Consider the following 144,179-nt stretch of genomic DNA (forward strand, 5'->3'; position numbering starts at 1 on the left):
TGTGGTCTGAACGATTTTGTAGGAAAATCATCTGGGCAGCAGAGTGAAGTATGGACTGGAGTGGGGAGAGATAAGAGGCAGGGAGGTCAGCAAGGAGGATGATACCATAATCAAGGTGGGAGAGAATAAACGCTTGGGTTAAAGTGGAAGCAATCTGGATGGAAAGGACTGGGTAGATTTCAGCGATGCAGTGAAAGTGGAACTGGCGGGATTTTGTAATGGATCGAACATGTGGGTTGAATGAGAGAGAGAAGTCAAGGCTAATGGCCAAGGATGGTCAATCACCCTCCCCACCTTCAAAAACTTATTGAAGGCAGATCTCCTCCAAAAGGCCTTCCCTGACTAAGTTTCCTCTTCTCCCATTCTCTTCAGTCACCCTTGAGCTTGGATTGTTCTCTTAATTCATCCATCCCTCAAGTCCACAGCATGCGTGTACATGTCTGTAATTTCTTTACGTGAATGTCTGTCTCCCCCTCCAGACCATAACTTCATTATAGGCAGAATACGTATCTACCAACCCTGTTATATTTTACCCTCCTCAGTGCTCAGCACAGTGCTCTGCATCTGGTAAGCACACGATAAGTACAATTGATTGATCCACTTCTTCTGATGTGCCTGGCTCCAATCCTCTTCACTACCTGTATTCATAAATTGTAAGCCCTTCAAGGGACACAGCCCTTGTCTAACTGTCACCTGCTTACTACTGCCCAGGGCTTAGAACAGTGCACTGCACACAGTAAAGGCTTAGTCAAGATCATTGCTGCTGCTACTACCACTACTAGGACATCTGGATCGCACTTACCCACCACGGGATCACCTCTGAGTAGTAGCATGGCCTAGCAAAAAAGTCCAAGCCCAGGGGTCAGGGTACCAGGGTTCTAATCCTGCCTCTGCCACTTGCTTGCTCTGTCAACTCGGGCTTGCTTAACTTCTCTGGGCCTCAGCTTCCTCATATGTAAATGGAGGTGAGAGACCCATTCTCCCTCCCCTTAAGACCGTGAGCTCCAAGTGGGGCAGTGGGCATTTGATGAGCATTTACTATGTGCCGAGTACCATTCTAAGCACAGGGGTAGATACAAGGTCATCAAATTGGACCGAGTCCATGGCCCACATGGGCCTCACAGTCTCAATCCCTATTTAACAGAGGAGGTAACTGAGGCACAGAGAAATCAAGTGACTTGTTCAAGGTCAAACAGCAGACAAGAGGCAGAAGCAGCATTAGAACCCAAGTCCTCGGCTTGTGCTTTAACTGCTAGGCCAGGCTGTATCTCTGCTACTGGCAGATATATTCCCTGCCCACGTGGAGCTTACAGTCTACAGTCTAAGCTACTCTTGGTACGTGACAAGGACTTAACCCTATCTGTTCCTGGGAAAAATCTTTCTTTTTCTTTTTTTTTTAAATCTAAATTCCCTTGTTAAGAACAATCTGGTGAAAAAAAGAAAACTGAGAGAGTACTGCTGGACAGGGTGCTGGGTGAACCAAGGGAGATGTTTCTTCCAAAGATATCTTACTCCAAAGGGTATTCTTTAATGCTCAGCTTTCCTCTTGAGCGCCGTGTGCCCAGAGTGTGCTGGGCTGGGCACTTCCTGGATGCAGTGTGACTTAGTGGAAAGAGCATGGGCTTTGGAGTCAGAGGTCATGGGTTCAAATGCCGCCTCCACCATTTGTCAGCTGTGTGACTTTGGGCAAGTCACTTCACTTTTGTGTGCCTCAGTTACCCCACCTGGAAAATGGGGATTAAGACTGTGGACCCCCCGTGGGACAACCTGGTCACCTTGTAACATCCCCAGTGCTTAGAACAGTGCTTTTCACATAGTAAGCACTTAATAAATATCATTATTATTATTAGAATGCTTACTGTGTGTCAGGCACTCTACTAAACACAAGAGGGACGATAGACCTAATTGACTTTCTAAAGGAGCTTATCGTGTGCAGGACAGTGTACTGAGCTCTTGGAAGAGCAAAGTAGACATGATCCTGCCCTCAAGGAGTTTACAGTCTGCATTCAGAGCACTGAACTAAACACTCGAAAGGTGCTGTAGTTGATGAATGTGATCCCAAGCCTCAAAGACCTTACCGTCTACTACATGTGGGGCATTGTACTGATCACCTAGGAGAGTGCTAGAGAGCCAGAAAACACTATCCCTGCTCTCAAGGAGCTGACAGTCTAGCAGGGGAGACAGAGGGGAGGCTAGGGCATTCAAAACAGTGCTTCAGAACTGGAACCTCAGCTGTTCATACAAGCATCATCTCTAGAACCAGTGGATAGAGTGGTGGTGTCCTTCTGCCTGCAGGTCAAGAAAAAATGGGCAGGCAACTTGGCCTAGTGGCAGAGTACTGAACTAGGAGTTAGAAGGATCTGGGTTCTAATTCCAGTTCCACCACTTGTCTGCTGTGTGACCTTGGGCAACTCACTTAACTGCTTTGTGCCTCCATTACCTCATTGGTAAAATGAGGAATATGATTGTGACCCTTATATGGGATAGAGAAGCAGCGTGGCTCAGTGGAAAAAGCCCGGGCTTTGGAGTCAGAGGTCATGGGTTCAAATCCCGGCTTCACCACTTGTCAGCTGTGTGACTTTGGGCAAGTCACTTCACTTCTCTGGGCCTCAGTTCCCTCATCTGGAAAATGGGGATGAAGACTGTGAGCCCCCCGTGGGACAACCTGATCACCTTGTATATTCCCCAGCGCTTAGAACAGTGCTCTGCACATAGTAAGCGCTTAATAAATGCCATTATTATTATTATTATTATATAGTGACTGTGTCCAACTCAATAACCTTGTGTCTATCCCAGTGTTTACTACAGTGCTTGGCTTATTATGGTGTAGTACAGTGCTCACTGTGTAGTAAGCTCTTAAATACCATAATGACTATTATTATCGTCTGCTAGGATACGGATACCTTGGTCTCCAGTCTCAGCTAGGTGACAGCGAATACGGCCTTGGACCGATGGCATTTACTGAGCGTTTACTGGGTGCAGAACACAGAACTAAGTGCTTGGGAGGATGCATTCCAGAGATGGTACATGTGTTCCCTGCCCACAACCAACTTACTGTCTAGAGGCTAACTTGCACTTTTGAGCCTTCTGTGCTTAGCACATTTGGGCAATCCCATCTGCTAACTGGAGCTACAAAGTTTAAGGCAGCAAAATGTATATCTAAAAAGCAATTCTCAATACATAGAGCACATAAACTGATGGCCTCAACATGGGTGTACACACCCACACACACCATACTAAGGCCTCAGCCTAACAGGGACATTGTGTGGACAAACTGAGAGATAACTGACAGGAAAACATGGTGGGATACTCAATACATTCCTTTTGGTCAAAGCCCAGAGGAAGAAATAATAATAATAATGGCATTTGTTAAGCACTTACTATGTGCAAAGCACTGTTCTAAGCACTGGGGAGGGTACAAGGTGATCAGGTTGTCCCACAGGGGGCTCACAGTCTTAATCCCCATTTTTTTACAGATGAGGTAACTGAGGCCCAGAGAAGTTAAGTGACTTGCCCAAAGTCACACAGCTGACAATAGGCGGAGGTGGGATTTGAACCCATGACCTCTGACTCCAAAGCCCGGGCTCTTTCCACTGAGCCACGCTGCTTCTCAAGAAAGAAACTGTGTTGATGTACCGGTCCTGAGAATTTTGCAGAAACACCTCCCCCGGTGCCCAGGAGTAGGTTAATAGTATGCTTATTCAGAATATTCAGAAGTAGCTTGGCCTGGTGGAAAGAGCAGAGGCTTGGGAGTCAGAGAACCTGGGTTCTGATCCCAGCTCTGTCACTTGTATGCTGAGTGACCTTATGCGAGTCACCACTTCTCTGTGCCTCAGTTCCCTCATCTGCAAAATGGGAATTCAAACTGTGACCTCTAAGTGGGAACGGAACTGTGCCCAACTGGATTATCTTTTATCTACTCCAGTGCTTAATAAAGTGCCTGGAACACAATATGTGCTGAACAAATACCACAGTTATGATTATCATTATTATTATTATTACTTTCTGTCTCCCCCTCTAAACTGTAAGCTTGTTATGGGCAAGGAACTTGCCTGCTAATTCTGCTATATCGTCCTCTCCCAAGCGCTTAATCCAGCGCTCTGCACATAGTAGGTGCTGAATAAATACCACTGATTGATTGACCATAAGCTCATCCTCTAGACTGAAAGCTCTTTGCGGGCAAGGGGCGTGCCAACCAACTCTACTGTACTGGCCTCGCCCAAGCACTTAGTCCAGTGCTCTGCACATAGTAAGTGCTCAATAAATCCCATTGATCAATTGATTGATCGATCATCTGGGACAGATTCCATTTCAGAGCTCTCGGGTTAAGGATTGCAGCCCGTCCTCTCTGCCTGAGCTTCCACCTTCTGCAACGTTTTTTCTCTCCGACTCTGGTGTTAGACATGGGAGCCCAAGGCCCACCTCTGCCTTGGTGCCCAGTGGGAACTCCGACAGCCTCCTCGAATTTGAATCGCCTGGTACGGAGGATTATCCATGCAATGTCTCAATCCATCAGTAGTATTCATTATTCATTTATTTCAGTGTCTGTCCCACCACCTCTAAACAGCGAGCTTATTGTGGGCAGGGAGCGTGCCTGCCAACTCTGTTGCATTGTACTCTCCCAAGCACTTAGCACAGCGCTCTTCACATTCATTCATTCATTCAATTGTACTTATTGAGCACTTTCTGTGTGCAGAGCACTGTACTGAGCGTTTGGGAAGTACAAGTTGGCAACTTAGAGAGACGGTCCCTACCCAACAACGGGCTCACAGTCTAGAAGCTCTCAATAAATATAGTATTAATTATGATAGTTGTGGTATTTGTTATGTGTTTACTATGGGTTGGGCACTGATCTAATCACTGGGGTAGGTACAGGCAAATTTGGTTGGATGCTATCCCTGTCACACATGGGGCTCACAGTCTTCATCCCACTGCACAGTGTGGGAACTGAGGCAGAGAAGTAAAGTGGCTTGCCCAAGGTCACATGGCAGACTAGTGGTGGGGCCGGAAATAGAACCAACGTCCTTCTGACTCCCGGGCCCGCACTCTATTCACTGGGCCACATTGCTTCTCTTACAATTGATGATGATTTTTTGAGAGCTTACTGTGTGCCAAGCACTGAACCAGGTGCTTGGGAGAGAATGACACACAAAAAAGTAATAAGTAATGATAATAATCGTGGTATTTGATAAGCACTTACTATGTGCTTCTAGACTGTGAGCCCGTTGTTGGGTAGGGACCGTCACTATATGTTGCCAACTTGTACTTCCCAAGCGCTTAATACAGTGCTCTACACATAGTAAGTGCTCAATAAATATGATTGAATGAATGTGTCAAGCACCATTCAGGTTGGCTACAGTCCCGATCCCAAATGGGGCTCACGGTCTAAGTAGGAGGAAGAACAGGGATTTAATCCCCATTCGATAAGCAGGGCCTAGCAGAAAAAGCACTAGCCAGGGAGTCAGAGGATTGAGAATTGGATTGAGAAGCAGCGTGGCTTAGTGGAAAGAGCACGGGCATGAGAGTCAGAGTTCTAATCCCTGCTCCACCATTCATCAGCTCTGTGACTTTGGGCAAGTCACTTAACTTCTCTTTGCCTCAGGTACCTCATCTGTAAAATGGTGATTAAGACTGTGAGCCCCACGTGGGACAACCTGATCTCCTTGTATCTATGCCAGCGCTTAGAACAGTGCTCGGCACATAGTAAGTACTTAAATATACCATCATTATTATTATCATTATTATTATTACTGCATCAGCCTTCTCGCTGACCTCCCAGCCTCCTGTCTCTCCCCACTCCAGTCCATATTTCACTTGGCTGTCCAGATCATTTTTCTACAAAAACATTCAGGACACATCACCTCACTCTTCAAAAAGCTCCAGTAGTTGCCCATCCACCACCACATTAAGCAAAAACTCCTCACCACTGGCTTTAAAACACGCCACCACCTTGTCCCCGCCTATCTCACCTCGCTTCTCTCCTTCTACAACCCAGCCCACATGCTTCGCTCCCCTGGTGCTCACCTTCGCACTGTGCCTCCATCTCACCCGTCTCACTGCCGACCCGTAGGCCGCATCCTGTCTCTGGCCTGGAACGCCCTTCCTCCTCAAACCTGACAATTCCTCTCCCCCGCTTCAAAGCCTTATTGAAGGCACAGCTTCTCCACTAGGCCTTTCGAGACTAAGCCCCTCCTTTCCTCATCTCCCACACCCTCCTGCTGCGCCCCAACTTGCTCCCTTTGCTCTTCCCCCATCCCAGCCCCACAGCACTAATATACATATCAAAAATTTCTTGATTTGTATTCATGCCTGCCTGCCCCGCCCCCAGACTGTAAGCTTGTTGTGGGCAGAGAATGTGTCTGTTTACTGTTGTATTCTACTCACCCAAGCACTTAGTATAGTATTCTGCACAAAGTAAGTGCTCAATAAACAAAACTGATTGAATGAATGAACAAGGACTTTGTCCAGCCTGATTAGCTTGTATCTACCTCAGCACTTAGTACAGACATCTCCTGGCACACAGTAACCACTTAGCAAAATACCAAAAAAGAAAAAGAAAGTGGTATGTGGGTTTCACTCCCCTGAAATAAGCAGCTGTGATCTCCATCTCTAAAAGGCTAAAGGAGGCTCTGGTCTCCAGGAATCCAGTCAAGCAGGAAATGAACTACTGTTGGGACAACAGTTCCCAGCAGTAGTGATAGTAGTTCCTCTCTACACTGTAAGCTCTCTAGGGGCAGGGAAAGTGTCTGCTAATTCTGTTGTATTGTACAGTTCCAAGTGCGTAATACAGTGCTCTGCATGGATTAAGTGCTGAAAAATTCCTTTGATGGATGGACAGAGCGGCTGTTCCATCTCTGCTTCAAGGCTGTCCATCACCTCACCCCCTCCTACCTCACCTCCCTTCTCTCCTTCTACAGCCCACCCTGCACCCTCCGCTCCTCTGCAGCTAATCTCCTCACAGTGCCTCATTCTCACCTGCCCCGCCATCGACCCCCGGCCCACGTCATCCCCCGGGCCTGGAATGCCCTCCCTCTGCCAAGCTAGCTCTCTTCCTCCCTTCAAGGCCCTACTGAGAGCTCACCTCCTCCAAGAGGCCTTCCCAGACTGAGCCCCTTCCTTCCTCTCCCCCTCGTCCTCCTCTCCATCCCCCCCATCTTACCTCCTTCCCTTCCCCACAGCACCTGTATATATGTATATATGTTTGTACATATTTATCACTCTATTTATTTCTTTATTTATTTATTTTACTTGTACATATCTATTCTATTTATTTTATTTTGTTAGTATGTTTGGTTTTGTTCTCTGTCTCCCCCTTTTAGACTGTGAGCCCACTGTTGGGTAGAGACTGTCTCTATATGTTGCCAATTTGTACTTCCCAAGCGCTTAGTACAGTGCTCTGCACATAGTAAGCGCTCAATAAATACGATTGATTGATTGATTGATTGACAGAAACTTTGAGGTGACTGTCTTCAAAAAATCGATCCATAGTATTTACTGACCGCTTACTGTGTGCAGAACCCTGTACTAAGCGCTTGGGAGAGAACAATAATACAGAGTTGGTAGACACATTTCAATCAATAGTATTTATTGAGTGCTTACCATGAACGGAGCACTGTACTATTCACTTGAGAGGACAATAGAACAGAGTTGCTAGACACATTCCCTGGCCACAAGGAGTTTACAGTTTAGAGGGGAGAAAGACATTAATATAAATCAATAAATTATGGATTTGTGCATAAGTGCTGTGGGACTGAGGGAGGGGTGAATAAAAGGTGCAAATCCAAATGCAAGGCGGAAGGAAATCTATCTTCTCCGGTGCTTGGCAGAGTTTCTAGGCACAAAGGAAGTGCTTAATAATTACCATTATTATTGTCCATACCTTGCTTCTAATGCAAACACATGGGACAACTGTGGGGAGTAGGGACACACACACTCACAACAACACCACACACCCCAACCCCTTCCACGAAGCACTTATTTGCTCATCTTTAAATTCCATGTATCCTCAAGAGTTGCAATGAATCGGAAATGACTCGACGGTGCTTGATAATAATGATAATCATGAAAAAATGAACTGAGGACATACATCAGTATTCGAGTGCTTGCTGAAGAACCCAGGTGACGTCAAAAAGGGTTTCCACCACCGATAGAGATTTAGATTAAATATCAATCAATCGATGGTATTTGTTGAGCATTTACTATGTGCAGAGCACTGGACTAAGTGCTTGGGAGGGTACAATACAACAAAGTTAGCAGATATGTTCCCTGAAATATAAAAGGAAAGATTCCTGCCAGTGGGGTGGATGGTGGTTAAATTTTCCTATGAGAGCCCCAGGGTTGGGGGCTAGTATTTGCTTCTTTATTCGGGAGGGGGTTCACACACCTTTTTTTAATGCGGTATTTGTGAAGCATATAACTAGACAAGAGGCACTGTACAAAGTGCTAGGGGTGATACAAGCTCACAGGTTGGACATAGTCCCTGTCCCCTGTGGGACTCTCAGTCTTCATCCCCATTTTACAGACGAGGTAACTCAGGGAAGAGAAGTGACTTGCCCAAGGTCACACAGCACACAACTGGAGGAGGCAGAATTAGAACCCACGTCCTTCTGACTCCCAGGCCCATGCTGTATACATAAGGCTACACTGCTTCCCTACTTCACTTGAGGAAAAAATAAATATTTTAAAAAACCCCACTTACTATGTACCAAGCACTGAACTAAGCACTGGGGTAGATACAAGCTACATATACCCCATTCACTGATTGACTGACAAGTATGAGGAGCAGGGCTGGGCAGGAGGCACTGCTGGAACAACATCACAGACTTTACCTTTTTCTTTTGTTTGTTTTAATGGAATTTGTTAAGCGCATACTATGTGCCAGGCACTGTATTAAGCCCTAGTGTATATATAAGCTAATTAGGTTGGACACAGTCTCTGTCCCACATAGAGCTCCCAGTCTTCATTCCCATTTTATGGATGAGGTTACTGAGGCACAGAGAAGTGAAGTGACTTGCCCACAGTCACACAGCAGACAAAAAGTGGTGGAACTGGGATTAGAACGCAGGTCCTTCTGATTCCCAGGCCCAGGCTCTATCCACTAGACCACACTACTTATTTTGTTCACATAGGCTTGATCTATTTAAGGGAAACAACTGGAGAAATTCCATTTATTGGCTTAGGAAGTACATACAGAGTGAACTGATCAGGGATGATATGTCTCTAACATGCCTGATCCCTCAGGGGCAATATTTTCTTCTTTTGAAGGAGTCACCGGATGGGATGTGTTAAATCATTTTTCTTTCAGTCAACCTCAAAAGACATGGGTTGGATACCTACCTTTATTGGGCAGCTAACCTTAGGATAATGGCCTTTCAGGATCATATATTAATGACTGGAAAACATTTTATAGGAGACAATAGCCCGTTAATTTGGAAAGTCAATTCAGATGTTTTTTTTTTCCTGATTTAATTTGAATAAATAAATGAGAAGCAGCATGGCCTAGTGGGTAAAGCATGGGCCTGAGAGTAAGAAGGACCCGGATCCTAATCCCAGCTCCACCACCGGTCTGCCGTATGATCTTGAGCACATCATTTCAGCTTTCTGTGCCTCAGTTACCTCATCTATAAAATGAGGATTTTGACTACGAGCCCCATGTAGGGCATGGGCTGTGTCCAACCCGACTAGTGTGTACCTACATTTAGTACAATGCCCGGCACATAGTAAGCACTTAGACAAATACCATAAAAAAAAATATTGGCCAAAGACTAATTTCAGGATCCCATATTCAGGACTGGAATAAATTTTATATGAGAACAATAGGGCTGTCAATTTGGAAAAGGAATTAAGATGGGATTTTTTTTCCTAGCTTCATGTGAATAAACCTTGGTCTGACAGTGTTCTGGAGAGGGAGGCCACCCTGAGGGCAGCCAGTAGGTGGCGGTATGGCTCAGTAGAGTGACAAGAGGAGGACCTGAGTTCTAATCCAGCTGGTTGTGGGAGGGCATGTGTCTACCTACTCTGTTCATTCATTCATTCAGTCGTATTGATTGAGCGCCTACTGTGTGCAAAGCACTGTACTAAGCGCTTGGGAGAGTACAATATAACAATAAACAGACACATTCCCTGACCACAATGTACCCAAGTCTCCCAAGTGCATAGTTCAGTGCTCTGCACGCAGGAAGTTCTCAATAAATACAATTAATTGATCAGGATTTTTTTTATCAATGTCTGTCTCCCCCTCTAGATTGTAAACTCAATGTGAGCAGGACACATGTATACCACCCCTGTTGTATTGTACTCTACCACACCCTTGGTTCAGTGCTCTGCACACAGTAAGCACTCCAAAACCACTATTGATGATGTTAATTCATTCATTCATTCCTTCAATCGTATTTACTGAGTGCTTACTGTGTTCAGAGCACTGTACTAAGTGCTTGGGAAGTACAAATCGGCAACATATAGAGACAGTCCCTACCCAATAATGGGCTCATAGTCTAGAAGGGGGAGACAGACAACAAAACAAAACAAGTAGAAAGGTGACAATACCATCAGAGTAAATAGAATTATAGCTACATATGTACAAACATACACAAGTTCCGTGGGGAGGGGAAGGGGGTAGGGCAGAGGGAGGGAAGGGGGGCTCAGTCTGGGAAGGCCTCCTGGAGGAGGTGAGCTCTTGGTAGGGCTTTAAAAGGAGGAAAAGAGCTAGCTTGGAGGATGTGTGGAGGGAGTGCATTCCAGGCCAGAGGTAGGACTTGGGCAGGGGGTCGACGGTGGGACAGGAAAGAACAAGGCACAATGAGGAGGTTAGTGGCAGAGGAGCAGAGGGTGTGGGCTGGCCTGTAGAAGGAGAGAAGGGAGGTGAGGTAGGAGGAGGTGAGGTAGGAGGGGGCGAGGTAATGGAGAGTCCTGAAGCTGAGAGTGAGGAGTTTTTGCTTCATTCGAAGGTTCACAGGCAACCACTGGAGATTTTTGAGGAGGGGAGTGACATGCCCAGAGCGCTTATTTAGGAAGATAATCCGGGCAGCAGAGTGAAGTTTAGACTGAAGCGGGGAGAGACAGGAGGGTGGGAGACCAGAAAGGAGGCTGATGCAGTAATCCAGTCGAGATAGGATTTGTCGGTTCAAACCTGCGGGTCGGTCTGTAAATGCAATGTATTTGTGCGCCTGTATAGAGATAAGTACTGTGATATATAAATATAAGATGGTGTGTATAAGTGCTTGCATAAAGTAAAATAAAGTGGTATATATGAATGTCTGCATAAAGTAAAATAAGGTTGTAAATGTACATGTGTATCCGCCTTGCCCTGAATAATGTGTTTCTTCCATGTCTCTCCGTGTCCATATAGTATGAAGTAACATGCTCTGTCTGTTAAAGTGTGTGTACAAAGAAAAAAAATAATGTTTCTCTCTCTCTCTCTCTCTCTCTTTTAAATGGGATAATTGCTATCGAGACAGATATCAGAAAATCAGCTTAATTGATTTCAGCTGTGATCTCTCTTTTTCTCTCTCTTGCTCTTTTCTCATATTTCTTCCCAAATTTCAGTCCAGCCATCCCTGTAAGCCCCACCTGGGACATGAACTGTGTCCAACCTGATTATCTTGTAACTACACTGTAAGGTCAGTGTGGGCAGGGAACATGTCACCAACTCAGTTACATTGTAGTCTCCCAAGTGTTTAGTACAGTGCTCTTCACACAATAAGTGCTCAATAAATACTATAATCCACCCCAGTGCTTAGCACAGTTCCTCACACACAGCACTTAACAAATACCATTAAGAAAAAGGAAGGGGAGGGGGTAAATGGAAACTTCTGCACTTCCCCACATCACCTAAGCACTTAGGTATTCGACTATGGGAGCACTTATGTACAGATCATTAAACTTGATGGTTCCCACCTACTTGTTATGTTAGTGTCTGTATTACCCAGCTGGACTATAAATCCCCTGAGGGCAAGGATCTTGTCTACCAACTCCACTGTGCTCTCCCAAGTGCTTAGTTTGGTGTTCTGCAGAGAGAATGTGCTCAATAAATACTATGGATCGATGGATTACTTGATTGAATATCATCATGAGATTTCCCCAGACACCATCTTCAGGTCGATTTTCCATCCCCCTGGCAACCGGGTCTGTGGGAAGGGAAGCAAGGAGGAGTCAGAAGCAGGGAGGGAGAAACCTAGAAAGCATTAACAACTCTCTTGGTTCTATTTCTCTGGTTTCTCTTACTCTCTCTTGGTGCTCTTGGCTGCTCTCTTGCTCCTGGCTTGGTGCTTTTACTTGCTGTCATTTATCTAGTCAAGAGGGAAGTGCAGCTATAAGCCTCCTTCACTAATGGACAAGCCCACTAGCTCCTCACTGTAACCCTTTTGTGACTAACTACCTACCAAGTCCTAGTTTTGGGGATCAATGCCACAGGCAAGGGTGTCCTTTCATGCCCCATTCTGTCTTCCCCACTCTGCTTGACCTCCCTTCTCCCTCTTACCGTTTCATTTTCTGATCTCCGCTGCCTCTTTCTGGTCACTGTAAAACTGTCCCCCATCCTGCTTTTGGTGATAGACAAGGATGGTATCTCTTTTAGTAGTTTCTCCTCTTTCATTTCGATCCCTTAATTGCCATTCCCAAAGCTCAGGAGATTGTTGAGAACCTTATCCCTCTCTAGGCTGTATAATCAGGGAATGTGTCTGTTATTCTGTTACACTGTAATCGCCCCAATGCTTAGTACAGTGCTCTGCACACAGTAAACCCTCAATAAATACGATTGATTGATTGGGCAAGGAATGTGTCTACCAACTCTATTTTATTATACTCTCCTAAGCATTTAGTACAGAGCACTGCACACTATAAAGTGCTCAATAAATGCCACTGATTGACTTTTAATGCTGTCAGAGTCTTCCATCTGGGTTTTTCATTGAGGCATAAAAACTACTTCTGAAGACAAGTGAGCCATTTAAACCCATATGTCAACTCAGAAAAGCAATGTGACCTAGTGGAAAGAGCACAGGCCTGAGATTCAGAGGACCTGGGTTCTAATCCCAGTTCTGCCAGTTATCTGCTGGGTAATCTTGGGCCAGCCTCTTAACTTCTCTGGGCCTCAGTTCCCTCATCTGCAAAATGTGGGTCCAATCCCTGTTCTCCCTTCTACTTAAATTGAGCGCCCATGTGGGACCTGATTATCTGTTATCTACCCCAGCACTCGGAACACTGCTTGACACATAAGTGCTTAACAAATACCACAACCATTATTATTAACAATGAAACACTAAAGATAAATTATATTCCGTAGGTGGTTAAGCCTGTCCTTGGAGCCAGGTGGCTCAAGGCGACAATGCAAACTCCCTGGTAAATGGAAAAATGGACAGAATCCCTCAAGGTTCAAAGTTCCAGTGGGCAGAGGGGCCCTGTGGTCTGTGGTGCTCAGTGATGGGTGGGGAGGTGGGGGTCCTTTGGGTCCATGGCCCTTTCAACGTGCCGTCTTGCTCTTCCTGAAAGAGACTTCAAAGACCCTCCTCTCATCCCAGGATAGCAGGGATAGCTGGAGGGTGGGGGTGGGGGGTGCTGTCTATACCAGCATGGTGTCTGTGCTTTAGTGCTGGAGCCTAGCCGGCTGTGAAGACTCAAATTACAGTTGTCTTCCACAGGGCCAGAACTGAGAGGATTAGGTAGGCTTGACCCCTCCAGTTCTCTCCCAATGCCCAACATCTGGCCCCAGGGGTGCCATCCTGCTGAGGGTTTGTTTCTAACCGCCTCCTTCCTGGGGTCTTTGTCTGGGAGCCAGGCTTTCTAATAATAGCTCTAGCCTTTGTTGGAGCTCACTATGAGCCAAGCACTGTGCTACACACAGACATAGTTACATGGTAATCAGGCCTGATGCAGTCCTTGTCCCATACGGGGCTCACACTCTAAGGGACAACAAGAAATTAATCCTGGGAGTCAGGGGACCTGGGTTCTAATCCCAGCTCCACCATGGGCCTGCCTGTGTTGTGACTTTGGGCAAGTCACCTAACCTCTCTATGCCTCAGTTATCTCCTGATAACTGTGTGGAACGGGAACTGTATCTATCTTGTAGCTTCCCCAGCTTTTAGGACAGTGCTTGACACATAGTAAGCATTTAACAAATACAGCAATAGTGTTTTTTTACTCCCCATTTTACACTTGAGGAAACTGAAATACATAGGAGTTAAGTGACTTACCTAAACTACACAGCAGGCCAGTGGCAGAGGTCCTCTGACTCCCAGGGTAATGATCTTTCCACTAGCCACATTGCTTCCCAAAAGAGGAGGGGCTTGGAGAGGGGAGAGAGGACTAGGAGGAAAAGATTGAATGGAGAGTTAAAGGGCAACATATAGAGGTTTGCTAGGGAATCACGGAAAAAGGTACTTACTCCCTCTATACCCCCTGTTCTCTGAAACATCTCTCTTTGGGACTTGGGCTAGCTTTGGGGAAGGAAAGGGGGAGGCATAGATATTCAATTCTATATGCTGGCCTCTGGTGGAATGTCTCTATCCTCATAAAGGGTCTGGGTTAGAAGTAAGCCTGGATGTACCATGAGCCTGAATCCTCCTGAGGTGGGAATGTCATTGTCTCTGCATTTCCATCTGTCCATCTCTGGGTCTGTCAGATTCCATCTGTGAATCTGTCTCTGGATCACCCTGTCTCACGTCTTGGATTCCATGTCTAGTTGTCTCTGGAGGTCTCTTTTAAGCTTGTCTATCTCTGCCCATCTGCCTTTGTGCTCTTCTTTACTGGGGGCTGAAATCACCACAGGGCCATCAGGAGTTACTTCTGGAATCTCTACTCCTAGGTAGAAATCTTGGACACTACCTGTGTCCAATCTGCTCAGTTCCAGAGCCAGAAGGCTGAGGATGTCGATTTTCACGATTTGGACATAGCAAGGATCAACTGGAACAAACTATCAGGATCCAAAGAGGTGTTTACTGTACTAAGGGGTACAAAGCTTCCTGGCTTCTGCCACTCTTGGTTTCACAGTTTAACTAGGCAAAAATCCCTCCTCCTGGGGTCATTTTGGGATTCAATCAATAATCTTTACTGAGCACTTACTATGTGCAGAGCACTGTACTAAGTGCTTGGGAGAGTACTATGCAACAAAGATGGTAAAAACATTGCCTGTCCACAACAAACTTATAGTCTAGAGAGGGGACAGGCATTAATATAAATAAATAATTTATAATGAATAATTTAGAGATATCCTTAATAAAGACAGATAAACATAGACAAGCCTTTAATAAGTATCATTAGTACTACTGGTAACACCTCTCAGGATCACATCTGGATGAATGAATGAATGAGTACCAGTCTTGGCTACGAGAGGAAAAGTCAAGCAGAGGCATACCTATTCCATTCCTAGCTTGGGCAGTGGCTAGCAAATGGAAGGCAATCTGCTACAAGTCAAAACTCACCTCTGCTAGGAAGCAGTGGCTTGGGAGAGAGTTGAAGGTGGAGACTCAAGGTTACTGCATGGAAGCACTGTGATAAACCCTAAGATTGCACACAGCCCTTGTCCTACCTGGGACTCACCATTTAAGGAGGAAGAATAGATATTTTTTCCCCACATTACAGATAAGGAAACTGAGGCATTTCCAGCCATCATTCAATCAATGGTATTTTGTGAACACTTACTGTTGCAAAGCACTGTTCTAAGAGCTTGGGAAAGTACAATATAGTAGGCAGAGTCCCTGCCCTCAAGGAGCTTACATCCAATCAATCAATCAATCAAATCAACCATATCTATTGAGCACTTACTGTGTGCAGAGTACTGTACTAAGCACTTAGGAAGTTCAAATCAGCAACATATAGAGATGGTCACTACCCAACAACGGGCTCACAGTCTACCAGGGTGAGACAGACAACAAAACAAAGGAAGTAGACAGGTGAAATTCAAGCAAATTCAAGCGGGTGGATTTGTTACAAATATACACAAAATTAAGGGCAGAGGGAGTGCTGAAAGGGTTGAGGGAATGTCATGGCTGGAAAGTGGGGTGGGGGGTAATTAATCAGGGGGTATAGCCTGGAGGAGGTAACTTTGAAGGTGGGGAAGAATATAATTTCTGAGGTGAGGCGTCCCGCTAGGTGAGGGCAAAAAGCACGGGTAACGGGATGATGGACAGGGAGACGAAAGAAGGAAGGCAGAATTACACTTATTCCCCGACTAAGCCCCCCTTTTCTCTTCTCTTACTCCCTGTCACATCACCCTGACTTGTTCTCTTTTTTCATCGCCCCTGCCCCAACCCCACAGCACTTATGTACATATCTGCAATTTATTTATATTAATAGGTGTCTCCCCCTCTAGATTACAAGCTCATTTTGGTCAGGGAATGTGTTTGTTTATTGTTGTATTGTACTCTCCCCAGCTCTTAGTACAGTGCTCTGCACATAACAAGTGCTAAATAAATACAGTTGACTGATTGATTGAATAACTATTCATCTTTTCCCTTCCTCCCAAATTCACAAGAACCTAACCCCGATCCAGTCACTCAGAAATTGGCATCCCAGCTGCCCCAGCATCACGGAGGAATTCTGGAGAAGAATGGAAACTATTAGAGTTGGAGCAGAGAGAGGCCCGGCCCAGCCGACTTGGGGTAGAGAGAAAGCCATTTCCACACCCGGCACATAGACTTCTTGACTGATAGGCTGTGTTGGGCAATGAAGTCTGGAGTAAAGAAGGGGGTGGAGGGTTGTGGAGAAGGATTGCACAGGCTGGAGACCAGTTGATAAATTATTGTGGTAAATTAGCAGCCACACCAGTGCACTTCCTCTCCCCATTGCCTCATGTTTCACAGTGTCCCTGCCGGTGGCACTGAGAGTTCGACCTCTCGTTGAGGCTGATGGCTGTGATTTAGGGCCCAACTCCGAGAATGCCACAGGAGGGCAAAATCTACACTAGAGAGATGTCAGAGACCCTCTCGCCTCCCAGAAACTTTCCCGGAGCCACGGGGCAAGAGATGAACCATACCCCACTAAAATCAGTTTTCCACGGCTTGACATTTGGACCCAGTTTGGGGCAATGGGGCCCCCATCCCTGTGTCCTGTCCCTCAAGGCCAAACGGCATGCCCCAGCATCCAGGAGGAAATTTTAGGACCCCTATCTCCCTCCCTCCCCCACCGGAGTCTGCACCTCTGCAAGCTGAGAAGTCCCATAGGCCTCTGCAACGTTGGTCTTAACGTTCTCGTGCAGAGTTCTGGAGGTGTTTGAAGATCTACATGGTGACGGGACATAGAGCACCTCCAAAGTTTTCATTTTGATCTCAGGCAAGAAACAGAGAAATGAGAAACATTGGAAAGAGCATGGGCCTGGGAGTCAGGAGACTTGGATTCTAATCCTGGCTCCACCACTTGTCTGCTGTGTGACCTTGGGCAAGTCACTTAACATCTCTGGTCCTCAGTTTCCTCATTTGTAAAATGGTGAGTTAGTACATTTTCTCTCCCCTACTTCAACCTTGAGCCCCATGTGGGATAGGGGCCATGTATGAACTGATTCAGTATTATAGTATTGTATATACTACAATATAGATAGTATAGATATATTACATTATATTATACTATAGATAGAATTGTATCTACTCCTGCACTGGTACACAGTGGAAATTTAACAAATACCACAACAATTATTTCCCCCAGTTTGGCCAGTGGCCTGCTGTGGGACTTCAAGAAAGTCAATTAAAAGCTCTGGACCTTAGTTTCCTCCTCTGCTAAGGAGGGATTATAATTATAATAATCATAACAGTGGTATTTGTTAACTGCTTTCTACATGCCAAGCACTGTTGTAAGCACTGGCATAGACATGAGGTAATCATGTTAGACACATTCCCTGCCTAACACGGGGCTCACAGTATAAGCAGGAGGAATAACGGGGATCTAATTTCCATTTTTCAGATAAGGAAACTGAGGCATGGAGCAGTGAAGTGACTGGCCCAAGATCACACAGCAGGCAAGTGGCAGAGTTGGGATTAGAACCTTGGTCCTCTGACTCCCAGATGCGGGCTCTTTCCACTAGGCCAAGCTGCTCCTCTTCCTACCTCATAGGGATGTGGTGAAGATTAAACGAGATCATTGGTGTAAAAGTGGTTCCAGAAAATAAAAAAAACTCAATACAAATCCAAACTTACTATTTGCACGTTAAATGGGATGCCGGAAAGGGAGAGGGCTGCCTGCAGCATAAAACAGGCTTCCTATCCATCCCCCTGCACGACAACCCCTACTAACTACTGTCTCCCTAGAAGATTGGCTCCCAGGGGGCCAGCTGGGAAGGAGGGTGGGGTCTCAATCAATCAATCATCAATCAATCAATTGTATTTATTGAGCACGTCCCAGAGAAGCAGTTTGGCCTAGTGGATAGAACACGGGCTAGGAAGTTAAGAGGACCAGGGTTCTAATCCCAGCTCCTCCATTTGACTGATGTGTGACCTTGGGCAAGTCACTTAATTTCTCTGTGCCTTGGTTACCTCATCTGTGAAATGGGAATTAAGACCGTGAGCCCCATGTGGGACATGGACTGGGTTCAACCTGATTAGGTGGTGTCTACCCCAGTGCTTACTACAGTGCCAGAAACATAGTAAGCACTTAACTAATACCTTAACTGTGTTGGAGGGTAGGCTGAGGGGCAGTGGAGGCTGATGGGCATATGTTGTTGTCTTATGCTGTCAAGTCATGTCTGACCCATAGAAACACCATGGACATATCTCTCCCAGAATGCTTAACTTTCATCTGCAATCGTTCTGGTAGTTTTCTTGGTAAAAATACCAAAGTGGTTTACCATCGCCTCCCTCCGTGCAATAAACCTAAGTCCCTGCCCTCGACTCTCTCTGTACCGCTGCTGCCCAGCATAGGTGAGTTTTGACTTGTAGCAGATTGCCTTCTACTAGCTAGCCACTGCCCATGCTAGGAATGGAATGGCCAGGCCTCTGCTTGACTTTCCGTCCCAAAGTCGAGACTGGTAGAGTACTGGGAACTCTCCAGGTGCTATCCTGAGAGGTGGGTAGGTGTACAGTAGTAGTACTTCTACTAGCAGTAGTAGATGGAGCAGGAGGAGCAGGAGGAACAGGAGCAGAGATAGTCTCTACCATCTGTGCTGCGCTCTCTCAAGAATGTAGTACAGTGTTCTGCACAGAGTAAGCACTCAATAAATACCTCTGACGAATGGATAGAAATGGTATCACTTAAGCACCTCTTGGGTGTAATGCCCTGTACTGAATACTTGAGTCAATAATAATTGGGAAGCACTTACTATGTGGCAAACACTGCACTAAGTGCTGGGGTAAATACAAGATAGGCAGATAAGACAAAGCCCCATCCGACATAGGGACTACAGAGAAGCAAGAGACAAGTTCCCTACAAGCAAGGAGTTTATGCTTTAGGAGGGCAGAAAGATATCAAAATATTTACCAATACAGAAATCAGAATAAATGATTTATTATATTCATTCATTCAATTGCATTTATTGAGTGCTTCCTGTGAGCAGAGCACTAGGTACTAAGCACTTGGGAGAGTACAACAATAAATAGATACATTCCCCACCCACAACGAACTATACACTTATACACCAGTGATGAGAATGGGTTGAAGGATTGATTGGATTTAGGAAATCGTATTGGAGAATATGGGATTTCAGGAGAGCTTTGAACATAATAATTACGGTATTTGTTAAGCGCTTACTATGTGTCAGGCACTGCACTGAGCGCTGGGATAGATACAAAGATGATTGGGTCCCACATGGGGTTCTCAGTCTAAGGAGGAGGGATAATACAAATTAAACCCCCATTTTGCAGATGAGATGACTGCAAGGTTAAGTGATTTACCCCATTGACAAAGCAGGCAAGCGGGAGACCTGGAATTAGAATCCAGGTCCCGACTCCCAGGCCCGTGCTCTTTCCACTGTGCCACACTGTATAAGGATGGGGACAACTGTGGACTTCAGATGTTGGGAGGGGTCTCAGGCTCAGGGAACAGCAGGAGTGAGGGGAATGAGGTGGACATTCCCTTATCCTCTTATCTCTCTGGTCGTTCATTCTCAGTCTCTTTTGCAGGCTCCTCCACCCCCTCCCATCCCCTTACTGTGGGGGTTCCCCAAGGTTCAGTGCTAGGTCCCCTTCTGTTCTCAATCTACACTCACTCCCTTGGTGACCTCATTCGCTTCCACGGCTTCAACTATCATCTCTACGCTGATGACACCCAGATCTACATCTCTGCCCCTGCTCTCTCCCCGTCCCTCCAGGCTCACATCTCCTCCTGCCTTCAGGACATCTCCATCTGGATGTCTGCCCGCCACCTAAAACTCAACATGTCCAAGACTGAACTCCTTGTCTGCCCTCCCAAACCCTACCCTCTCCCTGACTTTCCCATTACTGTTGACAGCACTGCTATCCTTCCCATCTCACAAGCCCGTAACCTTGGTGTCATCCTCGACTCCGCTCTCTCATTCACCCCTCACATCCAAGCCGTCACCAAAACCTGCCGGTCTTAGCTCCGCAACATTGCCAAGATCCACCCTTTCCTCTCCATCCAAACCGCTACCCTGCTCGTTCAAGCTCTCATCCTATCCCGTTTGGACTACTGCATCAGCCTTCTCTCTGATCTCCCATCCTCGTGTCTCTCCCCACTTCAATCCATACTTCATGCTGCCGCCTGGATTGTCTTTGTCCAGAAACGCTCTGGGCATGTTACTCCCCTCCTCAAAAATCTCCAGTGGCTACCAATCAATCTGCACATCAGGCAGAAACTCCTCACCCTCAGCTTCAAGGCTCTCCATCACCTCGCCCCCTCCTACCTTACCTCCCTTCTCTCCTTCCACAGCCCAGCCCGCACCCTCTGCTCCTCTGCCGCTAATCTCCTCACCGTGCCTCGTTCTAGCCTGTCCCACCATCGATCCCCGGCCCATGTCATCCCCCGGGCCTGGAATGCCCTCCCTCTGCCCATCCACCAAGCTAGCTCTCTTCCTCCCTTCAAGGCCCTACTGAGAGCTCACCTCCTCCAGGAGGCCTTCCCAGACTGAGCCCCTTCCTTCCTCTCCCCCTCGTTCCCCTCTCCATCCCCCCCATCTTACCTCTTTCCCTTCCCCACAGCACCTGTATATATGTATATATGTTTGTACATATTTATTACTCTAATAGAAGTGAAGCCTGAGGCCCGGTTGTGGTCGTGGCTGCCAACGGCCGCCATTGCCAGTCCTTCCTTCCTCCCTCCCTGCCGGACCGCTGCCGCTTGGCCCGCAGGCGATGACCCCGGCCCCGGGCGTCCCCTGCCGGCCGCCCGGCCGCCCACCTAAGCCGCCCCTCCTGCCCTTCTCACCGCTGCTGCTGCTGGGCACGGCCGGGCACTGGGGGCGACCGGCGAGACGCGCTACCAGCCCGGTGACCCCGTCGTGCTGTATGTCAACAAGGTGGGCCCCTACCACAACCCCCAGGAGACCTACCACTACTACCAGCTGCCCATCTGCAGCCAGGACAAGATCCGCCACAAGAGCCTCAGCCTGGGGGAGGTCCTGGATGGAGACTGCATGGCCGAATCCATGTACCAGATCCGCTTCCGCGAGAACACCGAGAGGCGCACCCTCTGCCACCTGCAGCTCAGCCCCGCCCAGGTGGAGCGCCTGCGGCGGGCAGTGGAGGAGCTGTACTACTTCGAGTTCGTGGTGGACGACCTGCCAGTGAGCAGCTTCGTGGGCTACATGGAGGAGAGCGGCTTCCTGCCCCACAGCCACAAGCTGGGACTGTGGACCCACCTGGACTTCCATCTGGGCTTCCACGGCGACTGCATCGTGTCGGCCAACGTGTCGGTGCGCGACGTGAAGCCGCACAGCCTGGACGGCAGGCGGCGGGCGGAGGAGCCCCTGCGCCTCACCCACACGTACAGCGTGCACTGGGCCCAAGGCGGGGCCAAGCGCCGCGGGGACCGGCGGGGGGCTGGCAGCGGCAGCCCCGGCGACGATGACTTCTTCCCCCACACCCTGGAGATCCACTGGCTTTCCGTCATCAACTCCATGGTCCTGGTCTTCCTGCTGGTCGGCTTCGTGGCCGTCATCCTCATGCGCGTCCTGCGCAACGACCTGGCGTGCTACAACCTGGACGAGGAGACGGTGGGGGCGGCCCCCGGGGCGGGGGCCCCACGGCCGATGACTTCAACCAGGGCGAAAAAGGCTGGAAGATCATCCACACCAACGTCTTCCGCTTCCTGCCCCACTGCGGCCTGCTCTGCGCCGTGCTGGGCGTCGGGGCCCAGTTCCTGGCGCTGGGCACCGGCATCATCGTCATGGGGCTGCTGGGGCTGTTCAACGTGCACCGGCACGGGGCAATCAACTCGGCGGCCATCCTGCTGTACGTGCTCACCTGCTGCGTGTCCGGCTACGTGTCCAGCCACTTCTACCGGCAGATCGGGGGCGAGCGCTGGGTGTGGAACGTGGTCCTCACCACCAGCCTGTCTTCCGTGCCTTTTTTTGTGATGTGGAGCATGGTCATCTCAGTGCACTGGGCCGACGGGTCTACCCAGGCCCTGCCAGCCACCACCGTGGCACTGCTGCTGACCGTGTGGCTGCTGGTGGGCTTCCCCCTGACCGTCATCGGCAGCATCTTCGGCAAGAACCATGCCGGCCCCTTCGACGCCCCATGCCGCACCAAGAACATCGCCCGCGAGATCCCGCCTCAGCCCTGGTATAAGTCCAGCCCAGTGCACATGACCATCAGAGGCTTCCTGCCCTTCAGCGCCATCTCCGTGGAGCTGTACTACATCTTTGCCACGGTGTGGGGCCACAAGCAGTACACCCTGTACGGGATCCTGTTCTTCGTGTTCGCCATCCTGCTGAGCGTGGGCACCTGCATCTCCTTGTCCCTGACGTACTTCCAGCTGTCAGGCGAAGACTACTGCTGGTGGTGGCGCTCCATGCTCAGCGCCGGCTCCACGGGCCTCTTCATCTTCCTCTACCCAGTCTTCTACTACGCCCGCTGCTCCAACATGTCCGGCCCCGTGCAGACCGTCCAGTTCTTCGGCTACTCCTTCCTCGCCGGCTACGTCTTCTTCCTCATGCTGTGCACCATCTCCTTCTTCTCCTCCCTCAAGTTCATCCGCTACATCTACGTCAACCTCAAGATGGACTGAGCCCGCCCGTCCTCCCCGGGGACGGGCACCCGGGCCGGGGGAAACGGGAGAGGTGCGTCGGAGGGGTTGTGTGCGTCCATGAGGGGCAGGGAGAGGTGTGTTTGTGACGGGGAGACCTTTCCTTCCACTTCCTCCCCCTTCCCTGTTTCCCCTTCCCATTCCTCCACAGCTTCCCCATCGCCTGCCTGCCCCGGCTTCCTAGAGACGTCCTCGGCCCTCCCCGGCCCCGGAGTCTGCCTCCCTGCGGGTCTATAAATAGCTATAAATATCTATATATAAGGAGAATATATATATATATATATATATTAGGATTTTTAAATTTGCCTTTGGTTTGGTCCCGATGGCTTCCTTTTTACGAACACCACAATAAAGTTTATTAAGAAAGCGGCTCACCTCCGGGGCGGGTAGTGGAGGGAGACGGGAGAGCCAGGACCGGGTGGGATTGGGAAAGCAGCATGGCCTAGTTAGATGGAGGCCGGGCCGCCACCTGGGGCGGGTCCCCTTACTTTTGGGCCTCAGTTTCCCCATCTGTCAAAGGGGGATTGCAACTGCGAGCCCCACGTAGGACAGGGACCGTGTGCAACCCCATTTGCTTGTACCCACCCCAGCGCTCAGTACGGTGCCTGGCACATAGTAAGCGCTTAACAAATACCATCATTATTATTATTATGCCCTCAGATGTAAAGTGGGGATGGAGTCTGTGAACTCCACGTGGGACAGGGACTGTGTCCAATCCGACTGCCTTGTATCTTCCCCAGCGCTTAGTACAGCACCTGGCACATAGTAAGCACTCAACAAACACCATAATCATTATTATTATTATTATTCCCTCATAGGTAAAATAGGGATGGAGACTGTGAGCCCCACATGGGACAGACACTGATTGCCTTGTATCTTCCCCAGCGCTGAGTCCAGTGCCTGGCACATAGTAAGCACTTACCAAGCTTGGCTCAGTGGAAAGAGCCAGGGCTTTGGAGTCAGAGGTCATGAGTTCAAATCCCGGCTCCACCAATTGTCAGCTGTGTGACTTTGGGCGAGTCACTTCACTTCTCTGGGCCTCAGTTCCCTCAACTGGAAAAGGGGGATGAAGACTGTGAGCCCCGCCGTGGGACAACCTGATCACTTTGTAACCTCCCCAGCGCTTAGAACAGTGCTTGGCACATAGTAAGCACTTAATAAATGCCATTATTATTATTATTATTATTATTTATGTATTTATTTTACTTGTACATATCTATTCTATTTATTTTATTTTGTTAGTATGTTTGGTTTTGTTCTCTGTCTCCCCCTTCTAGACTGTGAGCCCACTGTTGGGTAGGGACTGTATATGTTGCCAACTCGTACTTCCCAAGTGCTTAGTACAGTGCTCTGCACACAGTAAGCGCTCAATAAATACGATTGATTGATTGATTGATTGACAAGTTGAGTGAGAGGTGCAGACAGAAGCTGAGCTTGACAGAAGGGAAGAGGTTACTGGGGACAAGAACATCGAGAGCTGATATGTAAGATGGTAAGAGTTGGTGGATAACTTTGAAGCCAACTGTGAGGAATTTTTACTCAATGAGGAGGGGAACGATAGGGACGGAAGCACCCTGGCTGGTATGGCGGCTCCATCCAGCTAGGCCTTACTGAAACAGTCCGTCAACGATCTCTGAGAAGGAAGACACCCAAGAGGGAAGGGCCAAACTTCCCCAGGGACCAGGTGAGAGGTAGCGGGCCTGGACCCCCAACCTGAGGAAGTCCTCTTCTTCTTAGAGATCCTCCCTGAAGCTTTGACAGCTGATGGCATCCACAGAGGGGGTACCCAACCAAAGAACCGGTGAGGCTCCAAGGCACTTTCAAAAAGGACAGGAAAATTTAGGAAACTGGGAAACAGCATGGCCTAATGAAAAGAGCACAGGCCTGCGAGTCAGAGGACTTGCCTTCTGTGTGATCTTGGGCAACTCAACTTCTCTGTGTCTCGGTTTCCTCAACTGGAAAATGGAGGTCAAATACCTGTTCTCCATTCTATGTAGAATGTGAGCCCCATGTGGACAGGTCTGTGGAGTGCTTGGCACAGAGCAAGCACTTAAATATCAAAATAATAATGATACCTCATTATTTAAACGTGGCACAACAAAGAGGAATCAAGACTAGAAAGGGGGAGGTGAGGAAAAAAGGCTTCCAGATTCTCCCCAGTCTTGCTGAGTCCTTGGAGAACTAAGGCAGAAGAAAATTGAGGGACAAGGAGAAGGGAAGACCCTCCTAGACATTAAGTTCCTTGAGGATAGGGATCATGTCTACCAACTCTACTGGACTGTACACTATTAAGTGCTTAGTATAGTGTTCTGAGCACAGAAAGCACTCAAAAAATACCACTGATGGATTGAGTGATTCTTTGTGCCATGGAACATCTTGGTGCTTCTTGAAGTTGGAAGAAATGAGCACAGCTACAAGTAGGTTGGGGGATAGGCCTTCCCTGTTTCTTGAGGGACCAAGACCATACGGGACAGGCCACTGTGCAATGGTTTCTTGTGACTGCAGGGCCACAAGCAATCCCTTCCTACTGGAGAAAGGAAAAGGTCAGCTCCTCGGAACCTTAGCCCAACATCTTCGTGATCAAGATGGGCCACATGTTGGATTTAGAGAGATGGAGGGCATCATCCTTTACCCAATCAATCAATCAAGCAATGGTATTTATTAAGTGCACCTACGGGGTGCAGAGCCCGCCACCAAACACTTGGAAGGATACAATTGGTAGGCACGATACCTGATCACTAACCTCTCTGGGCTGGAAAGAAGTTGAGAAGCTCCAATCTCCCTGAAGGAGTTTCTGGCTTGTCTTCCTAGGAGGAGGAATGAAATGAAACTTCAGAGCAGCTACAGGCAGAGATTAACTGCCTGTGTACATGTTACCAGGTATTGACATGAAGAAGATGCAGATGTCACTGATTGACATCTGCCTGGTGGACGATAACCAAGAGGTTGGTGGACGGAAGCTCCATTCCCACATTACCCCACCCTAGCCCCTCAACCCTGTGATCTGCCCAAGGACAGAGAGAACCCTGAAATGGAGATGAACAGCAGAAAGTTCCCAAAGCAGGAGGACCCAAACCCTTCCCTTTCCCAGAGCCAACTTCAATGGCCCTCATCGGAACGTGGAAAAATTCTTATTCAAAGCAGCCCAGCTCTGGGGATTTTGCTAGAGTTCAGGGGATGACGGCCTAACCTGGGCAAAGTTCACTGCCTTGCTGGGTGATGATAAATTGCTTAAGCTCTCTGTTCCTTCTTCTTGGGGGAAGGAGCCCTACTTGCCATCCCCTCTGGGGCATCGTAGGAGGGAAGACTGCAAGTCCAAACATGGTAAAACCTAGAGAGTGGAAGCTAGGAGGGAATCTTGAAAAGCAGCATGGCCTAGTGGAATGAGCAGGGGCCTGGGACTCAGAATGACCTGGATTCTAATCCCTGTGTGACCTTGAGAAAGTCACTTAATGTCCTTGTACCTCAGTTACCTCAAGTCACTTAATGTACCTGTGCCTCAGTTACTTGAGGATTAAGACTGTGAGCCCTTTGAGGGATAGGGACTGTGTACAACCCCATTATCTTATATCTATCCCTGCATTTAATACCGTGCCTGATACCATTAAAAAAATCCCCCCAAAAACCTTGGTTGTTGCTTCCAGCAGGTCCGGAAGAGCAGGAATTGGCTCATGGTTTATTAGCCAGTGTTTACAAAGCATCTGATTTTCATTAACTACCAATTTCTCTTTCTGACCCAAGAGGTAGCAATAGTTCCCGCACCAAGGGTTTCACCTTGTCGGGGATTGCAGGATTCCCTCCTACAATGGCCCGGCAGGACGGCGAGTGGGGCTCCCTCCCCTGAGTAGACGCTGGCGGGAAAGATCCTCTCAGGCCCCCCACCCTCCCAGCAGCAACAGGGACCCAGCGCTCCAAGCCCCTCTCCGCAGTCTCAAAAAGTCCCCTTTAACCTGTTCGACCTTCCAGCTTCAAGGGTGGAGCAGCTCCCCTCCCTTTTACAAGACAGACGGCAGCGGGAGATGGGCCTGGCCTTGTTACCTTGGTCTCTCTAGGTCCTTGGAACGTCGGGAATGAATCCAGGAATTGGCACAACTCCTCCACTGACTGGTTCGCACCAGCAAAGGGCCGGGAGGAGAAGGCGAAGTGCAGGACCGGAGGCGGGTAGGGGTGTCCGGACCACCCCAGCCTTGTTGGTCAGTTTAGCTTCACTCCATCCAGCAATGAACCAAAGCTCTGAGCTATGGAGCCAGTACCAGGCATAGGGAGAAAAAGCAGGAGGCCCCCACCCTCTTCCAAGAGGCCCTCAGAATCAGCTTGGGCTGGGACCCAGCCAATATTCACTGTGGGTTAGTGGGGTGTGAGCAGATCTAGGAGGTAGGAGACTTGGGGTCTAATCTCAGCTTCACCTCTTACCTGCTGTGTGGCCTCAGATCCCTCATCTGTAAAATGGGGCTTCAACACCTGTTCTTCCTCCTCCTCAGACTGCAAGTCCCACAAGAGACTGTGAGCCCATTGTTGGGTAGGGACCGTCTCCACATGTTGCCAACTTGTACTACCCAAGCACTTAGTACAGTGCTCTGCACACAGTAAGTGCTCAATAAATACGATTGAATGAATGAATGAATGAGACAGGGACTGCATCTGATCTGATTAAACATCATCTACCCTAGCACTTCCCCTCTCAGGATTGCAACTGGAGAGTTTCCAGTCCTCTACCAGTCTCGGCTATGGGAGTGAGAGTCAGAGGCCTACCCACTCCATTCCTAGCTTGGGCAGTGGCTAGCGAGTGGAAGGCAATCTGCTACAAGTCAAACCTCACCTGTGCTGGGCAGCAGCAGCAGGGGAGGGAGTCGAGGGTGGAGACTCAAGTTTACTGCGTGGAAGAAGGCAATGGTAAACCACTTCTGTATTTTTACTGAGAAAATTCTATGACTCCACTACCAGAATGATTGTAGAGGGAGTTGGGGTGTTCTGGGATAGATGTGTCCATGGAGTCGATATGGGTCGGAGATGATGCGACAACACAAGACAAGACCCTACTACTTACCACAGTGCTTGGCACATAGTTCACATTTAGATACCACTATTATCATTTCAATCAATAGAACTATTTTTAACAATCAACCAATGGTATTTATTGAGTGCTTACTGTGTGCAGATCACTGTATTAAGCACCTTTTTATGAGGAAACGAGAGAGGGTGAATATGGGGGCCATGTCCTCCTAGATATTATATTGTACTTTCCCATGTGCTTTGTACAGAGCTTTGCACACAGCAAGTGCTCAATAAATACCATGGATTGATTCATTTACACCAGAGAGATCATCCAACTTCTGCTTTAGGCTCCTCTCTGGGCTACCGACCTCTACTCCCAAAGGACCAGGGGCACTTGGAGTCTGGAACCACACAACTGTATCTTGGTTCCTCCTTTGCTGCTGCCAACAGGTCACTGATTGCCGACATTCCTTGTCCCCCCGACCCGTCTCCACCACCCTCGCCAATTCTATTCGACCAGAGTCTTTAGAAAATCAAATCTCCCACAAGGAGTCCCACAATTCCTAGAATCCTTTATTGTTAGAAAACTGGGTCAAAGCTACACAATTTTCAGTAAACTGGGCGAAACCTTTTGAGCAAGCCAAGGCTGTATGAAAGTGTGTGTGCTCTTCTCAGCTAACCATTCCCAACAAGGTCACTGGGGCATGTGCTTTCAGGAACTCCAGGGAGGTTTGGGGGAGCCAGAGGAAGCCTCCCTGGGATCATTGGTCACTCCTCACCAAAGCGCAGGGCACAGGTGGGAATAGATCTTTCCTCCCTCCCAGATGCCCAAGACCACCGAGGTGCCGGCATCTTCCTTCGGGAATGGGGAGGCATGTTGGAGCCTGTCAACAGAGGGGCCTCCCAGGATGGGAGAGGTGCAGAACCCACCCTCCGCTGCACTCTGGCAGATGAGGGGACAGAATTAACTTCCCTGCAAGACATTACACATGGAAGCCTTAACTGCAGCAAACCTCGGGGGTACCTCCCCGCCCAGAGGTGGGTAGACTAAAAGGCCACAAATCTGGTTACCCTGTGGCTCTCCAGGCTGAGTGGTGCCCAATGTGTGATCTCCACACTGGCCCTGGGGCACATCCGTCCTTCAGTCTTCCCCGGCCCCCTACTCACAGCTCTGTGGGCAGGCAAAAGAAGGCCAGGGCATGCTGGGAGATATGGCCTCTGTCCAGCCCCGTTCAGCTGGGGGAGCTGTAGTCGTCGGGTGGGAGGAGGGTGTATTCAGAGCAGCAGAACCCATTACTATGGCCCTGGAAGTCCCACCTGTTAGTGGAAAAGGGAAAAGGGGGACAAGCAATTTGGGGTTATCCAAGCACTTGACTGACCTGGGCGCACCCCTCTACCTCATTCTCCCCAGTAACTGCTCCACCCCCAGGGTCCTGCTCTGAGCAGGAGCAGGAAGGGCCCATTTTGAGCCTCTTCTGGGAGGGGAGAACTGCAGAGGCACTGTTGATGGAGTGGGAGGAAGAAGGAAGGAAGAATGCTCTTCCTTCCTTCGGAGAGGGAAGATAGAATGCACTGAAGGTAACTCCCATCCCACTCTTCCCTAATCAAGAAGTTTTCGCCCACAGCCCATGTAGGGCTATGGTAGGGTGCACAAGAGGTTCTGCTGCTTCAAGAGTTGTGTCTCAGGCGTTCACTGAGCCCCAACGGCTGCCTCAAAGTCGCCCACGCAGGGCCAGCCACCCTCTCACCCACAACCCACTCCTCTCCTCAATGAAATCTTTCCCAGTGCCTCCTGTGAGCAACCTCTTCTAATCCCCCGACAATGTTCCTCAGAAATTCAAACCCACCCTGCTCAGCCCCAGTCCGTCACCCGCTAAACCAAAACTTGGATCCCAGGTCCCAGCAGATCCCAGCTAAGACGCTGTGTGCAAGGGTGGGTGGGAGCAGGTCGTCAACTCCAGCTGTGGCATAAGTCCTACTTGGGTCTTGGTGCTCTGGCCCCCTTCATCCTCTGGGCCTTTTAAGGAGGAGAAAAGGGCATTAACAGTTAAGGATCTTACTTCTTTCTTACTTCAACAGAAGCCATTCCCCCATCACCCCTCATCCTGCTCTCTCCACTTCCCTTCCCCAACAACTACTTCGGCAAAAAAACAACTTGGGACCCCCCAATCCCACCACCACCCGGAGCCTGTGGAAGCATCGTCTCTTCTGTCAAGAAACCAGCAGTCCGGTGAGCAGGGCCTGGTCACTCTTTCCCAGCCCAGCCGGCATGGAGCGGGGACCGTGGCTCAGCCCTTGGCAGGTCAGGGCTGCTGGGAGGGAGGAAGGGGTGAGGTCACGCTCCGTTTTCAGCTCTCTGGAGAAGGCCGGGGTTGCGGGGGTGCCCAGGCAGGCTCCAGCCAACAGATGAGGCTAAAGGCAGTGACGGCGGCATCTGGAGAGGAAAGTCAAACAGAGACAACTCTTCACTGCTCACGACGTGATTCGATCACACGATGGGAGGAGAGAGTGAGGGGTGGCTGCTGCAGAGAAGGGGCTGTCGGGGAGGAGGGTGACCTGGACCGAGGTCTGTCACTCTCATCAGCTCCCCTCCATGCCTGAACCAACCCAACACCGGAGCTGGGGTGGACAGAGATGAGGGAGAAGCCTTCCCGGAGCCGGAGACAGGAGCGTGCAAAGGAACGGAGGAGGATGAAACCAGCCCAATCCAGCCTGTGAGCTTGCACGGCCTGTCCGGTGGCTGCAAGGGCTCATGGGAAGGATTCATAGTGCCCAGCCGCAGCCCCACCTTAGCCTCGGGGCTACACTGCCTAAAGATGGGGTGGGTGGGGCCTCCCTGAAGCTGCCAGGGACTGATTCCTAAGAAACAGAGGAGAGGTTCCTTGAGGCTAAAAGGACATGGGAAATCCTGGCATCTCGTGAGTCCTGAAGTTAGCAACCTGACCAACCACGGAGGAAGAGCCAGCTGCTCTGGAACTGTGGCACCATGGGAACAGATGTCGGTCTATGGTTGGCCATTGAGAAGGAGCCAGGACACGGATTATTTTTGGCCTGCCCAATGGGGGTCCCGGTGGGAAGATGGACCCCAGATGCTCGCAGCTCTGAAGAGCATAACAACCTCCCTCACTGTGGTGCAGCGTGACCCCTCACCTGATTCCACGAGCACGGCTAACTGGACCCGCCTCCTCTCCCACTGCACCGCAGAATCCAAAAAGGCGGCAGCCTGAGAGTTTTCCAGATCCAGACCTCTGGAGATGCCTGTTTTGTGGCAACTTTCTTTCCTAGTGGATCCAATTTGCCTGACCACTGTCTGCCGAGCGCCGGTGGGGTTGAGTCTCTGTGGAATGGCGGCAGCAGTAGCATGTATGCTCGGCACAGAGAGAGCCAGGACCTGTGGTAGAATTCACCATCCCCCAAGTTCTCATTCAATAGGAAAATGGAGGTGCAGCCATGAGAACTGAGCTGTCTACTGAGCTGGGTGTCTACAGACAGGGAATCATTTTTTTAATGACATTTTTGTTAAGCACATATTATGGGCCAGGTTCTGTACTAAGCACTGAGGCAGATACAAGTTGATCAGGTTGGACACAATCCATTTCCCACATGGGACTCACGATATTACTGCCCATTTTACAGATGGGGTAACTGAGGCCCAGAGAAGTTATGTGTCATACCCGAAGTCACATAGCAGACAAGTGGCAGAGCTGGAATTGGAAACCAGGTCCTTAGGACTCCCAGGTCTGTGCTCTAGCCACTAGGCCATGCTGCTTCTCCTATGGTAACAGCAGGAGATGGTGGGGAGAAAGGAGAGAAACAAGATAACAGAGGGAGACTAGGGAAAAGTGGGCAGGGTAGGGGCAGGGTCACCGATCAGTGCTCTAGCTGCAAAAGAATCTCTCCAGGCACCTCCCCCATCACCCTCTTTCCCTGACCAACCTCGGTTCCCCTTCCCATACCACCGCCACCCTCTCTCTCTCCCCTCTTCTGGCCTTCACCACTCACTGCCCTCCCCCATGGCTTGCTCCAACCTTCGTCTCCCTCCCCATCAGGATTTGCCAAGGAATCTCAAAGTCTCTTTCCCATTGGGTAGTGGGGGGAAGGGTGGGGGGGGCTGCCTCTATCCTCCAATCACCAACTCCCCAGCCTGTCACGCCTTTCCGAGAAGCGGCTAGTGGAAAGAGCATGGGTCTGGGAATCAGAGGATCTGGGTTTTGATCCCAGCTCTGACAGCTACCTGCAGTGTGACCTTGGGCAATTCCTTTACCTTCCCTGTGCCTCAGTTTCCTAATCTGTAAAATGAGGGTTGAATCCTCCCTCCAACTCACCAACTCAGACTGTGAGCCCCGTATGGGATCATGTCCAACCTGATTACCTTGTAGCTACCCCAGAACAGTGCTTGACAGTAAGTGTTTAGCAAAAATAAATAAATAAAAGTTGTGGGCCACCTCAATCTAGCCCCATTACTCTGGGGGAAGACAGGTGGCTTTCCTCAACTCCCAAGATACTGAGAGGGAAAAACATGGGCAGTTTCTCCTGCCTGAGATTTCCAGGCAGGAGCCAGGAAGTAACCGTCAAAACTGTCAAACACGGCAGGCATTGAGCATGGCCAAGAGAAGGCTGAGGTAGGGTGAGTAATCAATCAATCAATCAATCGTATTTATTGAGCACTTACTGTGTGCAGAGCACTGTACTAAGCGCTTGGGAAGTACAAGTTGGCAACATATAGAGACAGTCCCTACGCAACAGTGGGCTCACAGTCTAAAAGGGGGAGACAGAGAACAAAACAGTAACTGCTTTTAAGGTGTGAAGGGTCCATCTGAAGTGACCCCTCCCAGTGGGGCAACCCACTCCTTGAAGACCAGTATTCTCCCAAGCACTTAGAACAGAGCTCTGCACATAGAAAGCAATCAATAAATACTATTGTTTGACCAATTAACTGAAGGGGAAAGGACTTAAAGTGGCAGCAAGAGAGAAACCTGTCAGCTGCAAGGAAGGATTTCCTGTTCAACTCTGGAAATCATGACAGGCCAGGAACGGGCTCAGAATGATCTCAGTAGGTTAGGTCTCCTGGAGGCAAGGGGCTGGACCAGATGACCTTGAGGATTTTCCCAGCTCCATGGTGCAACCAGAAGACCCTGACCCAACCTACCTCTGACCTGCCCCAGGGAGACTGGGCCACAGCCTGAATACTTGCCATTAAGGCCACTGCTGCTCCAGGAACATGGATAGGGCTAAGGAGGCCCAAGGGAAAGAGGGGTTAGGCAGCTAAGTCATACAGCCCAGTCTCCAGCCCCACAATTCCCTCTCTTGCCCTGTGCCAGCCACTCCCACCTTCCCCTACATGGAGAGGGAGTGGGGGTATGAGATACTGGGCGGCATCGCTCACTGGGACAGACGCCAGGCCACATCCTTCCTGTCCACAGGTGATTTCTCGCCAGCGCCATTGACCGATTTTGCTGGCCCACTTCGCTCTGCTGCCAGAGGATGATTCCCCCTCCCCTTGACCAAGGGCTGCTTCTCACAGGAGGTACCTAGGGAGACCTGAACTCTGGAAGGCATTAACTCAAGCCAACATCTTTAGGGAGGGAGGTTCCCTGGAGACCCAGGATGGAATTTTTACTCTCCTTTTGGTCCTCATGAGAGAGAGAGAAAGCCGAGAAGAGACAGGCATGCACATAGGCAGTCACACGGGCCCCGAGGAAAAGAAGCAAAAGAGTACAAGCTTCATTTCTATTCCAGGCAGGTCCAACCCAACCCTCTCCGTGGACAGTACCAAATCCCAGACAGGGGCCACTCCTGCTCTTCCCCCCAGCCCTCCTTGAGGGGACTCTGGGGGCTTCACATCTGCTCCTATTTAGGCTCCTTCCTACGATGAGTGCTGGCTACCCTGGCCAGAACACAGGCCTTCCGGCGTTTGAGGGCAGCTGCCCCCGATTCACTGGGACAAAATCAATTTCCAGCATGGGGACAACTCCCGAGAGGAGACCCTGCGTCCCGAGCAGAAAAGGACGGAGCCCCTGACAGCGTGAATGATCCAGTGCTTGTTAATTAGATTAGCTGGGGTGCCCTGGTGGGTGCTAGGCAACAGGGAGAAGGGATGGGAAGAGGAGGGGGACATGTGAATGAAGGAAACACATTAACATTCAGGACAGCGCAGCTCTCAGGCTGAGGCATTAACCTCTCCACCTCTGCCTGGCCGTTCCGCCACTCTGAACCCCAAAGATGGAGACCCCTGGGAGGGCCTGATGGATCGGCTCCTGAAACAGCCTCTCATCTGGGCCCAAGAGGGGAAGACCCAGCTAGTGGCTGCATCGCAGGATGATCTTCGAGGGCCCTGCCAGCTGGACACCCCCAAGCAAGTGGTGTTGAATGACACCCAGAAGTCACCTGGAGGTCTCCTCTTCAGGCCCTTGGCTGGCAAGGATGGGGCCTGGTGGGTGCCCTGGGCTGGGAGCCTTCGTGCTGGGAGAGGGGTGTATTGTGGCCGCAGTTCCCTGCATCACCTGGCTCTGGGGGCGGGCAGGGGAAGAGAAGCGGGGTGCTTAGTGGAAAGAGCCCGGGCTTGGGAGTCGGAGGACATGGGTTCTAATCCCGGCTCCGCCACTTGTCTGCTGTGTGACCTTGGGCAAGCCGCTTAACTTCTCTGTGCCTCAGTTTCCTCATCTGTAAAATGGGGGTTAAGATTGTGAGCCCCATGTGGGACCACCTGATTGCTTAAGAACAGTGCTTGGCACGTAGGAAGCACTTAAATACCATTATTATTATTGTTATTATGAGGTGGTCCCCAGGATGAGCACCCCATGTGTGAATCCCTTCCCTAGCGTTCCCCTGAGCCCTCACCGGTATTACCACTCCTTCGGTGGCTGAGTCAAAGACAGCCCAACAGGCTGGCTCTCCCCGATACCTCTACTTCCCCTAGATTCGGAAAACTGCCATCCTCCCTGCTGGGGACTGACGCTGGCTCTCTCTGCTGGCAGCATTCCGATCCACCCAACAGGACCCAGGCGCCCTCCTGTTTCCCAAACAAATCATCCTAGAAGTGGCTCTGCCATCTTGGCAGGCCTCACCCAGGCTCTGGGCCCGAGGCTGGGTGTGTCGGGCTGGATCCGGGGAATGCCGTGATGCCACCTGCATGTATCTGCTCAAGAACCCCATTACCTTTCCAGGTCAAAGCTATGGAAAGAGCCCTTCAAAGTGCCCTCGCCCCAGCTCTGCTGGCACACCCCTACCCGGCAGTGCCCACTCCTTGGTGACCCATGTTTCAGAAACCTCTGGCTCTGGGCTGATTGGCAAGAACTCTGGAGGGCCTGAGCCTTTGGCAGTACAACCTTGTCCGGATGCGAGCCCAAGGGTCAACTCACTGACAAACTACATACAACCAAAAGAAGTAAGCACTGTGCTATCCACCTCCATCTCAGATTTCCCTCCCCAGCCCTGCCAAGGCCAATTCTAAAAATGACAGGCTATGCAGTTCATCTGAAAGGTGGGCAAAATGGCCGACACTTTGGATGGCCGTGGGGATACTGGGTCGGAACAGGGGGATATCTGGGAGGCTAAAACTAGCCTCCGGTAGGCCCTGGGGGTGTGTTCCAAGAGAAAGAGCATCTTCCCTGTCCACAGCCCGGCAGGCAGTGGAAACGTCAGGATGCGTGACCTCCTTGAGTCCTGAGAAAACCGGAAATGTTTCCAGGCGGCCCCCGCTGTGGAAATCGTAAGAAGACAGACCCATCCGCTCCCATTCCTCCCAGTGCCGGTGGAACACGGGCAGAAGGGCGTGGAGGCTGTAAGCCCTCAGTCTGACACAAAGCGACCCTTGGGCCCCGTCCACCGGGGGGAACCTTACCGGCCGAGGGGGCCAACGGGGCCTGGCCAGGCTGATGGAGCAGGGCCGGCCAGGACGGGGATGGGAAGCCGGAAGGCAGAGGCGCGGACCTTACCTCGGCGGGCTCCCGGGTGGCAGCCCCTTCAGGCCGGAAGGTGCTTCCAGGTGCTGACAAACGCGGTGGGGATAAGCGAGTAAGGCACCGTGGTGACGCAGTTCCAGGTGTCCGAGGTGGGGTCATAGCAGTCCAGGGTCTTGCAGCGCTGCGTCCCGAAGTAGCCGCCCACGACGTAGAGCTTATTACCCGAGGCCAGGGCGTGGCAGGACATGCGCTTGGCTGTCATGTCGCCGATGCGCGTCCAGCGGGTGGTCTCGCAGTCGAAGCGGTAGGCCGAGGCGGCGGTGAACTCGGTGTCGCCGCCCATGATGAAGATCTGGCTGCCCAGCACGGCGGCGGCGGTGTAGCGCCAGGGCTGGGGGCACTCCGCCTCGATGGTCCAGCGGTTCTGGCCCGGGTCGTAGCACTGGACCTTGGCTGCCAGGTCCCGGTGGATGCTGGTCCCGCCAAAGACGAAGAGCCTGAGCTGGGCGCTGACCACAGCGGCGTTGCTGACACCATCCCGGAGCGGGGCCACCATGGCCCACTTGTTGGTCTCCGGGTCGAACTTCTCCACTTGCTTCAGGGACACGGACGGGGAGGCCGGGAAGACCCCTGCCACGGCCGTATGGCCCCCGACCACGTACAGGCAGTTCTCCAGCTCGGCCGAGCCATGGCCGAAGCGGGCGATGAGCATGGGGGCGGCCTTGGCCCACTCCTCACGGACGGTGTCGTAGACCCAGACGTCCTTGGAGACCCCGTTCTCGGCCCCACGGCCCCCCGTCACGTACACCTTGCAGCCGACGGCGCAGGCGCTGAACTCCTTGCGGGGGCTGGGCAGGTCGGCCTTGGGGATGATCTCCTTGGCCTGCTGGTCCACCTGGTAGATCTTGTCGCACAGGAAGGTCTGGCCGCCCAGGATGAGCAGGGTGTGCCCGGCCTTGCGGGGCCGGGCCCAGGGGCCGGGGACCGCCCCAGCATCCTGCAGGATCCGCTCCTTGTAGCGCAGGGCCTCGGCCACGAGCAGCCGGCTGCGCTCGTCCCCCGCAATCAGTGGCTCGGAAGCCACCGCCTCCTGGAGGCGGTCGGCGGGCAGCAGGGCCAGCCGTACGCCCCCCAGGAGCTCCGGCAGGTGGGCCCGGCGCCGCCCTGGGTCGTGCCGGACCCAGCGAACCACCGCCTCGAAGACCACCTGCTCGTCCTCCGCCTCCAGCTCGTCGCTCGAGATCAGGTCCAGCAGCGTGGCCTTGGACAGGCTGCGGAAGTCCTCGCTCCGCTGCAGGGCCTCGAAGTGTGCCAGGCACATGCGCCAGGACAGCTCGTAGAGCCGCCGGCACTGGTGGGCATCCGACAGGAGCATCATGCCCAGGCAGTTGGTCGGGAAGAGGTTCTTCTCCAGGAACTCGGCCGCTGCATCCCGCACGTCGGGGAACTGCAGCATGTCCGCGGCCTCCAGCAGGGACTCGGCGTTCTCCTCGTTAATGACGATCCGGGACGAGTAGGCGAAGTCCAGCAGCGGCTCCAGCACCTCCGGGTGGAGGCTGTCATGGAAGTTGACCGCCTCGTCCAGGCTCTCCCGCAGACCGTGGCTGAACATGGCCTCGAAGTAGCGGCTGGAGGCGGCCAGCACGGCCCGGTGGCAGGGGAAGGCACGGTCGCCGGCCCGCAGGGTCACGTCCGTGAACATGCGGTGCTTGCGCAGGGTGTTAAGGTGGGCTAGGACGCAGTCCGGGTGGGAGGCCTTGTGGAAGACCGAGATGTTCGCCGAGCCCGTGCTGCTGCGGGATTTACGGTTCTCATGGACGCTGACGGACATGGTGGATGGCGGGCCTGCAGAGGAGAGGGATGTGGGGGAAGGATGGAAAAAAAGTCTGTCAGTCCTCTGAGTGCTGCGGGAAGGAGAGATAAAAAGTGTGTGGAGGGGTGAGTATGAAAGTGTGTGTGTGTGTGAGAGACAGAGAGAGACAGAAAGTGTAAGACAGTGAGAGGGCGTGAGTGAATGTGTGTTAGTGTGACGAGAGGGTTTTGAGACTGTGGGAGAGTATGAGTGTGTGAGAATGAGCGAGTAAGAGGGTGTGTGAGAAAGTGGGGAGAAAGAGAGAGAGAGAGAGAGAGAGAGAGAGAGAGAGAGAGAGAGAGAGAGAGAGAGAGAGAGAGAGAGAGTGTGTGTGTGTGTGTGTGTGTTTGTGTTTGTTTTGGGGGGCCCAGAGCCTCCCGGGCCATACTGCCCTTTTTCCTTATGGTTTTCGTTAAGCACTTACTATGTGCCAGGCACTGTACTAAATGCTGGGTTAGATGCAAACTAATGAGGTTGGAAACAGTCCATGTCCCACATGGGGCTCGCAGTTTTCATCCCCATTTTACAGATGAGGTAACTGAGGCCCGGAGAAGTGAAGTGACCTGCCCAAAGTCACAGGGCAAACAAGTGGCAGAGCTGGAATTACAACCCAGGACCTTGTGACTCACAGGCCCACATGCTCACAGGCCACGCTGCTTCTTGGGGCAGGGCACTGTTCTATGAGCTTGTGAAAGTATAACTGAGTTAGTAGACGTGGTCCCTGCCCTCAAGGAGCTTCGGGCAGGCAGACGGTGGGCCCCTTCATCCCAACCTTTGATTTTAATGGATTGGCCACTGCAGGAGACGAAGTTGGAACGCTTCATTTACCATGTTTGGTAGGTAGCCAACCAAAAAACTCCATCACCGTGTGCTCCAAATCAGCAAGCACAGTCAAGTCATCATTGGCTGACTGCTTCACGGAAGAGCTGCATTTGGGACAGAGAGCAGCTGGGTTCATCCAGTTACTACTTTGGAAGAAATAGTTCCAGATGTGGAGCTGCTATTGGTTCCATGGAAAGAGCTATGCCTGGATTTGAAGAGATTACCTAAAGCCCACTGCTCTTTGACCTCTGCCTCATAGTCGTCGGCTGCCACCCACTGCTATGACACCATCTTTAGGGGATTGGACTCCGTTTGGGGATTTGGGCAGTCTGGAAGTTTCCCGAGAAGCAGATCGCCACATAATAGCCTCCCAGATTCCTCCACTCGGTCCCCAGGTTGCTCACAGCCTGGGGGCAGGGGAGGGTCAGGTTCTCTAGATGGGCACCGAATTTGGGAAGAGCCAGATGGGCTTTACTTTCAGACCAAGCGGTTCCTCCAGATGATTCAGAAACCAGAAGGCGGCTGCTGGGACCCCGGAGGGGAATCTGACCAGACCTTCTGCCTGTAAACCCCCAGGGCTCTCTCTCAAAGCCCTTATGAGAAGCACAGGAGAGCGGAACCATGGGAAAGAGCTCTTCAATCAGGAAATGAAGAGCGCTTAACACAACAGTCTGGATTTACCTCAACTCACATGGCCAAGGAAGCTTAAAACTCACGGAGTGGGGCTGCCTCTTCAAGGACTATGGTGCCAGAGGCAGTGGCATCTGTCTCTCGGGCAGCTAGCGTCTGGCCACCAGATTGGGTCACCATGAATGGCTACCCTCTTCCTGGTGCTTGGTGCCCTGGGGGCATGGCCAAAGGGTTGGGACTCCTATGTGGAGCAGGTGATGGACAGCAGCGTGGCTCAGTGGAAACAGCACGGGCTTTGGAGTCAGAGGTCATGGGTTCAAATTCCAGCTCCACCACTTGTCAGCTGTGTGACTTTGGGCAAGTCACTTAACTTCTCTGGGCCTCAGTTCCCTCATCTGTAAAATGGGGATGAAGACTGTGAGCCCCAAGTGGGACAACCTGATTACCTTATATCTACCCCAGCGCTTAGAACAGTGCTTTGCACATAGTAAGCGCTTAACAAATACCAACATTATTATTATTATTATTATCAAACGGTAATTCCCAAAGTGCCACTTGCACCTTTAACTCTGGGAAAGATCAGTCTCCTCACCAAACACCTGTGCCAAAAAGAGCCAACCTTCTACGTCAGGCCCAGGGTCAGTATTTATTGAGCGCTTACTGTGTGCAGGGCACTGTACCTAATAAGCACTTGGAAGAATAAAATGCAACAATAAACAGACACATTCCCTGCTCACAATGAGCTTACAGTCTAGAGGATGGACCAAGCCATTCTGCTTCCACTAGCCAGTCCTCTCTCTGCCGGCTCACCTACCATCACGAGTGGACCAAATCTAACTGAAATGAAAACTCAAATCCAAAAATGAACTTTCCTTATTAGTAAATATCGGATGTGTACGAGCAAACTGTAAGCTCTGTTGCTTGTGGACACACACACACACCAACATGCCATTTCAAAACAGGATTTTCACAAACTGAAAATGCAAATAAATGTGTTTCCTCCTTCCACAGACACCAAGGGCACCACCCCATCCAGTGGGCGCCCCCTCCCACAGCCCTCAGCAGGTACTCGGGAGAGCGGAGGAAGGAAGAAATTACCTGACGGAGGTGGATTTGAAATCAGCATCCAACTCGATCACTCCCCCGTCCCACTTCTCTCACTCTCCTAGCTCCCTTGTCATCGTCCAGGTAAATAAACACAAAGCCACAAGCATAATTCACTGCTGCTGCTTAGTTCATATCATCAAGAGTATTCATTGAGCACTTACTATGTGCATAGCACTGAACTAAACACTTGGGAGAGTACGATACAACGGAAGTAGCAGGCACATTCCCTCCCCAAAATGAGCTTACAGTCTGAAGATGATAATAATAATAATTACGGTACTTGTTATGCACTTACTATGTGCCAAGCACTGTTCTAAGCACTGGGTAGATACAAGCAAATTGGGTTGGACACAGTCCCTTTCCCAGATGGGGCTCACAATGTTCATCCCCATTTTACAGATGAGGTAACTGAGGCCCAGAGAAATTAAGTGACCTGCCTGAGATCACACCGCAGACAAGTGGCAGAGCAGAGTTTAGAACGCAGGTCCTTCTGACTCCCAGGCCCATGCTCTATCCACTAAGGTACACTGCTTTGGCATCCCGGGCTAAAGCCAGAGAACCCCTGAGCAGCCTCAGCTTTGGGTCTTCGCTGCAGGCAGGAGCTCAGTTCCAATCAATCAATCAATCAATCGTATTTATTGAGCGCTTACTGTGTGCAGAGCACTGTACTAAGCGCTTGGGAAGTATAAGTTGGCAACATATAGAGACAGTCCCTACCCAACAGTGGGCTCACAGTCTAGAAGGGGGAGACAGAGAACAAAACCAAACATATTAACAAAATAAAATAAATAGAATAGATATGCACAAGTAAAATAGCGTAATAAATATGTACAAACATATATACATATATACAGGTGCTGTGGGGAGAGGAAGGAGGGGGATCAGTCTGCGAAGGCCTCCTGGAGGAGGTGAGCTCTCAGTAGGGCCTTGAAGGGAGGAAGAGAGCTAGCTTGGCGGATGGGCAGAGGGAGGGCATTCCAGGCCTGGGGGATGATGTGGGCCGGGGATCGACAGCCGGACAGGCGAGAACGAGGCATGGTAAGGAGATTAGCGGCAGAGGAGCGGAGGGTGCGGGCTGGGCTGTAGGAGAGAAGGGAGGTGAGGTAGGAGGGGGCGAGGTGATGGAGAGCCTTGAAGCCCAGGGTGAGGAGTTTCTGCCTGATGTGCAGATTGATTGGTAGCCACTGGAGATTTTTGAGGAGGGGAGTAACATGCCCAGAGCGTTTCTGGACAAAGACAATCCGGGCAGCAGCATGAAGTATGGACTGAAGTGGGGAGAGACACGAGGATGGGAGATTAGAGAGAAGGATGATGCAGTAGTCCAGACGGGATAGGATGAGAACTTGAATGAGCAGGGTAGCGGTTTGGATGGAGAGGAAAGGGCAGATCTTGGCAATGTTGCGTAGCAGCCTGGTGAGAGGGGGTCCTGCCCAGAGGATTTCTGCTCTGCCCAAATAAGTCCCAATTAAGTGCTCAATACAGTGCTCTGCACAAGGTAAGTGCTCAACAAAGATGACTGAATGAAAGTGCTATAACAAGGGCCACCAGAGTCTACCGCGTGGCTGTATTTATGCCAGGAAGACGAGTGTGAGCTTGCTCATGAGACCCACTCTCATTAATAACAGTGAAAACCCCTGCTCTGAGGAGAGGAAGACTGGGCCAGAGGGGCCGGGGGGAGGTCCTGTTTTAGGAGCAAAACTGGTCGGTCCAGAATTTACCTATGAGTTGCGGGTAGCCCTTTGGCTTCACCCCCCAACAGTGCTGCAGAGCAAGCAGTTGGCCACTGAAACTGCCTATCCCTTCAAGGCCCGTTTGTCTTAAGTCTTTACCAGTAGTCTTGTCTTATGCCGTCGAGTCGTTTCTAAACGATAGCGATGCCAGGGATACATCTCTCCCAGAACGGCTCACCTCCGTCTGCTGTCATCCTGGTAGTGTACCCATAGAGTTTTCTTGGTAAAAATATGTAAGTGGTTTACCACTGCCTCTTTCCTTGCAGTAAACCTGAGTCTCCACCCTCGACTCTCTCTCATGCCACCGCTGCCTAGCACAGGTGAGTTCTGACTTGTAGCAGATGGCCTTCCACTCGCTAGCTACTGCCCAAGCTAGGAATGGAATGGGTAGGCCTCCACTTGACTCTCCCTCCTGTAGTCGAGACTGGTAGAGTAATGAAAACTTTCCAAACGCGACCCTGAGAGGTGTCAACAGTAGTACTAATGGTATTTATCAAGGGCTTATTGTGTGCACAACACTGTACTAAGTGGTGGGAAAAATTACAGTTAGGAATTGGACACGGTCCCTGCCCCTTGGGGGGCTAACTCCAGAACCAAACCAAGGCTCATCCCGGAACTTGTGACACCCCGACTGGCCTATGTCCACACCCATCCCTCCCATCTCCACCCTCATCCCCTGCTGGTTCCTTTTAGAAGCAGGCATGCCTAACAATCTGTGGGGGGCAACGTGCCGGGGGCGGGTGGCCAGATGGGTGAGGCAGGGGTGGGGAGGGCGTAGCCAAGTCAAAGCCCGCTGGGGTGGCATGGGAGATGGCTGGGCTTGCTCTGCACGCCCCCTGTGGCTCCAACTCCCTGACCCCCACTCCTGCGACCCCTGCCCACTCCTGATCAGAACCCCATTCTGAGAGTCTCCCTCCCCGTCCCCCATAACTAACGATCCTATACAGGTTGGTCCTCCAGATGGAGCCCATGCCCGGTACCGGGCAAGCAAACCAGTCAGACAACGCCCTCCCCTCCCCGACCCGCCGCACACCCATCTAATTCCAGAAAGGTTCCACTCTTCTGCTCCTAGGTCAGGTGACCCTCTTTAAGTTGCCCTTGGCAGAGGGCAACACATTTCTGAATGCATGCACCGAATAGCTGGGCCTCAACTTGTCAACTCAGTTTCTCAGCATTGGATCAGAATGAAAGCACGCTCTCAGATAGCGGGGGCGTTCTCCTGCCCCTCCTCTCTCCGGCTGTGGCCCGTAGAAGGGGAGGCAGTCGAAGACCACTCTCAGCAGCCAATCGGGCTACGAGCGCTAGAGAGGCGGGAGGGGTCATCGAGGACTGTGGCAGGAAGCTGAGAGCCAGGCAGGCGACACCCGAAAATAAACTGCAAGCTGCCACCACATATTTCCCAGAACTCCCCTCCCTAAACTTGACAACTTATACACAAGACACACACACACATGCATGCATGCACCTTTGGGTCTTTTGTTTTGGGATTTTTTGTTTTTTGATACAGCTGGGATTGTGCTTGCCTTTGCTCTGTGACAGGCTGGATAGCCAACCTCAACAGAAGCTGCCAAGCTGTGCCTCCTCCTTCCTGCCTCACCTGCCCAGTGAGGCAAACATTCCTTCGATTCGGTGGGCTTCCCCAGGGGGGCACGGGGAGAGGTGGCCTGCAGCTGAACCATCTGGGCCTCCTGCATTCCCAGGCCAGATCTGTGGGGTAAGAGAAGCACCTGTCTCAAAGCCAAATGTTGGTAAACAAGGACCTTGGGGAGCGGCAGGACGGGAAAGAAGGCAAATGGGTTGGCATTCAGGAAATATAACCCCGTCTCTTTGGGGGGCTTCATCTGCTCCCACCACCCACCTTGACATGCAAGGAAAGGGGGAAGAGGCAGGCCCGCTCTTTGCCCCACAATTCCGCTTTCTCACCATCCCTTCGCTTGCCTCTACCACTCACTACAATTACTAGTTACCATTATCTGCCCTGGCCTGCCTCTAATTCACTGTGATATCTTTCTCACCTTTCTCCTCTCCTCCTCCATACCTGCACTGGTTCTCAGGGAAATCAGCATCTATGTAAACATTCGCGACAACACCGTCCATTTCTTCTTGCTCCTCCTCACCCACTCACCACCAACTGGGCCACACCCTGGATTTGATCGTCACCACCACTATAAAAACTGTGGTATTTGCTAAATGCTTACTATGTGCCAAGCACTGTATTAAGTGCTGGGGTAGATACAAGATAATCAGGTCCCCCATGGGGGTTACATTCTAAATTGGTGGGAGAACAGGTACTGAATCCCTCATTTTGCAGGTGAGGAAACTGAGGCCCAGAGAAATTAAGTGACTTGCCTAAGGTCACACAGCAGGCATGTCGTGGAGCCAAGATTAGTACCCAGGTCCGCCAACTCCCAGGTCTGTCCTCTTTCCACTAATAATAATAACTGTGGTATTTGTTAAGTGCTTACTATATGCCAGGCACTGTACTAAGTGCCGGGGTAGATACCACCAAATCGGGCTGGACATAGTCCCTGTCCCACAATTGGCTCACAGTCTCAATCACCATTTTATGAGGTAACTGAGGCAAAGGAAAGTAAACTGACTTGTCCAAGGCCACACAATCAGACAAGTGGCAGAACCGGGATTAGAACCCATGACCTTCTGACTCCCAAGCACGTGCTCTATCTACTATCCCATGCTGCTTCTCCATACTGCTTCCCATCAGTCACTCCCTCTCCAACCTGACCTAACTCTGACCAACTAACCTCATCAACTAACCTCACCAACTCTGAAAGCCCTCTCTCTGATAACATCCTCCTCACACCCTGCCCCGGCAATACTGTCTCAACATTCATTCATTCATTCATTCGATCGCATTTATTGAGTGCTTACTTTGTGCAGAGCACTGTATTAAATGCTTGGAAAGTACAATTCAGCCATAAAGAGAACAACACTGCCTCCACAGAGACCTCTGATCTCTGGAACCCCTCCACTTATCCCAGACTACCAAGCTCCATTTGGACTCCCTATCAATCAATCAGTGGCATTTATTGAGCACTTACTGTGTGTTGAGCACTGTGCTAGGTCCTTGGGAGTGGATAGACATGTGCCCTGCCCACAAGGAGCATACAGTCTCCCTAACTTTCTCCCCCTCTAGATTATAAGTTCACTGTGGGCAGAGAACATGTCTACCAACTCTGTTGTATTGTACTCTCCCAAGTGCTTAGTACAGAGCTCGGTAAACAGTAAGTGCTCAATAAATACCACTGATTGATTGATTCCTTCTCTGTTGCACAAATCCACATTCTCAACACCACCCTCCTTATTGAATTCAATTATCTCCCTCCTCCCCGCCACACCTCTATCAATCTACCACTTTCCCCCTCAGTCCAGGATTACCTCCATAGTGGGCATCCTCCACCCCTACATTTAACAAACACCACAATTATCATTATCATTGTTAAGCACTTTTACATTCTAAGCACTGAGGCAGATATAAGATAATCAGTTCCCACATGAGGCTCACAGTCTAAGTAGGAGGGAGCACAGGTATTGAATTCCTACTTTTTAGATGAGGGAACTGAGGCACAGAAAAGTTAAATGACTTGACCAAGATCATACAGCAGCCAAATGGCAGAGCTGGGATTAGAACTCCGGTCCTCTGAGTCCCAGGCCCGGGCTTGTTCCACTAAGCCACACTGCTTCCATTTGTGCCATGAAGTTTCTTGTGGGAAGAAATCCACCCACCAGGACAACTTCATATACTACAAATTCACTTGCTTTCAATAAGTCTACCTTCTCTTCTAGTCAGCAACACTTTTTCTGCATTAACTCCTCTGTCCATCACACCCACCCAGTGGTCCACACCTTTGAGTCCCTCCTGAAACCTTCAGCCCCCTAAATTTCCTCTTGCCCCCACTGACCTTGCTAACTACTTCATTGATAAAAAAAAAAACCATGAGCTCCCCAAACTTTGTCCCCACCCTTCCCCTCCAGCTCCCTCCTACGCCTACATCCACTCTCTTATAATAATAATAGTAGTTATTATTATTAACATTATAATGGTATTTGTTAAGCATTTACTATGTGCCAGGCATTGTTCTAAGCGCTGGGGTGGATACAAGCAAATTGGGTTAGACACAGTCCCAGCTCACAGTTTCAATTTCCATTTTACAGATGAGGTAATTGAGGCACAGAGAAGTGAAATGACTTGCTCAAGGTCACATAGTAGATTAGTGGTGAAGCCTGGATCAGAACCCATGACCTTCTGACTCCCAGACCCGTGCTCTACCCACTATGCCATGCTGCTTCGTACTAAGTACTACTACTACTACTACTACTACTACTACTACTACTACTACTGATAATAATGTTGGTATCTGTTAAGTGCTTACTATGTGCCAAGCACTGTTCTAAGCGCTGGGGAGGTTACAAGGTGATCACATTGTCCCACGGGGGGCTCTCAGTCTTAATCCCCATTTTACAGATAAAGGTAACAGGCACAGAGAAGTTAAGTGACTTGCCCAAAGTCACACAGCTGACAATTGGTGGAGCCAGGATTTGAACCCATGACCTCTGACTCCAAAGCCCGTGCTCTTTCCACTGAACCACGCTGCTTACTGTGTGCCAGCATGGTGCTAGCATGGGGTAGATACAAGACAATCATCTTAGACACAGTCCTTGTTCCACAGAGGGCTCACAATCTAAGTGGGAGGGAAAACAGGTATTTTATCCTCAATTTACAGATAGGAATACTGAAGTCCAGTAACAGAGGGAATAGGATTTAATCCCCATTTTATGGATGAGGAAACTGAGCACAGAGAAGTACAGAGACTTGTCCAAGGTTACACCAGAAAAGTGGCAGAGCCAGGATGAGAACCCAGGTCTTCTGACTCTTAGGCTTGGGTTTTTTCCATGCTGTTAAAAAATGTAAACCATTATTATTATTAATAATAATACTTGTTAGGCACATACTACGTGCGAAGCAATGCTAAGCACCAGGGTAGATAAAGATAATCAGACAGAGTCTCTGTCCTACATGGGAAGATTAGATATTTAGACCTCATTTTACAGATGAGCAAAATGAAGCAGTTAACCGAAGGTCGCTCAGCAAACGAGTGGTGAAGTCGGGTTTAGAACCCAGGTCCTCTGATTTCCAGGCCCATGGTCTTTTCACTAGGCCACATTGATTCCCTATCCTTTTCCGCTATCTTGCAAGAGATCAACTGCCTGTTTTCAAATTCCACCCTCTCCACTTTCTCCTCAGACTCCATCCCTCTGCATCTTCTAAAAACAGTTGTACCCGCTTTACTCCCCCAGGCCCCGCCCCCTGACTGCCACCTTCGCCCACTCACTCTCTGATGGCCCCTTCCCATCTGTCTTCAAAGCTGCCATCTCCCTTGTCCTAAAACGACCTTCTCAAGATTTTACTGTACCGTTCGTTTATTGCCCAATATCCCTTCTGTTGCTGTCCAACTCTTCAAGTGAATTCTGTATACCCACTGCCTCCATTTCCTCTCCTGTAATTCATTTCTTGACCTTCAACAGTGTAGCTTCCTCCCACTTCGTTCTGCTGACAGGGCTCTCTCTGAGATCATGTTAAACTGCTTCTCGGCAAATCTAGCCAATTCTTCTCCATCCTAATTTTCTCTGGGCTGCCATTGATACTGAGGACCGACTCCCTCATCCTGGAAATGTTACCTACCCATGGTTTTCTTAGAGGGTGGGAGGCAGAGGAGGAGCCTGCAAAGTAGACCGAGAAACCAGGAGAGGAGAGCGTCAGTGAAGACAAGATTAGGTAGTGTTTCCAGAAGAAGGAGGTGGACCAGTATCAAAGGCATCTGAGAGGTCAAAGAGGATTAGGATGAAGTAGAGGCCATTGGATCTGTCCGGAAGAGACTTTAGAGAGGGCGTTTTTTGTGGAGTGGAATGGAGGGGGTGGAAGCCAGATTGGAGGTGGGCAAGGAGAGAATCAGAGGAGAGGAAGTGGAGGCAGTGAGTGGAAACAACTTGCTTGAAGTTTGGAAAGGATGGCATGAGGGAGATGGGACGATAACTGGAAGGAGCCATGGGATCAAGGGAAGGTTTTTTTTTGGGGGGGGGGGCATGGGTATGTTTGGCTTCCCTTCATCCTTGACTTCAAGGCCCTACTGAGAGCTCAACTTCTCCAGGAGGCCTTCCCAGACTGAGCCCCCTCCTTTCTCTCCCCCTCTTCCCCCTCCCCATCCCAACAGCCTTACCTCCTTCCCCTCCCCACAGCACCTGTATATATGTATATATGTTTGTACGTATTTATTACTCTATTTATTTATTTTATTTGTACATATTTATTCTAATTATTTTATTTTGTTAATATGTTTTGTTTTGTTCTCTGTCTCCCCCTTCTAGACTGTGAGCCCACTGTTGGGTAGGGACCATCTCTATATGTTGTCAACTTGTACTTCCCAAGCGCTTAGTACAGTGCTCTGCACACAGTAAGCGCTCAATAAATACGATTGAATGAATGAATGAATAACTTGTTCCTGATCTGATCATTGTTCCTCCTTGCCATCAATGAAACCAAGTTATCCCCACCTGACACTGTCTCCCCTCCTTTTCTCTCCTACAGGGGCCTCATCTTCTCCCACTCCCCAAGACTCATAGGGAAAGGGGGCGTCAGCTTCTTTCTTAGCCCCCAGTTCCACTGTAGCACCATCCCTCTTTTTTCCTTCTTTGAAAACCCATATGACGCATCTCTACCACCCACTCCGATTACTTGTCACACCCACCTACCACCAGGATCCACCTCCAACATCCTGAACCGTTTGGATGCTTTTCTCACATTCCTGATCTTGATACCCTGATCCTCAGGGACCTCAACCTCCATGGGGATTTTCCCAATGACCCCTACACTGTCCACTATCTTCCTCTATTTGACTCCACTGACCTCCTGATCCAACCCACCTCACCCTCTCATCCACTTAGACGAGGAGGTGGGAAAAGAGGAGGGGGAGAGGGCTAGGGAGGGAAATGGGGAGGGGGCTAGGAAGGAACATGGGAGGTGGAGGAGGGAAGATGCTCTCTCACACTCACTGTTTTCACCAGGAAGACCTTAACCTACCTAGACTGATTTGGGCAGCAGAAAGCCCCAGAAGGCCGAGTTGTGACATAGGGCAACTCTGCCAGGGTGACAGGCTTCCTGCTGCTGCTCCAGAAGGTCCATGCCAACCAGGGGAAGGGTAGGGTGGGGTGTGACGGTGTTGGGGAGAGGGCATAGCGGGCCCAAGTCTCAATTTCGCAAACGAGAAGCTGCGATCACAGCAAAGGACAAGAAAAGGGAGCCGGAAGCTAGGTGACCTCCAGGTGACGCAGCCGCTCCTGGCTTTGAGGGTGGAATTCCATCTATGCAGGGCCATGGGACTGCTAGGAATTTTCCCCATCCAGTCACTGGCTCTCTTCTCTCCCATGGGACCAGGCCCTCATCCATCAAGCTGAACTGGTTCACCCTACCAACAGGTTAAATCGTTATTAAGTGCCCATAGAGGGCACAGTGCTCCATAGCACTGACTGAGAGGGCAGAATCGAGCCCTAGGATGGCTCAGGGTAGCACAGGGTTGCAATCCTATCCCGGCTACGATGAGCAATCCCTGCTGCTGATGGCAGAGACTCTAGCCTGCTGCTTCTCCTCCTCTTCCTCCCTGTGTCTTCTGCCACCTCCCGTCAGGGTTTCCCTGATCAGGTGCTATGTTCTCTGCCCATCCTACCCCTTCATTCCCGGGCAGAGCCCGTTGCTCTCCCTCCCAAGAAGCAGCATGGTCTAGAGGATAGAGCCTGGCCTGAGACTCAGAGAACCTGGGTTCTAATACTGGCACCACCAAATCTGCTGTGTGACCTCGGGCGAGTCGCTTCACTTTTCTGAGGCTCAGTTCCCTTATCTGTGAATTGAGGATTCAATGCCTGTTCTCTCTCCGACTCAGACTGTGGGACAGGGTCTGTGTCCGACCTAATTAACTTGCATCTATCCTAGTGCTTAGACCAGTGCTTGGCACATAAGCACTTAACAAATACCATAATTATTATTTTCACTATTATTGTTATTGGAAGAGAAGCTGGAACCATTTCCCTTACTGCTCAGGAGCCTAATTCACTCAGGATAAAGCCGTCCCAAGACCATCACAATGATTAATGATTGTGGTGTATGTTAAGCATTTACTCTACCCATCAGTACATTATAACCACTGTGGAGGTGACCTGCATCGTTCTTGCACTTGAATTTGAATCGCTCCACCCTCAGCCCCACAGCACTTAGGCACATATCCACAATTTATTTCTTTATATTACTATCTGTCTTCCCCCTCTAGACTCTAAGCTCCTGGGGGTCAAGGAATGGGTCTACCTACAGTTACATTGTACTCTTCCAAGTGTTTAGTACAATGCTCTGCACACAGTAAGCACTCAATAAATATGATTGATACAAGCCAATCAGATCAGACACAGTTCCTGTCTCCCATAGGACATTCAGGCTAAGAGGGAAATGAAACAGGTATTTCATCCCCATTTTACAGATGAGGAAACTGAGGCAGAGACAACTTAAGTGACTTGCTCAAGGTCACAGTGCAGGCAAGTGGCAGAGCTGGGATCAGACTTCTAAGTTTCTGTTCCTTCCACTAAGCCACACTGCTTCTCTATTTGTTGCAGCTGGGTATTCTTTCCCCATGCTTAATAGAGTGTTCTGCACACAGAAAGCATTTATTAAATAATAATAATGGCATTTATTAAGCACTTATACGTGCAAAGCACTGTTCTAAGCGCTGGGGAGGTTACAAGGTGAGCAGGTTGTCCCACGGGGGGCTCACAGTCTTCATCCCCATTTTACAGATGAGGGAACTGAGGCACAGAGAAGTTAAGTGATTCGCCCAAAGTCACACAGCTGACAATTGGTGGAGCCAGGATTTGAACATGACCTCTGACTCCAAAGCCCGGGCTCTTTTCCACTGAGCCACGCTGCTTCTCTGTATCTTTATATTATTATTACCACTACTGCCGCTACTAAGAGATAGCCTGTGTAGGTGGAGAGCAAATGAACGGCAAACGAGGAGAGAGGAATCCAATATATTCCTTCCCTGCCTCTTTTGGTGACGTGCATAACAATAATCATGACCCAATATACCTCTAGGCTGTAAGCTGCTTGAAGGCAGGGAACATGTCTACCAATTCTGTTATACTGTACTCTCCCACAAGTGCATACTACATAAATACCACGGATTGATTGGCATTCCTACCGAAGCCAGTGGATTCCTTTTCCAGTAAGGTGTCAGGTCCCTCCATCTCCCCAGATGCCTGTAGTTCAGGGCTACCAGCCTGTATCACGTGTGGAAAAATTCAAGGTTCAAGATGGGTAAATGTTTTCTCTGCTCTTTGCGCTTCTTGACTTAGAACACCCTCCCACTTCATATCCGACAGACGACTGCTTTCCCCAATTTCAAAGCCTTATTAAAATCATACCTCCTCCAAGAGGCCTTCCCCGACTAAGCCCTCATTTCACCGACTCCCTCTCCCTTCTGTGTGCCTGGTCCCTTTGAATTTGAACTCTTTAAGCCCTTATTAAGCACTTTAAGCCCAAGTGCTTAGTACGGAGCTCTGCACACGGTAATCACTCAGTAAATACCACTGATGGATTGTTTTTTATTACCCCTTCCTCAGCTTCATAGCACTTTTCCCAATATCTATAATTTATTTTAATGTCTGTCTCCCCCTGTAGATTGTAAGCTTCCAGTGGGCAGGGAACATGCCTACCAACCTACCACGCACATCTTTGATGGATCGACTGATTGATTCCTTCCTTGCCATTCTGTGCAGTTCATCCCTTGGGAAGACTAAAAGATGTGCTCACTCATCCATTGATTGCTCAACGGTATTTACTGAGTGTTTACTGTGTGCAGGCCTTGACCTAAGTGCTTGGGAGAGTTCCGTAATAATAATAATCATAATAATAATGGTATATGTTAAGCACTAACTATGTGCCAAGTCCTGTTCTAAGCACTAGGGTAGATACAAGGTAATCAGGTTGGACACAGTCTCTGTTCCACATGGGCTCACAGTCTTATCCCAGATTTTACAGATGAGGGAATTGAGGCCCAGAGAAGTGAAGTGACTTACCCAAGGTCACACAACAAATACGATTCTTGCCCAAGAGGGCTGACACCCAACGCAGCAGAACTGGCAAAGCTTTGCCGATGTCAGCTCTGGGTAACGGGGCGTTGTTGCCCAAATTCTAAAACCTTCCCGCGAACCTTGGAAGCCAGTGTGCTAAGAACAGCCCGTCAAGTGATTTATGCTCAACTATACCGTAGCCTTGACAGCTTAATAATAATGATAGTAATAAAAATCATAATAATACTTGTGGTAAACTCTGGAGTAGATACGAGATCATCATATCCCACATGGGGCTTACCGTCTAAGTAGCAGGGAGAATAGGTATGAACCCCCATTTGGCAGATGAGGGAACCAAGGCAGGGAAGTTACATGACTTGCTCGAGGTCACACAGCAGGTAAGTGGCGGGGCTAGGATTAGAACCCACGTCCTCGGACTCCCAGGCCCGTGCTCTTTCCACTAGGCCATGCTGCTTCTAAACCAGAGGCTCCGAACCCTGCATTCACACCCAAGGCGGGCCAGCCACCGCCTCGTTCAATCTCGGATCAAGACGTCCGAGCGGAGCAGAGGCGTGAGAGGACGGCGGGTGGGCTACCCTTCCTTAATCAATCAATGATATTTATTGAGTACTCACTGTGTACTGTACTCACTGTATGAAGCGCTTGGGAGGGTACAGTATTAACATAGTTGGGAGACCTGTTCCCTACCCACAACAAGCTTACAGCATGGCAAGGGAAGTTCCTCTCCTGGAGGGGCTGGGGGCCTCCTCGTGGGCCCAGCCAGAGTGTCGGGCAGGGCCAAGGCCACCAGGGAAGTGGGTACTCCTGCCTGCAAGTTGGGGGGCAGGGCGGGGCACCAGCGGTCTTGGGCTCAGGGTCAACATCTGTTGCAATGATCTGGTTGCTTCCCAGTTACTGGGAATGGGACAAGGAGTGGAGGAGGAGAGAGGCAATGATTGCATTGCATCATCTTCCTCTGACCCCACAGGAAGGCCTGGAGCTCAGTCTCCTCTTGCTCAATCCCAGCCCCCACCAACCCTCTGCCCCCTTTTTTAATGGTATCTGTTCAGCGCTTATTAAGCGCCAAACACTGCTCTAAGCGCTGAGGTAGGTACAAGTCCATTAGGTCGGACACGGTCCCTGTCCCACTTGGGGCTTACCTTCTAAGTAGGAGGGAGAAGAGAGATCACCATTTTACGGTTGAAGAAACTGAGACTCAGAGAAATTAAGTGCCTTGAACAAGGTCACAAAGCAAGCAATTGGCAGGTCCGGATTAGAGCCTGCCTTCTGCTCGAAAGAGTCTGTGGTTCTAACTGGCCAGGGTGCCAGGCAGAGAGGTGGGAGGGAAAGGCGCCATGGGCTGTCTGGAAAGTGGAGGCGGGTGGGGAAGAAGAAAGAGTTGGGAAGCAATGAGAAGGATGGAAGAAAAATAAAAAAGCGTGTCCACAACACCACCAGCTGAAGTTATCGGGGAAGAATTTGCCCTGGGTGGCGAAGGGACTGGGTCTCATCTTGGCAGCTCCCCCAAGGGGCAGGGGCACCATCCAGAGCTTCTCAGGAGTCTGGGCCATCATCATCAGCCTGGAGAGCCCCTTCTCCTCGAATGCATCGTGGGCTCTCTGCAACACAGTGCTCCCTCTGGGTTTAAAAAACACCAGGGTAAGCAAAGCAGATCCCTGAGGGGCCAGCATCATGCATGGCACCCTGTGGGAGTGCGAATCATGATGCCAACATGGGAGATAAAACTCGCTCTCCTGGCAGGGCCTGGTAAGACAGAGGCCAAATCCTCGGGGCCAATCCCTCTACCGGACCCATGTCAGGTCACGTTGGAAACCCCAGCATTGGTAGACATGCTCCCTGCCCACAAAGAGGTTACAATCTGCAGGGGAAGACAGACATTAAAATAGATGGGGGAATTAATCAATGGCATTTACTGAGCGCCTATTATGTGCACAAGACTGTTCCATGTACTTGGGAGAGTCCACTAGAGTGGGGAGAAGGGAAAATATTTCTGGATTGGCCTTCTGGCACCACCTGCATTCTTGGTGACGTCTGTTAGCCGTATGGCCAACATCAGACCACAATAATAACAATAATAACTGTGGTATCGGTTAATTGCTTCCTATACGCCAAGCACCTTTCTAAGTGCCGGGGTAAATACAAGATAATCTGGTCAGGCACTGTCCATTTCCCACTTAGGGCTCACAGTTTTAGAGGACCGGACAACTGGTATTTAAAGCCCATTTTTACGGATGAGGAAACCGAGACAAAGCGAAGTGAAATCACTTGCTCAAGGTCACACAGCAGGCAAGTGGCAGAGCCAGGATTAGAACCCAGGTCCTCTGGCTCTCAGGCCCAGGCTCTTTCCTGGCTCTTTCCCTAGAGAAGCAGCATGGCTCAGTGGAAAGAGGCCGGGCTTTGGAGTCAGAGGTCATGGGTTCAAATCCCGGCTCCGCCACTTGTCAGCTGTGTGACTTTGGGCAAGTCACTTAACTTCTTTGGGCCTTAGTTTACCTCATCTGTAAAATGGGGATTAAGACCGTGAGCCCCCCGTGGGACAACCTGATCACCTTGTAACCTCCCCAGTGCTTAGAACAGTGCTTTGCGCATAGTAAGCACTTAATAAATGTTATTATTATTATTATTATTATTATTATTATTATTATTATTATTATTATTATTATTTCCACTCAGCCAGGCACTAACCACATTACATTTACTAGGGTTTGGGAACCCGGGTGAACCAAAGTGGAATTTTTCTCCTGTATTGAAGGACGGTGGCATAGAAGGTGGTGGATAATCGAAGTGGGGCACCCACTGATGATCAATTTGTGCCTTCCCCCATCCTGGCCTCCCTCCACCAAGCACCCCAGCTCTATGTTCCAGGTGATGCTAGCCCAATCTCCCTATTCCAGACCCTCAACCTCTGATGCCGTTCCAGTACTGGATGCTTTCCCTAGTCCAATCCCACTACCCACCCCTGACAACATTGGCCCCAGAATGACTACAGGAGATGGCAGGGAAGGAGCTCTGTCCTGCTGCTCCTGCCTGCTTACCTGCCAGAAGGAGGCTTTATGTCCATGGGACACACAACCCCTTCCAAACCAGACCAAGATCTGCTCAGAAAACAGGACCCTGAATCCTGATTGGGAATCATCTCCCCCAGCAGAGAGCTAGAGATTTCCAATCGGATTTCCCCAACACTTGAGTTTTCTGCCCACGGGTTCCCTCCCGGCTTCTCATCTAGGGACTGAAGAAAAACTAGGAGAGAGCAGCCGGTTCCTTGGAATTTCCAAGAGGAGCTAACCACGCTTGTGAATAATTTCCATATTCTGCAATCCGTCACATTTTGGACGTGTGCCCTACCCTGGGCCAGCTGGAAGCTCTTCCTTCCCACTCAGCCTCTCCTGAAAGTTTTGTGATCACTCCTCCCACTCCCCGCCTACCACACTGCTTTTTCTTTGGCAAAACGAAGGGGAACAAGATGGCTACTATCCCCTCCAGCCCCCCAGGTTTTCCCCAGTTAGATGCTCCCCAGAAGCAGGAAAACAATCCCAACGTTTATCCTCCCATGGAGCCACTCGAACACAGAGCCAGCGTTCCAGCCTTAAGGCATTTTGTTGCTGTAGTGATTTGACGATCTCTTCAGAGACTTTTCTTCCCACCAGGGAGGATGAACGTGCGTGACTGCTCTAAGCGGTCCCGGGAACCACAAGTTCCCGGCTTCAAGGAACTTGGGGCATCCTCAATTCTTTCTCCCTTCTGACCTCAAACCCAGATGTTTGCTTCCGGCACAGCAAAAATGGCAGGGAATGCTTTCTGAGCTTTGTATTACAGCCCAAAGGGTCCCTCCAGACCCTGGAATATGCTGGGGAAGGATCCTCCTTTTTTGTTCATTATTATTATGGTATTTGTTAAGTGCTTACTATGTGCCAAACACTGTTCTAGGCGCTGGGGTAGAGATACAATAAGGTTGGACACAGTCCGTCCCACATGGGGCTCATAGTGCTACGTAGGAAGGAGACTAGGTATTTAATCTTCATTTTAGAGTTGAGGAAACTGAGGCACAGAGAAGCTAAGTGACTTGCTCAAGGTGATGCAGCAAGCAACTGGCAGAGCTGGGATTAGAACCCAGGTCTCCAGATTCCTAGGTCCGTTCCCTTTCCACTATGTCACGCTGCCTCCTTTTAATCAGGAATGAGTTCCTGTCAGTCATGAGCTTATGTTTTAATGGGAAGAGCACAGACTTGGGAGTCAGAGGACATGGGTTCTAACCCAGCCTCCTCCACTTGTCTGCTGTGTGATCTTTGGCAAGTCACTTTGCTTCTCTGTGTCTCAGTTACCTCATCTGTAAAATGGGGATAAAGACTGTGACCTCCACGTGGGACAACCTGATTACCTTGTATCTACCCCAGTGCTTAGAACAGTCCTTGGCACATAGTAAGTGCTTAACAAACACTGTCATTATTATTATTACTACCTTGGTCAGTCTTCTGTGGTGGGTTCCATGAGGTAGACAAGCATCATTCACGCCTTCAGGAGAAAAGTTATTTCAACAACGCTCTCAAAGGCCAACTCTTGGGGGTCATGGGGTGGTGGTGGTGGGGATATAGAGGGGACATCAACTCTGATCCACCCAACTGGTCCTTCCAGAGTCTCCCCGGAAAGTGAGATGCTCAGATGGGGAGGGCAGGCTGCAGCAGCCCTGCATTCCCCCCATTCTCTTGTAGGGTGAGCTGACACGTTTTCCCGGGACAGTCACCCCATCTCCTGAGAGGTCCTGGTTCCATGCCCCATTCTTATCTCACTAGGCCCCAGTGTTTGGGAAATCCAGTCGGCAACAAAGATGTTGACATGGATACCAACCCCAAGTGGGCACTGTCCACTGGCACCACGCTAACTCCGCAAGCCCCCACGTGTCCGCACCCGTTTCCTCTCACTTCCCTAGCCGGCTCCTCTCTGCCGCTCTCCTTTCACTCAGGGAGACCTGGATAAGGTGAAAGGGCCAATTCACGGTTTATGTTTGCTTCATCAGCTCCCTGTCCCGTTGGTCACGCCCTGCATGGCAGACAAAGCCAATGGGCTTGGGAAACAGCAAGCCACACAAAGACTTGCCTGTCAGCCTGCTGAGGGAGTTCACCAAAACAAGATCCAAAGCCCTTAAGTCAATCAAAGGTGGTAGTGGGAGAAAGAGAAAGCCAGGGTGGGTGAGAGGGCTCTCTCTGTTGCACACAGTAACTGACATGGCTCACAGCTGCCCTCCTTTCTCTGCTCCCCACAGGCATCCAGGACTGGGAGACCAATCCAGCCTCAATCACCGGGATTTGGGACTGAACCACCCACTCCTCTTTGTCCTGAGTGCTTGGGATGCTGGGGGTGAGTGGGGTGCTGGATACAGCTTTAAACAGCTAGACGTGTGCTGGTAACAAGAGCAGAGAGCTGCAGTTTGATGCTGTTCTCCTCCAGCACGGCCTAACTGGCTGTTTTTCCAGGCTGGTCCAATGCCACTCAGCTGGGCTATGCCCACTCCAGTCCCTCCCGAGAGGCTAACTGGTACACGGAGATGTGTGCTGAAAGGAGCGGGAACATTCTGTGAAATGATGACCCGCTTTGAACTTGGTATCACTCTGACATCACCACCAATGTGGAGATTTTATCCGGGTGGGTGTGTTACCCCATGTAACAGATGATCCCTTCCACATCATGTGCATGACCCCTCACATCCAATCCGTCACCAAACCCTGCCGGTCTCAACTCCATAACATCGCCAAGATCCACCCTTCCCTCTCCATCCAAACTGCTACCTTGCTGGTTCAATCTCTTATCCTCTCCTGACTGGATTAAAGCATCAGCCTCCTCTCTGATCTCCCATCCTCCTGTCTCTCCCCACTTCAGTCTATACTTCACGCTGCTGCCTGGATCCTCTTGGTGCAGAAATGTTATGGGCACGTTACTCCCCTCCTCAAAAATCTCCAGCGGCTGCCAGTCAACCTACGCATAAAGCAAAAACTCCTCACTCTCGGCTTCAAGGCTCTCCATCACCTCGCCCCCTCCTACCTCACCTCCCTTCTCTCCTTCTACAGCCCAGCCCGCACCCTCCGCTCCTCTGCCACTAACCTCTTCACTGTACCTCACTCTCACCTGTCCCGCCGCCGACCCCCGGCCCACGTCCTCCCCCTGGCCTGGAATGCCCTCCCTCCGCACATCCACCAAGCTAGCTCTCTTCCTTGATTCAAAGCCCTACAGAGAGCTCACCTCCTCCAAGAGGCCTTCCCAGACTGAGCCCCCTTTTCCTCTTCTCTTCCCCATCGCCCCCCACCCTACCTCCTTCCCCTCCCCACAGCACCTGTATATATGTTTGCACAGATTTATTACTCTATTTGACTTGTACATATTTACTATTTATTTCGTTAATGATGTGCATCTAGCTTTAATTCTATTTGTTCTGACAACTTGACACCTGTCCACATGTTTTGTTTTGTTGTCTGTCTCCCCCTTCTAGACTGTGAACCCGTTGTTGGGTAGGGACCGTCTCTATATGTTGCCAACTTGTATATCCCAAGCACTTAGTACAGTGCTCTGCACACAGTAAGCGCTCGATAAATATGATTGAATGAATGAATGAATGAGGACTGGTATTGAAACTACTTCCTTCCCTGTCTCCTGGCTTTGCAATGCTCTCGCAGCTTAAGACACTGCAGCAAAGGTTAGCCCATTTCTAATCCCTGTGGTCTTCTGCTCCTGTCTTCCAAACGAGCACGGCAATGCCATGATGCCTGAGGTTTGGTGGTGATGTGCCTTCAAAGTATTTCTTCTGTCTGATCTATCAAGGTTAACCCCATTTTGGCTCCCCAGAGAGTGATGGTTTGTCCATTGTCTCTCCAGGGTGCTGTCCACCAAAGACGTGATGTCATGGGTGCTGTTTTGACGGTCCGTCTGCAATCGGGGTCTTCACTCTTACTGTCCCCTCTCCTTTTTTTAAGGTATTTGTTAAGCACTTACTGTGTGCCAGGCACTGAACTAAGTACTAGGGTAGATGCACTGGGGTAGATACAAGATAATCAGGTTGGACACAGTCTTTATCCCCATTTTACAGATGAGGTATCCGAGGCACAAAAAAGTGGAGTCATTTGCCCAAGGTCACAGAACAGACAAGTGACGGAGCTGGGATCAGAACCCAGGTCCTTCTGATTCCCAGGCCCGTGCTCTATCCATTGGGATGCACTGCCCCACCTCCCATCAATTTATATTAAGATACTTCTGCAGGCTGTTAGCCCCTAATATTTTAGAATTAACAGCTCAGGCATCTTGCTCTAGGACACCGAAACTAATGACGTTTCACCTCCTGTCAATGCAGTGTGGAAGCAAGCAGAAAAACCCCATTGAGCTTTCCTCTGTAGGAATAAAGGACAGAAGGAAGCTTCCTTTCCAACTAAGGACATGAGAGTTGAATTCCTGCAGCCTGGCATTCAGGGCGCTCTAGCTTGACTGTAAGCTCGTTGAGGGCAGTGATCATGTCTTCCCTCTATTGCCACTTCAGGTCTTCTGCATTACCTGGGCACTTGGGTACTCACGCTGCCCCATAGCATTTGTGTCCAGTTCTTTACACGCTTTTCCTTCCTAGAATGTATTTTAGTACCTGCCTCCCACCTCACCTGTAAGATCCCTGAGGACACGGATCATATCACTTCAGCGTCACCTAAGCACCGGAGTAGTTTCCCAAGTGTTCGGTACAATTCTCTGCACACAGTAGGTGCTCAAATATTATGGATCCATCGAGTGACTGGGGGCTAAGGAGGCTCAGAAGGGGGGCACCCTCCCATCTCGACATGAATCAACTCACAGAGCTCCCCTCAGTGCAGTGTGGCTTAGTGGGTAGAGCACGGGCCTGGGAGTCAGAAGGATCTGGGTTCTAATCCCAGATTGGCCATTTGTCTGCTGTGTGACCTTGAGCAAGTCACCTAACTTCTCTGTGCCTCATTTACCTCATCTATAACATGGGGGTTAAGACTGTGAGCCCACCCTGGGGCAGGGATTGTGTGTGACCTGATTTGTTTGTACCCACACCTGCGCTTAGAACAGTGCTTGGCATATGTTAAGTGCCTAACAAATTCATTCATTCATTCAATTATATTTATTGAGTGCTTATTGTGAGCAAAGCACTGTACTAAGCACTTGGAAGACTACAATGGGTTATAATCCTGGTTTCGCCACATGTCTGCTATTTGACCTCTGGCAAGTCACTTAACTTCTCAGTGTCTCAGGTACCTCATCTGTAAAATGGGAATTGAGACTATGAGCCCCAGGTGGGACAGGGACTGTGTCCAACCTGATTACCTTGAATCAGTGCTAGGGACATATTAAGCAGGTAACAAATACCATAATAATAATGTAACTATTATTACAACATACCACATTTATGATGATGATGATGATTATTAAATAGTAGAGTTATCCTAAGCCCTGTCCAGGTGCACAGTAAACCAAGGCTTTAGTGTGGCCAGGCCTGTTGTCTGTCTCCCCCTTCTAGACTATGAGCCTGTTGTTGGGTAAGGGCCGTCTCTATATGTTGCCAACTTGTACTTCCCAGGAGCTTAGTATAGTGCTCTGCACACAGTAAGCGCTCAATAAATATGAATGAATGAGTGAATGAATGAATGAATGAACGGGGGCTGCCGGCATCCCAGGCTGGAGAGGGCAGTGGGCTCAGTCCAATAGCGGCGGGATGACGTGATAGCTCTTGACAGCGGAAGCGGAGTGAATAGCCACCATGGGGATGTAAAGTTGACGAACAAAGACACATTAATGGGCAGCTGGTGAAAGGCGAGATTCCCCCGTCCCTGTCGAGGGCTTGCTCTACCGGGCATTCCAACTGGAAGAGGCCAGTGCAGCCCAGCCGTGGCAATACAATTACCCAATCTAATGCATGACGCGAAACCGGGATCTCGATTACTCAATTCATTACGGTTCTCTGAGCGGCTGCTCTCCCAGGGAGGTGCTTGCCCTCCCTCACTGGCCAGACCATCAGACGGCTCTTCTTCTGTCCTGCTCACCCCCAACAGAGCCTCCAAAGGACCAGCCAGAGTTGGGCTCTGCCTGGGTCTTAACCGTGGAGCGGTGCACATTTATTGTTGCATTGTACTCTCCCAAGTGTACTAAGGTACAGTGCTCTGCACACAGTAAGCGCTCAATAAGTACAATCTTATGAATGAATGGGCGGGTCCGAAAAGGTCCACAACTCGTATCCAAATACTAACCAGGCGGGATCTCTCAGACAAGCCCCCTCCCCGCCAAAAACCTCCCTGCTCCAGACCAGGACCCTCAGGATTGGGTCTCTGCCCTCCAAGGGCTGCTGTTTCATCAGATATTTGCCTTTTCCCATTGCACAACTGAATGTGAGGTTAAGGCCACACAGACTGCTGCAGAGATTAGATGTTCACAACCAGCTCTCTGCCTATTCAGCAGTCTCAGGTTTGGGAAGACCTCACCTTTAAATTCCCTCCCCTGCAGCAAAGCCGAACTCCAGCCTCCGCATCACCCAAGCCTGCGTGGAAGGTTGCTTACTTTGTCTCCCCCGCGTTGTCTGGAATCGCTTATGGCAAAACCAAATCATGAGAGACAAGGGAAAATCTATTGCCCCAGCCTGGGGGACAGAGAGGGAGGGTGAGACTTGCTTTAGATCCCCTTCCTGGGCTGAATCTGCCTCTGATCCATTTCCAAAGACTACAACACTGCAACAGTGGATCACTCGTCACTCCATCAGCAGGGTTATGCTGAGTTTTGCAGTAAGTTTTAATTAACGACTTAGATTATGTAACTTAGTCCCTTTCCCTGCCCACCTGAAAGTGTTTGATTTGTAAGTGTCTTCCCCTTTCCTCAACCTTAACTCCATGACAGTGACCCAGATTCAAGGCAAGCTAATCACTCCCGTTTTACACATTGGGAGTATTGAGGTCCAGGGAGGTGGAGGCCTGTCCTGTCTCATGACAAAGCTGGCCTTATCCAGGTTCCTTTCATTCATTCATTCAGTCGTATTTATTGAACGCTTACTGTGTGCACTGTACTAAGCGCTTGGGAAGTACAAGTCGGCAACATATAGAGATGGTCCCTACCCAACAACGGACTCACAGTCTAGAAGGGGGAGACAGACAACAAAACAAAACATGTAGACGGGTTTATCCTGCACCCATTAATAACATCGCTCCCTGAAAGGGAATTTCACTACTGGCTAAGCCAAAAGCTTGCAGGCCCAGACACCTGAAAATCCAGTCTGCTCACGGGTGGAGTGTGTATGTGTGTGTGAGGGGGGGAGGTGGGTGGGGGGGATAACTCAGTGAACAGACCTGCTGATTTAACTGCCGCCTAGACTTATCCCTCCCAGGCCCCGGGCCAGCAATCCCATTTCCAGGAAAAGAAGGGAGATCGGTCCCTGGCCTTGAATACTCTCGATTAGACAGTAAAGAGGGGGACAACAGGGCCTTTGACCAGATCAATTCAGAGGTCTGAATGAAACCATGTTACCCTGTTGAGTTTGGGGTGGACTGGGGGTGGGGAGACACTTAAAGAAACAAGCCCAAACCCTACTTCACTGTTCTGGAAGCAGTATGGAGAAGCAGTGTGGCCTATTGGATAGAGCGAGGGTCATAGAGTCAGAAGGACCTGGGCTCTGATCCTGACTCCGACATTTGTCTGCAGTGTGACATTGGGCAAGTGACAACGTCTCTGTTCCTCAGTCACCTCATCTGTAAAATGGGGATTACATTCCTGTTCTTTCTCCCCCCCGCCCCCTTAGATTATGAGATATGGACTGTGCCCAACCTGTTTACCTTGTATTGACCCTTGTGCTTAGTACAGTGCCTGGCACATAGTAAACACTTAAATACCATAAAAAAGCAGCATGGTCCAGTGGAAAGAGCCCATACCTGGGAGTCATGAGACCTGGATTCTAATCCCAGTTATGAGATACTGGGTGATTTACTTGGCTTCTCTGCACCTCAGATTCCTAATCTGTAAAATGGGGATTAAATTCCTGTTCTCTCTGCCCCTTAGATTGAGAACTCCAGTCACATAGTTTGATCATTTTGTATCAACCCCAGTGCTTAACCTGTATTAATAACTTTTATCAGGGACAAAGTACAGACATGTACTTCTATTGTAGACATGTACATACATACAAGTGCTGTTAGGTGTGCAATTGGTGTGCACATCACCAATTTTGGAACCCACTCATTTCCCTGGGGAAGGGGGGAAAAGGAGAATCGCTCCCACAAGAGCAGTCATTAAACATTAGTTCGGGATGCTTTTGAATCCCAGCTCCCTGGCAAGGCACTCTCCTTAGCCCCCAAAAGGTCCTTTAAGCCCACCAAAACTGCAGCAGGATCCTTTTGCCGCTTCAAGGATGAAACCCCCGACGCTGGGTGTCTCCTGCAGGAGATGGTTCAGAAAGGTTGGCGCTGGTTTTACTGTCGAATCGCACAGGACGATTTGGGCGTGGGGTGCTTTGTCCCCCAGTTCATTCATTCATTCAATCGTATTTATTGAGCGCTTACTGTGTGCAGAGCACTGTACTAAGCGCTTGGGAAGTACAAGTTGGCAACATATAGAGACGGTCCCTATCCAACAGTGGGCTCACAGTCCCCTTTCTCTCCCCCGCCCTTCCTTCGTGCACCCTTGGGACCCTGGGAGAGCTGGCACGAGCCCCGGGCGTGGGAATGAATTGTTTGGCAGTTCTAAGCTGAAGATCGCAATTGGAAAAGGAACGAGTCCGGGCATCTTCTCCGGGCAATCCGGGGATGGGGAGGGGGTGCTGCTAAGCTCCGATCATTTCATTGTCAACCTGTTCCTGGGGGGAACCCACCTGCTCGCCCCTTCCCAATAAACGATCCTCGGTTTCTGGAAGGAAGCTCAAGTAGGGCGGGCTGGAGGTAAACCTGTCTGGACCTCCAGCAAGTCATCTTGGGGTTGGTCCTCTCTCCACTCTGCTTGGTTTTGAGGTGGGGAGAGGAGAGGCCGGAACCCCGGCAGCCTCAAATAAAAACAACCTGCTCTTTCCAGGATCGATACTCCGAAAAGAGGAGAGCCATAAACCTGCAGATTTACTGAGCCAGGGGCTCCCAGGGGATGAAATTACTGCTCCCAGAGCCAAACATCCATTTGCCAAACAATTCATTCCCACGCCCAGGGCTCGTGCAAGCTCTCCCAGGGTCCCAAGGGTGCAGGAAGGAAGGGTGGGGTAGATAAAGGGGATAATAATGATAATAATGATGGTATTTGTTAAGCGCTTACTATGTGCAAAGCACTATTCTAAGCGCTGGGGAGGTTACAAGGTGATTAGAGAAGCAGCGTGGCTCAGTGGAAAGAGCCCGGGCTTTGGAGTCAGAGGGCATGGGTTCGAATCCCGACTCCGCCACATGTCTGCTGTGTGACCTTGGGCAAGTCACTTCACTTCTCTGAGCCTCAGTTACCTCATCTGTAAAATGGGGATTAAGACTGTGAGCCCCAAGTGGGACAACTTGATCACCTTGTATCCCCCCCCCAACGCTTAGAACAGTGCTCTGCACATAGTAAGCGCTTAACAAATGCCATCGTTATTATTATTATTATTATCAGGTTGTCCCACGGGGGACTCACAGTCTTCATCCCCATTTTACAGATGAGGTAACTGAGGCACAGAGATGTTAAATGACTTGCCCAAAGTCACACAGCTGACAGTTGGCGGAGCCGGGATTTGAACCCATGACCTCTGACTCCAAAGCCTGTGCTCTTGCCACTGAGCCACGCTGATGCCCCCACCCACCTTAACCTCTTATTTTTATGGTATTTAAGCGTTACTATATGCCAGGCACTGTTCTAAGTGCTGGGATAGATACAAGGTAATCAGGTTGGGACAGTCCATAGCCCACTTGGGGCTCACAGTCATAATCCCCATTTTACACTGTAAACCCTAGACCATAAATTCGTTGTGGGTAGGGAATAATAATAGCAATAATGATGGCATTTGTTAAGCACTTACTATGTGCCAGGCAGCGCTCACAGCAGGGCTTGGCGCATGGTAAGCGCTTAACAAACACCATCATTATTATTATTACTAAGCGTTGGGATGGGTATAAGCAAATCTATTTGGCCGCAGTCCATGTCCCAAACGGGGTTCACATTCATTCATTCATTCATTCAATCTTATTTATTGAGCGCTTACTGTGTGCAGAACACTGTACTAAGCGCTTGGGAAGTACAAGTTGGCAACATACAGAGACGGTCCCTACTCAACAGCGGGCTCACGGTCTAGAAATTCTTCATCCCCATTTTACAGATGAGGGAACGGAGGCCCAGAGAAGTGAAGCGACTTGCCCAAGGCCACACAGCAGTCAAGCGGCAGAGCCGGGATTAGAACCCATGACCTATGCTGCCACCTTGTACTTCCCAAGCGCTTAGTACAGTGCTCTGCACACAGTAAGCGCTCAATAAATATGATTGATTGATTGGATCCCCGGCCCAGGCTCTATCCGCTATGCCACGCTGCTCCTCTATCATAATAACAATGATAATAATAGTGGTATTTGTTAAGCGCCTACTGTAATAACGATGGTATTTGTTAAGCGCTTACTATAATAATGATGGTATTTGTTAAGCGCTTCATCATCATCAATCGTATTTATTGAGAGCTTACTGTGTGCAGAGCACTGTACTAAGCGCTTGGGAAGTACAAGTTGGCAACATATAGAGACAGTACCTACCCAACAGTGGGCTCACAGTCTAAAAGCGCTTATTAGTAGTAATGATAATAACGGTATTTGTTAAGCGCTTACTATAATAATGATGGCATTTGTTAAGCGCTTAATTTATTTTTGTATTGTATTGTAAGCTATTTATTGTTGTATTGTGCGAGCGCTCAGTAATCACGATCTTAATAATAATAACAGCGGCACCGGTTAAGCGCTTACCGTGTGCCAGGCACTGTGCTAAGCGCTGGGGTGGATACAAGGAAAGGGGGTTGGCCACAGTCCCTGTCCCACCCGGGGCTCCCAGGCTGACCCCCGTTTGACAGATGAGGTCACTGAGGCCCAGAGAAGGGAAGTGACTTGTCCAAGGCCACCCAGCGGACAAGTGGCGGGGCCGGGAGGGGGACCCCTGACCTTCTGCCGCCCGGGACCGGGCTCCACCCCCCCCCCACCCCCACCGGCTGCACTCCGACTGAAGCTTACGGAGGAGGGAAACTGAGGCACCGAGAAGTGACCCGTCCAAGGTCTCCACGCCCCGGGTACTCACCGCCTCGTTCGGCTCGCCCGTCCTGCCGCCCGCCCGCCGCCGCCGAGACCGCCGCCGCCGAGACCGCCGCCGAAACCCCGCAGCCCGCGCCAGCCAATCAGCGGAGCCGCCCGGGGCCCGGGCCGCGCCGCGCGCACGCTGATTGGCCCCGCGGAACACCGAGGGGCGGGGCCGGGGTGGGGCGGGCCAATGGGAGAGGGGGGCGAGCCGGGGAGCCGCCGCCCCGCCCACTCCGGGACCTTAAAGGGACAGGAGAGCGCCACGACGGTATTTGTGAAGCGCTTACTATAATAATGATGGTATTTGTGAAGCGCTTACTACCACTAATAATGATAATAATAGCGGTGTTTGTTAAGCCCTTACTATAATAATGATGGTATTTGTTACGCGCTTACTACTACTACTAGAAGCAGCATGGTTCAGTGGAAAGAGCCCTGGGCTTTGGAGCCAGGGGTCATGGGTTCGAATCCCGGCTCTGCCAATTGTCAGCTGGGTGACTTTGGGCAAGTCACTTAACTTCTCTGGGCCTCAGTTCCCTCATCTGGAAAATGGGGATTAAGACTGTGAGCCCCCCGTGGGACAACCTGATCTCCTTGTAATCTCCCCAGCGCTTAGTACAGTGCTTTGCACATAGTATGAGCTTAATAAATGCCATTATTATTATTATTATTACTACTAATAATAATAGTGATATTTGTTAAGCCCTTACTATAATAATGATGGTATTTGTTAAGCACTTATTAATAGTAATGATAATAATGGTATTTGTTAAGCACTTACTATAATAATAATAGTACTTGTTAAGCGCTTATTAATAATAATGATAATGATAGTGGTATTTGTTAAGCTCCTACTATAATAACGATGGTATTTGTTAAGCGTTTACTATAATAATGACGGTACTTGTTAAGTGCTTATTAATAATAATGATAATAATGGTATTTGTTAAGTGCTTACTATAATAATGATGGTATTTGTTAAGCGTTTAATAATAATAATAATGATAATAATAGTGGTATTTGTTAAGCACCTACTATAATAACGATGGTATTTGTTAAGTGCTTATTATAATAATGATGGTATTTGTTAAGCGCTTATTAATAATAATGATAATAATAGTATTAAGCGCTTACTATAATAATGATGGTATTTGTTATGTGCTTACTACTAATAATAATAATAGTAGTGATATTTGTTAAGCTCTTACTATAATAATGATGGTATTTGTTAAGTACTTATTAATAATAATGATAATAATGGTATTTGTTAAGCACTTACTATCATAATGATGGTATTTGTTAAGCACTTATTAATAATAATAATGTTAATAATAGTGGTATTTGTTATGCGCCTACTATAATAACGATGGTATTTGTTAAGCGCTTACTATAATGATGGTATGTGTTAAGCACTTATTAATAGTAATGATAATAATGGTATTTGTTAAGCGCTTACTATAATAATGATGGTATTTGTTAAGCACTTATTAATAATAATAATAATGATAATAATAGTGGTATTTGTTAAGCACTTACTATAATAATGATGATATTTGTTAAGCGCTTACTATAATAATGATGGTACTTGTTAAGTGCTTATTAATAATAATGATAATAATGGTATTTGTTAAGTGCTTACTATAATAATGATGGTATTTGTTAAGCGTTTAATAATAATAATAATGATAATAATAGTGGTATTTGTTAAGCACCTACTATAATAACGATGGTATTTGTTAAGTGCTTATTATAATAATGATGGTATTTGTTAAGCGCTTATTAATAATAATGATAATAATAGTATTAAGCGCTTACTATAATAATGATGGTATTTGTTATGTGCTTACTACTAATAATAATAATAGTAGTGATATTTGTTAAGCTCTTACTATAATAATGATGGTATTTGTTAAGTACTTATTAATAATAATGATAATAATGGTATTTGTTAAGCACTTACTATCATAATGATGGTATTTGTTAAGCACTTATTAATAATAATAATGATAATAATAGTGGTATTTGTTATGCGCCTACTATAATAACGATGGTATTTGTTAAGCGCTTACTATAATGATGGTATGTGTTAAGCACTTATTAATAGTAATGATAATAATGGTATTTGTTAAGCGCTTACTATAATAATGATGGTATTTGTTAAGCACTTATTAATAATAATAATGATAATAATAGTGGTATTTGTTAAGCACTTACTATAATAATGATGATATTTGTTAAGCACTTACTATAATAATGATGGTATTTGTTAAGCCCTTACTAATAATAATAATGGTATTTGTTAAGCACTTACTATAATAATGATGGTATTTGTTAAACGCTTACTACTACTAATGATAATGGTGGTGTTTGTTAAGCCCCTACTATAATAATGATGGTATTTGTTAAGCGCTTACTATAATAATGATGGTATTTGTTAAGTGCTTACTACTACTAATAATAATAATGGTATTTGTTAAGCACTTACTAGTATTACTACTACTAATAATAATGGTATCTGTTAAGCACTTGCTAATAATAATAATGACATTTGTTAAGTGCTTACTATAATAATGATGGTATTTGTTAAGCTCTTATTACTACTACTACTACTACTAATAATAATAATGGCAATTGTTAAGCACTTATTATGAGCCAAGTACTGTTCTAAGCGCTGGGGGAGATGCAAGGTAATCAGGTTGTCCCACGCTGAGCTCACAGTCTTCATCCTCATTTGACAGATGAGGTCACTGAGGTCCAGAGAAGTTAAGCAGTTTGCCCAAGGTCACACAGAAGACATGTGGCAGACCAGAATTAAAACTCACGACCTCTGACTCTCAAGCCCTCACTCTTGCCACTGAGCCACGCTGCTTTGGCGCTGCAAGTTTGCCTGTCTACTTGTTTTGATGTATGTACAACTATAATTCTATTCATTGATATTGATGCTATTGATGCCTGTCCACTTGTTTTGATTTATATACATCTATAATTCTATTTATTGATGTTGATGCTATTGATGCCTATCTACTTGTTTTGATGTCTGTCTCCCCCCTTCTAGACTGTGAGCCCGCTGTGAGCAGGGATTGTCACCCTTTGTTGCTGAATTGTCCTTACATTCATTCATTCACTCAATCGCATTTATTGAGCGCTTACTGTGTGCAGAGCACTGTACTAAGTGCTTGGGAAGCACAAGTTGGCAACATGTAGAGACGGTCCCTACCCAACAGTGGGCTCACAGTCTAGAAGGGGGAGACAGGCAACAAAAAACAAAACATATTAACAAAATAAAATAACCAAGCACTGAGTAAGTACAGTGCTCTGCACACAGTAAGCAGTCCTTAAATGTGAGCCCATCTTCTGGACTGTGAGCCCGTGGTTGGGTAGGGACCGTCTTTATATGTTGCCGATTTGTACTTCCCAAGCGCTGAGTACAGTGCTCTGCACAAAGTAAGCACCCAATAAATACCATTGAATGAATGAATTAATACGATCGAATGAATGTATGAGGCTGGCTGTGGCTTTGTTGCAGGCATGGTTGGGGAAAGGCTTCTGGATGGAGCCCTGCAGCGGACCCCGGGCCGGTCCTCGCACTGGCCCCTGTCCAGCCCAGCCCAGCCCAGTCCAGGCCAGGGATCCGTGCATTTGCACAACCTCCCTCTCCTATCACCCCACCACTGCCCCTGCACACTCCAATCCCACAAACCCCCTCTCCCCGCCTGCAGGGCCCACAAAGTGCTGGGAACTCGGAGCCTCTCACAATTTATAATCATTTGTTAATTCAATCGTATTTATGGAGCGTTTACTGTGTGCAGAGCACTGTACTAAGCGCTTGGAAAGTACAATTCAGCAACAGAGACAATCCCTGCCCACTAGGGGCTCACTGTCCTGTATATATAATAATAATAATAGTAATAATAATGACATTTGTTAAGCACTTACTATGTGCAAAGCACTGTTCTAAGCGCTGGGGAGGTTACAAAGTGATCAGGTTGTCCCATGGGGGGCTCCTAGCCTTAATCCCCGTTTTACAGATGAGGTAACTGAGGCCCAGAGAAGTTAAGTGACTTGCCCAAAGTCACACAGCTGACAATTGGCAGAGCTGGGCTTTGAACCCATGACCTCTGACTCCAAAGCCGGCGCTCTTTCCACCGAGCCAGGCTGTATATATGTTTGTACAGTTTTATTACTCTATTTATTTTACTTGTACATATTTACTATTCTATTTGTTTCAATGATGTGCTTCTAGCTTTACTTCGATTTATTCTGATAACTTGACACCTGCCCACATGTTTTGTTTTGTTGTCTGTCTCCCTCTTCTACACTGTGAGCCGGTTGTTGGGTAGGGACCGTCTCTATATGTTGCCAACTTATATTTTCCAAGTGCTTAGTACAGTGCTCTGCACACAGTAAGCGCTCAATAAATACGATTGAATGAATGAATGAAAAAGAAGGGGGGAGACAGGCGTCAAAACAAGTGAATGGGCATCAATAGCATCAATATGAATAAATATGAATTATAGATGTATACACATCCTTAATATAGAGTAATTACATATAGGCACAAGTGCTATGGGGCGGGGAGGTGGGTAGAACAAAGGGAGCGAGTCGGGGCGATGGGGAGGGGAGGGGGAGCAGAGGAAAAGGGGGGTTAGTCTGGAAAGGCCTCCTGGAGGAGGTGAGCCTTCAGCAGGGCTTTGAAGGGGGGAAGTGTGATTGTTTATCATCACAAAACACCAAGCCCCTCGATCCCTGCTCATTGCACGTATTAGCACTTCCAGCCCCAAGGGATTCTTTCCCAAACCTAATAATAACAATAATAATAATGGTACTTGTAAAACGTTTACTATGTGCCAGGCACTGTTTTAAGAGCTGGGCTCACTTCATAATCACCAGAAAAACGCCAAGCCCCTCGATCCCTGGACACTGGACATATTAGCTCTTCCAGCCCCAAGGGATTCTTTCCCGAACATAATAATAATAATAATAGTTAGCATTTGTTAAGCACTTACTATGTGCCAGGCACTATTTTAAGCGCTGCTGTAGATAATTGGGTTGGACACAGTCCCCGTCCCACATAGGCTCACAGCCTTAATCCCCATTTTACAAACGAGGAAGCTGAGGCACAGATAAGTGAAGTGATCTGCCCAAGGGCACACAGCAGACAAGTGGCGGAGGTAGGATTTGATCCGGATTAGAACCCATGACCTTCTAACTCCCAGGACTGTGCTCTATCCACTAGCCCGTGCTGCTTCTCTAACCTAAGCTGCAGCAGGAAGGGCATATATAAGATAAAAGGAAGAACTTCTAGCTGAAAATGTTTAAAAATACTGGAAGAATTTGGTTTGGGAGGTCTAGCTAATTTTTTATCTATCCTCCTTGACGGTTCTGCCCGCCCCTCCCATACCACCGAACTGGGGATGTCCTCTATGACCTGTTAAGGATCCATTAAATAAACAAACAAAACCATCACAAACAAAACTTCCCGCAAATTAACAACTGCCTTTTGTTTGGGGCTTGCTATTGTTAAGAGGAAATTGTTTAGAAAACTGTCTGGAGCAAAAGCCTGCAGTCAACATTCTTATTTTAGAGTTTATAGATTCTCTTTCAGATTAGGAAAACCAATACTCTCAAATCTGTCTGTTTCTTATACTGTATACTGTCCATCACTGAAACTCTAGCTTACACAGTCAGGCAGAACAAATTAATCTAAAAAACAACCATATCAAGGTACATTTGAGATGGATCTGAGAAGCATTTGAGAAGTACACATTTGATCACATTTGAGAAGCAGCGTGGCCTAGTTGATAGAGCACTGGCCTGGGAGTCAGATGGACCTGGGTTCTAATCCCTGCTCCTCTACTTGCCTGCTCTGTGACCTTGGGCAAGTCACTTAACATATCTGTGCCTCAATTACCTCATCTGTATAATGGGGATTAAGACTGTGAGCCCACTTGGGACATAGACTATGTCTAACATGATTGTTATTGTTTCCTTATGCTGTCGAGTCGTGTACGACCCATAGCGATGCCACGGACACATCTCTCCCAGAACGCCCCACCTCCATCTGCAATCGTTCTGGTAGTGGATCCATAGAGTTTTCTTGATAAAAATACGAAAGCGGTTTACCACTGCCTCCTTCAGCACAGTAAACCTGAGTCTCCGTCCTCAACTCTCTCCCATGCTGCTGCTGCCTAGCGCAGGGGAGTTTTGATTTGTAGCAGATTGCCTTCCACTCACTAGCCACTGCCCAAACTAGGAATGGAATGGGTAGGCCTCTGCTTGACTCTCCCTCCCATAGTCGAGACTGGTAGAGTACTGGAAACTCTCCAGATACGACCCTGAGAGGAGCTAACCAGATTATCTTGTATTTATCCCAGTGCTTGGCACATAGGAAGCGCTTAACAAATACCTTAAAAAATTTTTCTTCTTTATCACCCCCTCCTCTGCCATTATCACCATTATCTGGTGATAATCTGGTGATAATTATTATCTGGTGATAATATCTCTTTCCTTTCTTCTCCATTCAAACTGCTAACACGTTAATACGATCACTCATCCTATCCCTCCTGGATTACTGCATCAGCCTCCTTGCTGGCCTCCTGGCCTTCTATCTCTCCCCACTCCATTCAATACTTCACTTTGCTGACTACATCATTTTTCTATAAAAATATTCAGGACATGTGCCCCCCCCCCCCCAAAAAAAAAACTCCAGTAGTCGCCCATCTACCTCCTTATTATACAAAAACTCCTCATGATTGGCTTTAAAACACTCTCTCACCCTGCCCCCTCTTACCTCACTTCTCTCTTTTACAATCCAGCCCACATACCTCTCTCCTCTAGTGTTAACCTTTTCACTGTGCCTCCATCTCACCTGTCTTGCTGCCAACTGCTAGCCCATGTCCCTCCTCTGGCCTGGAACCCCCTCCTTCCTCAAAGCTGATGGGCAATTTCTCTCCCCCCATTCAAAGTGTTATTGAAGGCACACCTCCTCCAAGAGGCCTTCCCAGAGTAAGCCCCACTTTTCCTCATCTCCCATTCCCTTCTGCATCACTCTGACTTGTTCCCTTTGCTCTTCTCCCCGTCCCAGCCCCTCACTACTTAGGTACATATCTGTAATTTTATTTATTTGTGTTAGGGTTTGCCTCTCCCTCTGTAGACTGTGAGCTCGTTGTGGGCAGGGAATATCACTGTTTATTGTTGTATTAAACTTACAGTGGTCTGCACACAGTAAGCACTTAATAAATACAATTGATCGAATGAATGAATAGAATAGAAGAGTACAATACAACAGAGTTCAGAGACTCATTCCTTGCCCTCTAGGAATTAGGGATAGGGGAAATAACAGAGGGGCAATTCCCATGGTTCAATTGCTTGGTTCTTTTTAAATTCATACCACATACCAAGCACTGTTCTAAGCACTGGAGTAGATACAAGGTAATCAGGTTGGACACAGTCCCTGTCCCACATAGGGCTCACACTCTTAATCCCCATTTTACAGATGAGGGAACTGAGGCCCAGTGAAGTGACTTGCCCAAGGTCACACAGCAGACATGTGGAGGAGCCGGGATTAGAACTCATGACCTGACTCCCAGGCCCATATTTTATCCACTAAGCCATGCTGCTTCATCTAGTGATCAGTGACTCCTGTGTGAGTTCTGATGAACCAACCACCATCTGTGCTACCCAAGAGCCAGAGAAAGCCAGCCTGAAAATGTCTCTGGGGAAAGTGCCAACTTTCCCACTAGCCAACTTGTACTTCCCAAGCACTTAGTACAGTGCTCTGCACACAGTAAGGGCTCAATAAATACGATTGATTGAATGAATGAATGAATGAATGAATGAAAGTGGCTCAGGGAGCCTGGTGACCGGGCAGTAGGGTGACAGAGAGCAAATCCCCAGGGGTCTACATGATGAAAGGAGTCCCAAGGCAGCAGATACAGGCTTAACCTTCCTTTATGTTCCTTCTCCTTCCAGGAAATAGGCTTTTAGAAAGTTAAAAAAAAAATCAATCACCCCTTCCCCACATGGCCATAAAGCCACCTGCTCCCAGGGCAGTGGATCCCACCAGACTGTGATTTCAACCTCTTTTCATCCTGATGTCAGCGGGGACCTCACAGGACACAAAGGAAGGTGGGACATGTCAGAGCCCATCTCCCCATTCCTCTCCTTCCCAAAACAGAGATGAGCTGAAGTCTGGATCATCTGGCCCCCTTTCAGAAAGAGAAGGAATATCTCATTATTCTCTACTATTTCCCCTCTGTAATTTATTTTCATGTCTGCCTTCCCTGCCCTTTGAGGGCAGGAAGAGTATCTACCAACTCTATTGTATTGAAGTTTCCCAAGCACTTAATTACAGTGCTGGGAACATAGTAAGTGCTCAGTAAATACCATTGATTGATGGACTGAAGAGATGGGGTTGAACTCTTATATGTCTATAGTGGCCCTCTGTCTGGTTTTATAATAGATGAACACATTTTCAGTTGGCCTGTCCCCTGTCTGGAATCTGTTTGGCCCCGGATGTTTTTGTGTCCTGTATTTTCATTTTCAGCACTCTGCCACCCCTCTGCCATGGCTTCTGCTGCATCTAGGACATGGTGAGTTCACATGGACCTGGAAAGGAATACAAAGGCCCTGGGATTAAGGGGAGGGGGATAGGGATAAGGGATTCCACCAGATAAGCCTTCCCTGGGATTGTTCGAACCTAGTGAACATCCATAAATTCATTCAAACGTATTTGAGCACTTACTGTATGCAGAGCACTGTATTAAGAGCTTGGGAGGGTACAATGTAACAATAAACAGACACATTCCCTGATCCTGAGCCACAGTCTAGAGAATGGTGCGCATGACATCATCATTTTGACTGCATAATAATAATAATCAGTTTGTCCCATGGGGGGCTCACAGTCTTAATCCCCATTTTACAGATGAGGTAACTGAGGCACAGAGAAGTTAAGTGACTTACCCAAAGTCACACAGCTGACAATTGGTGGAGCCGTGATTTGAATCCATGACCTCTGACTCTAAAGCCTGTGCTCTTGGCATTGAGCCATGCTGCTTCTCTAGTGCATGCTGCATGCTAGTGTCATCACATGTCTCTCCTTGTTCCATGCTAGATTTCATACAGATCCTGAAGGGGAACACAAAGGCTCTGGAGCAATTGAGATAGAGAACTACATGAAAATGCTCTAAATTCAGGAAGATTTAGGCCCATTCTAGCAGACTTCCACGAAGTGGCAGTCATGCAACTTTATTACATCAAGCTCCACATTGGTGTTGAATGAGACAGGCCACTTGTGTTTTGGGGGTCCTGTTTTCTGAAGTGCCGTTGTTGGCCACCCCACCTGGGAGTTCTCGGTAAATGGAGGCTGTCCAGCTTAGTCAGGACAATAGAGCTAGCAGACTCGATCCCTTCCCTCAGGGACCCTACAGTCTATAGAGAGAAAGCAGACGCTAAAATGAAAACAGATAGGAGGAGGTGAGAGTATAAAAATATATACATATATATTATGTGGGACTGAGGGGTGAGTTTTAACTGAGTGTTTACCTGCCAGGGAAGTGTTGAAGTGGCAGTTGTGGCAGAACTATGATGATGATAGTATTTGTTAAGCACTATGTACCACGCACTGGGGTAGACATAAAATAATCAGATAGGACAAAGTCTGGCTCATAATCAGAGTAAGAGGAAGGAAAAGTAATGAATCCTCATTTTACAGAAAAGGAAACTATTGTGAGCCCCATATGGAACAGGGACTGGACCAACCCGATTTGTTTGAATCCACCCCAGCGCTTAGCAGAGTGCTCGGCTCATAGTAAATGCTTAACAAATACCATAACAAAGTAAAGCTTTGAAGGTGGGGAGAGTGATGAGTGATTATATTAGATATGAAAAGGGAGGGTGTTTCAGGCCAGAGGCAGGACATAGAAGAGATGCAAAACTCCCTGTGGGGATCAGTGGGTGGGGATGAAGGTTTGAGATCTTTTTCTGGAGATAATCCCCAAATGGATCCACCCAAAGGCTTTCAGATCCATCCTTTGGAAATGATGGAGGGAGTGAGCCATTCACAAGAGAATAAATCAGAGAACCTTTCCTGGGCTCAAAATGCAGGTAGCAGCAGCAAATGGCCAAAAAGCCAAATCTGGAGTGGGAGGGGTTACATGGCAAGGAGCAAGCATAAAACACCAAAGAGGGCAACTAGTCAATCAGTTATCAATAATAATAATAATGATGATAATGATTGTAGTATTGTAGATACAGTTAATAAGGTTGGACACAGTCTCCGTCCCACATGGGGCTCACAATCTTAATCCCCATTTTACAGATGAGGGAACTGAGGCACAGGCCCAAGGTCACACAGCAGACAAGTCGGGGATCTGGGATTAGAACCCAGGTCACTCTGATTCCCAGACCCATGGTCTAGCCACTAAGCCATACTGCTTCTCAAAAGTGCATTATTAAAAGCACATCTCCTCCAAGAGGCCTTCCCAGGCTAAACCCCAATTTCCTCTCTCCCACTCCCTTCTCTGTCATCTTTCCACTTGGATTTGCTCCCTTTATTCATCCCTCCCTCAGCCTCACAAGAGGTATGCATATATCCTTCATTTATTGATTTATATTAATATCTGTATTCCTGTGCTAGACTGTAGGCTTGTTGTGGTCAGGAAACATGTCTACCAACTTTGGTATATTGTACTCTCCCAAGCTCTTAGTACAATGTACAGCACACAGTAAGCATTCAATAAATACAACTGACTGATTTGGTGACCTGGCCAGAGGACAGGGCAAAGTGTTTAAGTACACTGCTCTGTGCAGAATAGGCATTCATAAATATAATTAATTGATGGTCTGATGAACCATTCCCTTCCTCTCTCCTCCTTCCACTGACCCTCAGTTCCCACTAAGGGTTGCTTCTTGTGGGGGAATTCCAAAATCTCAATAGAATGGGGATTTAAGAAGTGCCATGGGGATTTAGCTCAAGCCCTTTCACTTCTTTTTCTCTCCCACTCTCCTGCTCCGAACTTCCCTCCTCAGTCCCCATTCTCTCTTCCACTAATATTAATAACTGTGATATTTATTAAGCACTTTCTATATGTCTAATATTGGGTTAATTACTGGAGTAGATACAAGATAATCCGATCTGGCACTGTCCCTGTCCCACACAGGGCTCAGTCTAAGGGGGAGGAATAACAGGTATCAATTCCTTATTTTACTGCTGAGGAAACTGAAGTCCAGGGAAGTTAAGTGACTGACTTTCCCAAAGTCACACAGCAAGCAAATGACAGAGCTGGGATTAGAACACCAGGTTTCCTGTCTCCCAAGTCTGTGTTCATTCCATTAGACTATGCACCTTCTTCCAGATTACTGATGTCAGCTCTGTTCCCCACTCTCCCTCCCTACCCCTCCAGATTCCCCATTTCAGGTCAGATCCCAGGGTCAGCCACTCTGGTTACTTCCCAAACCCTTTTCAATATTTCCAGAGGAGCTCTTGCCCCAACCAGCCTGGCTGTCCGTCCGCTCTTCCAATTTGTTCTGGCTAGATTTCCAAAAAACATTTCTTTTGCTGGCGGAAGCCAGTGGATTCTATTAAATATAGAATACGGAGCCGACTTTCAGATGGAAATTACAGCGGGGGAAGGACAGATGGAACTGTTTCCCAGGATGGAAAGCCTGCATCTGCTCTCTATAAGAAATGCAAATAGGGAGTCTAATTAAGCATTCAGAAGAGGCCTGTCTCCTCCCGCCTGTCCCTCTGTCCAGCTGCAGCACAAAGGCTGTGTGTGCTGAGTCCGGAATAATGGTGGCCACCTATTGCAGCTGCCCCTCCCCTCCTCCCCTCCCCCATCCCTTGACTTGAGTGACACTGTATTCAAGCCTCTGTCTCCTGCTCCCCTCCCCCACCCCCAGCTCTCCCACCCACTTCATCTCCATCTCCCCCCTCCCTCATCCCTGCTCCTCAATCCCCACTCCTCCATCTCCCATCTCCTGCACCTCCATGCCCCCACTTTCCGTTCCCTGCTGCTCCATCACCTGCTCCCTGTCTGCTCACCTCCTCGTGTTTACACACTTACTGTGTGCAGAGCACTGTACTAAACACTTGGGTGAATACACTATAACAAACACATTCCCTGCCCATAATGAGCTTGCAGTCTAGAAGGGGAGGCAGGCAATAATATACATAAGGGGTTTCTTTTTATCTAATAATGTTGGTATTTGTTAAGCCCTTACTATGTATGAAACACTGTTCTAAGCGCTGGGGGGGAGACAAGGTGATCAGGTTGTCCCACATGGGGCTCACAGTCTTCATCCCCATTTGACAGATGAGGTAACTGAGGCACAGAGAAGTTAAGTGACTTGCCCAAGGTCACACAGCTGACAATTGGCAGAGCCTGGATTAGAGCCCAGGACCTCTGATTCCCAAACCCAAGCTCTTGCCACTAAGCCACGCTGCTTCTCTGCTGCTCTCCTGTGGCTCATCCCCCCTCTCCTGCATCTCCATCTCCCGCTCTCCCATACCTGGTTCCCCCCATTCTCACCTTCCCCCATCCCCAGACTTATTGATGTCTACCTCCCCCGCCCCTTCTAGATTGTGAGCTCCTTGTGGGCTGGGATTGTCACTATTTATTGTTGTATTGTACTTTCCCAAGTGCTTAGTACAGTGCTCTGCACACCATAAGCACTTAATAAATATGATTGGATGAATGGACTTCCATTCCCTGCCCCAATTCCCCACCCTCTGCACCTCCACCCTCCCCTCCTCCATCCTGGGCTCTCCTACTCCCTGCCTAGCGTCCCTTGAAACTCTATTCACTGCTTCCCCCACCCCCATCATCTCCCGGGTCTCTATCCCCTGCTCCACTGACTCCATGCCCCTTTCCCTGATCCCTCATCCCCTTCCCAGTCCCCTGCCCCCCACCCCAGCCTGTTGGAGATGCAAGATGAGTTTGATGAAGCTGATTGGCATCTGGGGAGCATCCTAGGGAAAGGCGTGATGTGAAATCCCAGAGCAACTGCAGGCACCTCCTTTCCCTCAGACTGAGAAAGGCCAAGAGAGGCAGGGGTCATCGAGGAGGGGGAAAGGCTGGTCTGGGAGCCTTCTCTTGGGAGCTGAGGAAGATGAGGTTATTACATAAGTGGACTGAGGAATGTGTCACCTTTGAGAGAGAGTTCTGGATACAGAAATCAGGGCTGGTGGAAGAGGGAAGGAAAGGGGGTGGAGATAGAGGCAGGGAATCTGATCCAATGACTCTCTCTCCATCTGAAAACATCCCAGAGCCACAGGGGTAGGTGGCCAGAGCCAGGGCATGGCTTGCCAGAACAGAAGCTGTGTTGCCTTTCACGGCTGCTCCCGATCACAGCCCCAGAAGAGAGCTGAGTCTCCAGGGCTTCTTTGGGTGCCTGCCTGCTTTCTGTCTCATCATGGCCCTTTTAGTCTCTCATTTACAGGAAACATTTCTAATGGAAAGGACCTTCTGTTCCTTCTCCCATCCTCCTTCTCCTCTTTCCCTGCCTCCTCCCTTCTTATTCCCCCCATGCTTTTCACCCTGGCCCATAAATTCCTTTCCTTCTCCGTCTCTCTTTTTTATGGTATTTGTTTAGCTCTAACTACATTCCAGGAACTGAACTAAGTGCTGGGGTAGATATAAGCTAATCAGGTTGGACACAGTCCCTGTCCCACATGGGACTCACAGCATTAACCCCTATTTTCCAAAGGAGGTACCTGAGGCACAGAAAAGTGAAGTGACTTGCCCAAGGTCACACAGCAGATAAATGGTGGAGCTGGGATTAGAACCCAGGTCCTTCTGACTCCCAGGCCTGTGCTCTATCCACTAGGTCAGGCTGTTTCTCTCTGGCAAGAAATGAGTATGGAGAAAGCAGGTGTAGAAAATCAATCATTCAATCAGTGATATTTTTTGAGCACTTTTGTGTGTAGAGCAATGTACTAAGCACTTGGGAAAGTCCAATACAACAGAGGTTATCGATATGTTATACGTTCATTCATTCAATCGTATTTATTGAGCACTTACTGGGTGCAACTAACCACTTGGAAAGTACAATTCGGCAATAGAGACAATCCCTGCCCACAACAGGCTTACAGTCTAGAAGGGGGGAGGCAGACATCAAAACAAGTAAATATTCATCAATAGCATCAATTTAAATTAATAGAATTATATATATATATATATACACATCAAAACAAGTAAACAAGGATAAATGTAAATAAATGGAAGCACAAATATGTACTTCTATTGTAGACTTGTACATACATACAAGTGCTGTTAGGTGGGAAGGGGTAGAGCAAAGGGGGCAAGTCGGGGGTGGGGGGTGCTGAGGAAAAGGGGGGCTTAGTCTTGGAAGGCCTCTTGGAGGCGTGAGCCTTCTGTAGGGTTTTGATGGGGGAAAGTGTGATTGTTCGTACATTCCCTGCCCACAAGGAGCACAGCATGGCTGCAGAAGTTTCTCCTCTCCAACATCCACACAGACCTTCTGGAGGCTGATAATGGTGGATTCTGATGATGGTGTTCGGATTTAGCCCTGGCCTCCCAGAAGCCCAGATCACTTTAATCGTAGAGTTTCAATCACCCTGTCCATAGCCCAGAGAAGGAGGCTCAGAGAGGTTGTGCTGATCTGGCAGTCACCCAGCAAACTCAGCGAAGGAGCTGGGCAGTGAATCCAGGACTTTGGCCACCTGGTCATCTCCCCCATCTAGGCTATAAACTCCTTTTTTTAATGGTATTTACTAAACGTTTATTATGTAACAGGCACTATACTAAATGCTGGGGTAGATACAAGGTAATCAGGATGGACATCATCCCTGTCCCACTTGGGGTTCACAGTCTTAATCCCCATTTTACAGATGAGATAACTGAGGCACAGAGAAATGAAATGACTTGCCCAAGGCCACATAGCAGACAAGATGGCAGAGTCAGAATTAGAACCCAGGTCCTTCTGACTCCCAGTCTTATGCTCTCTCCACTATGCTATGCTGCTCCTAGTAGGCAGGGACTGTGTCTGCCAACTCTGCTATATTGTACTCTCCGAAGAGCTTAGTACAGTGCGCTGCACCCAGGAAGCACTTGGTCCCACTGCTTCTCTAGCTGCCAGAGCTTGGATTGGAGTCCTGTGGCTTGGTTGGGTGTTGGGTCATCAGCCCTCCTAAAATGGGCTGTGGTGGAGGGTCTTGGACAGGGACTACCAACTCTATTGTATTGTACTCTCCCAAGAGCTTAGTACAGTTCTTTGCACACAGTGAACAGTAAATATCATTTGTTGATTTACTGATTATTGATTGACCCAGAAGCTCACAGGTGGAGCTTGCTGTCCCCTCCTTCCCACCTGATCCCAGGAGAGAGTTGTGTGATGGGAGGGATGGAGAGGCCCCATTGTATTTACTGAGTGCTTACTGTGTGCGGAGCACTGAACTAAACTCTTGGGACAGTACAATATGAAGCACATTCCTGCCCACGACGAGTTTACAGTCTACAGAAGGAATGTCTGAGAACTCTGTTGAGATCTAATAAGGATAAATGGGGTATTTGTTCAGCACCAATAATAATCTTTAAGTGCTTCCTATGTCCCCTCTCAGGGTCACACCTGGAGAGTTTCTACCTGTCTCAGCTATGGGAGAGAGAGTCAAGCAGAGGCCTACCCATTCCATTCCTAGCTTGGGCAGTGGCTAGCGAGTGGAAGGCAATCTGCTACAAGTCAAAACTCACCCGTGCTGGGCAGCAGTGTCATGGGAGAGTCGAGGGCAGAGACTCAAGTTTACTGAGCAGAAGGAGGCAATAGTAAACCACTTCTGTATTTTTACCAAGATAACAGTATGGATACACTACCAGAACGATTGCAGACGGAGGTGGGGCTTTCTGGGAAAGATGTGTCCTATGTCTCGCTGTGGGTCAGAGATGACTTGACAGATTAAGACAAGACTCTCCCAAGTGCTTTAGCACAGTGCTCTGCACAGAGTAAACACTCAACAAATACTGTAGATTGATTGACTGAGGCCGGGATAGCAGTCAATCAATCATATTTATTGATCGCTTATTTGTGCAGAGCTCTATATTAAGAGCTTGGGAAAGTACAATATAACAACATCACTGACACATTCCCTGCCCACAAAGAGCTTACAGTCAAGAGGACAAGCTTAGAAACTAGAGGGCTGTAGCATGGGTAGGAGGTAAGGGGATAGCAGAAAACTTGGTCTTTGGAACCATAAATGGCTTGGGTCTGGGCTGTTAGAAGTCTCTTGGTGGAAGTGTATGCTGCTGTTTAAACTCTTGGTTGAGGACAATTAGAAAACCTCAGGTCTCATCCCTCAGCCTAACGCTTAAAGGGTCTCCCCGGGACCTACTTAAACTCATCCAGTCAGAGGGGCCAAGCCAGAGCTCTGGAGAGAAACTGGAAGGGAAAGAGAGTACCTTCAGTTCCTAATAATTCATTTAATTACATTTATTGAGCGCTTACTCTGTGCAAAGCACCATAATAATAATCATGATTGGGGTATTTGTTAAAGCATTTACTCTTGGCCAAACAGTGGTAAATACAAGATAATTGGATTCAACCCATATCTCACATGGGGTCCACAGTCTAACTGGAAAGGAGAGCAGTCACTGAATCCCCCATTTTACAGATGAGGCAACTGAGGCCCAGAGAAATGAAGTGACCTGTCTGAGGTCACACAGCAGGCAAATGGCAGAGTGGAATTTAGAACCCAGATTCCCTGATTCCCAGGCCCGTGGTCTTCCACACTGCTTCTCCCTCTCCCAAATAATCCCTCCGTCACCAAGGCCCAGGCCTGGGCCCATTGTGGAGCCTGCTGGTGTCAGCTGGGTGAGGGGGTTGGTGGGGTGGGTGCCTGGCGGGAAGCAAGTCAGGGCAGGTTTGGTGCTCCCAACCCTCACCCTGACTGCATCAGTCAGGTGTGGTGGCAGGAACTGGGGGTTGAACCTGGGTCCTGGTCCCAGTGTCCCAGAACTAGTGGAGAGAGCACAAGTCTGGGCGTCAGAAGGACCTAGGTTCTAATCCCGGCTCTGCCACTTATCTGGTGTGTGACCTTGGGTGAGTCACTTAACTGTGCCTCAGTTACCTCATCTGTAAAATGGGGATGAAGATTGTGAGCCTCAAGTGGGACAGGGACTGTGTCCAACCTGATTTGTTTGTATCTGCTCCAACACTTTGGACAGTAACTGGCACAGAGTAAGTGCTTAACGAATACCCCAATTATTATTATTGTCAGCATTATTACTATTATTATCTGAACTTTACTTCTCTGGCCGCCTTTCCACATCTCAGGGGGGCTCCTCTCAACAATGGGACCAGTCGTCTATGCCTGGTCCCCCGCCATTTCCACCATCCCGGTCCTTCCTGGGGAAAGTTGGGGTGGGAGGAAAGGCAGGAAACTGGATCCATCCAATGCAAAGGAGGGAAAGCGTTTGGGCTGCTGGTGGGGGAGTGATGCTGGAGGGAATCCTCTAGGGTATGTGAGGTAAAAAGAGAAGAGAGATTTAGATGGCTCATCAGATAGGAAGATTAGCAGATGTTGAGATCAGCAAAAAAGCCAAGCCAAAATATACAGAGGCTTCTCTATGACTGCTAGCAGCCTAAAAATAAAACGAAAGAGCTGGAATGCCCGAGGACTTCAGCTGGAGCCCGGCCAAATGATTCCCGCAGGCTACATTTGGTCCTTCCTCTCTCTCTTCATGGTAGTGGAGACCCTGCCCCTGTTGACACCTCTGTGGCATCCATGGATGGAGATGGAATCACCCCCAACATCACTCTTCTGCCTTCTGGGACCTGCTGGGGTTGCTAACTGCCCCAAGTCTATCAGTGGTATTTATTGAGGACCTACAGAGAAGCAGCATGGCATAGTTGATAGGGCACGGGGCTGGGAGTCAGTTATCATGGGATTACCCATGGAGGTTCATGGGAAGGAGAAAACCAATGGGTTGCAGTGCTCCCTGACTGCAAGCTATAGGAAGGACAGGGAAGGGTGGTGAAGAGTGATGTGGGGCACTGAATATGAGGGACAACAGGAAGAAGATTCTTAAATTTACTTTACTAACTGCAAGAGGAGCACTCTGAAATCCCTGCAGGGAGAAATGAAAACTAAATATTCCAGGGAGGGATCCAGGAAACACTGCACAGACCAGAGTAGGGGTCAGAGGCAGCAGGACAGAGAATAATACAGCCTCACTTGGGAAACACAGCGGCTTAGTGGATAGAACACAAGCCCGGGAGTCAGAGGACCAGGCTTCTAATCCCAGCTCCGTCACTTGCCTGTTGGGTGACCTTGGGTTAGTCATTTCACTTCTCTGTGGCTCAGTTTTCTCAACTGTTAAATGGGGAATCAAAACCTGTTCTCTCTCCTATTTAAACTGTGAGCCCCATGTGGAACAGAGACTGTGTCCTACCTGATTAACTTGTATCTCCCCTAGCATTCAGACCAGGGCTTAACACCTAGTAAGCAGTTAACAAATACCTCAAATAAAATAAGCAAATAGTTTAGTCCTTTCAGTGAATGTTAGTGATTTTATGAACCCTGAAGGGAGTGATCTGGCTCTCAGTGAGGAGGTATTATTTAAAGCCAATAGGCCAAATGACTCGACTTAGATTAGCATATTTTGGACACATAATCAGGAGGACTAATACTCTGGAGAAGACACTAATGCTCGGAAAAGTCCAGGGAAAACATGGAAGGGGCAGACAGGCAACTAGATGGATAGAGACCATAACAACAATAACAGAAGAACCATTAGGAAGGTTGCAGATTATGGCAGAGGACAGGATATTTTGGAGAAAATACATCCATAGGGTTGCTATGAATCGGAAATGACTCTACGGCACTTAATAATAAATAATAATAAGGTTAAATTGTGGTAAGCACCTAGAATATTTTAGACCATATTGACAAGGTAGACATAGACAAATCTCCAGGACTAGTTGCCATCTGCCTTAGAGCTTGGATGAGACTTGGAAGGGAAACTGAGGTAGCACTGCAACTAATTGTTACAAATGGCTATTGTATCAAATAGACTGGCCAAGTGCCAATGCACTCGATCTTTAGGAAGGACTCTATAGGCGACCTTGGAATTATAGACTACTAAATCTCACATCTATATTTGGAAAAATGGTAGCATCTATAATTAAGTTTAGGATCAATGGGCACTTAAATCCAAACCCACTGAAGTTCTTTGAAAGGGTAAATAAGCAGTAGGAAGGGGGAACCAGCAGATAGATGTAGATTTTTCTAATGGCTTTGGGCAAGGTTCTTCATCAAAGTTTTAGGAAAATGTAACCCCTTTATTTATCATGGGATTAAAGAGAAAGCTCTAACAAAACAAGAAAACTTGCTAACTGATAAGAAATAGCAGGCAGGGTCACAAAGGGTCACTTTTTTGGATAGGGGCATGTAAAATCAATCTATTGATTAATTGGTGGAATTTATTAAGCATTTGCTATGTGCAAAACATTGTACTAAGTGTTGGGAAAGTACAATACAGTTGAGTTGGTAGACCACATCACTGCTCTCAATGAGTATTACTGTCCAATTAAAGTGGGGTCTCTCCAAAAATGAGTAGTACTAGATGAACTGGAAGAGAGACTGGAATTCTTAATGAGCTGAGCAAGTTTGTTCATGAAGCTAAGCTCTATAGGGATGAGTGAAATATCTGCAAATGGGGATGTACTGCAGAAATCAATCAAGCAATCAATCAACTGTATTGAACACTTATTATATGCAGAGGACTGTACTAAGTGTGTGGGAGAATACAACAGAGTTGGTAGACATGATCTGTGCTCACAAGGCGCTTACAGGTCTAATGGAATAATCATGGTAATAATAATGACGATGGCATTTATTAAGCGCTTACTATGTGCAAAACACTGTTCTAAGTGCTGGGGAGGTTACAAGGTGATCAGGTTGTCCCATGGGGGGCTCACAGTTTTAATCCCCATTTTACAGATGAGGTAACTGAGGCACAGAGAAGTTAAGTGACTTGCCCAAAGTCACACAGCTTACAATTGGCAGAGTTTTGGGATTTAAACCCATGACCTCTGACTCCAAAGCCCGTGCTCTATCCACTGAGCCATGCTGCTTCTTGGTAGTCAAGAAATGCTGGGCATCAGAGAGAGGGCATCGAAAATAAACAAAATTCATAGACCTGATGATGAACAAACCACAGTTCATGTGGGAACCAGCATGGCCTACTAGAAAGAGCAGGGAACTGGGTGTCAGAAGACTTAGCTTCTGGTCCTGGTTCTACCACTTACATGCTGTGTGACCTTGGGCAAGTCATTTAAATTCTCTGTGCCTCAGTTTCCTCATCTGGGAAATGCAGATGAAATACCTCTTCTCTTCCCTTGTAGACTGGGAGTCTTAAAGTAGGGCAGGGGCTGTGGCTGATCTGATTATCTTGTACCGATCCCAGCCAGCACTTAGCACAGTGCTTGGCATGGATTAAGCGCATAACAAATATCACATTTTTTTTTGTTCCTGGCACTCCAGGGACTCATATCCCTCCCCTTTGCTCCAGAACAGCTGTGTTCAATATTTCAATCAATGATATTTCTTGAGCTCCTACTCTGTGCTTTCCCTCTAGACTGTAAGCTCCTTCTGGGCAGGAAGCATGTCTATCAGCTCTGCTTCACTGTACTCTCCCAACCACCTTTTACAATGCTCAGCACACAGCAAGCACTCAATAAATGTGATTGATTGATTTACTGATTGCAGAGCAGTATACTAAGCACTTGGAAGAGTACATGGTAAACCCATAGACACAATCCCCTGCCCTCAAGAAGCTTACTTTCTAGCAGGGATCCTGTTGAACACAGTGTGCCACTTCTGTGTCATGGAACTCAGTGGTAAGAGTTGAGGTGGAGGGAAGCTGGAAAAGTAAAATTAAAATTCTGTATACAAAAGTATCTGGTGCCATATTAGTGTAGGTCAGGGGGCAGACTGGCAATGGATTTGTCTGAAGTAAACTCAACATTTGCTTCTGGACTGTGGTTACCCTACCATCCTGGCCTTGGAAAACTGAGAGCTTTCAATTCACTTCTTTGGGTCTCAGCTTCCTCATCTGCAAAATAGGTATTCAGTGTCTTAGTCTGTGAACCCCATGTGGGACAAGGACTGTGTATGACCTGATTAGCCTGAATCTACTCCAACACTTGGAACGGTACTTGGTATATAATAGCAATAATAATAATAATGGTATTAGGCACTTACTATGTATCAAGCACTGTAGATAGATACAAGATTATCAGGTCCCACTTGGGGCTCACAGTCTAAGTAGGAGGGAGAACAAGCATTGAATCCCCGTTTTGTAGGTAAGGGAACTGAGGCACAGAGAAATGAAGGGACTTGCCCAAGATGACAAGGTAGGTAAGTGATGGAGCCGAGATTAGAACATAAGGCTTTTGACCCCCAGACCCAGGTTCTTTCCACTAGGTCACGCTTCTCTAAATAAATAGTAAGTGCTTAACAAATATTATAATAATAATGGTATTTATTAAGTGCTTACGATGTGCCAGGTACTAAGTGCTGGGGTAGATACAAGGTAATCAGGTTGTCCCACGTGGGGCTCACAATCTTAGTCCCCATTTTACTGATGAGGGAACTGAGGCACAGAGAAATGAAGCGCTTGCCCAAGGTCACACAGCAGACAGGTGGCAGAGCTGGGATTAGAACTCAGGTCCTCTGACTCCTAAGCCCATGCTCTTTCCACTGAGCCACACTGCTTCTCTAATATACTACTATTACTATTACTACATACTACTAGAGAAGCAGCGTGGCTCCGTGGAAAGAGCACGGGCTTTGGAGTCAGAGGTCATGGGTTCAAATCCCAGCTCTGCCCATTGTCAGCTGTGTGACTTTGGACAAGTCACTTAACTTCTCTGTGCCTCAGTTACTTCATCTGTAAAATAGGGATTAAGACTGTGAACCCCCCCGTAGGACAACCTGATCATCACTTGTAACCACCCCAGCGCTTTGAACAGTGCTTTGCACATAGTAAGTAATAATAATAAATAATAATAATGGCATTTGTTAAGCGCTTACTATGTGCAAAGCACTGTTCTAAGTACTGGGAAGGTTACGAGGTGATCAGGTTGTCCCATAAGGGGCTCACAGTCTTAATCCCCATTTTATAGATTAGGTAACTGAGACCCAGAGAAGTGAAGTGACTTGCTCAGTCACATAGCAGACAATTGGTGAAGCTGGGATTTGAACCCATGACCTCTGACTACAAAGCCCGGGCTCTTTCTACTGAGCCACACTGCTTCTCTAAATGCTTAATAAATGCCATTATTATTATTGATGGGGGCCCCTCATGCACCATGGAAAGGTTGCAGATATTGTTTGAATGTACACGGTTCTGTTGCCATATCAGGTATGGGCCTTAGACCCTGCAGCCCACTGGCTGGGTCCAGGAACCAAACCAAATAAGGTGATAGACTCCACCCAGCTCTGCACCAAATCTGTACCAAATCTGCACCAATCCAGTCCCCACTGTTTACAAATCTACCAATCACTGTGATCAGCAACAGCCGTATATAAGCCAATTCCCTTAAGGAAATGAGCCCGCCGGGTGCGTTACCCCCATTCGGTCTTTGGGGCCTTTTCCTTTAAGGAAATGAGCCCGTTGGGTGCGTTACCCCCTATTCGGTCTTCGGCCTTACCAATAAAACCTTATTAAAACTTTCGGAAGTCACATGCTGTCTGACTAATTCTTTAGTCGCCCGGCGACTTGGTGGCCATCCGGAACAACCGCCGCCATCATTTTGGTGGCCCGTACAGGGAGATCCAGTAGATGTGACTGCCGCCGTCCTGGCTGACCATAGCACAGCCTGAAGCCATTGGAGTGGTGAGTTCTTTTTTTTTTAATTGTTCTTGTCTGTTCTCACGGAGGCACCCTCTAGTTCCTGGGTACACTAGGGGGGAAGCAAGGACCGACCGGGTTGGTCCAGGAAAAGAACCTCTCATCAGGAGGCGGTCCGGGAAAAGGACCTCTTGTCAGGAGGCGGTCCGGGGAAGGGACCTCTCATCAGGGGACGCCTTGAGTTGGAGGGACCACAGCTTGGGCAAGTGGGATGCCACGCGGCGCTTGGGCATAACCCGAGACAGGCACAGAGCCGGAATTGTTCTTGTCTGCTCTCACGGAGGCACCCTCTAGTTCCCAGGTACATTAGTGGGGAAGGAATGCTGACCGGGTTGGTCTGGGAAAGGACCTCTCATTAGGAGACGGTTCAGGCATTTCAGCACTAGTGGGACGCCACTCAGTGCACGGGTATAATCCGAGACAGGCACAGAACTGGGATTGTTCTTGTCTGCTCTTGCGGAGGCACCCTCTCGTTCCTGGGTACACTGGGGGGAAGGAAGGCTGAGCGGGTCGGTCTGGGAAAGGACCTCTCGTCAGGAGATGGTCCGGGTATTCCAGCGCCAGTGGGATGCCACACGGCACTCCGACATAGCCCGAGACAGACACAGAACCGGAATTGTTCTTGCCTGCTCTCGCGGAGGCACCCCCTAGTCCCCAGGCTCACTAGGGGGGAAGAAAGGCCTACCGGGTCGGTCTTAACCCGAAAAAGACACAGAACCTCAAAAAAGGAACGTTTTCCACCCATTATGGGAAGCTTTTATTTCTTTTCAGTCAACTAAAAAGAGGAACGTTTTAATAAGGACAAATTTGGTTTGGCCTATTTAAAATGCCATTAACTGATTTTTTTCTTGTGCACCACAAAATGGCCCCAGTATAAATTAGAGGATCAGGAGGTCTGGCCTGAATATGGGTCCGTAAGTTATAATACTATTTTCCAGCTGGACTTATATTGCAGGCGGTTAGAGAAATGGTCAGAAATGCCCTATGTCCAAGCTTTTATGGCTTTGTCCCAAAGACCTGAAGAAAAAAACTGCCGCTTGTGTTTTTCCTGGGCCCATCCAGGGGGTCCAGCCCTAAGGTCCGATTCCTCAGATATACTGGATGATCCTCTCCTCTGCAGGGGACCCTGGGAGGATGGCTTTCCCCCTCCCTCTGGCTGGGAATCTCAGGTACTTTCGGCCCCCTCTCTGCCCCCTGAGGGAATGGGAAACACCACCAATACAAGGCCCAACCCTTTGTTATGTCCTCTTCCATACCAGTCCACCTCCTCCTGGGCCCTAAGCCCTTCCAGCACCCGGGAAGGCACACACTACGCCCCTCCAGAAGGAGGGGAAAGGATACTCCCCTTGAGAGAGGTTGCAGGGGAGAGGGGAAAGATAGTGCCGGTACAGGCTCCCTTCTCTTTGAGCGAATTGGAAATGGCAAAACGGAAATTGGGAAGATATCCACCGAAAACTACAGAAGGAGCAGTTGGGGCCACAAACCCCCACGAATCAGTTGATAGAGGCTGCCTTTAGAGTTTTTAATAACTGTGACCAGGCAACCCGGGATGAGAGGGGCCGCAGGGTCAAAGTGAAGGCAGAGAGCAGGCCCAGTTACTTGTGGCGGCCCTGATGAAGGGTCAGTCTCACCCTGGAAGGTCACCCGACATGGCCACGACGCTTGTCCATGGCCCAGGGTCCAGGAAGCCCTGTTTTGTGTGCCACCAGTCTGGCCATTGGCCTCTGCCAGAGACGCGGGCACTGGAAGTGAGACTGCCCAAATTGCCAAGATCCGCCCTTTCCTCTCCATCCAAACTGCTACCCTGCTTGTTCAAGCTCTCATCCTATCCCGTCTGGACTACTGCATCAGCCTTCTCTCTGAACTCCCATCCTCATGTCTCTCCCCACTTCAATCCATACTTCACGCAGCTGCCCGGATTGTCTTTGTCCAGAAACGCTCTGGGCATGTTACTCCCCTCCTCAAAAATCTCCAGTGGCTACCAATCAATCTGCGCATCAGGCAGACTCCTCACCCTCGGCTTCAAGGCTCTCCATCACCTCTCCCCCTCCTAACTCACCTCCCTTCTCTCCTTCTACAGCCCAGCCCACACCCTCCACTCCTCTGCCGCTAATCTCCTCACCGTACCTCGTTCTCGCCTGTCCCGCCATCGACCCCCAGCCCACGTCCTCCCCCTGGCCTGGAATGCCCTCCCTCTGCCCATCCGCCAAGCTAGCTCTCTTCCTCCCTTCAAGGCCCTACTGAGAGCTCACCTCCTCCAGGAGGCCTTCCCAGACTGAGCCCCTTCCTTCCTCTCCCCTTCGTCCCCCTCTCCATCGCCCCCATCTTGCCTCCTTCCCTTCCCCACAGCACCTGTACATATGTATATATGTTTGTACATATTTATTACTCTATTGATTTATTTATCTTACTTGTACATATCTATTCTATTTATTTTATTTTGTTAGTATGTTTGGTTTTGTTCTCTGTCTCCCTCTTCTAGACTGTGACCCCGCTGTTGGGTAGGGACTGTCTCTATGTGTTGCTTGACTTCCCAAGCACTTTGTACAGTGCTTTGCACACAGTAAGCGCTCAATAAATACGATTGATTGATTGATTGATTGATTGATTGGAGGCAAGCCCCGACCCGGAGGCTGGTCAGTTCTTGACTGTTGGCCTGTCTAAGAGTCAGGACTGACGGGGCCCAGGGAATGGCCAGGCCCCCACAGGAACCATCTCCATGGCCAAACCCAGGGTGAGCATGGAAGTGTCCTTTAAGATTATAAATTTTCTTATCATTACGGGGCCACCTACTCTGTCCTTCCCAGTTTTCGCGGTCTTACCCATCCATCTGGAGTAAAGGTGGTGGGGATCGACGGCATCTCAACATCTTGTCTCCAAACTGCCCCCCTACCATGTTTATATCAGCAGGAACTGTTTGGCCTGACCTAGCCAAACCTTTTGCCTTATATGTAGACAAGCAGTGACACCACTGTGCTGCGGTTCTTGGTCAATCCTTGGGGTCAGACTTTCGGGCGGTAGCGTATTTTTCCAAGCAGTTGGATAGCGTCGCCGCTGGTTGGCCAGCATGTCTCCATGCGGTAGCAGCCACTGCCGTAGCGGTACAGGAGAGCAGCAAGCAGAACTAGTAGCCCTATCTCGAGCTATGAAATTGGAAAAGGGGATGCATCAACATATTTACTGACTCCAAATATGGCTTCCATGTCTTAAATGCTCATGGGACTATTTGGAAAGAGTGAGGTCTCTTTACTGCCCAAGGCACCCCTATCAACATGCAGCGGAAATCCTCCAGCTACTTGCAGCAGTTTGGGAACCCCGGAAAGTGGCTGTAATTCACTGTCAGGGACACCAAAAGGGGAATACAGAAATAATCAAGGGAAATCATTTTGTTGACTCAGCTGCTCGACAGGCAGCCCGCACCCAAACCGAGGACACCTCTTGTCCCAGATTTTTCTGATTCTCCCCAGGAGGACACTCCCTCACAATACACCTGTGACCAAATCGGCGACCTCTGGCTCCACGGGGAAGAGCACCAACCCACGGGACAGAAGTCAACTGAGGAACCTGAGGGGGATGCTGCCCCCATCTTACAGGCTCTACGAGAAGTCACCCCGACCGTGACACCACCGCCATCTCGCCGTCGAGCTCACGGCCGGTTTGCGGTACACCCATACGACCCCGAACGCATCTAGTTATGAGTTCATCGCCCCCTGTCAGCATGAAGCCGTTTCAGAAGACGGACCATCGACCCTCAGCAACCCCTTAGGAATAAGGGTCATATGTCTTTGAGGGGGGGAATGATGGGGGCCCCTTATGCACCATGGAAAGGTTGCAGATATTGTTTGAATGTACACGGTTCTGTTGCCATATCTGGTATGGGCCTTAGACCCTGCAGCCCACTGGCTGGGTCCAGGAACCAAACCAAATAAGGTGATAGACTCCACCCAGCTCTGCACCAAATCTGTACCAAATCTGCACCAATCCAGTCCCCACTGTTTTCAAATCTACCAATCACTGTGATCAGGAACAGCAGTATATAAGCCCACTGTATCGGGCACTCGGGGCCTTTTCCCTTAAGGAAATGAGCCTGCCGGGTGCTTTACCTCCTATTTGGTCTTTGGGCCTTTTCCCTTAAGGAAATGAGCCCGCCGGGTGCGTTACCCCCTATTCGGTCTTCGGCCTTACCAATAAAACCTTATTAAAACTTTAGGCAGTCACATGCTGTCTGACTAATTCTTTAGTCACCTGGCGACTTGGTGGCCATCCGGAACAACCACCGCCATCATTATTATTACTACTACCACTAGCAAGATCATTGTGGACAGGGAATGTGTCTGTTTATTGTTGTATTGTACTCTCTCAAGAGCTCAGTACAGTGCTCTGCACACAGTAAGCGCTCAATAAATGACTGAATGAATTGAATGAATACTACTATTCCTAATAACAGTAATAATAATAAACCAATTGCAGAAGGTCAGGATGATAGAGCCCAGAGATTGGGGAACTAGCAGAGGTAGAAGCAAGAATAATAACAATGGTATTTGTTAAGTGTTTACTATGTGCCAAGCACTATTCTAAGCACTGGGGTAATCAGGTTGTCCCACGTGGGGCTCACAGTCTTAATCTCCATTTGACAGAGGAGGTAACTGAGGCACAGAGACGTTAAGTGTCTTGCCCAAAGTCACACAGCTGACAAGTGGTGGAGTCGGGATTAGAACCCACGACCTCTGACTCCCAAGCCCGTGCTCTTTCCACTAAGCCATGCTGCTTGAACAGATAGGACTGCTGTCAGAGAGAAACCTGGGGCTGCCTGACGGGACTGGAGGTGCTTGAAAGGAGCAGGAGAAAGAAACTAACAGGAAGCACTGGATGGTTTGGGTTTAACTCCGTCTCAAAGCAGGGGACTGGATTAGCTGACTTCTTGAGGTCACTGCTCCAATTCTTCCATTAATAATCACCGTCACAAGCCGTGATGCACCAACGTCCTGGGGGGATAAAATGAGTCTGGCTCCAACTTCCCAGGGCTAGAAATCAATAGGCGTCCAGGGCTGAGGGCTAGAAAAGAGAAGGCAAAGGCTCGACTCTCTGATTGTGGTTCATGGGTAACCCTAGCTCCTGGGAGGATCTTAAACAAAAGCAGCATGGACAATGGCTTCTGATTCCACCCCAGCCTAGCCCTTCCCACCCACTCACAACCTTTCACCTACTTTCTTTAAAGCTTCTCTCCAGGCCAGACAAGACACCCAATCCCAGATGCCCCAGGGAGGTCTCCATTCAGAACACACCTAGTGGCTACCTCAGAAGGATTTTACCTTTTGTATAAAAGGTATTTGTTAGGCCTTGATGGGTCATTTAATTGGGAAAAACAAAATATTAGTTGCAGGAGGGCAAACCTATCTTAGTCGTAAGGTTGAAAGTAGAATCCAGGGATACCTGGCATAAACGTGGTATTTGTTAAACACCCAATAAATCGATCAGGGGGATTTACTGAATCCTTACTGTAAGCGAAGCACTGCACTAAGCACTTGGGAGAGTACAGTACAACAGAGTAGGTAGACACTATCCTTGACCTTATTGAGTTTAAATCCAAGTGGAGAAACAGTCATGAAAAGAAATTACAGATAAGGAAAACAGCAGTGTATAATGTTATGTATATAAATTTGTCTACTGTTACATTGTACTCTCCCAAGCACTTAGTATAGTGCTCTGCACACAGTAAGTGCTCAATAAATACGACTGAATGAATTGAATGAAAGGGAGGTAGGGTGAGTACAATGCCTGGCACACAGTACACACTTAATAAATGCAATAATTATTATTATTACCAAAGTGCTTGGGGACCCAGTCAATCGATCAATCAGTGGTTTTTACTGAGCACTTACTTTGTGCAGAACACTGAATTAAACATTGGGGAAAATACAAGACAGTTCTTGTCCGGCTCACAGGCTAAGTAGGAGGGAGAACAGACATTTAATCCCCATTTTACAGATGAGGTAACTGAGGCCCAGGAAAGTTATTTGCCCAAGGTCACACAGCAGACAAGTGGAAGATCTGGGATTAGAACCCAAGTCCCTTGACTCCAGGCTTGTGCTCTTTCCACTAGACCGCACAGCTCCCACTTTCCCATATTTCCTCCAGATCGCAGCTGATGCTCGTCAGCCTCTTTAAAAGCATCTAGTTATCAAGAAGCCGTTTGCCCTCCATTTTCAACCTGGCTTTTGGACAAATACGTACGAGGGATTATTATTATAATTATTAGTAATAACATTCTGGGTTTCTTTCCAAACAAGTCCTCTTCGAAGCCAGGAAATATATTTCAGTTTGAGTCAGCTACAATTGGCAATTGGTTGAGCTGGTAAGATATTAAACATTTCATTTAACTGTTCTGTTGCCCTCTAGTGGTAAAGATGCTGTCAAGTCTTCCTGATAGAGGAGGGCTCACAGAAAGGGGTCCCTGATATTACTTCTCCCAGAGAGGTTATTTCCTTCTTCTGAATTAAGGTTGGCAGGGTAGGCTTCACTTGTTTGTTTTATCAAGCAAAAACTCCTCACTATCGGCTTCAAAGCTCTCCATCACCTTGCCCCTTCTTACCTCGCCTCCCTTCTCTCCTTCTACAGCCCAGCCCGCACACTCCGCTCCTCTGCCGCTAACCTCCTCACTGGCCCTCGTTCTCTCCTGTCCCGCCATAGACCCCTGGGCTGGATTGCCCTCCATTCCTCAAATCTACCAAGCAATCACACTTCCCCCCTTCAAAGCCCTACTGAAGGCTCACCTCCTCCAGGAGGCCTTCCCAGACTAAGCTCCCCTTTTCCTCTGCTCCCCCCTTCCCATTGCCCCAACTTGGTCCCCTTGCTCTACTCCCCTTCCTCCCCCACAGCACCGGTGTATATATGTACATATTTATAATTATATTTATTTATATTAATGATGTGTATGTATCTGTAATTCTATTTATTGATACTGATGCTATTGATGCCTGTTCACTTGCTTTGATGTCAGTCTCCCCCCTTCTAGACTGTGAGCCCTTTGTGGGCAGGGATTGTCTCTGTTGCTGAATTGTACTTTCCAAGCACTTAGTACAGTGCTCTGCACACAGTAGACTCTCCATAAATGCGATTGAATTAACGAATGAATCAGACAAGCCTTAAGCCTTCTCTATCTGCCCTTAAGTTGATAATGGGTTTCTAGAGGCCTGACCCCTCCATCTAAAATAATTTTCTAAGCACTTACTATGTCCCAGCATCATACTAACCACTGAGTCAGATACAAGATAATCAGGTTGCACATGGGGCTCACAGCCTAAGGGAGAGAGAGAACAGGTTAGGGAACCCCCATTTTGTAGAAGAGGGAAGTGAGGCGCAGAGAAGTAAAGTGACTTGCCCAAGGTCACAAAGTGGGTAAATGGTAGAGCCAGGATTAGAACCCAAGTCCTCTGATTCCCAGACCCGTGCTCTTTCCACTAGGCAAAAGTGTTTCCATTAGCACTCTGCCACTATCATCCATGCAGAAGCCCGCACAGTAACCTTCTCTGATGAGGAGAAAAGTATTGCTACAAGGATCCAGACAGAATTATCACAGCAGCCACAGTGTCTGGTTATTGATTCCTATGGGAGATTTCAGAGTATGTGTGGGCTGGGACACTATGTGGAGAAAAGTATTCAGTGTTTGCTTTACATGACCACTGAGTGTTGGGCTGCTATCTCCTGATTTATTCCAGACTTTCACTAGCTGTAAAGTCTCTCACCAAGTGGCATTAAATCCAGCCAGATGAGCATCAAATTCCTGGAGTTTGAAGGAACACACAACAAACTTTGCCTTATTAGGGCAAGACACCCACTTTGCTTATAATAATAGTAATTGTGGTATTTGTTAAACACTTACTAGGTGCCAGGCACGGTACAAAGCACTGGGGTAAATACAAGCAAATCAGGTTGAACATAGCCTCTGTCCCATGTGGGGCTCACAGTCTCCACCCCCATTTTACAGATGAGGTAATTGAGGCACAGTGAAATGACTTGCTTAAGTTTACACAGCGGACAAGTGGCAGAGCCAAGATTAGAACCCAGGTCCTCCTGACTCCCAGGTCTGTGCCCTAGTTGATAGACATGTTCCCTAGGGAAGTGGGCTAAGATTCAAGAGAAGTGCAGTCAAGTAGGGCAGGGGGTTCTTGGAAAGGTGTAGGCTCACTCATCTGGAGATGCTGGCCAGAGACTCAGCCCTGAGGAGAAAGGCCCTGGGACAGTCTCATTGAGTGAGGATGCCCTGGGTGAGTGTCAGGAAGCTTCCATGATGCTTTGCAAATTGGGATCTGGGACATTAGGAGCTGATTGGGATCTTGAGCATTACAAAGGGAAGCCTGGGATAAATTGTGTGTGTGTGTGTGTGTGTGTGTGTGTGTGTGTGTGTGTGTGTGTGAATCATATTTAATGAGTGCTTACTATGTGCAGAGCAGTGAACTAAGCACTTGGGAGAGTATAATACAACAATAGTCACGTTCCCTGCCCACAATGAACTTACAGTCTAGCGGGGGAGACAGACATTAATATAAATAAATTACAGATATATATGTAAGTGCTGAAGGGCTGGAAGTGGGAATGAAAAAATGGAGCTTGTCGGGGTGATGTAGAAGGGAGTGGGAGAAGAGGGAAGGAGAACTTAGGAAAGGTCTCTTGGAGAAGTGGTTTCAGTAAGACTTTGAAGAGGGGAGGGTAATTGTCTCTGGGGTATGAGGAGGGAGGAAGGGGAGTGTGTGTGTATGTGTGTGTGTGTGTGTGTGAAGCCTACCAGTTGAGACAAGTGTCCCTAGCAGGGGACAAATAAACCTTTTTCCATGACAGCATACGAACTCTGACATGAAATACGTCATCCTACCCAGAATCTCCAGATGCTCCCCAGGTGAACCCCCCTCTCACCAGGCTCCCCCAATTCTCCCCAGGTCTGTCCTCCATAGTACTCTTTTTCAATTCTCCGTGGTGTATAATTTATTTAGCATTTGTATGTCTTCAATCAATGTTATTTATTAAGTTATTATTGCTTGCAGAGCACTGAACTAAGAATGAGGTACAAAAAAGCAGAGTTGGTAGACACAGTCTCCGCCTACAAGGAACTTAGAGTCTTGAGGGAGAGATAGATATAAAAATAAGTAATGGATAAGTACATAAGTGCTGTGGGGCTGAAGGTTAGGTGAATATCAAGTGCTGAAAGGGCACAGATCCAAGGGCATAGGTGACACAGGAGGGAGAGGAAGTAGGGGAAATGAGGGCTTAGTCATGGAAGGCCTCTTAGAGGAGATGTGCTTTTAATAAGGCTTTGAACATGGGGAAGGTGATGGCATCATCACCCTCAAAACCATAGATATTCTTTTATTCATTTACATATCTTATTTCTATATTTTCCTGTGAATTCAGTTACTGATTCAGCTGTTTCATCTCTGTGGTTGGTGCTTCTTCCTGCTTTAACCTGCGTGAAGGTGATGGTGGTTTGTGCTCTCTCTTCTCTGCTTGTCATGTTTCTGCTGAAGCACAGAGTGTAACAAGCCAGTAGCTGGGCAGAGCTGTAGCACGTGGCAAAAAGTGGGTTAAAGATTTTACAAAGAAGGGCCCATTCAAGACCAAAGTGACCCTTGCATAGTGCCAAAGGGGAACCTTTTTGTTATGGTGTTTGTTAAGCACATACTATGTGGGAGGCACTATACTAAGCACTGGGATAGATACAAGATAATCAGATTGGACACAGTCCATGTCTTACATAGGGACAGTCTTAATCCCCATTTTGCAGATGAGGTAACTGAGGCCCGAGAAGTTGAGTGACTTGCCCAAGGTCACACAGCAGACAAGCGGCGGAGCCGGGATAAGAACCCTTGTCCTCTGACTCCCAAGCCCATGCTCTTTCCACTAAGCCAAACTGCTTCTCATGTCCACCTAGTTCGGTTTTCATTTCAATCAATTGAGCACTTACTGTGGGCAGAGCACTGTACTAAGTGCTTGGGAGAGTATAATTATTCCTCAAGGATCTTAAAGTCTAGTAGCAGAGACAGACACTAAAATAAATTACAGATAAGGGAAGGAGGACCTGAACCAAATTGCATTTGAAAGAAAATTCATTCATTCATTCATTCATTCATTCAATTCATTTAATCGTATTTATTGAGCACTTACTGTGTGCAGAGCACTGTACTAAGCCCTTGTAAAGTACAATTCGGCAACAAATAGAGACAATCCCTACCCAACAACAGGCTCATAGTCTAGTCAGTCCCTGTCTGCAAGATTACACTCCCTAGAAACTCAGTCTCTTTCTCAAGCATCCTAGACATGGAAGAAGATACACACGAACAGGGGAGCATCTTTTTAGTAATATTGGTTTTTGTAAAGTGCTTATATGCCAAGCCCTGGACAAAGCACTGGGTTAGGTATGAGATCATCAGGCTGGAGACGGTCCCTGTCCCACAGGGGCCCCAACAGTCTAAATAAGAGGGAGAACAGGCACTGAATCACCATTTCACAGATGAGGAAACTGAAGCATAGAGAAATTAAGTAGAATTCCCAAGGCACACAGCAGGCAAGTGGCAGAGCCAGGATGAGAAACCATGTCCTCTGGCTTCTAGGCCTCTGCTCTTTTTTACTAGGCTATGCTTCTTCTCATTGCTTCACCGCTGAAGAAAAGCAACATAGTAAAGTAAAATAATCCAGAACCTTTTGTTCCAAAGCACCAGCTATACTTGTGGAAGTTTGCTGAACTTTCAGGTAAATCTCAGCCAAATCTTCCTTCAGGGAAATGTGGCCAGATAAGCCTTTAGTTCTGTTCACCACTAACAGATTCTCAGGGTTGAAAGTCAGCCGTAGCCTATCACAAATTTCTGAGTCACTACCTGCAGCCTAAATGAGGCTTGTGGGATAGAGTGACAGCACACTTCCTGGATTTGTTTTCTGGAGAAGGATTCAAGCCAACTCTTGTGGTCTGTGAAGTTGCTGAATTATGCTAGATTGTAAGCTACTTGAGAGCAGAGATGGTGTCTATTAACTATATTGCTCTCTCCTAAGAGCTAAGTACAGTGCTTTCTGCACTGTTGCTCTCAACAAATATTATTGACTGAATGGTGATCCTACATGAGGCCAAACGTTCTTGGTGTAAGAGACAATTCCTCCATGTTTCCTTTCTCTAGCATGGACATTCTTCCAGTTTTATACCAGACAGTCCACTTTTCAGCTGGTCTGACCCTTTTTGGCTCTGGGTTTGGGGAGGAGTTAGCAGAGATATTTTACATATTCTTGGGTACAATCAGTGGCTATCCTACATCCTCCCTTCCATACCCAAATTTGACACTTTGATCCGTGAAATAAGTCCGGAAATCTTGCTGGAAAACGGTTGAGACTCCTGGCACCCTGGTCATTTTGTTGAGTTGTAAAGCAGAATAAGGAAATACAGAGGTGAAATGGAATAAAAACCCCCAAAAAACATGAACACCATTTTTTCACTGGCTGAAGCAGCGTGGCCTTTTGATGATGATGATGATGATGGCATGTATTAAGCACTTACTATGTGCAAAGCACTGTTCTAAGCACTGGGGAGGTTACAAGGTGATCAGGTTGTCCCCTGAGGGGCTCACAGGCTTCATCCCCATTTTACAGATGAGATAACTGAGGCACAGAGAAGTTAAGTGACAGCTGATAAGCGGAGGAGCTGGGATTTGAACCCATGACCTCTGACCTCTGGCCTCCGGGATCTTGCCACTGAGCCACGCTGCTTTGGAAAAAACATAGGCCTGAGAGTCAGAGGACCTGGGTTCTAATTCTACAACACCACTTGCTTGTTGAGTGACCCTGGTCAAGTCAATTAACTTCTTGTCTTAGTTTCCTCATCTGTAAAAATGAGGATTCAGTAGACTGTGAGCCTCATCTGGGACAGGAACTGCATCTGACATGATTATCTTGTATCTACACCAGTGCTTCAAACAGTGCTTGGTGCATAGTAAGCACTTAACAAATACCACAGTTATGGTTATTATTCAAACAAGGAGAGGTTTGAAGTTTTTATTTAGTCAGAGCTTGAATCTGTGCTTCAAACCCCATTCCCTCTCATCTTATGAAATTTCTCGCCCCTTCCCTCCTCCCCTCCTTAACTTCCATCTTCAACCGCTCACTCTCCACTGGTTCCTTCCCCTCTGCCTTCAAACATGCCCACATTTCCCCCATCCTAAAAAAACTCTCTCTTGACCCCACCTCACCCTATCTCCCTCCTATCCTTCCTTTCCAAACTCCTAGAATGAGTCATCTACACCCGCTGCCTCGAATTCCTCAATGCCAACTCTCTCCTTCTCCAATCTGGCTTCCGTCCCCTACATTCCACCAAAACTGCCCTCTCCAGGGTCACCAATGACCTCCTTCTTGCCAAATCCAACGGCTCCTACTCTATCCTAATCCTCCTCGACCTCTCAGCTGCCTTCGACACTGTGGACCACCCCCTTCTCCTCAATATGCTATCCAACCTTGGCTTCACAGACTCCGTCCTCTCCTGGTTCTCCTCTTATCTCTCCGGCCATTCATTCTTAGTCTCCTTTGTGAGCTCCTCCTCCCCCTCCCATCCCCTTACTGTCGGGGTTCCTCAAGGGTCAGTTCTTGGTCCCTTTCTGTTCTCTATCTACTCTCACTCCCGCGGTGAACTCATTCGCTCTCACGGCTTCAACTGTCATCTCTATGCTGATGACACCCAAATCTACATCTCCGCCCCTGCTCTGTCTCCCTCCCTCCAGGCTCGTATCTCCTCTTGCCTTCAGGACATCTCCATCTGGATGTCTTCCTGCCATCTAAAACTCAATATGTCCAAGACTGAACACTTATCTTCCCTCCCAAACCCTGCCCTCTCCCTGATTTTCCCATCACTGTAGATGGCACTACTATCCTTCCCATCTCACAAGCCCGCAATCTTGTTGTCATCCTCGACTCCGCTCTCTCATTCACCCCACACATCTAATATGTCACCAAAACCTGCCAGTCTCACCTCCACAACATCGCTAAGATCTGCCCTTTCCTCTTCATCCAAACCTCTACCTTACTGGTTCAATCTCTCATCCTATCCCGACTGGATTACTGCATCAGCCTCCTCTCTGATCTCCCATCCTCCTGTCTCTCCCCACTTCAGTTTATATCTTTACTTCACTCTGCTGCCCGGATCATCTTTGTGCAGAAACGCTCTGGGCATGTTACTTCCCTCCTCAAAAATCTCCAGTGGTTGCCTGTCAACATATGAACAAAGCAAAAACTCCTCACTCTCAGCTTCAAGGCTCTCCATCACCTCACCCCCTCCTACCTCACCTCCCTTCTCTCCTTCTACAGCCCAATCCACACCCTTCACTCCTCTGCCACTAACCTCCTCACTGTACCTCGTTCTCACCTGTCCCGCCATCGGCCCACGGCCCAGGTCCTTCCCCTGGCTTGGAATGCCTTCCTTCTACACATCTGTCAAGCTAGCTCCCTTCCTCCCTTCAAAGCCCTATTGAGAGCTCACCTCCTCCAGGAGGCCTTCCCAGACTGAGCCCCCTTTTTCCTCTCCTCCTCCCCATCTCCCCCACCCTACCTCCTTCCCCTCCCCACAGCACTTGTATATATTTGTACAGATTTATTACTCTATTTATTTGATTTGTACATATTTACTATTCTATTTATTTTGTTAATGATGCATATATAGCTTTAATTCTGTTTGTTCTGGTGATTTTGACACCTGTCTACGTGTTTTGTTTTGTTGTCTGTCTCCCCCTTCTAGACTGTGAGCCCGTTGTTGGGGTAGGGACCGTCTCTATATGTTGCCGACTTGTACTTCCCAAGTGCTTAGTACAGTGCTCTGCACACAGTAAGTGTTCAATAAATATGATTGAATGAATGAATGAATGAATCTGATTTTAGCTAAACTGGTTAGCCCATTCCCTTCCCAATACTAGAAAAGATCCTGGGCTATGAAACAGTCCTAAGGCTTGTGGAGCAATTACCAGAAATCGGACTATAAACTGGTTGTGGACAGGGAATATGTCTACCCATTCTGTTATACTGTAATCTCCCAAGCACTTAGCACGGTGCTCTGCACATAATACAAACTTAATAAATACCGTTGAGGATGACTGATGAATCAGCAAAATGGAACATTTGGAGTTCTCCTGGGGAAGAATGAAAAATTATGTAGAAATGGCCAGGGAGGGAAAGGGAGAAAGAAGATTAGAAGAGACTTTCCACCAGTCTTAGGGATATTTTCCTAGCTTGGAATCCCAGAAACTAGAGCTAGAGAAGATCCCTTATTCCGTCTGGTACTTCAGTTTCAGCAGCACCAGTTCCTCATTATGCAAATTTATTTCATCCCCTGGCTGGACCAATCCTGCTGTGGTCTCCAGTGATAGACTACCTCACTTACTCACCCTAACCCAGGGCTGACTAGGATTAAGATATGTTTTATTAAAGGAGCAAAATAGATTACAAGATGAGCTATTACATATTTCTCTATGTACAGGGCATTTTTTTTTACAGCAATAGCGTCTATTTTCTCGATTATCTGAGAATCCTTTACTATTTTTTCTTTTCCTTCATGTAGCATGACTTTCTCTCTTTTGACTTTTTAGTGAATGTCTTTGGCTGCTAGGTTTCTTTTCTCAGTGAAAGACTTTGACAACCTGAATCCCAGCTCCACCACTTGCCTGCTTTGTGATCTTGGGGAGGTCACTAAATTCTCTGTGCCTCAGTTACTTCATCTGAAAAATGGGGATTAAGACTGTGAGTCCTATTTGGGACAATTTGGGCATTGTCCAACCTGATTATCTTGTATCTACCCCCAGCACTTAGTACAGTGCCTGTCACATAGTAAGCACTTAAGAAATAACATAAAAAAATGAGGGCCATTTTCAGGTATTCCATGTGCCTCGTTCTCGCCTGCCCCGCCGTTGACCCCCGACCCATGTCCTCCCCCTGGCCTGGAATGCCCTCCCTCTGCACACCCGCCAAGCTAGCTCTCGTCCTCCCTTCAAAGCCCTACTGAGAGCTCACCTCCTCCAGGAGGCCTTCCCAGACTGAGCCCCCTCCTTCCTCTCCTTCCCCATCCCCTCACCCTACCTCCTTCCCCTCCCCACAGCACCTGTATATACATTTGTACAGATTTATTACTCCATTTATTTTACTTGTACATATTTACTATTCTATTTATTTTATTTTGTTAATATGTTTTGTTCTGTTGTCTGTCTCCCCATTCTAGACTGTGAGCCCGCTGTTGAGTAGGGACCATCTCTATATGTTGCCAACTTGTACTTCCCAAGCGCTTGGTGCAGTGTTCTGCACACAGTAAGCACTCAATAAATACGATTGAATGAATGAATGAATGAATGAATGAATGAATGAAACGAATGGCCTTGATCATTGAAATCTCAAAGGAATCCATCATCTTCACTTCTCCACTCTAATGAAGTGGAGAGCTTCTAATGAATTTCATTAAAGTGTAATATCCAGGAGGGCAGGAAACATATCTCCTGCTTCTGTGGTACCTGCCTAAGACCCAAACATTTATGAATATTCGTTCAATCAATCATATTTATTGAGCACTTACTGTGTGCAGAGCACTGTAATAAGCACTTGGGAGAGTACATCGCAACAGACATACAGACACATTCCCTGCCCACAGTGAGCTCACAATCTAGAGGGGGAGATAGATATTAACGTACATAAAAAAATAAATATGTATAATCCACTAGGGAGAGGCAAGGCTGGAAGACATTTGTGTTTCAGGAGAGTCTGATAGAGACTGTCTCAGCTCTATTCTCTGAGTCCATTGTGGGGATTTAGCCAATATACAGGAAGACCAGAGCTGACCAGGATGTCCTCCACACATGCCACACACATACGGCCCCATGGAACAGACGGTCCCGTCACGTAGAGTCTATGTCTCCACATGGGAAGAAGCATCATTCGTGGACCAGACTCACGCCAATAATGCATATCCTCTTAGCCACCCCATGGTATCGGGGGATCCAGGCAGAAGCCAAAAGACGACAAATGTTAGCTGAGGGAGATTGAGCCTCCATCTGGCCTGACTGCAGAGGCGCAACACTATCCAGAGGTAATCCTGTATCTGTTGTGTTCCTAGGGCCCTTAAAGGCAGAAGAGACATGGTAAAGGTCATTGCCTCTAAAGAAATCTACTTGTGATATTGATTCTGAGAGGCTATCACACTTGGATCTGCAAACCTGCCCATAACACATGTAGTGAGGACTCAATACATACCATTACTACTACTAGTCTGTCAATCAATGGTATGTATTTGTTCTGACAACTCTGACACCTGTCTACATGTTTTCTTTTGTCTGTCTCCCCCTTCTAGACTTTGAGCCTGTTGTTGGGTAGGGACCGTCTCTATATGTTGCCAACTTGTACTTCCCAAGCACTTAGTACAGTGCTCTGCACACAGTAAGTGCTCAATAAATATAATTGAATGAATGAATGTGCAGATTCCTATACTATGCACTTGGCAGAGTACAATACTGCAACTACTAGTAGGGATGCAGCATGGCAGAGTGGATAGAGCCTGGGTCTGGAGATCAGAAGATCATGGGTTCTAATCCCAGCTCTGTCACATATCTGCTGTGTGACCTTGGGCAAGTCACTTAACTTCTCTGTGCCTCATCTGTAAAAAAATGGGGATTAAGAATGTGAGCTCAATGTGGGACATGGACTGTGTCCAACCTAACTTGTACTACCCCAGAGCATAGCACATAGTAAGTGCTGAAGAAGTACCACCATTGTTATTATTACTACCATAACTGTAAGTAACAAAATATACTGAATTGAGTTTCTTCTCCCCTTCTTTCCCTCCTCATGATCTAGTGATCACTTATCACTTTCCCATTGTTGTAGACACACCAACAGGAATCCTCTCTGTTTCACAAGCAGGGTGGCCTGTTGGAAAGACCCCAGGCCTGGGAATTAGAGGCCCTGAGTTCTAATCCCAGCTCTACCACCTCCCTGCTGTATGACCTAGGGCCAGTCATTTAAGTTCTCTCTGCCTCAGTTCTTTCTGTAAAATGTAAAATCCATAAAATGGAGACTCAAAAACTGTTCTCCTCTTGACTAAGACTGTGAGCCCCATGTGGGACCCGATTATCTTGTCTCTATCCCAGTGCTTGGTACAGAGCTTGACAGAGAGTAAACTAGCTAACTAATATGACAGTCATCTCAGCCTTTTAGAGACCTGTACAGTGCTCATTCAGAGCAGCTGATCATGATGATGATAAACGCCTAAGTTTGAAGTTTATCATTGCACTGGGGTAGATCTGAACTTCCCCTCTCTTGTTTGAGTCTCTCCCTGATGCTTTGAAAGAGGATGGAGTCATTTATTCATTTAGTCATTAAAGGGGAATTCATTACCTAAGGTGGCCTGTTTGGCCTTGGAATGATTATGGCCCATTAGCTTACACCTACCTGGCTACCCAATTCACAAAATGGTCAAGGACAAGATAATGAGTTTCCACTGTGGCTTAGGCTGTTTCTGCATTAAGCTTTCTATCTCTGCCATGGTTTGTCCTGAAAATGGACTCAACCTAATGCAGTCAGCTGTCGTTGCCACGGCCAGGGTCGTGGGTTGTGTGGGAGAAGGAGTGTGGCCTACTGGAAAGACCACAGGCTTGGGAATCAGAGGACCTGGGTTCTAATTCCAGCTCTGCCACATGCCTGCAGTGTGACCTTGGACAATTCACTTAGCTTCTCTGTACCTCCATTCCCTCATCGGTAAAAAGGGGACTCAATACCTGTTCTTCCTCCTATTTAGACTGTGAGCCCCATGTGGGACCTGATTATCTTGTATCTTCTTCCCTAGTGCTTACCACTGAGTCATTTCCAATTCAAAGCGAATCCATGGATATACTTTCTCCGCAGCATCCTGTCCTCTGCCATAATCTGCAACCTTTCTAATGTTTCTTCCGTTGTCGTTGTTATGGTCTCTATCTAGTGGCTGGTCTGCCTATTCCACGTTTTCCCTGGACTTTTCCTGACATTAGTTTCTTTTCCAGAGAATTAATCCTCCTGATTATGTGTCCAAAATATGCTAATCTAAGTTGAGTCATTTGGCCTTCCAAAGACCGCTTTGGTTTAATTTGTTCCAAAATCCAATTGTTTGTTTTTCGGGCAGTCCATGGCATTCGTAAAAGCCTTCTCCAATACCACATTTCAAAAGAATCAATATTCTTCCTATCCTGTTTTTCACTGTCCAGCTTTCAGATCGATACATTGTCACTGGAAACACCATAGAGTTGACAATTTGTGTTTCTGTGGCAATTGGTAGATAGTAAGCACTTAAGTATTACTTGAGCCTGGCCTTTGCAGCTTGTTTGGGTCTGCTGCTGGACCTGTGGATGTTGCAGAATGGATGAGATACTCTTATTATTATCTCTAGATCTGATGACAAATTTCCCATGCTGTCGCTACCTCCTCCCCCATGAAAACTTTTTTTACATGTAGCGAGGAAGGAGGTTTGTGTTGCTTTTGTGGCAGTTTGGCTGCCCGACACGTGCTTTCCACCTGGTGTTTTGCTGACAGAGGAAACTGACACTTTGCTGTGAGCTCTAGACCCAAAGCAAGAATATGCCGATAGTTTGGTGACACCAGTCAGAGGCTTGGGGTGAGAAATGGAGGAAGAGCAGTGGGAAGCAGTGGGGCCTAGTGGAAAGATCATGCACGTGGAAGTCAGAGGGCCTGGGTCCTAATCCCGGCTTTGCCACTTGCCTTCACCTTGGTGAAGTCACTTAATGCTCCATGCCTCAGTTTCCTCAACGGCAAAAAGGGGATTCAATACCTGTTCTCACTCCTACTTAGACTGTGAGCCCAGTGAGGGACAGGGACTGTGTCCAACCAGATTGATTGGCATTTACCCCAGTGTTTAACACACAGTATGCACTTAGTAAATAAAAAAAGGAGCCTCTCCTCAGGGTTGGAGACTATTCTGAGCCTTCATACTCAATTGCCACTATTTGAAAATGTCCTAGGACCAAGGGGAGGGGGAATATTCCAGATATGAGGAGAGCCTTACTGGGAGTGGGGTGGGGCTGGGGGGTTAGGGACAAGATGAGAGAGAAGTGGGAGGAGTGTCCCCCCACCAGGATCAGGAGTCTGAAGGCCCAATTCCATAATGGCGCAGATCTCAGGCTCCTCCAGGAGCCAAATACTACCAGCTTTGTTTTCCACCAAGGCTCTTAATGTCTTTGTGATCCCTGAATTGCTTCTATTGGTTCCTATGGTTTTATCAAGTTCAAGAAAAATCCATCTCATGCCACCAGTACATTAAAATATCTTCCATTCATCATTGTTGGTATTTAATAATAATAATAATGCCAATAATAATAATGGCATTTATTAAGTGCTTACTATGTGCAAAGCACTGTTCTAAATGCTGGGCACTGCACTGACTATGTGCAGAGAACTATACGAAGTGTTTGAGAGAATGTAATACAATAAAGTTAGCAGGCACGTTCCCTGACCACAAGGAGTTCATAGCCTAGAGACAGAGACAGGCATTAATATAAATAAATAATTTATAATGCATTCCCATTGCTCTATCCTAATCAGGTAAAAACCCTCACCAATCACATTCCATTCCTTATTAAGTGAAAACCCTCATCGACCCAGTAGAACAACCGTAGACTTTTACCCTCTCAATTTCTATTGCATATCTGTCTCAGTGTTTAGTGTAGTGCCTGATCCATTGAAAATGATAAATACCATTATTAGCCTTATAATACCAGCCTATATTCAACTGGTGGGAAGTAGCTTTATGGAAATTGGATGGACTTTTAAGCCAAAGATATAGAGCTATCTCCAAATTCAACTATCAGTAGCAACCATCGATTTATAGTACAGTAGGCCTTGAGAACTGGCTTTGTAGATTTGTCTATTGCTAATACATTAGGACTTGAGCCCTGTGAGCTGAGCTTGAATCTCACATTTTAAAAGAGGTCATTTGGAAGTTTTCTCATGACTCTCTATGAATAATGGAATGTAGCTAGTTCTGGAGAGCAGGGATGAGAATTTAATTCCCAGGGCTGTTTGTATACAATTACAGATTGGTGTTTTTAAGGATGTTTGCCTATGTTAAATATTATGACAGGTATTCTAAAATAACAGCAAACACTACTCCATCTGGCTTACCGTCTGTTGGTGGTATAAAGACTCAAATGTACAGTACTCAAATATTTTAGCTAGTTGGGTTCAGTATCAAGGAAGTAGGGCTACATCCTTACTCTGGTGGCAGTCAACAGTTTATTTTATGATTTGGAGACATAAGGATGAGAAAAAAATTGATGCCTTCTGAGATTTTCTGAATACCTTTTTTTTTTTCTCCTCCTCCTCTTCCTCCGCCTTCTCCTTTTTCACTCCTAAGGGCATTCAGTCATTCAAAAGCATTGGCTGAGTATTTCCTCTGTGCAGAATACTGTACTAGTCAGTTGGAAACATAACATGGTGGTCTCCCTCTAGGTGCTTACAATAGATTGGAAGAAGCAGTGTGGCCTAGTGGAAAGAGCACAGGCCTGAGAGTCCTCTGACCTGGGTTCTAATTCCGGCTCTGCCACTTTGCTGTGGGGTTTTTGGCAAGCAAATTACCTTCTCTGTGTCTCAGCTACCTCATGAGAAAATGGGGATTAAATCCTCCTCCCTCTGACTTAGACTGTGAGCCTCTTGTGGTACAGGGACTGGGGCCAACCTGATTATCCTGTATCTTCCCCAGTGCTTAGTACAGAGCCTAGCACATAGTAAGCACTTAACAAGTACCATCACAAACAAAGTGGCTGGCAGATATTACGGACATCCTGTATTGATCAGGAGGAAAATGGTCAATGTCTTTTTGGAAATAATTGGGCAGTGTTAAGCTTTGAACTACCAGCCCCACCAATCAATACTCAATATTCCCTTAGTCATAGACACCTACAGCAAGAACTAGTGGAAAACCACGTGACCGTGAATCAGGAGATCCTGGTTCTAGTCCTGCTTTTCTCTGGCTTGCTGTGTGACCTTAAGTAATTCACTTAACCTCTCTGGTCCTATTTTCCTCATCTGTTAAATGGGAATAATATCTGCCTCCCCCATCACCACAGGGATGGTGTGAGGATAAAATGAGGTAAGTGATCTGAATTCTCCGTACTTTCTCTCCTTTCTGCATCACCTATGCACTTGGATCTTTGCCTTTTAAGAACTTGATTCTCTCCTCACCCTAAGCCCCACAACACCTAGGTACATATCCCTAATCTATAATAATGTCTGTTTCTCCCTCTAGACTATAAGCTCCTGGTGGTCAGGGAGGGTGTCTACCAACTCTGTTGTACTGTACTCTTCTAAGTGGCTAGTATAGTATAGGCCTTCCCACATTGAGCCCCCCCTTTTCCTCTGCTCCACCTCCCCTCCCCATCACCCCACTCCCTGCCTCTGCCCTACCCCCTTCCCCTCCCCAAAGCACTTGTGCATATTTGTACCTATTTATTACTCAATTTTATTAATGATGTGTATATAGCTATAATTCTGTTCATGTATTCTGATGGTATTGACACCTGTCTACTTGTTTTGTTTTGTTGTCGTCTCCCCCTTCTAGACTGTGAGTCCGTTGATGGGTAAGGACCGTCTCTATATGTTGCTGATTTGTACTTTCCAAGTGTTTAGTACAGTGCTCTACACACTGCAGGTGCTCAATAAATATGATTGAATGAATGAATGACTATAGTACTCTGCATATGATGCTCAATAAATATAAAAAATAAGTGCTCAATAAGTATCATAGATGGATCAAAAGGGCACTGGAAGCATAAAAATGCTATATAAAATTAAGGTACTATTATCATCATTGTTGTTATCAATAAACCAGCTACCTGTTGAGAAGCAGTTTGGACTAGGCGATAGAGCATGGGCCTGGGAGTAGAACCTGGGTTCCAATCCCTGTTCTGCCAATTGTTTGCTGTGTGACCTTGGGCAAGTTACTTAACTACTCTATGCCTCAGTTACCTCATCTGTGAAATGGGGATTTAGACTGTGAGCCCTATGTGGGACATGGATAGTGTCCAACCCAATTATCTTGTATCTACCCAGTGTTTAGCCTGACACATAAGATACACTTAGCAAATACCATTTAAAAACAACAACAAACTCACAGCAATGTTTAGACTATCCTGCTTAATTTAAGATAATGGATGCCATGCCACAGTGAGATTTGAGGTGAAAGCTCTATCTTGTATGAGGATAAAGATACTCAGACAGTAATTTTGACTTAAGGTGCAGTAAAACTCCAGGCTCTTTAATCAGTCAATATTTACCAAGCATCTATTGTTTGCAGAACACTGTACTAAGCACTTGAGAGAATACAATATAACAGAGTTGGTAAACATGTTCCCTGCCCACAATTCATTCGTTCATTCAATCGTATTTACTGAGCACTTACTGTGTGCAGAGCACTGTACTAAGCACTTGGGAAGTACAAGTTGGCAACATATAGAGATGGTCCCTACTCAACAGCGGGCTCACAGGCTAGAAGGGGGAGACAGACAACAAAACAAAACATATTAACAAAATAAAATAAATAGAATAGTAAATATGTACAAGTAAAATAGAGTAATAAATCTGTACAAACATATATACAGGTGCCGTGGGGATGGGAAGGAGGTAGGGCGGGGGAATGGGGAGGGGGAGAGGAAGGAGGAGGCTCGGTCTGGGAAGGCATCCCAGAGGAGGTGAGCTCTCAGTAGGGCTTTGAAGGGAGGAAGAGAGCTAGCTTGGTGGTTGTGGAGGACATGGGCCGGGGGTCGACACTGGGACAGGCGAGAACGAGGCACAGTGAGGAGGTTAGCAGCAGAGGAGCGGAGGGTGCAGGCTGGGCTGTAGAAGGAAAGAAGGGAGGTGAGGTAGGAGGGGGCGAGGTGATGGAGAGCCTTGAAGCTGAGAGTGAGGAGTTTTTGCCTGATGTGTAGGTTGACTGGTAGCCACTGGAGATTTTTGAGAAAGGGAGTAATATGCCCAGAGCGTTTCTGCACAAAGATGATCTGGGCAGCAGCGTGAAGAATAGATTGAAGTGGGGAGAGACAGGAGGATGGGAGATCAGAGAGGAGGCTGATGCAGTAATCCAGTCGGGATAGGATGAGAGATTGAACCAGCAGGGTAGCGGTTTGGATGGAGAGGAAAAGGTGGATCTTGGAGATGTTGTGGAGGTGATAGCAGCAGGTTTTGGTGACAGATTGGATGTGAGGGGTGAACAAGAGAGCAGAGTTGAGGATGACACCAAGTTTGCGGGCTTGTGAGACGGGAAGGATGGTAGTGCCAACAGTGATGGGAAAGTCAGGGAGAGGGCAGGGTTTGGGGGGGAAGACAAGGAGTTCAGTCTTGGACATGTTGAGTTTTAGATGGCGGGCAGACATCCAGATGGAGATGTCTTGAAGGCAGGAGGAGACATGAGCCTGAAGGGAGGGAAAGAGAGCAGGGGTAGAGATGTAGATTTGGGTGTCATCAGCATAGAGATGATAGTTGAAGCCGTGGGAGTGAATGAGTTCACCAAGGGAGTGAGTGTAGACACTCCAGTTGTGTCTACACTCTGGTTGGACTCAATGATTGTGTCCAACTGGATTAGTTTGTATCTACCCCAGTGCTTAGAACTGTGCCTGGCAAATACTAAGTGCTTATCAAATACAATTAAAAAATGAGCTTGCAGTCTAGCTGGGGAGACAGATGTTAATACAAATTAATTATGGAACTCTACATTAGTGCCCTGGGGCTGAGGGAGGGGTGAATAGAGGGTACATATCCAAATGCAAGGGTGACACAGAAGGGAGGGGAGAAGAGGAAATGAGGGCTTAGTTGGGGAGGGCCTCTTGGAGGAGATGCATCTTCAGTAAAGCTTTGAAGGAGGTGAGAGTGATTGTCACATATGAAGGAGGAGGATGTTCCAGGACGTGGGTGATACGACAGATGTGATCGAGGTACAGTGAGTAGGTTGGCATTAGAAAAGCAGAGTGTGTTAGCTGGGTTATAGTCAGAAAGCAGTGAAGTAAGGTAGGAAGGGGCAAGGCGATAGAGTGCTTTAAAGCCAACGGTAAGGAGTTTTTGCTTAATGCGATGAGCAAACACCAGAGATTCTTGAGGAGTGGGGAAAACACGGACTCAACGTTTTTGTGAAAAATGATCCATACAGCAGAGTGAAGTGCAGACTGGAATGAGGAGAGACAGGAGGCAGGGAGGTCAGTACAGAGGCTGATACAGTTTTAAAGGAGGGATAGGGAAAGTGTTTGTATTATCATCATCATCATCAATCGTATTTATTGAGCTCTTACTGTGTGCAGAGCACTGTACTAAGCGCTTGGGAAGTATAAGTTGGTAACATATAGAGACAGTCCCTACCCAGCAGTGGGCTCACAGTCTAAAAGGGGGAGACAGAGAACAAAACCAAACATACTAACAAAATAAAATAAATAGAATAGATATGTACAAGTAAAATAAATAAATAAATAAATAGAGTAATAAATATGTACAAACGTATATACATATATACAGGTGCTGTGGGGAAGGGAAGGAGGTAAGATGGGGAGATGGAGAGGGGGATGAGGGGGAGAGGAAGGAAGGGGCTCAGTCTGGGAAGGCCTCCTGGAGGAGGTGAGCTCTCAGTAGGGCCTTGAAGGGAGGAAGAGAGCTAGCTTGGCGGATGGGCAGAGGGAGGGCATTCCAGGCCCGGGGGATGACGTGGGCTGGGGGTCGATGGCAGGACAGGCGAGAACGAGGTACGGTGAGGAGATTAGCAGCAGAGGAGCGGAGGGTGCAGGGTGGGCTGTAGAAGGAGAGAAGGGAGGTGAGGTATGAGGGGGCGAGGTGATGGACAGCCTTGAAGCCCAGGGTGAGGAGTTTCTGCCTGATGCGCAGATTGATTGGTAGCCACTATATTAATGTGGTAATAGTATGGACAGAGAGGAAAGAGATGTAAAGAGAAAGGAAATCCTTCAGAAAAGAAAAAAAAAGTATGATGCATTTAAAAATGATCAAATCTTCCCAATACTCGATGCCAATAGAGATGCAGATTCTATTGATGACAGGGTAGATTTGGACACAAATGCTTTGAATTAACTGATCCCCACTTTGTGGCCACCTACATTTATGGATGTTTATCGTTACCATGAAAGAGAAGAAAAGAATCCCCTAGAAAAAGACTTTTGGGGGGTTTTAGGGTTCGAATTTAGGTTTTATTTTTAAATGATGGGGAAGTAGAAATTGAATTAAGTTGGGCAAATCCTTAAAACTCCATTTCTTAATCATTAGAATAAATTGAGGACTCACTGGAGACCACTAGGTGTCACTGCTCGCTAATCCATATTTGAGGTAGTGAGTGCCTGTTACTATGGCAACAATTTTCCTCTGGACCAGGGCTGTCCCCTTTCCCTCACCCTCTCAGATTTTTTGTTTTTGTTTTTTTAAGAGGGAGAAGATGTGAGCCTTCACGAAAGTCTATTCTCAGCAGCAGGGGCTATTGATATACAGCTGTCACAGTGACGAAGAGAGAATCAACCTGGCACTATCATACCAGGCTGGGAAATAAGAAATCAGGGAGAAATCACAGCTCCTCCCACAGCAGCCAACTCCGGGTTCACGTGGTAAATTGGACTCCGAATACTCAGACATGCACGTGGATAGCCAGGGGAGGAATGCAAATTTATCTTAAGAGCTCTGTGTTCGTAGAATGAATATTTGGATGGAGCAGCCAGGAGGGAGACTGCTGTGAAACCACTATCAGAGTCTGGACAATGAGGCTATGCATGTACTGTCAGTATTCTGCTACACAGTGTGTTAGCGGAATGTATTTTTGTGTTGTGTGCCTAGGCCTAAAGATATAGAGTTGGGGTGGATCTGTATACTTCAACACATGCTTAGTACAGCGCTCTGCACATAGTAAGCACTCAATAAATACGATTGAATGAATGAATACATACATAACTCACATACACACAACACAGGGATGCACATGTTATGAGGTAATCACACATATTCCCCAGCACACAATGTTGTAGTAGTAATAGTTGTTGTTACTCCCCTTTCAGGATCACACCTAGGGAGCTTCCAGTGAGCGTCCAGTCTTAACTACGAGAGGGAGAGTCAAACAGAGGCATACCCATTCCATTCCTAGCTTGGCCAGTGGCTAGTGAGTGGAAGGCCATCTGCTACAAATCAAAACTCACCTGTGCAGGGCAGCAGTGGCATGGGAGAGAGCTGAGGGAGGAGAATCAAGTTTACTGCTCAGAAGGAGGCAATGGCAAACCACTTAGGTATTTTCGCCAAGAAAACTCCATGGATCCATTACCAGAACCATTGCAGGTGGAGGTGGGGCATTCTGGGAGAGATGTGTCCATGAAGTCGCTATGGGTAGGAAATGACTTGACAGCATAAGTTTACAAGATAACAAATAGTTGTTACGGTTCTCTAGACTGTAGGATCACTGTGGGCAGGGAACATGTCTGCTAACTCTGTTGTATTGTGCTCTTCCAAGCTCTTACTCCAGTGCTCTGCACACAGGAAGTGCTCAATAAATACCTTTGGTTGATTGATTAATAGCATTCGTTTTTAAGCACCTACTTGGTGTAAAGCAATGATCTAAGAACTTGGATAAAATGCACAAAGGCAAGCTATAGACATAGTCCTTACCCCCAAGTAACTCACAGTCTAAGAGTAAGCGGTGGGGAGGGGTTTGGCAACTGGCACATAAGCTGGGATGAAAACATTAAAATAGGAGAGGCCAGGACAATGTTAACTTCACCAAGAGCAAGAGGGCACTGGGGCTAGTGGAGCGGGATTTCTGATCCTGGTGACACAGTCCAGCAGTAACAACACCCTTGAGAAGTTAAGGAGGCCCAAGCTACTGCTGGTTGGGAGTTGTTTCCCTGACTGGAATGGGGGCTTATGGAAGTCCCCGTGTGTGTTTTGGGGGAGGCAGAAGGGACAGCTGTATTTAAGGTGGTGGGCACCAGCCATCCCACATAAGGGGACCAGGCTGTGAGCTCACCCAGCTGCTGATTTTTGAGCTCTTCCTGGGATGGAACAGGGACCAGTGGAGTGAAGATGCTGGAGGGCAGTGGAGGGGGCAATCTTTTCCCTTGCCCAGTAGGCCCTGCTTTCTGGCATAAGGGGATCAAACTGTGGGTGGCCCCTGCACAGGGTTTGTACAGATACACACACACACCAATCAATACACCAGGGCATTCATTCAGTGTTTAATGTGTGCAGAGCCCTGTACTAAGCACTTAGGAGAGTACAAGTGGATATGTTCCTTTCCCTCAAGGAGCTTACAGTCTAATGGGGAGATGGACATTAAAATGAATTAAAGGTGAAGAGAAGCAAGTGAGTATAAGGCTATTTATATACTCGCTGTGTTGGGGTGGGGTAAGTATCTAAGTGCTTAGAGGATTCAAACTGCATGGGTGATGCAGTAAGGAAGGAAAATAGGCTAGGGAAATGATGGGTGAGTCAGAGAAGGCTTCCTGGAGGAGTTGTGATTTTAGAAGATATTTGAGGGTGGGGTGAGCTGTGGCCTGTTGGGTATGAAAGGGGAGGGAATTTCAGTCAGGAGGGAGGACATGAGCAAGGATTGACCGTGAGAGGCGAGATTGAGGTGCAATCAATCAATCAATTGTATTTATTGAGTGCTTACAGTGTGCAGAGCACTGTACTAAGCTCTTGGGAAGTACAAGTTGGCAACATATAGAGATGGTCCCTTCCCAACAGTGGGCTCACAGTCTAGAAAGGTGCAGTGAGTAGGGTGGTGATGGGGGGACAAAGTATGCGGGCTGGGGTCTAGTGAGAGGGGCACAATGGTCAGTATGGAGAGAGTTGATTAAGTGCCTTAAAGTGGATGGTGTGGAGTTTCTGTTTGTGGCAGAGGAGGATGGGCAATTGGAGAATGGTGACGAATGACGAGAAGCGTGCAGAACAAAGATATGTATAGATATGTATAGATGTCATGTTTACCATGTTCACTCCCTTCCATAGGTTACCTCCATTCCACCCGGAGGCCTTCCCAGCTGGAAGCTGCCACTCTTACTTGCTCCTTCATTCAACCTCCTTCTCATCTCCACAAGACATATGTATATATCTGTAATTTATTTATCTATTTATATTAATGTTCATCTCCCCCTTTATACTGTGAGCATGTTGTGAGCAGGAGTGTGTCTGCTGCCACTTATATGTTGCCAACTTGTGCTTCCCAGTGCTCTGCACACAGTAAGCGTTCAATAAATACGGTTGAATGAATGCTGTTATATTGTACTCTCCCAAGCACTTAGTACAGCGCTTTGCACACAATAATCACAATAAATACGACTGAATGAATGAATAAATGAATGGAAAACTGGCATTATGGAACTGCTATTTGGAAAGGGGTAGCGACATGGACTAGTGGAAATAGCATGGGTAGCCGTAGGGTAGACTCACAGCCCATTGGCCACTGGAGACCCTCAATGAAGAAAATTTCTGAGAAGATCCGACAGGGAAGGGACAGTGATGGGACATCACCTGGATAGAGGGAATCAGGAAAAGACCATCCATTGTTGTGCAAGAAAGGGGTACCTGAGAGCCCAAGGGACTGGGGTTGTGTGTAGAAGTTCCATGTACATGCTTTGGAAATGTTTTCAACAGGAACATTTTGTTCGACTCCTGGACATTTTTCAGGGAGCTCATCAGATGTGCAAGCATCTGCTCCAGACTGAAGGATCACTGCAGTGAAATTGTCATTAAAAGGGGAATTACAGATTCTAAATAGAGGGAGAAAGAAGGGCAGGGGGAGAGAGGGAGAGAGAGATCTTGGAAGAGGTCAGAGAGAAGGATATCGTGGCTTTAATTTTCCCCAATATCAATCAATCATTGAGTAGAATTTGTTGAATGCTAATTGTGTGGAGAAGCAGTGTGACAGTTGAAAGAAAGCAGGCTTGGGAGTCAGAGGTCATGGGTACTAATACTGGCTCCGCCACTTGTCAGCTGTGTGACTTTGGGCAATCACTTAACTTCTTTGTGCCTCAGTTACCTCATCTGGAAAATGGGGATTAAAACTGAGCACCACGTGGGACAACCTGATTATCTTATATCTATCCCAGTGCTTAGAACAGTGCTTGGCACATAGGAAGCGCTTAACCAATACCATCATTATTCTCCCTCTGCCCCCCACACTTCTAGACTGTAATCCTGTTGTTGAGTAGGGATTGTCTCTATTTGTTGCTGTATTGTACTTTCCAAGTGCTTAGTACAGTACTCTGCATAGAGTAAGCACTCAATAAATACAATTGAATGAATGAATGAACCCTAATCTAAGAGCTTGGGAGAGTACAATATCTATAAATTATATATTTTAAATGATTTATTTATATTAATGTCTATCTCCCCCTCTAGAATGTAACTCACTGTGAGCAGGGAATTTGTCTACCAACTCTGTTGAACTGCACTTCCCCCAAGCACTTAGTACAGTGCTCTGCCCAGAGTAAGTGCTCAATAAATCCCATTGAAGATGGCGATATGACAGAGTTAGTAAACCTGATCCCTGCCCTCCAGAAACTCACAATCTAGAGAGGGAGACACACATTATAGTAAATTACAGATAGGGAAAATGGCAGTAAAGAATTAAGAAAGGCACATAAATGCTTTGGGGGTGGGGACCAAAGAGCTTAGGGGTATGTTCCAAAGTTCATAAATGATAATAGTAATTATTTTATTTGTTAAGCATTTACTGTGTGCCAAGCACTGTTCTAAGCATTGGAGTAGATACAAGGAAAGTGGGTTGGACACAGTGCCTGTCTCACTTGAAGCTCACAGTCTCAATCCTCATTTTACAGATGAGGGAATTGAGGCACAGAGAAGTTAAGTGACTTGCCTCAGGTCACACAGCAGACAAGTAGCGGAGCTGGGATTAGAACCCGCGACCTTCTTCTGACTCCTGGGTCTGTGCTCTGTCCACTACACCACAAGAAAGAGGGAATAGGATGGAGATGAGAGGTTAGTCAGTAATTTGATATTGATGATATTCATTAAGCATTTATACTAGGTGCTAAGCACTTCACTAAATCCCAGGATTGATACAAGACAAAAGGTTCATTCATTCATTCAATCAATCATATTTATTGAGTGCTTACTGTGTGCAGAGCACTGTACTAAGCGCTTGGGAAGTACAAGTTGGCAACATATAGAGTCGGTCCCTACCCAACAGTGGGCTCACAGTCTAGAAGGGGGAGACAGACAATAAAACAAAACATATTAACAAAATAAAATAAATAGTAATAGTAATTATGTACAAGTAAAATAGAGTAATAAATCTGTACAAACATATATACAGGTGCTGTGGCGAGGGGAAAGAGGTAGGGCAGGGGGGATGGGGAGGGGGAGAGGAATGGGGGGGCTCAGTCTGGGAAGAGGGAAGAGCCTGGAGGAGGTGAGCTCTCAGTAGGGCTTTGAAGGGAGGAAGAGAGCTATCTTGGAGGATGTGTGGAGGGAGGGCATTCCAGGCCAGGGGGAGGACGTGGGCTGGGGGTCAACGGTGGGACAGGTGAGAACGAGACACAGTGAGGAGGTTAGCGATCAGAAAAGATCAGACCCAGTTCTTGTCACATAGGGTTCCAATCTTGGGTAGCGAGAGCAGATGGCTAATTCTTATTTTACAGCCAGGGAACTAAGATAAAGTGACTTACCCAAGGTCACACAGCAGAGTCAGTAGTTCAAGCTGGGCTTGGAACCCAATCCTTTGCCCAATTATGAGTTTGATTCTGTGAGGCACCTTCAATTACTCACTGCCTGAGTCAAAGTTTTCCCATTAGTCTACTTTCCAGCCCTGTTGGATCAACTAATTAGTGTTTGTAAATATTTGGAGAGCACCTGGGAAAGTTGCAAAGTATTATTTTTATTAACCTCTGTGAACCAACGAGGAGATATTAGCCATTGGCTGTAAACTCTCCCTAGATTATTTTCAGGAGCTTGTTCTGTTGCGGGAAATCAATGAGAAGTGTGTCGTGCGGGTAATTTTAAAGGAACGAGGCCATGTCTCGCTCTCGGAAGCAGAAGAAATATGACAGGCACATTTTACTGTTACTTCTCAGTGCAGCTAACAAGGGTACTTGCACTTTGAACATGCAGCGTGATTCGATAACATGGATCCGGGATGATGACTATTACCCTGCGATACTTGCCTACTCTCCAGGCCCTGGACCCTTGGTTTTTCGATCTGACCAGTCTCTGGAATATATCCAATAGATGGCAGTGGTTGCTAAAGCATCAGGGAAATTGCAGATTTGCATGGTTGGCATCCCTTGGATAAATCTGCTTAGGCCAAGTGTGTTTTGGGAACAGAATTTTCCATTTCAAAAAGTCTGTTTTGTGCCTGAATATGCAAAGGCCAGGTCTGACATTAGTGGAGCTTGCTGTTTGCCTCAGTGCTTTTAGAGCCTCATAATTTTGAGCCCACTCAGCTAGCACGGTTGTGTGGAGCCCTGCCTTGCTTATGGCCTTGCCACTGTGATGATGATGCTTACTGTGTGCCAAGCACCACTGGGGAGCTCTAGCCAGGGATGGTCGGAGTCTAGGATGACCAGCAGTGGGCTGCAAGAGGGGGCAGAATCACCTGTTCTCCGTGAGCCAGTAGGAAACAAAACATAGGATATGATCTTACAGAAAAAGCACCCGATCTCTACCCCCTCCCACAATTGTTTTTCTGCTCTTCCATGCTGAATTGAAAGACAAGGTTCTTGTAACCAGAATTCAGCATTTGGAAATATTACCATTAAGGTAAGGTTCTTACCATCATGTTTGTTCTGTTCAGCCAGAAATTAGTCAAACCCAAAACCATAAAGTTAGAAAAATCAGCCAATCAACCGTACTTTTTGAGCATTGACTGTGGGTAGAGCACTGCAGTAAGTACTTGAGAGCATACAGTACAATCGAGTTGCTAGGCACTATCCCTGCCCACAAGGAGCTTACAGTCTAGAAGGGGAGACAGACATTAAAATTAATTACAAAAAGGGGAAATGTCAGAGTATAAGGATATTTACATATCCTTATGTATATGGATATACTACAGGGCTGCAGGGTACACCCCCAGTGCCTAGGTGATGCAGAGGGGAGTGTAAACAGGAGGAGGTAAACAGGAAGAGGAGAGTAAATTAGAGGAGACATGATTTTTGTAGGGCCACCTCAAAAGGTCTCCTGGTCCATACTCCTGTTTCCAGAATGATGCATTCTTTGGTTGTCCTTGAAAGATGGGTAAACAGATTTTTCTTAAAAAAAAGTCTCCTAGATTTAATAACCTCAATCCGTAACCCATTTTGGTGTTATGGGAACTTTCTACTTTGGCTTCTGCTAGATGTGGGGAAGCAGCATCATGGAGTGGATAAAGCACGGGCCTTAGAGTTAGAGGGGTCATGGGTTCTAATCCCAACTCCACCATTTATCTGCTGTGTGACCTTGGATAAATCACTTCACTTCTCTGTGCCTCAGTTACCTCATCTGTAAAATAGGGATTGAGACTGTGAGCCCCGTTTGGGACAGGGACTGTGTCCAACCTGATTTGCTTGTAACCACTCCAGCACTTAGTACAGTGCCTGGCACACAGTAAGCACTGAATACCATAATAATAATAATAGTAATGGCATTTGTTAAGCACTATGTGCCAAGCACTGTTCTAAGCACTGGGAGGGATGCAAGGTGATCGGGTTGTCCCACGTGGGGCTCACAGTCTTAATCCCCATTTGACAGATGAGGTAACTGAGGCTCAGAGAAGTTAAGTGACTTGCCCAAGGTCACACAGCTGACAAGTGGGGTAGTCAGGATTAGAACCCACGACCTCTGACTCCCAAGCCTGGACTCTTTCCACTGAGCCATGTGTCTCTTCATGGGGACTGAGAACTTCTACTTCCCATTTTCCTACATCACAACTCTTAGTATGTTGCCAATTTGTACTTCCCAAGCGCTTAGTACAGTGCTCTGCACACAGTAAGCGCTCAATAAATACGATTGATGATGACGATGATGGTAGATGTGACATGTTCCCTCTTGATTGCTAGAATGCCTACTTATTCACGGTACACCGTCTCACTTATGTTACCGCCAACCCCTTGACCACATCCTCTTGTAAACCATCATTCTCTTCGCCTTCAAAGTCTTATTAAAATCATTTCTCCAAAAGTCCTTCACTGACTAAGCCCACATTTCCTCTACTCCCTCTCCATTCTGCACCACCTATACACTTGGATCTATACCCTTTAAACACTGGATATTCACCCCACCCTCAACCCCACAGCGCTTATGTACATACCTGTACTTTATTTATTTTAATGTCTACCTCCCCCTCTAGACTGTGAACTCCTTGTGGGCAGGAAACATGTCTCAAACTATTGTACTCTCCGGAGCACTTAGTACAGTGATTTGCACATAATAACCTTTCAATAAATACCATTGATTGATTAATAGAAGATTCAGCCACTTCATCTGGGTTTCTCATCGATCAATAAATGGTATTTATTGAACACAGTGTGCACAGAGTGTGGAACAAAGCACTCGGGAGAGTACAACACGGATGGAAGACACAATCCTTGCCCACAAGGAGTTTATAATCTAGTGAGGAAAAAAATGAATTACTGATAGGGGAAGTGGCACACTATCAGGATATGTACGTAAGTGTTGTTTGAGTGATGGTAGGGTGAATATCTAAGTGCTAGGGGTAGGAATGTAAGTGCAAAGGGGATGTCAAAGGGATGCAAAGGGGAAAATGAGAGACTAGTCAGGGAAGGCTTTTTGGAGGAGATGTAATTTCAGTGGGCTTTGAAGATGGGGAGGGTGGTGGTCTGTTGGATATGAAGGGAGGGAAATTTCAGGTTGGGGGGTGTGGGCAAAGGGTTTATGGTGAAAGAGGTGTGATTGAAACACAGTGAGCAGGTTGGTATTAGAGGGGTTAAGTGGGCAAGCTGTGTTGCACTTGGAACTGTACCCTCTAAGCACTTGATATTCACCCCACCCACAGAATTTATGTGCCTATCTATAATTTATTTTAATGTCTGCTCCCCCTCTAGAATGTACGCTCCTTGTGGGCAGGGACTGTGTTTACAAGGAGTCCACATATGTACAATGTATTGTACTCTCCCAACCTCCTAGTACAGTGCTCTGTATATAGTAAGCGCTTAATAAATATCGTTGATTGATTGTGGGATATGGAACCATATTTCAGCTGTGTTCTGGGAATTCCCTCTCTGGCTATCAAGAAAGCCCCCATTTAGCCTTGTGACCGAAGTCTCCCTACATTCCCAGACTTTAAGGAAGTGGTCGGGTTTCCAATGCTACTTCCAAACTCCGGTGTCCTTTCCCCTGTCTCAACAATGTAAAAAGCTCCAGAGGGGCCTCCATAAATGGTGATCCCCAGGGTAGACTTTTTCTGGTCTGCTGTGGTCTCAAGGAATACACGGGAAGAAAAAAAGAAATTGAATTCTCTGGATTCCACAACATGATCTGGGGTGAGAATTGTGCTGGAGAAATCCCATAGACCCCTGGAATATCCTCTCCCTTAAACCAATAAATTTCTGATCTATACCAACCCATCCCCCTAACCACTAGGATAACTTTGGGCTCATAATCATTGGGGTTGGTGTTCAATATGGTTGGAAGACACAAAACATGTGCTCTGTCCTTGCCACTGGACTCTCTGGACCAGTGACTGCTGAGGAAGCCCGGGGCCATTCTACACTTAGAAGACAAGTTTCTTTGGAGTTTTCCCAATTTCCTTCCATTTCCAATCATAGCTGGGCTAGGGATTGCTTGCTGATTTGCAAAGACTTTTCAAGCTGGATGTTCTTTTAAATTAAGAAATCTTAATGGGATGGGGACAGAGACAAAAGGGAGAAAGGCCAGGTGGTTTGGGGAGAAGAGGCAAAAGAGGGAAGAGAAAATAAAAAGGTGGAGATGGAAGAAGGGGAAAAGATAAAAGGGGAGAGAAGAAAGGGAGAGGGGGGCAAAAGGGAGAAAGGTGGATAGGGAAGAGTGAAAAAGCAAACAAAGGAAAGAGATGGGCAACGGGGGTAAGGGGAAGACTGACTTTTCTCCTCTGTTTTTGCCTCCTCTGCCTCCTGTCTAGCAGCTCTGGAGGAGGCACAATAATAATAATTGTGATATTTGTTAAGCCCTTACTATGTGCCAGGCACTGTGCTAAGCACTGGGGTAGATACAAGATAATTGGGCTAGACACAGTCCCTGACCCACATAGGGCTCCCAGTCTCAATCTCCATTTTACAGATGAGGTAAGTGAGGCACAGAGATGTGAAGTGACTTGCCCAAGGTCACACAGCAGACAAGAGGTGGGGCCGGGATCAGAACCCTGATATTTCTGACTCCCAGGCCCATAATCTATCCACTAGGCCACACTCAGGAAAGGCCGCTTCAACCAGAGCCAGCACAGCTGCAATGATAATAATAATAATAATAACAATAATAATAATAATAATAATAATAATGATAGTGGTATTTGTTAAGCACTTACTGTGTGCCAAGCACTGTTCTAAGTGCTGGGGGGCTACAAGGTGATCAGGTTGTCCCACGTCCCACAATCTTAGTCCCCATTTTACAGATGAGGGAACTGAGTCCCAGAGAAGTGAAGTGACTTGCCCAAGGTCACACAGCTGACAAGTGGTGGAGCCAGGATTCAAACCCATGACTCTATATGATGTGTGGTGGCAAGAGCCCTGGGTAACCCTTCCCGGCCCTTGAGTTTTCCGGGCTGGAGCTGGCACTGCCCTGAGTAACAGAGCCAGTTAGAAACCCTGGTCCCACAGGCTTGAAGCTGGCAGGGCTGCCCTTCCCAGTTTTCCACTTTTACCCTCTCTTCCCAATAATAATCAGTGATATTTATTAAGTGCTTATCATGTGCAGAACACTGTCCTAAGCACTCGGGAGAGTGTGGTACAACAGAACTGTTAGATACTTTCCCTCCCCACAAGGAACTTACAGTCTAGAGGGAGAGACCAACAGTGCTACAAATAAATAAATGATGGCTATATGCCAAAGTGGTATGAGCTGAGGGTGGGGCTTGATAATAATAATAATAATAATAATAATAATAATAATAATAATAATAATATCTGTTAAGCACTTACTATATACCAAACATGGTATTAAGCATTAGGGTAGACACAAGATAATTAGGTCAGACACAGCCCCTGTCCCACATGGGACTCATAGTCTAACGAGAAGGAGAGCAGGTATTAAATCCCAATTTTAATGCTGAGGAAACTGAGGCATGGAGAAGTCACACAGCAGGGAAGGGACAGAGCTGGGATTAGAACTCCAGTCCTCTGGATCACAGGCATCCTCCTGTGCCCTTTCCACTAGGCCATGCTGCTTCTTCCCATGGACACATTGCGATGGCTAAGACATTCACACCTGAGCATTTCAGCCAAACACTTTTAAGAGGAGGAGGTCAAGAAGAGGACAATTTTCTACTACATGCAGGGAGAGAGATGCTAGTAAATGGAAGAGGGAGAATGAAGGGTCAATAAATCCAGCCTGGTCATTGGTTCTGGCCCATCTTTACACTGAGGGCAGCTGGGAGCTTTCTACCCCACCCCACCTCACCCCTCCAGTTGCCTGGACCTAAAGACCAATGGAACCATTTTGAGAGAACCACTTTTTCTTATGATATCTGTTAAGCACTTACTTTGTACTAGGCACTGCACTAAGCCCTGGGGTAGATACAAGATCATCAGGTTGGACACAGTCCATGTCCCACATGATACTCACAAGCCTCATCCCCATTTTGCAGATGAGTTAACTGAGGCATAACAAAGTTATGTGACTCACCCCAAGTTACACAACAAACAGCAGGGCCAAGATTAGTCCCCAGACCCTTCTGACTCCCAGATTGGTGTTCTGCCTGCTAGGAAATGCTGTTTCTCCTCTCTTTTCCTTTTGAAGTATCTCCTAAGGGCCAAAACCATACAGCTTCCAATTGAGTCTGCTATCCTCTTCTGAGTTCCCACCCTCTTCCCAACCCCTGGGGTGTTATCTCACCAGAGTTATGACCATTTCAGATGGTACGGTATTAAACCAGCCTCCTATTTTGAGGTGATCAGGCCCCTGGAGATTCCAGGAGGCCATGCAGTTTACACTGTAGGGATATTTCCCATCTGAAATTCCACTCCTTTCTCCGTTTTCTGCACAGTGGCTCCTGGATTCGTCCAGAATACATTTTCTCTGAGCTGAGAGGTAAAAAGCCAATAATTTTATCAGGCTGTAGCTGGCCACACAGGAAACTATTGAGTGGTCATTTCAAAGAGCCGAAGAACAGAGAGTATCCTTAAAGCTTCCCTGACAGGAAAGATTTAAGTACAGGAAAGGGTATTAGTAGACATACCAATCCTGGATGAGCATTCAATGGTTGCACTATTCCACTGGTGACAAAATGCCTAATATCTTCCTGTTTTACCTCCTGGTGTATTTGATTGTTCCCTAGCCTGACAGACCTCCTGTCATACTGGTTCCTTTCATGTGAGGAGGCAACAGAGAGAGGATTTCTTTGTTTTCAGAAAAATGGGTCCATGTTTGAACGACTTCCTTCAATGCACATAAAAAAGTCCTTTCATCTCCCTTTCCGTCCTTCTGTTTCATGCTCAAATCAGCCACATTCACAACACTTCTCGACTCTATCAGAATCCTAATGGACCTCTCCAAAGGGGCATAGAAAGGGAAACTGTGTAGCAAAAAGACCAAACACAATGGAAAAAGTTCGCCTGGCTTGTGGAGGGCTTCTTCTTTTCCATCTAACTCCAAGGCCTGTCACAGTGTCTGGAGGATGACACTCTTGGGTCAAAATTGAGGTGGTTAACATTTGCAATTAGTCCTTTACAAGACTCTCCTACCATGGAAGCAGTGTGGTAGGATCCTGTTCAAAAATTCAGATTTCCCTTTGCTACCTCTAGACTGTAAGCTCTTAAAGGGCAGGCATCATGTCTACCAGTGCTATTGTACTCTCCCAAGCACTTAGTAATAATAATGTTGGCATTTGTTAAGCGCTTACTATGTGCAAAGCACTGTTCTAAGCGCTGGGGGGGGGGTACAAAGTGATCAGGTTGTCCCACGTGGGGCTCACAGTCTTAATCCCCATTTTACAGATGAGGGAACTGAGGCTAAGAGAAGTTAAGTGACTTGCCCGAGGTCACACAGCAGACATGTGGCGGAGCGGGGATTCAAACCCATGACCTCTGACTCCAAAGCCCGGGCTCTTCCCACTGAGCCACGCTGTGCTCTGCACATAATAGGTGCTCAGTACATGCAACTGATTGATTGAGTGATTGGCTATAAATACAGGGAGCTGTGCTTCATATTCAGAGATGGTACAATGGAAACTACCTGTTCTCCCTTCCACTCAGACTGGGCCCCCCATGTGGGATAGGGATTGTATCTGACATGATTATCTTATCACTGTGTGCATGTGTGCTTAAAAAGATACTCATGGCTGACAGCTGGCTTTATCTAATTCAGTCATATTTGCTGAGAGCTTACTGTGTGCACATCACTGTACTAAGCACTTGAGAAAGTACAGTTTAACAATAAACAGACACATTCCCTGCCCACAACGAGGAGGTTAACGTTGTCTTTCGTCTTGCTAATGTGTTAGCCATGGGTAGTACATACTGCTATTATTGAATCTGCTTTCTGGTCTCCTGTTATTCCTGAAGGCTTTGCTCAAAAATATAAATCTCTTTCATAATTGTCATACACCAGGCTGATCAGTCTTTGTCTCCCAGAAATCCATGGCTAAACATTATTTAAGACTGTGACTTATGTACCTTTAAAAACGTTTGTTCTGCCTTCCCTTCTTTATATGCCCTGTTTCAGTCTGCTCTTCAGAAGCTGCTTGGGTACATGCCTATTGGCTATTAAGACACTGACTTTCTAATAATAATAATAATAAATACAATAATAATAATAATAATGGTATTTGTTAAGCACTTACTTGATGCCAAACACTGTTCAAAGCACTAGGGTAGATAAAAGGTAATCAAGTTGTCCCAGGTGGGGCTCACAGTCTTAATCCCTATTTTACAGATGAGGTAACTGAGGCCCAGAGAGATTAAGTGACTTGCCCAAGGTCACCCAGCTGACAAGTGGCAGGGGCAGGATTCGAACCCACAACCTCATAATATGCTCATAACATGCTCATTCATTCATTCAATCATATTTATTGAGAACGTACTGTGTGCAGAACACTGTACTAATGCTCTTAACATGCTCTTAGTGGTCTCTGTAGATTCTCTGAAATGGACCATCTCCATCTAATGCTTCGGGGTGGGTAGAGGGGCTTCTGGGAAGAAAAATGGAAATGTTTGGAGTTCGGGAGGTGACATTCTCTTCTCTTCACCAGCAGTGACCCCAATGAGGGATTGAGGGACTTTTGCTGGATCTCATGACTTTTGAAGGCCCAATACAGCCACCGCATTAGCTATTGACCAGTCTGCACTACTACTAGAACTGTCACGGGAATCCTGAGTTTCTAGAAGATGACATCCACAGTCCCGAAGAGCATTTCACTTAACTGCACTGGGCCTTGACACTCAAGGGAAGCCCATGGAGTGCTTGTTGAGAAAATTTCATCGCCTACCATATTTAGACCAGATAATAACATATGTGTTATTTGTTAAGCACCAACTATGTGCCAAGCACTGTGGAGGGTAAATACTAACATTTGTGGTATTTAAGTACTTACTATGTGCTAAGCACTGGGGCAGATACAAGATCATCAGTTCCACATGGGGCTTAGAGCCTGAGTAGGAGGGAGAACAGCTTTTGAATTTCCATTTTATGGATGAGGGAACTGGGCACAGAAAAGTTAAGTGACTCACCCAAGGTCACTCAGCAGGTAAATGGCGGAGTTGGGATTAGAACCCAGATCCTCAAATTCCCAGGCCCATGCTCTATCTACTAGGCAATACTGCTTCTCTTTGTGACAACTCATCAAGTATGGAGATACTCAATGATAACAGATGAGTCCAGCATCCGTCTTGACTAAAAAGCACAAGTCACAAAGCGTGCTGCTTTGCTTTTATTGGAATCGAGTTTGTGTTACTTCCCTGTACCTCAGTTACATCACCTGTAAAATGGGGATGAAGACTGAGGCCCATGTTGGGCAGGGACTCTGTCCAACCCCATTACCTTGTATCTATCCCAGTGCTTGGAACAGTGCTTGGTTCATAGTAAAAAGTTAAATACCATAATTATTAGTAGTATTTCCCGGTTTTAGGTGTCATAGGCTGTGGAACCTATCACATGTGGGGTGTTTCCCAGCACATACCTGTATGCTGTCCTCCTAGTGGTTTGCTATCCAATCACCACATCCTTGTTAAATACCAGTTGAGTCACCACATTCTGCCATTCTCCTGTAATTCCAATGGGCATCAGGACATGTCTTCCCTTTCTAACATTAGCAGTTGGGTAGCATTTCAGTGTCTGCTAAACAGATGCCATGCTTCACCCCAGGGGTGGCTGCTTTTAGTGATGGGTGAAATGGTTCTCAAGAGTGTTAAGTGCTTGCTGGATTTTCCAAGTTCTTTTAGAAATGCTCGCGGATGAAAGGGACCATTGAAATGTCAGTCATCTTTATATACTTAGTCCCATGTTGTTTGTAATAATCCCTCAGAAGCCTGCAGCTGAAATTGTTTATTGGGTTTGTTTATTTTTTTTTATTTTGGTGAGCCCTCCTTTTCACCTCTGCTCGTTCCTTTAGGAGTATTCACAAGTACTCAGTTTGGGTCAGGGTTCATTTGTGACATGGCTTCTGGGAGATGGTAAAAACATTTTTTATTGCATTTTCAGTGTTGGTTTATGAGTAATGGGATTTCTGGGCAGGATATTCATTAGATCATCCCTCTCTAGCCAACACACCTGCATGTTCTTCTTGAAATACCTTCCATCTCACCCTTTCATTCAGCCAGGCATCCCAGATCCTTTCCTTTCAATCATTCGAACAGCTCCCCAAAGGCTTCTTCCTCCCCAAAGCCTTCCCTGAGTAATTAGAAGGCGAGTGGCAGTATTCCCATAAATGTCATCTTATGCCCTCTACTTTTCCCTACACATCATCATCAATCGTATTTATTGAGTACTTACTGTGTGCAGAGCACTGTACTAAGTGCTTGGGAAGTACAAGTTGGCAACATATAGAGACAGTCCCTACCCAACAGTGGGCTCACAGTCTAAAAGGGGAAGACAGAGAACAAAACCAAACATACTAACAAAATGAAATAAATAGAATAGATATGTAGAAGTAAAATAAATAAATAGAGTAACAAATATGTACAAACATATATACATATATACAGGTGCTGTGGGGAAGGGAAGGAGGTAAGATGGGGGGGTGGAGAGGGGGATGAGGGGGAGAGGAAGGAAGGGGCTCAGTCTGGGAAGGCCTCCTGGAGGAGGTGAGCTCTCAGTAGGGCCTTGAAGGGAGGAAGAGAGCTAGCTTGGCGGATGGGCAGAGGGAGGGCATTCCAGGCCCGGGGGATGATGTGGGCCGGGGGTCGATGGCGGGACAGGCAAGAACGAGGTACGGTGAGGAGATTAGCGGCAGAGGAGCGGAGGGTGCGGGCTGGGCTGTAGAAGGAGAGAAGGGAGGTGAGGTAGGAGGGGGCGAAGTGATGGAGAGCCTTGAAGCCCCATACTCATTGGCTTGCACCCAGCATAAATACTCCATTCATTTAAGCTAGGAATCATTCAAAGTTTGCTCCAAAACCCAAATGATATTGGATTTCCAATGGTCTCCTAAAATCTGATGCTTCAGAAAAGAAAAATGATTCATTCTTCCATCCACCTCTCCATGGAGAAAGACAGATCATTTGAAGGACTGGATCCATACTACTGCTACTACTACCACCATTATTACTACCAATAGTATTTGTTAAACATTTGCAAAATGTTATGCTAAACACTGGGGCAGGTACAATTTAATCAGGTCAGTTACAGTCTCTGTCCCCCATGGGGCTCACAGTCTAAGTAGGAGAGAATAGGATTTAATCCCCATTTTACTGTTGAGTAAACTGAGGCCCAGAGAAGTCAAAGGACTTGCACAAGATCACACAGCAGACAAAAGACAGAGCTGGGATTTAGCAAAAACAGCATTTAAAGAAAGACAACCATTAGTATATGAAGCAACATGGTGTAGATGAAGCAGCATGGGTAATAATAATAATAATGATAATAATGGCATTTGTTAAGTGCTTGCTATGTGCAAAACACTGTTCTAAGAGCTGGGGGGATACAAGGTGATCAGTTTGTCCCACGTGGGGCTCACAGTCCTAATCCCCTTTTTACAGATGAGGGAACTGAGGCTCAGAGAAGTGAATTGACTTGCCCAAGGTCACACAGCAGACATGTGGCGGAGTGGGATTAGAACCCACGACCTCTGACTCCCAAACCCGGGTTCTTTCCACTGAGCCACACTGCTTCTCCTATAGTGGAGAGAGCCTGGGCCTGGTAGTTAGAAGGTTGCAGGTTCTAATCCCAGTCCACCAATTGTCTGCTGCATGACCTTGGGCAAGTCAATTCACTTCTCTGTTCCCGCATCTTGAGGGACGGTGACAAGTAGCTACAGCCTCGTAGCTAGAGCACAGGTCTGGGAGTTGGGACAACCTGGGTTCTAATCCCAGCTCTGCCACTTGTCTGTTGTGTGACCTTGGGCAAGTCACTTCACTTTTCCTGGCCACAGTTACTTCATCTGAAAAGTGGGAATTGAGACTGTGAGCCTCATGTAGGACAGGGACTGCATCCAACCCGATTGACTTCTATCTACCCCAGTGCTTAGAACAGTGCTTGGCACATAGTAAGCATTTAACAAGTACAGTTATTGGTGTTGTTCATTCATTCATTCAATTGTATTTATTGAGCGCTTACTGTGTGCAGAGCACTGTACTAAGTGCTTGGGAAGTACAAGTTGGCAACATATAGAGACGGTCCCTACCCAACAGCGGGCTCACAGTCTAGAAGGGGGAGACAGACAACAAAACAAAACACATTAACAAAATAAAATAAATAGAATAGTAAATATGCACAAGTAAAATAGAGTAATAAGTAAAATAGAGTAATAAGTAAAATAGAGTAATAAAAGTAAAATAGAGTAATAAGTAAAATAGAGTAATAAGTAAAATAGAGTAATACTCTATGTCTATATCTGTAATACACTTATGTCCATATCTGTAATTTATTTATATTAATGTGTGTCTCCCCCTTTAGGATGTAAGTTCGCTCTGGGCAGACACTAACTGTGTCTGTTAGTAATGTTATATTACCCTCTCCCAAGCTTTAGTACAGTATGCTTACTTACAATACATCTGATTGAGTGATGGATGCCCTTGGCTGTGTGGAAGTAAAAAACCCACCACTGTGAGGCTGAACTCCACCTTAGATCCATCTAAGGTGAACTCTGTGAACTCTGAGCCCATTCAGTTCAAATTCCTTAGCTGGCAGAGAGCCACTCAAGGCGGGCAGAATGTGGGTCCTCTCACTCCCAAAGTACTACCTACTTCGTACGCCAACAGTCCCTCCCTGGAAGCTGAACAAGACAGAAGCAGGAAGGAGAGAAGCAGCATGACCTAGTGGAAAGGGCCTGGGCCTAGGAATCACCATGGCACATAGAAAGCACAAACAAATACCATTAAAAAGGAAACAAAACAAAAAGGAGAGACAGATTAGGAGGGACAGTGGAGCCTGGGGACTGGGGAGGCCTCAGGGAAGAGCTTGAGTTCATTCATTGATTCATTCTTAATAATGGCAGGCACTGTACTAAGTGCTGGGGTGGGTACAAGCAAATTGGGTTCTACATAGTCCCTGTCCCACGTGAGGCTCAGTCCCCGTCCCCATTTCTACAGAAGGTATAACTGAAGCCCAGAGAGGTGATGTGACTTTCCCAAGATCAAACAGCAGACAAATGGAGGAGCAGGGATTAGAATCCATGACCTTCTGACTCCCGTGCTCTATCCACAATGTCATGCTCCACAATTCTTATTTAGTGAATATCCTCTTGGGTGCAAAGCACTATCCTAAGCTTTGGGAAAGCACTGGATGAGAATTAGACCCCATCCTCAAGGAGTAAATAAATGGGTTGCTCGTGTCTATAATTAAGGATGTTTTTCCAGATCCTTTTAATGATGGGCAGCTGCAAAACCCCTTCTCCTTAGTAGCCTTCTGCCTCTTCCTTCCCTGATCCTACAGCCCCACCCACACAAACCCAGTCTATCCAAAAGGTGCCTTTCAATGGGGCAAGTGGCACTGCCCCTTTAAACCCTCAGGGGCTGCTGGGCCTCTCCTTGTCCTATGTAGGGCTCACAGGTGCTATTTCCTTCAACTGCTATAATCCTTGTGCGATTCACTTGTCATCATCATCATCAATCGTATTTATTGAGTGCTTACTATGTGCAGAGCACTGTACTAAGCGCTTGGGAAGTACAAATTGGCAACATATAGAGACAGTCCCTACCCAACAGTGGGCTCACAGTCTAAAAGGGGGAGACAGAGAACAAAACCAAACATACTAACAAAATAAAATAAATAGAATAGATATGTACAAATAAATAAATAAATAAGTAAATAGAGTAATAAATATGTACAAACATATTTACATATATACAGGTGCTGTGGGGAAGGGAAGGAGGTAAGATGGGGGGATGGAGAGGGGGACGAGGGGGAGAGGAAGGAAGGGGCTCAGTCTGGGAAGGCCTCCTGGAGGAGGTGAGTTCTCAGTAGGGCCTTGAAGAGAGCTACCTTGGCGGATGGGCAGAGGGAGGGCATTCCAGGCCCGGGGGATGATGTGGGCCGGGGGTCGATGGTGGGACAGGCGAGAGCGGGGTACGGTGAGGAGATTAGAGGCGGAGGAGCGGAGGGTGCGGGCTGGGCTGTAGAAGGAGAGAAGGGAGGTGAGGTAGGAGGGGGCGAGGTGATGGAGAGCCTTGAAGCCCAGGGTGAGGAGTTTCTGCCTGATGCGCAGATTGATTGGTAGCCACTGGAGATTTTTGAGGAGGGGAGTAATATGCCCAGAGCGTTTCTGGACAAAGATAATCCGGGCAGCAGCATGAAGTATGGATTGAAGTGGAGAGAGACACGAGGATGGGAGATCAGAGAGAAGGCTGATGCAGTAGTCCAGACGGGATAGGATGAGAGCTTGAATGAGCAGGGTAGCGGTAGAGATGGAAAGGAAAGGGCGGATCTTGGCAATGTTGCGGAGCTGAGACCGGCAGGTTTTGGTGACGGCTTGGATGTGAGGGGTGAATGAGAGAGCGGAGTCGAGGATGACACCAAGGTTGCGGGCTTGTGAGACGGGAAGGATGGTAGTGCCGTCAACACAGATGGGAAAGTCAGGGAGAGGGCAAGGTTTTGGAGGGAAGATAAGGAGTTCAGTCTTCGACATGTTGAGCTTTACGTGGCAGGCAGACATCCAAATGGAGATGTCCTGAAGGCAGGAGGAGATGCGAGCCTGGAGAGAGGGGGAGAGAGCAGGGGCAGAGATGTAGATCCAGGTGTCCAGGTGAGGTGCCATTGTCCCAAAAGGCCACAACTTCCCCTGCCCCTGGCCTGCCCCCAGGATCAAGGTTGACTGCAGAATCCTCCAGGGTCATCTTCTAGACTGTGAGCCCGTTGTGGGGTAGGAATTGTCTCTGTTGCCAAATTGTACTTTCCAAGTGCTTAGTACAGTACACTGCATACAGTAAGTGCTCAGTAAATATGATTGAATGAAAGAATTACCTTATAGCCACCCCAGTGCTTAGCCCAATGCTGTTATATAGTATGCTTAGTCATTTTCATAATAATGAACTAATTAAAAAATTGGAACCAGTTCAAAATACAGCATGATATTCAATTGAATAACAGGATAAATGACAGACTGTGAGGATCATTAAATACAGGGAAGAGTGAACCAGATCAGCAGAATGTTATTCTCCAGACATCTTTAAAATTAGGATAGATTCACAATAAGAGATGGTAGAGATAGAGATGGGAGCCAGAGCAGAGAGACGGGTTGGATCAATTTAATTTATTGAGCACTTTCTGTGTGCAGAGCACTGTACTAAGCTCTTGGGGAGTACGATATAGCAGAGTTGGTAGACATGTTCCCTATCCACAATGAACTTACAATTTAGATGAGAAAGTAGATATTACTATAAAAATAAATTATGGATATGTACATAAGGGCTGTGGGAATGACATCTATGAACCACTTTGAGACTTAACAATCTCAAAGTCGCCCAATGGAGGAAGTAAGAATTTCCATTCTGAGTCTGCAAGCTCTCTAAGGGCAGGAATTCATTCATTCAATCGCATGTATTGAGCGCTTACTGTGTGCAGAGCACTGTACTAAGCATTTGGTTAGTACAATCCTGCAACAGAGACAATCCCTACCCAACAATGGGCTCATTACGTCTATTAATTCAATCATACCCTCTCAAGAGTTCAATGATTTATACACAGTAGATGCTCAATAAATGCTGTCCCATTGATTGATTGACCCTGGAGTCTTGTCCCAGTTCTGTAGACTGTAAGCTTACTGTGAGCAGGGGATGTATCTACTATCTCTGTTTTGTGCTCTCCCGAGTACTTAGTACAGTGCTCTGCACACAGTAAACACTCAATAAATATCAATGATGATGCCGATTAATGATGTTTGGAATTTTACCTTGCTCTCGACCTCTCTGGACCAGTTCCTCCTCTACATCCTCCACCATCCCCCATATTGTTCCATCACCAAACATCATCTCACAGAAGATTTCCTCCCCACAGACTGCATCTTGAACAGGAGCTAGACAAGACACGCCTGGCGGCATATGTCACTATGTGAAGCATGTTCCGGTGAATTATTAAAGTCTAAATCACAGCTAAAGTTGGCAGAGATGTAACCTACATAATTGACACCAGTGGGCTGTATGTATCAGAGAAAAATAATCAGGAATTAAATGGGTGGCCCTTAGGGTTTCCTACATGTTCCTCTCATTCATTCATTCAGTCAAATTTATTGAGCGCTTACTGTGTGCAGAGCACAGTACTAAGCTCTTGGGAAGTTCAAATCAGCAACGTATAGAGATGGTCCCTACCCAACAACGGGCTCACAGTCTAGAAGGGGGGAGGCAGACAACAGCACAAAACAAGTAGACAGGCATCAATACCATCAAAATAAATGGAATTATAACTATATACACATTATTAATAAAATAGAATAATAAATATGTACAAATATGCACAAGTGCTGTGGGGAAGGGAAGAGGGTAGGGCAGAGGCAGGGAGTGGGGGCGATGGGGAGGGGAGGTGGAGCAGAGGAAAAGGGGGGGCTCAGTCTGGGAAGGCCTCCTGGAGGAGGTGAGCCCTTAGTACGGCTTTGAAGGGAGGAAGAGAGCTAATTTGGTGGATGTGTGGAGGGAGGACATTCCAGCCCAGAGGGAGGACATGGGCCAGGGGTCGACGTGGGACAGACGAGAAACGAGGCACAGTGAGGAGGTTAGTTGCAGAGGAGTGGGCTGGGTTGTAGAAGGAGAGAAGGGAGGTGACATAGGAAGGGGAGAGGTGATGGAGAGCCTTGAAGCCGAGAGTTAGGAGCTTTTGCTTGATTCAAAGGGTGGTAGGCAACCACTGGAGATTTTTGAGGAGGGGAGTGACATACACACAGCATTTCTGTACAAAGATAATCTGAGCATCAGAGTGAAGCAAATTCTTGAACTACAGAATTCATATAGTGATTTAAAAATTAATACATATTTCAGCACAATTGTTCTTAAGGAAACCTCAAATTCATATCTAATTACTCAATGCTTACTTTTAAACCACAGAACCATTTTTAACATCCAGGAAAATGAACTTTCAAGGGAGTCAAAATCTAGTGTCACTAATAACTAATGTATTATATCTACCACTAACACAACTTCCAAATGGCTTCCACTTATATGGGTCAATTTATACCAAATTTTTTCCACCTGTTATGTTTATTCTAAGAACGAAACTGGAATTCCCACTCTCCTAAAAAAATGCCCTTACTCCAAATTCATAATCACTGATCCATGGAATAACAACAGCCAGGAAGCAAAAACTACCAGGAAGTTGCTCAAGATTAGTCTTGGAAAAAAAAAATAGCCACCCCACTTCGAGACATGTTTTTTCACTGCAGTTTCTGAAGGTTCCAAGTCAATTCTGATTGCTAGTAAAATGAGACAAAGACCATGGTAGGATAAACACCAAGGAGGTAAAGAAACAAACTGGGAATAGAGGTAATAGTAACTGAGCGTACCCCTAGTCAACCATTTCTGGTTTTGTTCTAAATCTGTTATCAAAAACAACATGGACCTAAAATCATTTCTGAAAGAGAAAGCTTTCAAGCAGACGAGGGAATGTGTATGGGAAATATGGGTTTGATTAGCCTTGAAGGTTTCCATTTCCCCCACCCCCAAGGAAGATACTGAGGCATTTGGGTGGAAACCTGAGCGTTCCAAAGGAATGGAAAAAAGGCCAATTTGTCGTACACAAGCAATGGATGTGAGACTGGTGTGGGGCATGTAACATGTTGAACACGCTGATCACTCTTGACATAGAACCAGTAACAACAGTAGAGTTGCTTCTGAAGAAAAGGGTGTGAAAAAGGAAGGGCAAGAAGAGGCCACCCCGATCAGAAAGTGAGTTTCGTCGGGCGAGTCCCTCATCGTGCCTATCACGGGGAGGAAAGAAGAGAGGGAGTACGACGGCAGGAAGAGGGATGGGGGAGGGGGAGAGGAAAAGAAAGAGGGAGGCTCATTCTCTGACATGTTGTGATACCCCGGCAACTGGGAAGGGAGGAACACACGGCTGTGATGCGACGGTGTGGCTAGTCCCTCCTGAGACCTGGGAGTAGGGGGAAGGGGTTTGGCATGAAGTGAGGGCTGAAGTTTGAGGTGTAAGCCACCGGGAAGCTGAGGGGAGCCCCCATTGGCAGGGACTGAATAGAGGGGAATTCCCCCCCCCTCCCCGCCCTCCAAGCCACATGGCAGGCCCATTCGCTCCAGTCCCTGCGGGCTCCTTACATTCCAAATTATCATTAGGGTCCCCACCCTGGCCGGGTCCCCAACCCTGTTATAAGGGGAGAGGCAAGATCCTCTAGACCCCATGAACAAATTCAGTTAGTGGAGGTGCAAAGGAGGTAGGAAGCCCCCTTCACATCCCCCACCCACCTCCCCACCTCAGGTATCTGCATTTGCCAGGAACATCATGGGGTTTAGAGTCTGGCCAGAGCCAGGATCCAATTTACAGCATGGAATCTGAGTGGAAGGACCACAGGCTGCCGTTTCACAGTATATGTCTGGAGAAAAGTTTAATCTTAAGCCAGACTGCTGAATCCTTGAGGTCCCCTCACCCACCATTTGCATGAATCTGGAAGCAGCAGGCAGAGTATCAGTCAGGGTCACAAGGAATGATGTGGATGAACAGGGAAAGCCTGCTCTGCCCCATTGGATGCCTGAAAGAAGGCCAGCTTCCCTTCAAGATGGGGGCTACGTGTGCCAAGAATGACGTCGGGTATTCTGATCAGAGCAGCGGTGTCAGCGGGGCAGTCACCCGGAGATGCTCTCCTTGGCCAAGCTCCCATTCTGAGAAGCTTCCAGAAGATATCCCCAGCTTCTCTGGAAAGTTTCCCCTTCCCTCTCACTCTCTGGGCATTCCCCATTCCTCCCCCATCACTGCCCGAATCTGCCCATCAGCGGATATGGAAGCCAGTTTCTCTGCAGTGCTGCCTGGTATCAGCATGTAAGAATTATAAATGCCCTCCTTCCCGCCATCTGCCCAAACTGGAGGATTGCCAGGGAATCCAATTCAAGGACATAATGTTGGGAGGGTGAGTGGTTATGGAGCTAAGCCCAAGGGCTGAGCAGGATTCAATCTCCCTCTCTTGGTCTCCAAGGCAGCTGGCATTAGTTGATTTGTTCTCTAATTCTGCTCCCCCCTGCCCCCCATGGATCTTGGAGATATGAACCAAATCCAAGTCTCCTGTCAGAAATCTTACACAAGTGCCAACTTTTCATTCTGAGTGTGGATGGGAAGAAGTGGGAGGATTTTACAGAAGTGAAGGTAGACTGGACAGAGTCTGGGAAGGGTGGTAGACTTTAAGAGCTTGTGGGCCAAAAGGACTTAATTTAATCATAATAATTGTGGTATTTATTAAGGGCTTATAATGAGCCAATCACTGTGCTGAATGCAAGATAAACAGGTTGGACATAGTCCCTCCCCAGTGCAGAACTTGTGGTCTAGCAGGGAGGGAGAATAGATATTTATTTCTTGGTTTTAAAAATGAGGGAACTGAGGACCTGAGAATAATAAGTGACTTTCCCAAGGTCCTGCAGCAGGCAAGAGACAGAGTTGAGATTAGAACCCAGGTCCTCTGACTCCCCAGCCTGGTCTCTTTCCACTGTTAGTGACAATGTTGCTCTCCTGTTACCACCAACACAGTTGCTGTTACTCTGTCTCCACAATCTCTTCAGCCTCTTTCAATGGCTTCCATCCCTCCCATGGCATCAACAGTTGGGGGGAATTATCAAACCTTCCCTTAGCTTGAGCTCCCCCGATTTTTCTATACTCAGTGAGGTGGCTGGCTTTAGTTCATTTCCAGCCATTAAAACATTCTTGCTATTTAACCTTAATTAATTAATCTAAATTGGGTACTTGCTAACTGCTTACTCTGTGTCAAGTACTGTTCTACATGCTGGGGTAGAGACAAGTTAATCAGGTCAGTTATAGTCCTTGTCCTACATCAGACTCACAACCTAAATAAGAGGGAGAACGGGCACTGAATTCCCAGTTCCCACATGAGGAACTGAGAGTCAGAGAAGTTAAGTGGCATGCCCAAGGTCACACGGCAGGCAAGCAACAGAGCCAGGAGAAGAACTCAGGTCTTCTGACACTCAAGCCCCTGCTCTATCCACTGGGGCATGCTGCTTCTTTCCCAGTTTCTTTCCTGTGCCATATTTTCATTCTTATTCCTATGGCCTATCAGCCAGCTATTGCTGATTTGTAGGAAAAGGAGGTTAAAAAAAATTTCTAATTCGGTTTGTGGCTCTCTCCCCTTCCATCATTCGACTGGTGACTCTGTCACCCTCCATCAACTGAGACTCTCGTCCTCAGCTCATGTATCTGATTCAAGTTAAACAGTGTCAAGGAAATCTGGCAGGACATGGAAATCAATAAAAGAAAAGTAAGCAAGACTGTGATTCAGGGCGAAGAAAAAACATCTTCTTTCGAACCTCAGCTTGGAAATTTGAAGTGTTAGCTCAGCAAGTATGTACAAGTGAAATAATACTAACCTTGATACTGAAACACTGTGTTGTTGAATTAGTTTTCCCCTAAGAGCATGGGCTGGGGAGTCAGAGGATCTGGTTTCCAATCCTAGATCTGCTACTTGTCTGCTGTGTGATCTTGGGCAAGTCACAAAACTCTTTTGTGCCTCAGTTCCCTCATCTGCAAAATGGGGATACAATACCTGTTTTTCTCTCCTTCTTAGACCTTGAGTCATATGTGGGGCTTTATTATCTTGTATCTATTCCAGAGTTTAGTACAGCACATGGTTCATAGTCTTTAACAAAGAAAATAATAACAATATTATATAATGAGTATTATTATTATGGTTAAGCCCCAACCTTCTTAAGCAGAATTACAATGATATTTATGATTCAGTCTTCCCAACCTGATTTTACTTGAAATTTTAAGTAAAGTTTTTAAGAAAGTAAGTTTTAGTGCTGATGACCCCCTCCTGTCAGCAGCCTCGTTTCCAAGAGGGAAAGAACCCATCCATCACCCCAGTATAATTATCATTCCAGGAGCAAGTGAACCTAATCCCAGCTCCACCACTTGTCTGCTGTGAGACCTTGGGCAAATCACTTAACTTCTCTGTGCCTCAGTTACCTCATCTGTAAAATGGGTCTTAAAGACTGTGAGCCTTATGTGGGACAGGGACTGTGTCCAACCTGATTCTACCCCCAAATTTAGTACAGTGCCTGGCATACAGTGCTCACTTAACAAATACCATTGAAAAAGAAAAAACCATCGAGAGGTCCAAAGCCCCATTTACCGGCTCACTTTTACAACTGGGGTAGGGACCACAGTTCTTATGTATATATGTACATATCTATAATTCTATTTTTTTATATTGATGCCTATTTACTTGTTTTGATGTCGGTCTCCCCCGTTCTTTCATTCATTCATTCAATTGTATTTATTGAGCGCTTACTGTGTGCAGAGCACTGTACTAAGCACTTGGGAAGTACAAGTTGGCAACATAAAGAGACAGTCCCTACCCAACAGTGGGCTCACAGTCTAGAAGGGGGAGACAGAGAACAAAACAAAACATATTAACAAAATAAAATAAATAGAATGAATATGTACAAGTAAAATAAATAAATAAATAAATAGAATAATAAATACGTACAAACATATATACATATATACAGGTGCTGTGGGGAAGGGAAGGAGGTAAGGTGGGGGGATGCAGAGGGGGAGGAGGGGGAGAGGAAGGAGGGGCCTCAGTCTGGGAAGGCCTCCTGGAGGAGGTGAGCTCTCAGTAGGGTCTTGAAGGGAGGAAGAGAGCTAGCTTGGTGGATGTGGGGAGGGAGGCATTCCAGGCCAGGGGGATGACGTGGGCCAGGGGTCGACGGTGGGACAGGTGAGAACGAGGCACAGTGAGGAGATTAGTGGCAGAGGACTAGACTGTAAACCCGGTGTGGGCAGGGATCGTCTCACTTTATTGCTGAATTGTACTTTCCAAGTCCATAGTACAGTGCTCTGCGCACAGTAAGTGCTCATTAAGTACAATTGAATGAACGAATGATTCTTGCCTGAAGCATAAAGATTATTGCTCCCTGATCTTTATTTTACTCTCTCCAACATTCCTTGCTCTTCATCGGTTCAGCCCCAGAGGTGGGCTTCCTTGTCTCAGATACCACCCACGGAGGGTCTGGGATGTTCCTTAAGTGTGTCTGCATTCTTTTGGGCATTTCCTGCCAGTTGCCTGCTCAGTCCTTGCAAAAGGGTCATGGTGTGGTCTGCCAGTATGACCTTGTTGGGTTGATTGTTCGGAGAAAAAGGGAGAAGAAGCCTTCCCACCCCTTCAGGTTTGCCATTTTCAATAATTTTCCTGGTGGTGATGGGATTATCTATTCTTGTTGCTGTCCCATTGTCCTTTTTCTGTTCTTCTCTAAACTGTTCCTGTCATCTTTTTGTGTTCTATTTACCATTATGTGGCTCCTAGTACTTGTCCGGGTCCACTAATTTTTTCTTTCATGTTGTTTTTGTTCCTGCCGGGAACTGCCTGCCTCACCCAAAGCTCAAGTTCCCTTCAATATTCCCCATACATACAGTTGGAGTACCCCCAACATCAGGACATATGACCCCCCTCAATCATGGCTTAGTGAGAAGCAGCATGGTGTAGTGGATAGAGCACGGGCCTGGGATTCAGAAGGTCATGAGTTCTAATCCCTGCTCTGCCATGTGTCTGCTGTGTGACCTTGGGCACTTCTCTGGGCCTCAGTGACCTCATCTGTAAAATGGGGATTGAGAACGTGACCCCTATGTAGGACAGGGACTGTGTCCAAACACATTTGCTTGTATCCACCCAAGCACAGTGCCTGGCACATAGTAAGTGTTTAAAAAATACCATCATTATTATTATTATTATTATGACACCTCCATCTGGATGTCTGCCTGCCAGCTAAAACTCAATATGTTCAAGACTGAACTCCTTATCTTCCCTCCCAAACCCTGTCCTCTCCCTGACTTTCCCGTCACTGTAGACGGCACTGCCATCCTTCCCGTCTCACAAGTCCGCAACTTTGGTGTCATCCTCGACTCCGCTTTCTCATTCACCCCAAATATCCAATCCATCACCAAAACCTGCCAGTCTCACCTCCACAACATTGCCAAGATCTGCCCTTTTCTCTCCATCGAAACCGCTACCTTGGTTCAATCTCTCATCCTATCCCGACTGGATTACTGCATCAGCCTCCTCTCTGATCTCCCATCCTCCTATCTCTCTCCGCTTCAGTCTATACTTCACTCTGCTGCCCAGATTATATTTGTACAGAAACGCTCTGGGCATGTCACTCCCCTCCTCAAAAATCTCCAGTTGTTGCCTGTCAAACTACGAATCAAGCAAAAACTGCTCACTCTTGGCTTCAAGGCTCTCCATCACCTCGTCCCCACCTACCTCACCTTCCTTCCCTCCTTCTACAACCTAGCCCGAACTCTCCACTCCTCTGCCGCTAACCTCCTCACTGGGCCTTGTTCTCGCCTGTCTTGCTGTCGACCCCTGGCCCACGTCCTTCCCCTGGCCTGGAATACCCTCCCTCCAGACATCCGCCAAACTAGATCTCTTCCTCCCTTCAAAGGCCTACTGAGAGCTCACCTCCTCCAGGAGGCCTTCCCAGACTGAGCCCCTTTTTTCCTCTCCTCCTCCCCATCCTACCCTCTGCCCTACCTCCTTCCCCTCCCCACAGCACTTGTATTTGTACAGACTTATTACACTATTTATTTTATTTCAATATATTTACTATTCTATTTATTTTGTTAATGATGTGCATATAGCTATAATTCTATTTGTTCTGACGATTTTGACACCTATGTGTTTTATTTTGTTGTCTGTCTCCCCCTTCCAGACTGTGAGCTCGTTGTTGGGTAGGGACCGTCTCCATATGTTGCCGACTTGTACTTCCCAAGTGCTTAGTACAGTGCTCTGCACACAGTAAGTGCTCAAT

At 47.5% G+C, this 144,179-nt stretch overlaps 2 protein-coding genes and 4 non-coding genes across 6 annotated transcripts; 3 read left to right on the plus strand and 3 right to left on the minus strand.

The window, feature by feature from the left end:
- The first annotated feature begins 15,264 nt into the window (after positions 1-15,264).
- Positions 15,265-15,403, plus strand: LOC119929360. The gene has a single exon (XR_005451487.1). It is a non-coding gene; the product is annotated as a small nucleolar RNA SNORA7 (small nucleolar RNA).
- Positions 15,404-21,310: 5,907 nt separating this feature from the next.
- Positions 21,311-23,355, plus strand: LOC119928644 (transmembrane 9 superfamily member 1-like). The gene is given in 2 exon segments (XM_038747094.1): positions 21,311-22,102; positions 22,105-23,355. Coding segments are annotated over 2 exon segments (1,593 nt in total). The 5' UTR covers positions 21,311-21,505; the 3' UTR covers positions 23,101-23,355.
- A 4,438-nt stretch (positions 23,356-27,793) lies between these two features.
- On the plus strand, positions 27,794-27,927 carry LOC119929394. Its single transcript, XR_005451520.1, has one exon. It is a non-coding gene; the product is annotated as a small nucleolar RNA SNORA7 (small nucleolar RNA).
- A 738-nt stretch (positions 27,928-28,665) lies between these two features.
- KLHL25 (kelch like family member 25) lies at positions 28,666-66,591 on the minus strand. The gene is made up of 3 exons (XM_038746915.1): positions 66,552-66,591; positions 36,051-37,862; positions 28,666-30,547 (listed from the first exon to the last, which is right to left on the minus strand). The coding sequence occupies exon 2, from the start codon at positions 37,846-37,848 to the stop codon at positions 36,079-36,081; it is 1,770 nt and encodes a 589-aa protein (XP_038602843.1). The 5' UTR covers positions 37,849-37,862; positions 66,552-66,591; the 3' UTR covers positions 28,666-30,547; positions 36,051-36,078.
- On the minus strand, positions 42,489-42,626 carry LOC119929176. The gene has a single exon (XR_005451313.1). It is a non-coding gene; the product is annotated as a small nucleolar RNA SNORA7 (small nucleolar RNA).
- A 6,166-nt stretch (positions 66,592-72,757) lies between the features above and the next one.
- LOC119929403 lies at positions 72,758-72,895 on the minus strand. The gene has a single exon (XR_005451529.1). It is a non-coding gene; the product is annotated as a small nucleolar RNA SNORA7 (small nucleolar RNA).
- Positions 72,896-144,179: the final 71,284 nt, after the last annotated feature.

Source organism: Tachyglossus aculeatus, chromosome 5 (genome assembly GCF_015852505.1).
Source record: "Tachyglossus aculeatus isolate mTacAcu1 chromosome 5, mTacAcu1.pri, whole genome shotgun sequence".
Lineage (NCBI taxonomy): Eukaryota > Metazoa > Chordata > Mammalia > Monotremata > Tachyglossidae > Tachyglossus > Tachyglossus aculeatus.

What these genes read in the sequence shown, in the direction of transcription:
- KLHL25 (XM_038746915.1), bottom strand. Translation starts at nt 37,848, where the DNA reads ATGTCCGTCAGCGTCCATGAGAACCGTAAATCCCGCAGCAGCACGGGC.